This window comes from Micromesistius poutassou, assembly GCF_964030765.1.
Source record: "Micromesistius poutassou genome assembly, chromosome: 16".
NCBI classification, from domain to species: Eukaryota; Metazoa; Chordata; class Actinopteri; order Gadiformes; family Gadidae; genus Micromesistius; species Micromesistius poutassou.
This window is the reverse complement of record NC_140286.1, coordinates 14,347,901-14,460,400: the sequence shown is the minus strand read 5'-3', so window position 1 is coordinate 14,460,400 and position 112,500 is coordinate 14,347,901. Positions and strand designations below refer to the sequence as shown.

Here is a 112,500-nt window from a genome sequence, read left to right as displayed (position 1 = left end):
CACACGCCCCCCCGGGATCTGCCTAATCACACAGAGCTCCAGAAGCTGTCACTAGTGCTAAGACCTTCTGAGAGCAGCCTGGACCGCCAGACAAGAAACAGCCTCCCTGAGACAGGAAACAGCCTCATGAGACAGGAAACAGCCTCATGAGACAGGAAACAGCCTCATGAGACAGGCCACAGCCACAAGACAGGAAACAGCCTCATGAGACAGGAAACAGCCTCATGAGACAGGAAACAGCCACAAGACAGGAAACTGCCTCATGAGACAGGAAACAGCCACAAGACAGGAAACAGCCTCATGAGACAGGAAACAGCCTCATGAGACAGGAAACAGCCTCATGAGACAGGCCACAGCCACAAGACAGGAAACAGCCTCATGAGACAGGAAACAGCCTCATGAGACAGGAAACAGCCACAAGACAGGAAACTGCCTCATGAGACAGGAAACAGCCACAAGACAGGAAACAGCCTCATGAGACAGGAAACAGCCTCATGAGACAGGCCACAGTCTCATGAGACAGGAAACAGCCTCATGAGACAGGAAACAGCCTCATGAGACAGGAAACAGCCTCATGAGACAGGAAACAGCCTCATGAGACAGGAAACAGCCACAAGACAGGAAACAGCCTCATGAGACAGGAAACAGCCTCATGGGACAGGAAACAGCCTCATGAGACAGGAAACAGCCTCATGAGACAGGAAACAGCCACAAGACAGGAAACAGCCTCATGAGACAGGAAACAGCCTCATGAGACAGGAAACAGCCTCATGAGACAGGAAACAGCCTCATGAGACAGGAAACAGCCTCATGAGGCAGGAAACAGCCTCATGAGACAGGAAACAGCCTCATGAGACAGGAAACAGCCTCATGAGACAGGAAACAGCCTCATGAGACAGGAAACAGCCACAAGACAGGAAACAGCCTCATGAGACAGGAAACAGCCTCATGAGACAGGAAACAGCCTCATGAGACAGGAAACAGCCTCATGAGACAGGAAACAGCCTCATGAGACAGGAAACAGCCTCATGAGACAGGAAACAGCCACAAGACAGGAAACAGCCTCATGAGACAGGAAACAGCTTCATGAGACAGGAAACAGCCTCATGAGACAGGAAACAGCCTCATGAGACAGGAAACAGCCACAAGACAGGAAACAGCCTCATGAGACAGGAAACAGCCTCATGAGACAGGAAACAGCCTCATGAGGCAGGAAACAGCCTCATGAGACAGGAAACAGCCTCATGAGACAGGAAACAGCCTCATGAGACAGGAAACAGCCTCATGAGACAGGAAACAGCCTCATGAGACAGGAAACAGCCTCATGAGACAGGAAACAGCCACAAGACAGGAAACAGCCTCATGAGACAGGAAACAGCTTCATGAGACAGGAAACAGCCTCATGAGACAGGAAACAGCCACAAGACAGGAAACAGCCTCATGAGACAGGAAACAGCCTCATGAGGCAGGAAACAGCCTCATGAGACAGGAAACAGCCTCATGAGACAGGAAACAGCCTCATGAGACAGGAAACAGCCTCATGAGACAGGAAACAGCCACAAGACAGGAAACAGCCTCATGAGACAGGAAACAGCCTCATGAGACAGGAAACAGCCTCATGAGACAGGAAACAGCCTCATGAGACAGGAAACAGCCTCATGAGACAGGAAACAGCCTCATGAGGCAGGAAACAGCCTCATGAGACAGGAAACAGCCTCATGAGACAGGAAACAGCCTCATGAGACAGGAAACAGCCACAAGACAGGAAACAGCCTCATGAGACAGGAAACAGCCTCATGAGACAGGAAACAGCCTCATGAGACAGGAAACAGCCTCATGAGACAGGAAACAGCCTCATGAGACAGGAAACAGCCACAAGACAGGAAACAGCCTCATGAGACAGGAAACAGCCTCATGAGACAGGAAACAGCCTCATGAGACAGGAAACAGCCACAAGACAGGAAACAGCCTCATGAGACAGGAAACAGCTTCATGAGACAGGAAACAGCCTCATGAGACAGGAAACAGCCTCATGAGACAGGAAACAGCCACAAGACAGGAAACAGCCTCATGAGACAGGAAACAGCCTCATGAGGCAGGAAACAGCCTCATGAGACAGGAAACAGCCTCATGAGACAGGAAACAGCCTCATGAGACAGGAAACAGCCACAAGACAGGAAACAGCCTCATGAGACAGGAAACAGCCTCATGAGACAGGAAACAGCCTCATGAGACAGGAAACAGCCTCATGAGACAGGAAACAGCCACAAGACAGGAAACAGCCTCATGAGACAGGAAACAGCCTCATGAGACAGGAAACAGCCTCATGAGACAGGAAACAGCCTCATGAGACAGGAAACAGCCTCATGAGACAGGAAACAGCCACAAGACAGGAAACAGCCTCATGAGACAGGAAACAGCCTCATGAGACAGGAAACAGCCTCATGAGACAGGAAACAGCCTCATGAGACAGGAAACAGCCACAAGACAGGAAACAGCCTCATGAGACAGGAAACAGCCTCATGAGGCAGGAAACAGCCTCATGAGACAGGAAACAGCCTCATGAGACAGGTAACAGCCTCATGAGACAGGTAACTGCCTGGACCACGAGATAGAAAAAAGACTAATCTATGAGACAGGAAACAGCCTTGTCCATGAGACAGGAAACAGCCTCCAAAAGAAACAGCCTTGTCCATCATGGCGCGTCTCCACCGGCGGGGGCGGTTCGGTTCGGTATGAATAGGTGGCGGCGCGGTTCGCGTTTCCACCGCCAAAAGTGGGCGGGGTCCGGACTTAGCCGCGCTGAGCCGTACCTATCTCTCAGCGCTCCTCCGTTGGGGTACCGAGACGTCTGAAAGGGCGCCAACAAGTTCCAGCTACACACGCCGTTACTCGCGAGGTATTTATGGACAACGGCGAAAGCTTTGTTTATTGAACAAAATGTCGCACAAAAGTGTGCCGTCCTTCTCGGGACGTCCTACATTGTTGCTCTTTGTTTATTGTGTCGCGTAATAATTATAATAATAACAATAAATGTTACTTATAACGCACTTTACATCAAATTAATGATCCAAAGTGCTACATTGCACAAGAACAAAGGGCAGAAACAACATGAAAACAACTCAAACTAAGGCAGAGAGAGGCTGCATCTATATAAAAACTAAGACTTAGGCACAAAGGCGCTACTGTCGGGCTGCTATGAGGTCACCATGCTTACGTAGCGGCTGCGGCTATCGCCGTCCGGCTAAAACCCCGCCCTACCATAAGGGTACTGACGGCTTAAACCCTGCCCTACCATAAGGGTACTGACGGCGGTGGAAACACGAACCGTAACGGAGCTGGGCCAAAGCACACCTTCACTACTGGGCCAAAGCACACCTTCACTACTGGGCCAAAGCACACCTTCACTACTGGGCCGAGGCACACCTTCACTACTGGGCCAAAGCACACCTTCACTACTGGGCCAAAGCACACCTTCACTACTGGGCCAAAGCACACCTTCACTACTGGGCCAAAGCACACCTTCACTACTGGGCCGAGGCACACCTTCACTACTGGGCCAAAGCACACCTTCACTACTGGGCCAAAGCACACCTTCACTACTGGGCCAAAGCACACCTTCACTACTGGGCCAAAGCACACCTTCACTACTGGGCCAAAGCACACCTTCACTACTGGGCCGAGGCACACCTTCACTACTGGGCCGAGGCGTGCTGGGCTTAAGCGCAGCCGCCGGTGGAAACCTGCCATGAGACAGGAAGCAGCCTCAACCATGAGGCAGGAAACAGACGCATGAGACAGGAAACAGACGCATGAGACAGGAAACAGCCTCATCCATGAGACAGGAAACAGACGCATGAGACAGGAAACAGCCTCTACCATGAGACAGGAAACAGACGCATGAGACAGGAAACAGACGCATGAGACAGGAAACAGCCTCATCCACGAGACAGGAAACAGACGCATGAGACAGGAAACAGACGCATGAGACAGGAAACAGCCTCTACCATGAGACAGGAAACAGACGCATGAGACAGGAAACAGCCTCATCCACGAGACAGGAAACAGACGCATGAGACAGGAAACAGACGCATGAGACAGGAAACAGACGCATGAGACAGGAAACAGCCTCTACCATGAGACAGGAAACAGACGCATGAGACAGGAAACAGACGCATGAGACAGGAAACAGCCTCTACCATGAGACAGGAAACAGACGCATGAGACAGGAAACAGACGCATGAGACAGGAAACAGCCTCTACCATGAGACAGGAAACAGCCTCTACCATGAGACAGGAAACAGACGCATGAGACAGGAAACAGACACATGAGACAGGAAACAGCCTCTACCATGAGACAGGAAACAGCCTCTACCATGAGACAGGAAACAGACGCATGAGACAGGAAACAGACGCATGAGACAGGAAACAGCCTCTACCATGAGACAGGAAACAGCCTCTACCATGAGACAGGAAACAGCCTCTACCATGAGACAGGAAACAGCCTCTACCATGAGACAGGAAACAGCCTCGGCCAACAGCCTAAGCCTCAGGAACAGAATGACAAAGATTGGAGAAGGACGTAAAAGAGACAAAAACAAAACAACATTAGTATTTTGTATGAGCAGAGGCTTTCACGGACACCATCACAAATGTCTGGCTTTGATTTATTGTTTGCACATATCAGCTCCTGGTGGTGGTCTAGTGGTGAGCGTGTTTCACTCCCCGCTGAAAAGAACAGGGGTTGATTCCCAAAGTATTGTGGTGTTTTTTTTATGACATTGATTTGATGGTTGGAGTGGTGAACATGGGGATCCTGGTGGTTTGTGAAATGCCATGCACTTGTGTTAACCCAATACACATTTGTGCGCGCGCACACACACACACACACACACACACACACACACACACACACACACACACACACACACACACACACACACACACGCACACGACACATTTTCGCATTTGCACTTTTGCAGTGGAGAACAATAACCCTCAGAGCTATTTCATTTACATGCAAATTGACACCCACCCGTACACCACTATCGGTTGCCTGTGTGTGGGCTTAGAACATGTAAATGCACGCGTTTACGTATACCTAAAGTTGCACATTTATATGAATGTCCCTGTTGATAAGTGCTAAAGAAGCACCAGTGACACGTTAATGTGCTATTTTAGCAAGCATATAGTAATGTACTGGTTTAGGTTAGGTTAGTTTGTGTTTCAGTGGACGAAAGAACCTTGAAAATTATTCTGTGGTGACGGCGCAGGTCGTCACAGGTCGGACACGTGAATCTGTGAGTTGGGGATCATCATAGGATCTCAGAATCGAGCATCACTAATAGGAGACGTTGCAGCGGTAGTTAAACATCTGTCTCCCTCTGTTGGTCAATATGTGGCACTGCGGCTTCCCGACCACACCATCACTGTCCTATATTGGCGGTTAGTGCATTGCTTCTGCGGTATATCGATAATTATTGATAAACAGCACATGTATACAAATGAATTCATTACTCGGCACGATTATATATATACATATATAAATAAATAATAATAAAAAATAATAATTATATATATATATATATATATATATATATATATATATAGGTATTCCTGTCTTGTATTTATATATGAGAACCTTTGTAGAAAAATATACTTATTATTAGGGTTCACATGAATTCAAATCATTATATGATGATTATCAGTTAAGCTAACCTAATTGGGCCCACTAATCCCATAGCCATAATGACGTGGGAAACAAAATTCATCTTCAAAGAACATTGTCTAAATACAGATTTTTTTAAATGTGTGCTGTGACAGCCAGCCCCATTGTGTGCTTAAGCCCAAACCATCGCTCCCAAACTAAAAACCAATTAACGAATCAATTATCTTGGGCTGATCCCATAGACTATGAGACTCATTTAACACAGGCTGCAGTACAGAGTAGGGGATCATCGCAACCATAATTGACTTTCCATCTAGAACATTATGAACTCCCTCCAATGAAAAGAAGTGGATGGGTTACTGTGATTATTTCTGTCATTATAGGGTTGAATGGCCCTGGATTGGCCTCAATCCGATTTAGCGCTATCACGCCAAGTGGCTCTGTACTGGACACAATTAATTATTCAATTCTCGCCTTTGCTCTCTCTCATTCTCTCTCTCTCTCTCTCTCTCTCTCACTCTCTCTCTCTCTTGCTCTCTCTCTCTCTCTCTCTCTCTCTCTCTCTCTCTCTCTCTCTCTCTCTCTCTCTCTCTCTCTCTCTCACTCTCTCTCTTGCTCTCTCTCTCTCTCTCTCTCTCTCTCTCTCTCTCTCTTCCTTTCCCTCTGTCTTTCACTTACACATTCTCGCTCACTCTCGCTTGCAACTGTGTGTGTGTGTGTGTATGTGTGTGTGTGTGTGTGCGTGCATATGCGTGTGTAATGTTTAATAATGTTCCAAAAAGGTATACCAAGAATCAATATATAAAGTACATCTACGGAAATTGATTCATAATAAACAAAGCATAATTGTGAATCACATTGTTTTACTTAAAATGGTTACCTATGCATATGCCATTTACAAGAAGGTAGGACTGTTGGATCCAGCTTATAAAAAAACATCCACAAAAATTCCATCGATGATGATGAATTTTATTAAGGCGTAGCAAGAGAAAGCAAAGCCAATGCCGCACTCCACCCTAGGTGCCTTTTGATTGGGCTTGTCCAGACAAGGACACAGATTGCTGATAATGACACATGGCCTGGTGCTCCATGTTGCCCTGCAGGAGATCTCTCCCTGTGTGTGTGGTGACGGCTGGTTGAACCTGTGCACAACCTGCACACTGATGACTCAATGTTCAACACTCCCACACATGGTGACTCTCATGATCAATTAAGACTCGGTAAATAAATAACATTTTCACTTTAATCAAGGATATAGATATAGATACAGATATAGACTCTTAGTCTAACATTCCTTACTTTGGCACAAAGCGGAAAGACGAATTTAACTTCTCAGGCAACATTCCAAAAGCTCTCTAAACAAAACACAGGGCTGCCGCAGAGACAGGCGGACAAGGCCCTCAGCAGAACTGAATGAGCTCCCTCATGCTGCAGCCTTTCTCACAGCACACATCAGAGATCCTCGCCGCAGAACGGCGCACTCGAAGCGGCACAGTGTACCAGCCAGGTACCATGGAGAGCTCCGCGTGGCCGTCCTGGTCCCGGTTTGGGTCCTGGTTTGGGTCCTGGTTTTGGTCCTGGTTCAGGTCCTGCTTGTGGTGCTGGGTCTGGGGGTTCTGGTGCAGCTGTAAGGGGGTGCCGGTAGACCAAGAGGGTCCCTGGTGGTCCTGGATGGGGAGGACATGGTCTCCTTGGGGGGTCAGAGAGAGGAGAGGAGGAAAAAAACATTTGAAAGCCAAGTAGAGAGAAATGCATTTCAATAGTAACCATAATTGCAGAAAGCAGAAGATATTTTGATAATCTCCTGAACAGAAGACTTGTAACGGCCTCTAATGAAAAACGGCTCTATTTTCATCCTCTAATGACCAATAAAAATGTTCTCCTCCTCCAATCAGTGTCCCTACAGTTCTTCTCCATAGCCTAATAGTATTATTGTTCTTTATGCTTCCAGTCCTTGTAGTGGTTCATGGTGGAGAAAGTGCCAATGCCAAGTCCCTTGCCAATAACAGTCTCAGTGCGCAAACATATGACAAACATGCAATCAGTAACAGTTGCATGATAAGCAGAAAGACATCCACAGGGGTGAAATAACAGAGACCAGAGCTTTGATTCAACCTGAACACAAACAGCATCTACCCACCGGCCAGCCGGTGCTGCTGGGATTCTGGGGTGCTCCTCCGCAGCCGGGCGCTCCCACAGGACGTGACGGCCAAGCGGATCAGGTCTCGACCACACATCTTAATCCTCTCCTGGCCATGGGTCACCCAGGCCCCGGCCGCCAGCACCACCAGCAGAAGCAGCACACACTTGTTGATCACAGACATGACTCAAGCTCTCGGCCCTGGACTCACAGGGACAAACAGTGTAGAGGAGAGGGAACGGCTAGAGGGAAGAGTCTAGGGGCTGGTTTTATAGCTGGACCTGCCTACCTATTGTTGGGTTGGATTTTGCTGACTTTTTGAAGAAGTTTGGCCTTGTGGACTGAAAAGCATGTCCCGATCTCGAGCTGAGGGGCCGCGGGCTCAAGGATGGAGCGTCGTTAAGATAAAGGCCGTTATCTACTGACGCCTCTCTGCAGTCACACACAAGGCCTGGGCGCCACACTCTTATTTTCTGCTCTGATCATGGATCGTTTTGTAATCAAAAGAAGCTTTATTTATTTTAAACACGTTTTACAAAGAGATGTTGACAGGGTGAGAAAAAGCTGATTAACTTGCAATAAAACACAAGATATAAATAGAGATAGATTTAATTAGACAATTTCTAGAAGTGTCTAACCCAAAAAACAGAAGGGATTATTTCTATATCGTGTCTAAGCGTACATTTTTGTTTTTTAAAGATTCTTTGAATGACCCAATAGTCAGCATGAAGTGAGTGTTTGTGGATTGTTTGGTAAAAGTTGAAATATAAATATACTCTGACATCAAGAGGAAAGCATTAGCTCACTGTGAAAGCATCCTCAAAAAAATAAATGCTTAATTCAAACGTCATCACAATATCACAACATCTTCATTCTCAGGGTTTGTGCCACTAACATTTCCCCTGGATATTCCTTATCTTGTCACATCAAGATGGATGGGAGGACTTGGAACTCATGGATTTCAAGGATTTTCAACGCAACCTCAACAAACCAAATGCAAAAACATTACGCAGATGAAGAAAGCTATGATGTAGTCATTTTTAACTTTTTACATTCTTTCATTTCATTTGTTGAACTACATACATTTATTTCTCGACATTTCTCTTTACATTGCTTTTAGAAAATGTTATTTTGGTTACATACAGGATCTGTTGTGAGATTAGAACTTATTTGATGTTGGAAGTAGTTGTTTTGGTTGTGGTGTCATTATAAAACATGGATCAACAATTTAAACTGACAGTTCGTTTTCATATTAAATCATAATTAATTGATAAGAAAAGGTCGCATCAGGAAAAGGTTTGAAATATCAACCAAATAGCAAATGAATACATTTGAATTAATTTTATGTGTCACATATTAATCATTTGAAGTATCTATTATTTTTTTAATCACAATTTAAATCACACTCAAAAGAGGTAAAAAAATAAATAAATGAAAGCGGATAATAAAAACTTTGCTAAATTTGATTAAACAAATATATAAGGCTGATTAAATAATATTCAGCCTCGGGCATGCCGTTATGAATTCCGACCAGAAGATGTCACTGTACACGGAACTATCCGCATAACAACCTCGATGCAAAAGGGACAACGTCACAACTGGCTATCCAGAGAAACGTGAACCGTGAGGACCCTGAAATCCCCATGACCCTGGATCAGTAAATATTTGAAGACAATCGTAATGAAAATGTTTTTTTTATGCCCTCTGTGCTGAATTTATTATTCAGCCTTTAATGCAGTTAAAAAAGATTTTCAGAGTGACATGCTTTTTCCACTGGCAGGTCTTAGTGTGGGGTTTTAGGACTTTGCTGGAGGTATTTTCGATGATGGGTTAGAATTAGTGAAGTGGAGGTATTAGCTTAAGGGTTTAAATTTGAATTGGGTCTGAAACTGTTACGTTTTTGGTATTAGGTCAGAAACGATGGGTGTCTGGAGATGTTGAGGTTTGGCAACTTGGTAAGTATCTTGGTGAAAGCAATGCATCATGGGAAAATATCCTAAGAAGTTAAGGTAGTTAAATCATAGACTGTATGAAACGGTTCCATGATTGCTAAACAAATTAAATAAAATGTATTGTCATTAGACTTCATGGACTTCAAACAAATCTCAGTGGTATATATGATTTAAAAACATGTATCATATGTTTATATATCACATATATATGTGATTTTATATTTCTTAGATCAACAATAAGGAGCCCCTGATACCAAGAGAACACCATCGTAAGGTAGACGTGGTTCTGTCTAAATCAATCACACCAAATCCACAATGACGCCATTGTTCAGAGAAAAGGACATAGAGGCCAGTGACAGTCTGTCTGACGGAGGTCTCATCACGGGGTGGCGTGCGGCGGCGCTAAATCGGAGGCTTACGGCTTATCGTCATTTGCCTCGGCCTCTCTTTCTCTCATTTGATTGTTTACCCTCTGCTCCTCCGCTCCATAGGCTCATGTCATCACAAGCAGATGGAGCCTAGACCTTCTCACCCCCTCTGCACCAACCTCCCGTCCTCCCCGGGGGTGATGAGGCCATTTAGGGTCAGCGTGGCGGTGGACCGCCGGGCCTGTCCCGCCGGGCCTGTCCCGTCCCGCCGGGGCCTCAGTCCCCGGCCAGCAGAGGGTCCCGCGTGCCCACGGGCCGGTAGTGGACCTCGTCGTCCGAGTCCTCGGGCCGCGGCTCGAAGCAGCCGTCAAACTTCCTGCGCAGGCGCTGGCGCAGCTTGAAGGTGCGCTCCACGTTGGCCTGCGTGTACTCCTGCTCCTTCAGCTTGGCGTAGTAGTCGGAGAACTTGTTGAAGAGGATGGAGATGGGCATGCCGTTGAGGATGATGCCGAAGGAGATGCAGCTGAAGGCCACGCAGCGGCCCATGTAGGAGATGGGCACCACGTCGCCGTAGCCCACCGTGGAGATGCTCACCTGGGAGGGGGGGGGGGGGCGAGTGGGTGGAGTTAATGATAGGCCAGCGACGAGACACGCCTCGTCCGTCAGGCGGACCCATCGACACGTACGGGGATTTCCGTTAGTTAGTAAATAGGAGCAGGTAGGGGTGAGGCATCGTGCTCAGGGAGGCCTATAGAGGTTCGACGTTGTGGAGTAGGACACCCTCTCAGGAGGCTATCCGTATGGTGGCTCTTGCTAACATTTCCATTTCCAAAATGAAAAAAAATGCTACATTGTATATTTTAGCTTCCTAGATCTCATCTCATCAAATTGAAAACAATCAACCTTGCACCATTTATCCTGGCAGAAGGAGACGCTTTGTAAAAACGCGTTGGGCCAGATAATCAGTTTCGGCCCCTGACACATCATCCAGATGCATTGTGACTTGACTGATCTGGTTGCATCAGGGGAAGTATGAGTAGACCTGTAGCAGCGTTGTAAACCTAAACAATGTATAAACACTGTTGAGAAGCAGCTGGACCAACTGGAGATCCGGAACAATACCGATGCCCTGCTCCGTCCATCCCCTGAATGAAATCAGTGTGTCTGGTCAGAAACGCCACGCATTACAGCGTATTAGTTGGGATTAGACCAAGTTAACCCAACAGCTGCTACCCCTAGGCGAGAGGCAGCCCTAATGTCACTGAATCAGAGGGGAAGAAACACGGAGGGATACATGAACGATGCAACACACGGCACTGTATGGAATCTTAAGTCTCAAACTAGCAAGATTGAAGGATTATCTTCGTTTTAGAATACTGTTGACCAACAGATATGTTTTCCCAATGGGATTTGAGACGTCTTCCTAATCTTTGTTGCGTCCGCCATGGGAACATAAACAAATCGTTTCAGTTGCACGGCTGAGGATTGTCTTCTCACACAACAAAAGGTCAAATACCTAATTTTTTTCATCCACCCATTAATGGTGTGTTATGTAACAGCATTGTAAATCCTACCCCTTGATGTAAGCGCCATATCATGTAAGCCGTATAGCTAGTGTGTAACTTAAATACATATGGATTATATTGATGCACAAAACAATCACCCACGCTTATGACTGGCGTGCTTCTGAATGAAAATGTGTGGAAAGAAAAAGAGTTGCTCATGCTTCCGAATGAAACAGGATAACCCAAACTCTCTTTAACCAGCAGGATGTCCAGCATCCTCATCATCTGGTTACCCAATAGCTTATGGACAGGATAGGTGTGTGTGTGTGTGTGTGTGTGTGTGTGTGTGTGTCTGTGTGTAGGTGTTGAAGGTCCCGGGCCCCCCCCCCCCCCAGCTCCCTAGAGGCACCCAGACCCTGGGGGCCGGTGTTGGGTGTGTGAGGGGCTCACCGCGGCCCACCACCAGGCGTCGGGGATGCTGCTGAAGGGCGTGCCCGGCTGGTCCACCTCCACAGAGTGCATGAGGGCAGAGAAGGTGAAGATGCCCATGGCGATGAACAGGAACAGACAGCACACCTGAGGCCCAACACACGAGGGGAGGAGAAGAACTGATATAGAAAGACCAACTGCGCCTTTTTAGGACAGTTGAACGAAGGCATCATTAGTTGGAACAGAATACACAAATATTATGAAATGTTGTGCTGCAGTTTGTGTGCGTGTTTGTGTGGGTGGGTGTGTTTTAACACGTCGTATTTTTCTAAATGGTAGTTTGTGTAATTATATTATACATTTATCAAATAAATCGGTCCAGACGTATTTTGGATATGGACAGCTGTAGTTCCTGACTTGTCCATATCCAAAATGCTCCATCAAAGCAAGAACCTCAATAATCCTGATGTTAAACACAGTCTCCCCGTCCTGGTGTCAGACCCACCTGCTCGGAGCACTGGCGGATGGTGAATCCGAACGCCCTCATCCCCGTCGAGTGTCTGGCCAGCTTCAGGATGCGAAAGATCCGCATCAGCTTCACCACCTTCAGCACCTTGCTGACCTTACTGACCCGGGCCATGGTCTTCAGGTCCTCCTGGGCTCCTATGCTCTCCGAATCGATGAAGAAAAGCTCGAAAACTATCTGCAAAAAGTAGGGCAGCACCGCCGCCAGGTCCACAAAGTTGAGGGTGCTCCTCACAAAGTGCTTGATGTCAGCGGTGGTCAACAGGCGCAGGAAGTACTCCAGGGTGAAGAAGAGGATGGAGAAGATCTCCACCAGTTCCATGTAGGTCTTGCCGTAGACTTTGTACACCCTGAGCTCCTTCACCGTGTTCAAGGTCATGGCCACGATAGAGATGAGCACCAGGAGGCTGGAGAAGACGGCGAAGGTCTTGGCCGCTAGTGAGGAGTAGGGGTTCTCCATCAGGTCCCAGAGCACCTTGCGGATGCCCCCCAGGAACATCTTCTTGTAGCCCTCGTCGTCCTGGTGCGGCTTAATCTCATTGATAAGCTCCTGGTTCACCTTCAGCTGATCCCTGATGTCGTCCACCTTCTCCTCGAAAAGAATGCGGCAACACCTGCGACAATACACACGTCAGTGGTCTCTTTTTCATAGATGTCAATAACATAGATCAGTCATTGAGATGGCCAACCAGACAGCCGTACAACACAACTGAATTACCTCAAGTCAAAGGTGTGTGTGTGCAGCTAAACACGTGAGGCATCGGAGCTATACGTACCTCGGGCTGTCTCTCATCCTCAAGCCCCAGAACTTGACCTCCTCCTCAAAGTTGATGGGGCAGAGGCTCTCCATCACCCAGAGGACGTTGCTGCAGTAGAAGTGGAAAATGTAGTGGAAGAACATGGGGTCCCTGTCGAAGAAGAACTCGTTCTTCTGGAAGTTGAAGTCGTCGCAGAGGGTCAGCCGCTTCACCGGGTCCTTGCAGAGGGCGAGGATCCCGATCCGGGTTTTGGGGTAGCGCAGGACCAAGTGCTTGGGGATGTGGAAGACCTTGCCCCCCACGTTGACGTTGACGATGTTCGGCTGCCGCAGGGCGGACTTCAGCTCCTTCTTGTCGCTGCCCTTGGCCCCCTCCCCGCTCGGTTGGTTCTCAGTGAAAGAGACGTCCAGATCGTCCATGGAGGTCCAGGCTTTCACCGAGCTGTCCTGGGAGAAGGGGAAGTCGTCCACCTCGATGCTCTGGGAGAAGCTGACCTCTCGCTTGATACTGGTGAAGAGACTGGAGCGCCGCTTCTTCAGGGATTTCTTTACGGGCTTTGGAGGTTCCATTTTGCCAATTACTTGCAGTGCCAAATGTCCTCTAATCCAGAAATCCTTACGTAGTGGAGTTAAGGTCCTGTCAATCCATTCAGTTTTTCACCTAAATTATCCCAAGAGAATCCCATTCTAACAGGACAAGGTCCTCTCCTCCGCTGGGGCCATCAAGCAGTCAGAAAGTGGGAAGAGATGGAGAGGAAAAGCGCCGTGTTTGTCTGTCGTGCCCTTCAGAGGATCAACAGTGTGAGTTGAGGATTCATCCTCACTGTGCTCTAATCCTATTGCTGTTCTTTCTGTCCAAACGCAAGTTAAAAATACTGTCCATGAGGATTAGCGTGGAATTTAGAGAGCTTTGAGTTCTGGGAGAAGAGGCCAGGCACAGAGTGCAGGGGTGGCCCGGTGCTCCGTGGCTGACAAGGCTATTAAAAGCTTACTGTCCAGTCAGAAACGGCAGGTACTTATTCTAGGGTAAAGCTCAGATACAATGGACTGAAACAAAGCAGAGTGAAGTTATTATTAACAATCAAATACATCAATGAATTAATAAACAAATGAATGAAATTAATATACGTAATAAATAAAGGCAAGAATTAAATAAGAAATATTAATATATTCATGAAAGTTTGATCCATGAAAGGTATCAGTGCTAAATGTAATTGTCTAAAGAAAATAAATGTTATAAATGGACTGGAAGTATGTTTGAAAATGTCATTAAATAATGGAAACAATTGTGTTCACTCCAGAGTGGTGCATGACTTTTATTCCACACTACAAATGCAATATTCCAAATGGAAACACATCATCAGGCACACACATGTTAGTTTTTTCACATCTACAACTTAATGTTACCACAGAATTATGCCTTTAATGAGAAATGAATTGTCTTAATTACTCTGATTAGTTGAGGAAATATTTACTAGTCTTTTTCGCTTCTTAGGTTTTTTTATTTTTTTTATTTCAAGAATACAAATATATAATATAGTAGAAATACCAGGATATTAGAGCTTTGAATATCTCATTTAAGGAACATAACATGCGTTCATTGCACTGTTTTCCACAAAATAATGATTTATTTCGAAGTCGAATTGTAAAATGGTACAGCCCTTCAGTTTTCGTGAATGGTATAGTCTGAATTCACTAACGGAACAAGTATTATTCACTTTACAATATTTTAATGTTCTGCAATATAATTCGGTTTATAATTTTAAATAAGATCACATAAAAGTTGGATGTGTTATTTTTATATTGTGAGTGTTTTTTAGTAAAACGTTAATTTAGGAAAGAGTTACAATATAAACCGTCCGCACCCCACGTGACTTCCTTTCCGGTCTAACCTGACAACATGGATGCCAGCCGCGTGCAGCCGATCAAGCTTGCCAGAGTAAGAAAATGCATATTTTGGCGATATTATTGCAATAAGAAGTGCGATTATTTACCATGAACAATTAATCTTCCAATTGAGCCGACGTGAGTTGAACTTGGATAGCTTTATCGGTGATTAAATTGTAGTGGTTGCTGCCCGGACGGCACTACATCATGGAGGCCCCTCCATGCCCCTCTCGTAGCTCCGTGCTATCTGCTAGCGTGTCGAGGCTCTGCTGTGGAGACACTCCGCATCGGTTCTGTTACCTTCAAAAACATCTTTTGACGTGGTTGTACTAATCTAATGCTTCGTGTTCCAGGTCACCAAGGTGCTCGGAAGAACGGGTTCCCAGGGCCAGTGTACACAGGTATGCTACTGAAGCTGCTATACGTTTTACAAAGGTTGCCCTAATGAGTGCTAAAATAATACAACTCTGTTCTTGAATAATCAAACTGCATCATAAGACGGTGATAAACGAGTTAACCTAATCGATTCCAAGCGTTTTTCTACATCTTATCGTAAAATTCCGTTGTGCTAACTAGAAAAAAAGATTCAAACCATGTTAATGCAATACAGTCTTTACCTGCTATATCAAACCCAACCAACATACACATGTGTTTTGATATGAATATATATGGTCAATGGATATTAAACCACACAACAATCGTAACTTGGACCTTGTATTGAAAATTGCATGCCCAATCACAAGGATGATAAATCTACAGTACACAATACTATATTCTGCCACAACTCTCGTATTTAGATACGAGAGTATTTAGATCAAATGATGATTAATTTAACCCTGTGTATAGTTGGACTTTACATTGGTATACCGATCAAACACCGAACCAGGCAGAATATTGTATGATTGGGTTCAATTTAGTCCACTGATGGTATTCAAACACTGAGTATTAATTAATATAACTAATGGTTAAGTATTAATACAGTGTAATGCATTAATGATATCAAACATGATATTCAATGTGGTGTGGCTAGAATCTCCCCCTCTTTATTTGACATCTTGTAATGATGATTGTTCTACCCTTGCAGGTCCGTGTAGAGTTCATGGATGACAGCAACCGCTCCATCATCAGGAACGTGAAGGGTCCAGTGAGGGAGGGCGATGTGCTGACACTTCTGGAGTCTGAAAGAGAGGCTAGGAGGCTGCGATAGGTGAGACGCCAAGTCCAATAACCCACACATTCAGTTTAGGGTTTAGTGTTCAGAGTAGTGCATTTGGTTCTCCAAGTAAACCAGTGGGTCACATTTCCGTGGTTTGTTTAAAATGTCATAAGTGTTCACCCTCAATGGTGACCCATAACAATGAAATATCTAATTCTAGGTTTAGGTTATTGTATCATGGTAGATAGAAACTGCTCTAGTCATCTGTTCTCTGCCATTCCTGTACAACATTTGATTTAAAAGTGACTTCATTGTGACTACTACCGCACATCATTTAAAGGTGCAGTGTGTAGATTTCAGAGTAATAATAACTATGATTTGAGTAGTGTATAATCCCATTCAAATGTGAATCGGCTTTCGGTTACCTTAGAATGAACCCTTAAGCTGCATATGGAGCAGGTCCTCTTAACAGAGCCTGCCATGTTGCACATGTTTTTAATCATAATTATCTTGTGTAGGCTTTGACCTATAGCTTAACAGACTAAATAACAATACAAATTATTATTATTGTATCAAACATCACTTGACACTTTGACCCCTCTTTTGGACAGGGTAAAAGGGATATTCAGTTGGATGCGTTCTGCAAGATCTCTGCGCTACTAAATCCCACACACTGCATGCTTAAATATGACTTTTAATTGAGCTTCAGCCTTTCCTAAATGTGTTTTTGAAGAGCAACTTTTGCGCATGGCTCACTGAAGGCTGTCCTGTCCCCAGGTCTCTGGAGAGGTGAGGTGCCCGGCCACTGCGGAGGAGCCGACGGTCCCTGCAGTGATCTACACCTCATGTGTTCAGATGTTTTGAAATAAATGGTCATTCAGATAACAGTCAGTCTTGTGGTTTTCTGGTGTCGTGTCAACATGAGATGTGGTGGCTGAACTCGGTGTGCTATGGTTTATTGGATGCAGGTATGATTTGATTTTTGAAGACTATGCATTAGTATTTGCAAACATTGCACTCTGATGACCGTTACACTTAGCCTGGCTCCGCCCGCCTCCTTACTTCTGCTCAATTTTAATTTCCCTTCAGTACAAAGTCTGGGTTTGCTGTATATTCGCAGGTTTTCTGCAGCCAATTTTTTTTTGTGTCCCTCCAATCAGCAAACAGGGAGTAGCTGAGAACATTGATGTTGAGGTTGTGCGCTAGTTTGTTGTAGTCAAACGTCAGTGATTGGTTATGGCAGATCCAGAGCGGCACTGGGCAGATCTAATAGTTTCAAACTCCAACACACCCGCCTTCAAGTGAGTTAACGTTTGTCAATGGAGAAAGGCCAGACTCTGCAAATGAAATGAAGTATGAGATTCTGGTAGGACTAGGCTACGTTGCACTCATTGTATCACGTACATTCTGGCATTTAAATTATCGGGGTAGTGGCATGACAGTATTGGTATTCTATTGGGTCTACTTCACCTTGTGTAGTGTGAAGTTGGATACACAAAACGCATCTTAACAAATAAACCATCATTCCGGTCAATAACGATACTGACCTCATTAGTAAAAGGATACACAAGACGCAAAATTGTATTGACACCATAGTTTGTTCTATGTAGTTCCTCTTTAAACCATTTATGTATTTGAAATCAGTATAAATTATCATCCGCAGAATGTACTCTATTCTGCCTTTTATTTAGCTGGACATGGCAGGCTCAACATTGTAGAAAAGAATCCACCATATATAGCTTAATATGCACAAATCATGAAGATGGTGACCACTAAGACGGGCGTGCGACTCAAGTGTGTGGTCCCATGTTGCCCAGTAGAGGGCATCCTCACGCTACAAATGTTCAGTTAACTTAAGCAACAGCTTTTCCCTTTCGGTTGCCAAACACCTGTCATAAGCTAGACGGAACTAAACAAGTGGAAATGCAATGCGCATCTAATAAAGGAGAACCCATTGGGAATGTATTTTCTTACAGTGGAGTCACAGTACAAGCCGTCAAAATCCCATCCCATTCAATGGTATAAAGCCTGTTTTCTATTATAACGATCAAAATAGACATATCACGACTGATTGGGCCAGTGTTGATGGACTGCATTATCTGGGTCATTTGGTTCAGATTCTTATGCTCATTCCGATTGATATATTTGATGCACTTTTCTTATAGCCTTGCTTATCGAAGGCTTTGTGCCTTTTGTCTTTTAGGCAGTGCACAATTATTTATCCATATGCTATAATTAGTCTTTAATTGCCAGCTGAGAGTTGGGGAAGCAGGGCAAGATTGATGGTTTATGTGGGTCTATTGCGGTGGGTGCTATGCAAACACTGTCGGAATGGCATTTCTGTTTGACCTACTTTCTGTCACAACTTGAATGGACTTGCTTCCTCTGAAAGATGTACACCTAGTTGTGTCACTTCAAACCACAAATGAAATGATGCAACACAAATTATAGATATGTTCTTTGGGCCAATTATGTAGCTGATGTTTTCATAAGAAACATGTCTAGAGTATATTTCAATTCTATATCACAGAATTTTACACATTTGCTTGGAAGGATGTAGGCTATTTCTACAACAAAAACAAAACAAAAAGTTATTCAACTACATAAAACGTATAAGATAATCTAAATGTAGTATTATATCGGTACTAACATTGTTCCAACAGGTGTTCCAAACATTTACTTCCAAGCCGATATTACATGTTTTTAAATAGGCTACATTAATGGTCATTCAAACTGAGAAGTTAAAATAAATGCGGCAATCGTCAGACTTTAGGCAAATAAGAGCTGCATCCTTTCCCCTTGTTTAAAATTAGTTTCAATATTTGGAAATCTGTAGACAGTTCCAACATGGTTGGAACAGTATGTGGGATTTTTTTTGGCCTTTTGGTTTGTGAATGTCTTACTGCGTTGTTGACCAACAGTCCTCCATGTGCCCACATGGCCTTAACTTTGGAGGAATCCCGGGGGGGCAGGGGGGCGAACTCAGCTGCACATCAACAAGACATCTAAAACTAGACTTGTAAAATGAAACCTCGCTTCAAGCGAGTCTTGACAGCCAAGAAAGAAATATAAACATCTCCAACCAAACGGTAAATATCCGTTATACCACGGGCAAAGTCAACAACAGTTAGTAAAATGCTTGAAAATAACTTGTGTTTACCCTCCGGTCTCTCGCTCTCTCACATGCTCCATTCTCTATCTTCCTATAATATGTTTCTCTGTTGCTATTTCTGGGTTTCTTCAAAACATGCGATATGGAGGATGGTGTTCGTCCAGCCTTTCCGTCTAACACTTGCACTCAAGGTCTCACACACACGCCTGTCTATTTTAGAGCGGTTTTTAGGTCAGTGTTCCTGTTCCGAAAGAATGAGGTTAGGGTATCCCTCTAGTGCAGGGGTCTCAAACTCAAATTACCTGGGGGCCACTGGAGGGGGAGCCTGGCTGAGGTTGGGCCACAAGTACTCAAGTATTTCTTAAAAAGGGTGTTTAGTATTAAAAAAAAAAAAAAAACGGTTCCAATCTTCTCAATATTTATTAACAGTTCATCAACAGTTCAACAACATTCTCAAAGTGCATAAACAGAACATAAATAAATTCCTCTGAAAAAAAAAATATATATTTTTTTTTTCATCATCTACACCACGGACGTATATGGCCAGTTGGGCAGTGTCAGTGGTGTCTGTGCTCTCATCCAGGGCCACTGAGTAAGCACGGAAGTCTTTGACTTTGTCACGTAGCTGGCCATAAATGTTACCTGACAGCTCGGTAACACGCTCTGCCACTGTGTTAGGTGACAGGCTGATGCTGGCAAACTGAGCCAAAAAAAAAAATATATATCTTTTCGGGGCAGACAATAGTCGCAGCCTGCAACATACACTCCTTAATAAACTCGCCTTCTGTAAAAGGCTTTCCTGCCCTAGCGATCATCTCGCTCAGTGTGTAGCTGGCCTTTACTGCTTTATCAGCCTCGTCGGTTGGTTTCCTAAAGAGAGTTTGTTGCCAGGTGAAACATTTCTTTAGGTCTGTGACTCGCTTCTCCCTCTCATCTCCCCGGTATTTCGCATACTCCTCGGCATGCCTCGTTAAGTAGTGGCGTCTGATGTTGTATTCTTTGACAACGGCAACTTTTTCAGCACATACAAGGCAGGTAGGGGTTCCCCTGTGCTCAACAAAAAAATATTCTAACTCCCACCTTTCATGAAATTGTCTGTGGTCATCGTCAACCTTTCTTTTCCCAGTGGGTTTTGAGAGGGACATGATGTGATGAATGAGGACCGCTACGCTTCCACTTGGTGTCACTCCGTTGCTTGCTGCGTTTCCTAGCAACCCGGCTGGCTGCCTGCTATGGTAGCCCATGCGGGCCAAAGCGCGTTTGGTAAAGACACGCGGGCCACATTAACATTACATACTGATGTCCACTCGGGGGCCACAAAATGTCGGCCGGCGGGCCACAAGTGGCCCGCGGGCCTTGACTTTGAGACCTCTGCTCTAGTGTCACAAATACACTTCTGGGGCCCGTTTCAGAAAGCAGGTTAAACAAACTCTGAGTTAAAACCTTAACTCTAGGTTGACCAACTCTGAGCTGTCAAACTCTGACAGCAACTTTGACAACTTTGACAGAGTTTTCGGTTTCAGAACAGGAGACAACACTTAGTTCAATCAACTCTGAGTCAAGGTAACCCTGAGTGAAGCCCGTGCATGAGGATATAAAAAGCCCTCATCAATGGAACACAGATAACATGATTAACCATGGAAACAAGTGATAGAAAGCCTCGATCCTCCTACTTCTCCCCAGTGGAGTTGGAAATATTAATGACCGCATATGCAGAAAGTGAGCATATATATATATATATATATATATATATACAGAAAAAAAAAGCGGGAGCTCGCGTGGCAGAAAATTGCTGACCGAGTCAATGCGTGAGTATTAATTGGAGAAACAAAATAAATGTTTTGTTTTGAATGTTCCACTTATTCAACAATTATATTCCATGTGTGTTTGTGCCCACAAGTGGATGTTTTTTAATTGTTTCAACAAAGGATTAACAACTGTACAACATTTGTCCTTCTAGGAAATAAAGAAGACCTCATAAAATGAGAGCCATATTGTCGTTCTTTGACACTGGGGAGGTGATGGGTCAGTTAGAAATGATTGAAGCATATCATGTCTCTAACAGCTCTTCCATCTCGTGCATCAGCAGGGGGGTCAGGATTATTATCTGGATCATTGGGGAGAAGAGTAGGACATTGGTCTCCTCTAATAGTGGCAATGTTGTGGAGAACCACACATGCCACTATAATGGCACAAGCCCTTTCTGGGGTGACCCTGAGCCTACGAAGGCACTGGAACCGGGCCTTGAGTATCCCAATGGTCATCTCCACTCTGGCTCGTGTCCTGCAGTGAGCCAAGTTGTAGTGTTGCTGTGGGCCAGGGTCAAGGTCAGGGTAAGGGGTCAGCAGATAGCGCTGGCAGGGGTACCCTCTGTCTCTGAGTAGGTAACCATCAAACTCTCTTTCAAACTCACCACGGGCAAATCTGGCACTCAGTGTAGACTCACGAAACATTCGTGAGTCATGCACAGACCCAGGCCACTTCGCTTCCACATTGTTGATCATGTGAGCTGCATCACATATGATCTTCACAGTGGGGAGCAGTAATTAGCTGTATAGTGAAGTATATTTCATTGGAATGTTAAAGGCTACTATTTAGGCCTACCTGTACATTAATGCTGTGGACAGATTTCCTATTCACATAATCTCCTTCATTTATTGAAGGAGCTATGATAGGAATGTGAGTGCCATCTATGCAGCCAATCACACCTGGAAACCCTAAAATATATCAAATTGACTGATTAGTGCTTCAAGTCTCAAAGCTTTATGACATAAATGAATTATTGCTTAGACTGATACCTTCAATTCTGTGGAACTCTTCTTTGAGAAGTCTGGTGGGTCTGTGACTTGGGAACACTACAAACGTGTATAGTAGCCGTTTCAGAGCAAGTGTCACATTTCGGACAGCCCAACAGACAGTTGCCTTGGACACATGCTCTGCATCACCGACGTTATACAAAAAACTGCCTTTGGCAAAAAAACAAAGTGCAATACAAAGAATTTGCTCGGAACTGAGAGCGTGTCCACGATGTGTCATGTGAACGATGTGAGGGCTGAGAATATTGTTTATATAAATTATTGATGGTGCAGGGAAACGGAAACGCTCAAACAGGTACTCATCAGGGAATGATAAAACATCCAATCAGGGTCTAATAATCCTCTCCCGACGGAGATTTCTGCGGAGTATCTGCGTGCCTCGACATCAACTGTCTCTTCAATAAAAGGACACGCCATGTCTGCCACTGCCTTCAGTCTGCAGGCTTCAACTTAAGAGCAGGAGAAACTCAGGGTTAGTTGAAGAAAACCTGCCAGCGAGCAGGTTAGGTTGACAGAGTATGTTGCCAGGGTAACTGACTCAGAGTTAAGCTGAACTGGCTTTGTGAAACCGAAAAACCAGAGTTTCCCTCATCTCGGGGTTAACTAACTCAGAGTTTTCACTAAACGTGCTTTCTGAAACGGGCCCCTGGAGCGTCCCCAATGTAGTGCTTGTTTTTGTTGTTGTTGTTGTTGTTGTTGACTCAGACAAACGTTTAAACAGAGGACTGTTTGGTGGGTCGAATAGGCTTTAGATTAGTCAAAGGGTATTATTAAGGTATTATTAAGGGTATGAATCTTGCCCTTATTTATACTAATAGGCGTATTGATCACATAAATGAGACTCATGACTGGAGATTTGTTTTTACTGTGTAACATCTCACGGTAAAACTCATAAAGACAAACTGTTTGACATCAAAGGGTATCACTGATGGTGCTGCTAGAGAGTGGTGTTTGAGTGTGTGTGTGTGTGTGTGTGTGTGTGTGTGTGTGTGTGTGTGTGTGTGTGTGTGGGGGGGGGGGGGGGGGGGGGTGTGTGGGTGTGTTTGAGCTTCTGCTAGAGCTTGGTGTTGGAGTGTTTGTGTGCGTGCTTGCATGGATGTGTGTGTCTGTCTGTCTGTGTGCAAATGAATCCCTGTGTGTGTGTATATCAAGTTCAAGTTCAATACTTTATTGCCAAGTCAACACAGTTGATTGGACTTTGTCTTGGTGCAGGTTAAAAAAAGGCAATACACACACAGGAACATACACTAAAGACAATCACACAGACATTCATTCAAACCAGTAAAAAGCTGTCTATTTGTCTGTGCACATATATCTGTGTGTGTGTGTGTGTGTGTGTGTGTGTGTGTGTGTGTGTGTGTGTGTGTGTGTGTGTGTGTGTGTGTGTGTGTGCGTGTGTGTATCTCTAGGTGTGTGTGCATGTGTGTATCTCTAGGTGTGTGTGCATGTGTGTATCTCTAGGTGTGTGTGTGTGTGTGTGTGTGTGTATATCTCTAGGTGTGTGTGTGTGTGTGTGTGTGTGTGTGTGTGTGTGTATCTCTAGGTGTGTGTGCGTGTGAACTTTGGTGGTGAGAGACTTTGGCCAAGGTTCTGTCTCCTCCATGCTGGGCAAACAGGATGTGCTGTGGAGAGGTCAGGTGGCCCCAGGGGCCTGTGATTTACAGTATTGACCTTGGCTTTGGCCCCGCTTGACACACACCAGGGTTTAATGGGGCCCGATGGAGGCTCTGAGAGAGGCCACGCCCACAATCATCCCTGAGGTCACTAGCGGACACTCCACTGTCCCTCTCCCTCCCTCTTTATTCTCTCTTTCTCCCTCTCTCATCAGCTCTCCACGCCCCCCATCCGGCTCTCTCTCTCTGTCTCTTTCTTTATCCCTGTTTTCGGTTCTCTCCAGAACCACTGCAGTCTGAAGAAGAAATACGCTCTAATGAGCCTCCGAAAGGCTCCCAAAGGTTTAAGAGCCGAGGATCTCCTCTGGGTTCCCTGGGCTCTTTGTAAGGAATGCCAGCACACACGGGGCAGGAGGGGGCACGAGAGGACATAATCTGATTTTAACAAGCTGGCATTCGCGGCGTGGGTGCCATGCCACTGCCAGGCCAACCTCCCAGAAACAGGCCAACCTCCCTGGCAGGCTCCTGTTAACTATTCAGTGGGTAAAACCCTCCTGGAGTTTCATGACCTCAGCTCAACACTCAACTGTTCTTGCCAGTTTCTCTTTTTCCTTTTTTATCAACCTGGCCTCAACTGCCTCATCGATGGGGGGCGGGTTCAGGTACAGGTCAGAAAAACAATCAGTCCCCCCAGCAGCGTCTCATGGTTGTTATGAAATATCAACAGTACACAAACCCCTGCAATGAGGAACAAACAGTGTAACAGGTGTGTGTGTGTGTATGTGCAAGGGGGTGAGAGAGAGAGAGAGAGAGAGAGAGAGAGAGAGAGAGAGAGAGAGAGAGAGAGAGAGAGAGAGAGAATAATGTAGGACATGTACTACTTCTTGGATGATTGGCTGTTGTTATCTTATTAATGTCTTTATTAATTAATGCCTTGCCACAGAGTCAGTACAGAGTAATGTGGGTAATGTTCAGTGCAAGGAGTGGTTGGCTGTAGTTTTGGGTTTGGTCACGTTTTAGTTGTGACCATAAAGGAGGGTAGATGGTTTAAAAGTTTGTAGGGTTACTATAGTTATCATATTTTTAGTTCTGAGCTGAAATTTGAATGCTTTCACTTCATAGTCCATCTATATCAGGGCTGGGCAACTGGCATAACATGCGGCCCGCATCCTCACTCTGTGAGGCCTGCAGATATTTTAAGATTTAAAAAAATATATATATATACATATATTATTTTTTTTTTATATATATATATATATATATATATAAAAAATATATATATATATATTATTATTTTTTTTTTACAGAAAACTCAATCAACAAAAACCGTACCTTTCAGTCAAGGTGAGAAGCAGAGTATCTTCAAGGCAAACCCATGTGTCTAGTTTGCTTAGAAAAAATATCATTCATACAACTGCACTGAATATAATGCTAGTTGTTGCTAAATGTTGGGCTACTGTTTTTCAGTTTTGTGCCATCATTGAATGATGATGTATGTGAGCCCTTTGCACTGAAAAAAATAAGAATCACTCATGTGGCTTTTAAAACAAACATGTTGTGTTTGTCGTTTAACAAGAGTATAGACATGTTAAAAATGGCATTTGAGCATGGAAAATATGAAATGAATGTATGTTGGTTCAATTAACATACATAGGCTATGAATCTGAATGATTTTTTAGCTAGTGGCCATCCTCAAAATGCACCAGAATACAGGAAATCACATCTACCGAATTAAAAATCTTCTGTGGGAGGACCCCCAGTCCATGACTACCCCACACCAACAACTTTCATCACCAGCCACCACTGATACACATATCTCCACATCATTTGTTCTTATTTTGAATTATTTTGTAGCTTCTCTCATATCTGATTAGGTGAAGAGCGCGGTCATGTGGCCCTCTGATGGTGATGATGAAAAATTGTGGCCCTTTTAATCATGAAAGTTGCCCATCCCTGATCTATATGTCACTGCATCGGAATAGAATGAGGGGATATCTGTAGTTTTTCCGATGATAGTTTAATAAATGTTGCTTTGTACAGCGTAATTGCTACTTATGTTGAATTTGCAGGTTTCAACATTTGCATTTGCGGTTGAAATGATTCATTTTGACCTTTTAAAACCCATTTACTGTTATTTCACCACCCAATCTGAATGCGTTGTTAAAGTACAAGCTGTGGACATAACTGTTCAGGACAAACACAGCTGGACCAATATGTAGCCAGGGCCAACTTCAAGTGAACCTGTCAGGGTACTTGATACATTGTGGTTCACTTGAGGAGGGAGGGATGTTCTGTGTGTTAGATCATCACACTGACCTTTTCACTATTACCTCATTCTCTGGTCTCAGATCCATGCAAATTCTGAAGTCAAAACAAGAGATCAACAGTCGTGTAATCCCCTCACTGCCTACCCACGTTATACACCTTCATTATGGTCTAACATACTCTGGTGATAGTTGGCTTTTACATACATTACATGTTAAACCCTTAATCCAAAAAAGGGCTGGCAAATTGGACTGGATTAACAGGCGGAGGTTAAATCATGGAGTTCCAAAGTCATGGAAGATTATAAATGGATTGAAGACAATAGTTTCACTGTAACTGAGAAATAGTTTCAAGGAGTGAAAATCTTGGTTGTAAATCACAGCACTTAATTTATACAAACCAGCAAGCTACATGCAAGATATGCAAATATATATGGGAAATGATTAACCACTAACATCTCTAACATGACATGACAAAGGTTGCTCTAAGATATGGCTTGGCCTTCTCCCTCACTGACTCATGCAAAGCCTCTTAAAAAGAACCGCTCAGGGAACAAGTGAAAACTAAACAGTAAGGTTTCACCAGCGGGACCTCCGAGAATAACTAAGAATACGTTTACTGGGCTCTTTAGGGTCAGGATAGGAGCAGATTGACGGCCTCTTGAGAGAAGAGGACAGCTGTGAAGCAGTGACAGGTCAGACCCCCAGAGGAAGTCAGCGTCTGCAAAGTGTTTTCCCAAACATTCAACCACTCATCTGCTGGCAAACGAGAGGCTGCGGCTAACTATAGCACTCCACATTCTTTCCCAGAACGGCTGGAGTGTGTTTAGTGCAAATCCCTGTGCAGTTGAAGAGGCTCTTTAAGTCGGACCTGCTCTCCCAGCACAACTGCTGCTTAGGAAACTGTATGGGAGAGGAGTGGAGAGCAGTGGAAAGGAGTTAGGGGAGCGTGTGATTGGTGAATCATGGTAATTGAGAACAGCTTGCATTCGCAAGTGCATCCACATTGAAGAGATCTTCTAGGTCTTTATATGAAGGCATCAATAGTCATTCAGAGCAATTGATTCACCCACAATATGAGATAGCCTTGACAACAGCACAGCAACAGCCAAGACTGAAAGGACCAAAGAAATGTACTGGAGTGTTGAGGCTTGGGGAGACTAAACAATAATATATGTACATGTCCTTCATATGAAAAAGGTTACTGCATACAAAGATGGTCAATGTAAGGGCATCATTCGCCAGGTGGCTAATCACTGACAGTCATCTATTAAACATTGTGTGCTTAATATGTTGTTTTTCTTGTGTTTGAACGATTTGATTAGACATAACATTACATTGCATAAGATTAGAGTGCAGAGGGTGTAATAGCAAACACAATGCAGGAAAACGCAATACAACTAAGAATATAAGGGATAAGGATAATATAAATTAGATACGATTAAATTACACCGTCTACGTACACACCCAATCCAATCACATACATACATCCGCAAACCCACACACAAACACACAAAATGATGTACTTTGTTCAGCCTTCCTCAGTCTGACTGGGGGCTATTTTTCTTTTTTATTTAGCAGGGGCTTTCATCCAAAGTGACTTGCTGATAAAGTGTAGATATTGGAGATGGAACACCCAAGCCACCTTACTATCTAGCAGCTATGGCTATTGGCTATGTTGATTAAGTCCTGGTCCTAGCCCAACACTGAGAGTAGCCCTACAGTAAAAGTAGGCCACTTCTAAAAGTAGCCCCATGCTGAAAGTAGCACAATGCCAAGAGTAGTGCAATGCTAACTATAGCCGCAAACTAAGAGTAGCCCAGAGATGAGAGTCAATATGTGTCAGAAGCCTAACATTTTACATGATGTTGTGTTCCCTAGCCACTACACTATCTAGCAGACATTTATATTTACAACCCGGTATCGGTCGATTTCGAGCTCATGCTCAACGAAAATCTATCTATTGAATCGTGTCCCAGCATCTTAATCGACTATGTTGACCTGGTCCTAGCCCAACACTGAGAGTAGCCCTATGGTTAAAGAGGCACAATGCTAATGCTAATAGCCGCCAACTGACAGTAGCCCGAGATAAGAGTCAATATGTGTCCGAAGACTAAAATGTCCCTGAACATGATGCTGTGGTCAACTTCTCAGTTATACACGATCACTTCCTGTTCCTCTGACCCTCCTAAGGGTCGGCAGGCTCACCCACGACGTGACAACCGCTTGTCCAGACCCTCATCGCCAGACGTCCGACCCCCCCCACCGCCCCCCCACTTGTGTGCCCGTGTTCTCAGGCCTCTCGCACCACAACCAGCACTGACATGGAACGCGAGGTTAAAGACATACCATTAAACATTTACATCTCCCGAAATGTTTCCCCTTCTTCTCTTTTTCTTTTTTTCTCTCTGTACATTCTGTACTTTTTCCATCCAGATGTGATGTCCATCTCGCGGGCGGGGGGGGGGGGGGGCTGGGGGGGGGGAGGTTATGAGAAGTGGAGCACCTCGGGAGGGGAAGCAACCAGCAGCATCTGTGAGACAGGAGGTAAGATCAAGTCCCTGAGGCAGCCGCAACTTGGCTCCATGCATTGGGACACGAGTGTCGTGTGTGCAGTGTGTGTGTGTGTGTGTGTGTGTGTGTGTGTGTGTGTGTGTGTGTGTGTGTGTGTGTGTGTGTGTGTGTGTGTGCATCCTGCACGTAAACAGGGTCACAGCCATGCCATGTGAAGAATGCAATGCGATGTGTGTTTGGTGTGTGAGTGACAGCAAGAGAGAGAGGTAAGAGATAGGAAAGGCGTGAGGGGGAAGACAGAGCTAGATCATTTGCGTTAATAGAATGAATCTAGTTACAAACAAAGCAAGGGCAAGAACATGTTTGTGGGTCATTTGATACAAGGTGTGTGTGTGTGCATGCGTGCGTGCTGGCGCTCATGCATATATGTATGTGTGTATCTGTATCTGTGTGTGAGTGTGTGTGCATGGGACTCTCCCCATGTAAGAAGCTCCTCTAGTCTGCTGTTACAGCTGCACAGAGCATGGAGGCCTAACTGCTTACCTACCAATCATTTCTTGATTTAAGTCCACAAACGGTTGGCAACAAGGAGCCAGCAAACAGCCATTTCTAGATTTAAGTCCACAAAAGGTTGGCAACAAGGACCCAACAAACAGCCAGGTGTAAATATATGCACTCACAAAAAGTGACTGTCAAATTTAACTCAAAAGTTACCTCGCTTGTTTCAAAACATACATGTGAGGAAGAGGATTAGGGCCACATGTGATTTTTTCGAGTTCTGAGTTTAAAATCAGAATTCTGAGATTAAAGTTAATATTCTGAGAATAAAGTCAGAATTCAGACTTTAATCTCACAGGCTAAATCTCAGGCTAAAGAAGGGAAGTTTCTTTCAGGCTACCTGTAAGGAACCAAATTCAGTGAGAATCCCTTTGCGACATACAGGCTGGGAACCATACGCTGACCAAAGAAGTCAAACGTAAAGTAGTTGTAAATTGTAAGTGTTTCTTTTTTTTAATCTTTTTTTTTAATCTGACTTTAAAGTCAGATTTCTGACTTTAATCTCAGAATTGTAACTTTAAACTCAAAAAATAAAATCACATATGGCCCTAATGCTCTTCTGTAGGCCTATATATAACCCTGCAGGAACGAAAGAAATAAAAATGGAAGCAAAGAAACACAGAAGTTCCCGTTCATACCGCTAGGGGGCAGTAGAATCACTGCAACTTCTATGCTTTCTCACTGGACCAGGGGGGAGGCCCGCAGATGCTGAGGCCGGCTTTTCACGTTTTCGTCAGCACGTAGCCTAACCCTAGCCCTAACCCTAACCCTGCACCGCATCCTTCATACACGTTTGAACATGAGCTTCCTCAACGTCTTTCATAATGACTGCAAAACATATCATATCTATACATAATAGCCCTACCTGCCAGTTAAATATTTGTTCCTGTACATGTTTTTTATTTACAAAACCTACACAGGCTACCCATTCACCCCAATTAGTACATTATGGACGAACCCGGCCCACCGCGCCCCCACCAGTGACTGGGCCCCCCTGGGAGAACCTGTTTAATGCAAATCAAGATCCCATCACGCGACCAGTAGGCTACTACTCAAACACCCGGGAGTGTCACGCTGCCAGTGGCCCTGTTCACACCTGGCCATGTGATTAAAACCACCGGTGGCCTCTCCGTCTCCATCACCGGCACGCCATCTCCTCTCCCTGACTTCCTCACATGTGACAAGTTCAAACCACCGCAAACCTCCATACAGTATCACCCTCATACAGATGTTCAGTGGGGAATCTAGGTAAAAGGTCACTGTGCCGGCTCCGACGGGCGCCATTTTGGGGGAGTTGAATAAGCAGCTGTGGGGGGGGGGGGGGGGGGGTGGTCTGGTCCTCCTCCTCCTCCATGCCTGGAGCTGCAGAGGGGCTTGGCACGACTTCAAGGCCGAGACATGAACTGTAACCTCCATTCTTCATCCTGTTCTTCTCAAAAAACAAGCCCAGTCGTTTGTTCTGTACCGTCTCAATGCAGACGATTGTGTTCATTTCCTGGCTTAGGTTCTAATGAACTTATTTGATATGGGCCCCGCCTGCTGTAGCCCACATTACAATGTAAGCAATAGTAAACCTATGTATATGCAGCCCGCACAATCTTCAATTGTCAATTGTGCCACATTATAGGATAGGCTTGCTCAGTAATAAAACAATTAAGAAATGTAGTCAATTCAAAAAAGTGTAATAAAATAAGTTTGGATTCATTTTCTTTAACAAAAGCATAATAATAATAATAATAATAATAATAATATACTAATTAGTGTAGGCCTATATCTTCTCCTTGAAAACGTGACCACTAATGTGTAACAAGAAGACCTAGGCCTAACTCAAACCATGTACAGAAACACTCACAGCCCAGCACAATCCCACATGGATGTGGATGTGGGATTGGAATGGAGTGAAACAAAAGCAGTTCGGTTTGCATTACCTAATTAGGGTCTAGGTGTAGGCTACTATTTAAATAATTAATGACATTTCTCCATCTCCATCATCTCATGGGATTTTCTTTCAATGATGGAGCCTATTTTTAGCTCAACCAGTTTGTTCGTAAGCGCCTTAATAAGAAGTACATCCACGCCTTCCTCCTCTCAAGGTATGTGAGGAACGACTATAGCCTCACACTGCCCCGCCGGTAGTGTTGCCAGATTGGGACAGATTGGGCGGAAAATCTGGCTCAATATGGCAACACTGCCCATAGGCATTGTGTGCGATCTCGTTACCTTTCACCTAATAAGCCTCCTCCTCCTCCTCCTCCTCCTCCTCCTCCTCCTCCGCAGACCCGGGTCAACCCGGCCCATGCCTCCTTCTTTTGTAGCTCGTCAGTGGATCGCGTATCGCTTAGGGTGTTCTGGGGCCTTGGGAATTGCCGCATAACGTGAGCATTCTGCGCGCCGTGAACTTTCCCCTAATTCTCACAGTCCTTCTCAACGCCAGCGTAGCCTACTACTAGACCTGCAGCCTGGTATCATGTGGCCGCTTCCCTCCTGGCGTGTGTCTATTGTGCCTCTGACTTCATTCAGCCACGGTGTTTCTCAACATCCCGAGGGGATAGGGCAGGAACGATACTAATCACTTGTTTGATTGCCTTTTTATAGAGAGATCAATGACTAATGTGTTCATCTGTGAAATGGCCCTGCGTGATAGGCCTAATGAATAGAATACATACTTACGGTCTTAACAGAAAGTGTCAGATGTATTTTTGTTTTAATGTAAGCATATTTAATAAACCAATAATGAATGAATAATTTAAAATTATTTAAATTAAAGGCCTAACGTATAATCCATACATTAGGCCTTTCATTTAAATAAATAATTTAAATTATTCATTCACTTACCAACATTAATGTTAGACAAATCGATGCAAATCATCCACTCATATTTGTTTCTAATATGGAACTTTTTTATCGCAACCTCCCTCAATCAATAAACACATGAATATCTTCAATATGCCACTGCCGGTATAGAGAAGTAAAGGTTTAATGCACTCTGAAATCAAAGGTGTTCTAGAATTTAGGCTTGTAATTGTGTTTAGGACCTGTTTTGGACCTGTCTAGCATCAGCAACCCTTCATTTAGTAAAATATGAGTATGACTATGTCATATGTCATATGTCATGGTCTTCAAGATTACAGTATCTGCATACAAATGATCAGCTGTCAGGGTAAGTCCCTGTCAGCCTGTCCCCATGACCACATGACAACCATTACCATGGTTACATCCTCTGTGGAGGTCTGCTTACGTATCTAAGTACATAAATGAACTGCAAAAGGGCATCATGCTGTTGGTTTTATTGTGCTCCAGTCTGGTTACAGTTGGAACATATCTCTTGTTCCAAATGTCCATCTTTTGAGATGTACCTCGAGATAAAGTGAAGAGATAAGTAAGAGCAAACAGCTCGAGATGACTGCAGTGTCTGGGCTCGTAACAGCAGTTGTGCAAGCCAATAGTCGTGATCACTCTTCCTCTTCTTTCTCTCTGCTCCGAAAGAGTTAATCAGTGAGGGGAGGGGGGGGGGGGGGGGGTAGAGGAGAGGGGGTGGGTGAGGAGGCGGGAAGGGGGAGAGAAACCTGAGAGGAACTCCACTCCCCCTCCTCCCGGGGCCCAGCCAATAGCAGCAGCCGCCGGGCGGCATGCAAGGGAGGTGAAACTATAAAGCAGTTGCAGCACGCCTGCAGAGGCAGAGACCAGAGCTCTGATAACCAAAAGAGAGAGAGACAGTCCCCCAGCGCAGGACTGTTCAATCCAGACACCGGGGGTCATCCACTGCTGCACTACACCACCTTTTCATCACTACTCGTCCACTCTACAAGCGCAGCACAATGAGGAGTTCTCTGTCCGCCGTGACCCTGTGCCTGGTGGCCCTGACGGCCGCCGGCTTCCCCTTCGAGAGGAAGGCCAGCTCCAAGGAGAAGCGCGTGCAGTACGCGGCGTGGGACGACGTGAACGTCATCGCCCACGGCCTGCTGCAGCTGGGCCAGGGGCTGAAGGAGCACGTGGACAAGACCAAGGTCCAGATGAGGGACGTCTCCGCCAAGCTGAAGGCCTCCAACGGCACGGTGGGCGAGCTGGGCCGGGAGAGCCAGAGGCTGCGGGCCGAGGGGGAGGCGCTGCGGGCCCGCGCCCACGGCCTGGAGGACCGGGAGGCGCGGCTGCTCAACGCCACGGCCCAGCTCCGGAGGCGAGCGGAGGAGGCGCAGCAGGAGCGCCGGGCGGCTGGCGAGCGGATGAGCCGCCTGGAGGAGAAGGTGGACAGCATGCTGCAGGGAGACGCCAATGCCAAGGGGAACGCCAGCGAGGGCCGCGCCATCCAGGTGAGCAGAGACCAGAGGGTCCCGGGCGGGGATTCTGTGGAAGATGGGGGGGGCTGTTGAGTTGATTAGAGAAGACAATGAGGCTGTGAGGGGATTATCTCCCCCCCCCCTTTGTCTCTGCGTTACCCTCGTACACAGCATGCAGCAACAGGCATGCCACCTACTGCTGCTGGAAGCAATGATGCATGCTTGAATGAAACCAGACCCTCAACATTTGCTTTCAAAGAGTCAGAAATGAAGGAACATCATGATTAACATAATAACGATTGCAGTCACTATTTGAACTGCTCTACCAAAGATTTTTGATTGACAAGAACGGTTGGCTTTAACGGGGATGATTTCTCGATGGGTTGAAAGGGGATCTGAATAGAGTTCCACTCAGGTGCACAGGACGTGCTTGGAAGATTCTGAAAAAACAATGTGGCGCATGTGTACAATTAATGTGCTATTCTTTAGAAAGTTCCTGTCGTTTAGAGTGCAAAATAGCCAAACGTTACACATGGCTTACAGCTCTGCGGTTCGCCATCTGCAGACCAGCATGGGCTTGACATACTCTGCAGAGATTGAGTGGAAAAATGTACCCGTACTGAATGAGTTATGTAAGCTGAACACGCTCGGGTGCAAAATACAAAGTGTGCTGCAGTGTACTGAATGACTTTTCCAGACGGGTGGCTTGGAGGCATGCCCTATTCAGAATCAACAAAAGCCGACTTATTGAGCTCCGTTTCTGAGCAAGCAATTGCACATTTGTACTGTACTTATGTGACATAGCTAACATCACATAACACGTGTTCTTCGATACATATGGCGTATGTGGAGGTTTGAGCGTCATGCTGACTGTAGTGGGACCTTGCCTCTTCTTTTGTAGTCAATGGTGGAGACGCAGAACAAACGCATCGACGACCTGATGGACAGGATACAACTCCAACAGGAGAAGCTGGACAAGCAGAACACACGCATCAAATCCCTTCAAAGTCAGGTAAGGATACACCTGTGGACCTGATGATTCACGGGGAGAGACACGTCTAGACTGGGCCTCCTTGGGGGCGGTCTGCTTTGTCCTCAATGTTTGACCGTCGATTCTCAACCTTCACAGATCCAGCAGACAAAGGAAGCCACCAAGAGCGCCAAGGCCATGAGCCAAACGGCCAGCGCGGAGCAGCAGGACTCTCCAGTCGGTAAGCCAAAGAGCCGCTGACCATCCCCGCCCCCTGCCCCCCCATTACCCTGCGTCCATACGTCCATACACCCAGGGCCGCACGCCATCTCTAATCTGAGGACATAAAGAAGCTTTAATCAGATGCAATTAAAATCAAGGAAAGTGCATTCCTGAAATGTAAAACGGAGAAAGGTGTTTCTAAAACTGAGAAAGTCGACTTCGCCTTGGCTTTGTTCACAATTATCTGATGCTGGATATGGAAAAACTTAGTTTGGAATCGATTGATACTTGTTTGACCATTTTGGGAGAGGTTGTCTGGTTCCCCAGCCTTCTCTACGGCTGAGCTGGGTCTTGGATTTGAAATGAAGTAAAACGGTTCCTGCTTACATAAAGAGCTCTTTCTTCAGAGCTGAATTCAGTTGGAGGCTGTCCAGCTAGGCTAAAGGTTTCTGCCTCCGCACTACTGGCTGAAGGCACCCCATCTTCCTGTGTAGTTATCAGGGGATGTTGCAGCTGCAAAAGTCTGTTACCAAAGAATCATATGCACCTTTATGATCTTACTATCATTTAGTTTATAATGTAAAAGGGGCAAATATGACTTCATTTTCGTCATGATTAATGGAGATACAAATGCTACCAAATGCGACCATTTCATCCAAACTATTGCTAGGGACAATTCAGTCCTCCCTGCATTTTTGAAGAGTTATATCCGTACCCAAGTATACGTCAATAAAAATGTGTGTGAACAGGTCCTAGCATGTGGCCTGTAGCCTATGGCCATACAGAGAAGTAGGTGAGAGGTGAGCGGGAAATCCAATGGGTTCAGCCAGTGTGTGCAAATCACAATAAGTCCTGTGAATACTATGCTCTGACATCAGCTGGCTTTAAGGAATTCCGTCATAAGCAGCAAAATGTGCGCCTGGCAGAGCACCAACTAGGGGAAGGTTCGCTGGTCTGGGAGGGTGTGAAGTCAGGGTCAGTCAGAACCCAGAACAAAAGGATTACGCACTGTTTTCCCAGCAGGGGCTGGAAGGGGTTCTGGCCAAACCTAACAGGCAACGGTCTTATGATAACCAGACCTGGTCCCTCTGGGTAACAGTATAATCACAGACCAGTGGGGAAGTGGGGGAGAGACATGACGGCCTCATTTTACGAGTGAACTTTGTACAGACATCCCTTTTTTCTGTTTTCAGCAGACTGGGGCCTCCTTTCAGCCAGTTTCCCCAGAACACCCTCGTTTACATCCAGCATAGGACAGCCTTCAGGAATGCACAACCTTTCCCCTAGATCTGTCACAGAGTCAGACGTCCCTCCCCCAACCACCACCGCTACCACCACCTCTAGTCTTTATTCATACTCTCCTCCCATCCCCTTCATCTAGAACCTCCCCACCTCTCTTCTCCCGACCCTTGGATCACAATTAAACATTAGAAGAAGGAGAAGTGTGTCCGAGTTGAGGAAATCCCCAGAGCCCCAAGGCCTGGGCTCGGCCGCGAGCCATGAGCAATCAGTCGTCCGTCTAGAGGAAAGGTCAGAACAACCAGGCAGAGAACTGTCTGTTAAAATAACACAGCTATCAGATTAACCTCCTCAGCTAATCAGATAAAGGCCCTCTAAGTAGATTAAGAAAGGGGTTAACCGTCAATTATCACACTTCCTGAGATTGCTGTGTCCACTGACCTCTTCCAGTCCTAACAGCGCAATGCAGTAATCCAGATGTATAGTATGGTGCGAGTGGGGTGCAATCAATACCCTATACGTGTCCTTCTGCACGCCCTGGCCATGCATTCCTCCCTCACATACAGGCTGCTGTGCACGTGAAGGGGGGGAATGCGAGGGGGATTGGGGTTAGCTGCATGTAACAGGTAGTAGCCAGAGCCAGGGGGAGGACTGCTTGGGAACTGGGATAAAGGTCATGTTTATTTGTTTGACACTCACACCCTCCTCTCTCTCAATTCCTGGCCACAGACTCCTAGAGACATTGTTCATATCGGCTGTCCGGTGATAGACCTGCACTTTAGTGTGATCATGTATTTTATTTGAAAACACTCTTCTCCAATAAACCAGCGATATTAACAGAGGCGCAGCAAAGCCTGACGCCTGAGTGAAGTTTTTAAACCTGAAAGTACCTCCTTGCAAGAGGAGAAGGGGTAGAATCAACGTGTAAACAAGTGAGCCTAGCCTCAGTAGATAATGAAGGTGTACAGGGAATTCCACCCAGGTGACGCAACAACAAGCAGTTTCGTAACAACGTAATAAAGTCAAGCCTGGCAAACATCCTGGTCACAAAACAACACAAACAAAGCACATTTTACAATTGCAGTTACTTTTACCCATTGTCTACCATAGTTAAGATAAAAACAAACAACTTAAAAGTTGTCTGCAGTCTTGAGAGAAAAAGGAAGGTATCGTAATGCGTTTTGGTTCTGATGCCTTGGGAGTGTTTTCGGTACTCCAGTTAAAGACGAGGTGACTAACACTGTGTTTGCCTTCTCTTTTGCTCTTCTTCCAGGAATTGCCTCCAACTGCCATGAGCTGTTCCTGAGCGGAGTTACCTCCAGTGGGGTGTACACCATCCAGCCCCTGGACGGCCAGGCCTTCAATGTCTACTGTGAGATGACAGCTGAAGGTGGTTGGACGGTGATCCAGAAGCGCCACGATGGCTCCGTGGACTTTGACCAGCTATGGCAGGCCTACCAGAAAGGCTTTGGAAGCCTGAATGGTAAGAGATCTTTCTCTATTAAATGGACTGGGTCTGAGTGCTGGACTTGCTAGTGTGCAGGCTTGGCAGATCAGATGTGGGATGCAGTATGAGTAGGAAGGGTATAGGGAGATCTAAATTATAACCACACACTGTAAACTGAATCCCTGCCATACCTGTACGCATGTTTAAACATTTACTTATTTCCTATTCTAGGAGAATTCTGGCTGGGATTGGAAAATATCCACTTGATGACCAAAGACGGCGACCACCTCCTCAAGGTCCAGTTCTCGGACTGGAAGGACGAGTCTGAGTCCGTGGCCATGCCCTTCAGCGTGGGTGATGAGGACACCAAGTACGCCCTCCACATCCAGCCGGCAGACACCATGGGCAGCCTGGAGAGCAGCCTGGCCACCGACGCTACCTCTGGCCTGCCCTTCTCCACCCGCGACCAAGACCACGATCTCAAGAGTGACACCAACTGTGCCAAACACCTCTCTGGTGAGTGGTCGAACCTACCCGTCCATTGAAAGATAACTGTCACTGTATTGATCATCTATCCATAAAGCAGAACGGTAGATTAACTCAGATTTCTGCTTTTTGTTGTTCTTTTATAGGCGGCTGGTGGTTCAGTAACTGCGGCCACTCCAACCTGAACGGAAGGTACTTCCAGAGCCCTCCTCCCAAGCAGCGGCACCAGAGGAAGCAGGGGGTCTTCTGGAAGACCTGGAGGGGGCGTTACTACCCTCTGAAGACCACCACCATGATGGTGGCCCCCGCAGAGATCAAGAACAGGGCGTAGAAGATCAGAACTGTAAACAAAAAGAAAAAAACAATGTATGGGGATGGAGGAAGTGCAAGACTCTTTCTGTATTCCCGCTGGCTGCTTCCTGGGTTGGAGGTCCGCTTGAACCTGGTCTGGTTCTGACCGGTTTGAGAGAGACTTTTTACAACACAGCGACGCCAAACGAAATTGACCTATATCAGTGTATGGGTTCTGCGTTGTTTCCGCATCGCCATGTTTCCCTGAAAAGCAATGACATACCTTTCGAAGAAAGCGGCCGTTGAGCGACGGTGGAAACGTTCTAGAACATAGCGACACAAACGCTGAGAGCCCTGGGTGGTGTCAGGATGATTAGCCGCTTCACGCCACAGGGCATGACGCGTGAGCGTTCTGGGCCGCGAGGCAGAGGGTATGCCCCCCGCAACACTTAAAGAAGCTGCAGTTGTGTGCAAGGCATCTGGCAGCAGGCCCGGGCATGAGTGTGGTATGGTGGGCCTCATTTTCAGACGAGTGGAGACCCATTGACAACATATAAGTGTCTTAAGATGTCTTGTGTGGTTAATGTATTTCCAGCAAGTCAAGAGAGCACCTACTGTACAAACAAGCTGGGTGAACTGTTCGAAATTCACGTAAGAGTCAAAGAGACCAAATCAGGCCAGGTGAAAAGCCCTTTCACGTCCACTGGTATGGACCAAATGGCGGCCACCTACGATGACTGCTGACCATGCGACCATGATGGCATCGGTAATCCACCGTTTACCATGAATATATAAACCACTGTGATCTGGGAGCACAGTATTTCCATAGTGATTTCACACATCGGGCACTGCTGAAGAACATTCCAGTCTTTGTACACAATAACTTTTACTTGCCTGTTGAAACAATGTTGAAGCTTTTACTTTAGTAGAGTTTTTTACTTTCCATTGGAGAATTTAGAAATATTTTTAAGTCATATTGACTGTGTTTATAAGAGTGACTGCTTGTACATAATATATGAAAGAACGTCTTCTCTCCTCTAGGAACTTCTATTACAAGTGTTTCTGTGACTTGTGAGAATGTGTTATAGTTGTGTTAATGTTCTCTATTTATATACCTTTAAAAATCATGATGTATTTTTTCTGGTGCTGCCTCTTTGTAATTTATTTTGTCTTTCATTTCCTAATGTAAAGGTTTTTTTTAACAGATATCAGATTTATGGCCAAAAAAAAAGCCAATAAAATTGATTTAAAAAAAATACTGCTGCTGGTGGATTATTGAATGAACGTTATTGAGCTGCATTGAGATCTCTGTGGGAAGTCTGTACCAGCTTGGTAAAGACAGTACATTATTATACAGGGCTTCATTTTACAGTATAACAATACATAGTTCATAATAAGCCATTAATTGCCATTCCGTAACACTACACAGTCCTACATTGACGTCAATCACAACCTACTCAAAACCCACACATTTAAATGTACTTCAGTCCTCCCCTGACAGGCCTGACAGGTTGAGTGAGACGGATGGATCCGGACCTCCACGCCTCCAGCCACTCATGGATCATGTTGGGGGCCTGTTGGGGGCCTGTTGGGGGCCTGTTGGGAGCGGTCTGAGCCCCTGGCTGCCTGCTGCATCCCAGCAGGGACAGGAGGAGAGGAGCTGGTGCTGCTTCAAGCCGGATCATGCAGTCGAAGGGACGCGCAGAGCACACGGATTAGAAGACGTTTGGGAACATCACACCCAGCGCACTACAGATTTATCACCAAGGTGACGCTTAGTGTTAGACTTAGCACGTTGGAGAGCATGTTAACCAAGTAGTACGATACAGTCTCATGATTTGATCATTTGAGGCCATTGCCTCTGATTCTGACCATACAAACAAACATAATAATAGAAAAAGAGGAGCTTGTTTCTGATGTGTGATTGGCTCATACCCCACGCCCTGTTTCTGACCATACACATACACATGAGGTCATCATGACGACTTGACTTGATCAGCTGACAATAGAAAAAGAGGATCTTGATTCTGATGAAGTGATGTGTCATTGGCTCGTCCTCAGTAAACATGTGACTCCCGCCGGGTGTGGTCACTTGAGCTTCATTGCGTCAGCTTCGATTCCTCACTTCTCCGTCACCCGACTCATCTGCTAAGCGCTGCTAAGATGCTTCCCTCCATCACGTGGGAACGGCATTATAAAGTCCCAGGTGATCCTCCAGCACGCATGAGGGGGGGGGGGGTGAGGACAAATCACCGGGCCACACCTCTGGTGGGGTGTTTGGTTAGCTCTATCTAGCCATCTCTTTGTCACCCTCCACCACCCTCCCCACTCTCTCTCTCTCTGCAGTGTTTCAATAGCAAATGTGATTCTCGTATCTATTTCATTATGGTCATCACACAATCACACAGGTCCAAATTCAAATTTAAGTGGAATATGAGATCAACTATTTCCATAAAAACACTACACCGTTTGCTTCACAAACACATGTCACACCCGTGTAAAATGTATGGTTTATAGCAATCCTCAAGCTCAAGCACTGAAACATTTGACACCTATTTCCTCGTCTTAAGCGCCCAACTGTCGTCTTCCGGCGTTTCTGTGTCGTAGCTTTCTACTAAGGCCTCACTGGGTTAGGAGGAGCATCAAACCAGCAGCACAATCAGGCCGAGCCGCCGATCCCCTTCCCGGCGGCGGCCCTATAGAGACGTTACGAGGTAGGAAGCGCAGAGGGCGGGAGGCGGGGTTCATCAATTATGGCACAGTTACTATGGCAACCGTAGGGCTGGTGGTCTGTGAAGCCCTTGGCCTCGTGTGAAGCTTGAATAGGAGCGGCAGAGAGGGGCGTCGGTGGGCGGGGAACGTGGACCTAGCTTTGATGTGAAGGAGCAGAGAATCCATTAGTGTGCTCCATGGGTGGCTGCTGCGGTGATACACAGCCACCGCGGGCCAGAGTACACCACCATGAATATTAATGAGAGCAACATTCACATAAAGTGTATTCTGTGGAGAGGACGGGTCCTCAGCCGCTGGAAAAAGACAAGGCGCACTCTACCCTATAGAGTTCCAGTAGCACATAAGCAGAGATGGATACGGTAGACACTAGGGTGGGAATCACAGGGTACCTCACTCGATACATGGGCCGCAATACCGATAATATCAAGGTACAGCGATTCTGCAATAATCAATATATTGTTAGACAATCCTTTAACGATACATCACGATATACACCTAACGATGAATACAAAATGACTGTGAAAAGGGGAAAAGTGCTTTATTTTATTAATTAAAATATCGATATATTGGGCGATATTTCCTGTCTAACTCTGAAGACAGGAAATTAAAAAAAAAGTCCAACTTTTTTAAATTGAAAAATATATCGGTATTTGGCGCCAGTGTGTCGATTGTCGTATCACATGATATATCGATATTTTGTCCCACCCCTAGCAGATACTGACGTTACACACGCTAACCTCTACTCTACGTTAATACTGAACAGAATGTACGACAGGACATCGAGGGAAACGTGGATCCATCATACATTTCTTTATTATCATGTACAAATTGTCTTCGGGTGTACAAAGCTGTTTATAAGACTCCAGTGCTCACCCCTGTTGTCTTTATTGCAGTAAAAAAAAAAAAAAAGAGGAAATACCAGCATGAGCAAGTCAGGAGGTACTTTGGCAAACATCGTAACGTATGTGTTTTATAAGAAGGCAGGCAGAGACACGCGCGCACACACACACACACACACACACACATTTTGAGCAATGTGACATGACACAGACAACAGAGTGAGTGGAAATGTGCACCGCGTTATAAACAGAATAAAAGTTAATAAAATATTCATTTATTTTTTTAAACCATAGACACTTAAAATTAGTTTGACAAGAGGAAGAGGCAGCAGCAGCAGCCTCCTCTTCCCTACTTCATTAGACACAGTCACGCCGGCTCCTGTCCCCACACGGTCGCATCCTGTGTGTGTGTGTGTGTGCGCGTGTGTGTGTGGTGTGTTGACAGAATACGTGTACTGTGGGAATCGATGTCTGAGTGTATGAACTGTATGTAGGTTTGTGTGTCTGTAAGTACTTTTAATACAACTCTTTATATCCTTAAGTAACGCGATCTTTGTCTGACACAAATGGATGAAATGGGTTGAAGTCGAGTTTGCACCGAGAAAATCAAACGCGCACACACACACGCACGCGTGCACATAAACGTACACACACACACACACACACACACACACACACACACAAACAAACACACACACGCCATCGCAGACACGGATACACAAATGGTTTTGGCAAAGGAAAAGAAACAATGCGTGTGGGTGACTAGCTGTGGGTGAGCAGTGGGCCAGCGTGAGGCAGCCTGTATATTTCTCAACATATATCCCATCCTTTGTTCAGTTTCTGCAGGCGAAACGCAAAACCAAAAAACTGACGGACAACACCAACAGAACCACTCCTGTCCTCAAAAAACAGCCACGGGCCCCAGACTACACACAGAAGAGAGGGGGGGCGCGAGAACAGACCAAAGCAAGCAGACCAGTGACAACAGCCCAGGCCAGAGTGGGCGAGGGAGAGTGAGAGAGAGACAGTGGGTGAGAGTAGAGAGAGCGAGGAGGAAGAGGGAGAAGTGTATTTTGCGTAGTGAGCGTTCCAGTTCATCGTTAAGAGTGTCCTTAAAGTGGAAGTCTCTAGTGAGGGGGGTGAGGGAGGGAGGGAGGTGGGGTGATGTTGGCTGACGGTCACCCCCCTCTCGTTCGTCTCTTTAGAGGTATTGTTGTAAAAAGTACAGCAGCATGATCTCGTAGTGCTCCCCCGACTCTGGACAGCGAATACTGTGGCGCTCGTTGGGGTACACCTGCAAGGAAACGAGGACACACACACACACACACACAGTTGAGTACTCTCTCTGCGAGATTGTCTACAGTATACTCGTTGTGTCATTAGTATCGCTTGGAAATGGTTGATTGTCGTTCATTTGAAAAGGGCCACTAACACACCCCAGGTGTGAGAGCGATTAGCCATTACGAGCCATTTCAAAATCTAGGTGGACATTCCCACTTGTGATGTCACCAGGTCACAGGGGAGGGCAGATTCTGAAAAGGCTTGTAATGACTCTCCCTCTCACACCCGGTGGTCCAATAGAGGCCCTTTAAGCTCCTTTCACACACAGAGTTCTGCTTGCCCATGTGTTCTTTGAACTGATCAACAGCTGTATGTCATATGAATGTGCCAGCTAAGTACTTTGCTTGTGGTAGCATTGAACCGTTCTGTATATCACGGACCGTTGACATAAAAGACTTTTAAATGAAAGATATGCATTTGCTCTTCCCAATGTTGGGACCCACAGTGTTGCAGTGACTGGAGGCCGTCAGCCAGAGGTCTAGAGGAGTGTGATGTAGTGTGTAGTCTGCACGCTGGTCCTAATCACCTGCAGCTGGTAGGGCTTCCCAGCGCGGATGATCTGCGACACGAGGAAATTGGTGTGGAAAAAGTGCACGTTCTCATCCAGGAATCCGTGGAGAATCAGCAACCGGTTGGGCCTGAAGTGACCGGAAAGGAACCACCATGTTAGATTAGCAGCAGCAGATATAGAGAGAAATCCCTCCTCTATGAGACCAGACGAGAAGACACAGATTGTTATCCTAGTTCCATTTTTTTGATATATATATATATATATATATATATATATATATATATATATATATATATATATATATATATATCAAAAAAATGGAACTAGGATTTTTTTGATATCCTAGTTCCATTTTTTTGATATATATATATATCAAAAAAATGGAACTAGGATTTTTTTGATATCCTAGTTCCATTTTTTTGATATATATATATATCAAAAAAATGGAACTAGGATAACAATCTGTAACAATCTCTATGGGCAACGATTTAAAGTTTTAATCACAGTATAGTATTGGTGAGTTAACTCGCGATTAATCACTCTCTCAATCTATCTATCTATCTATCTCTATCTATATCTATATCTATATACACACAAAATAATAATTAATTGTCAGTATTGTATTTTGGATCTGATATTTTGTGCTTTGATATTTTCTCATGCAAATAAAGTAATTTGAGTGGAAATATAAATGTCGCACTAGAGACAAAACAGAGTGCTAGAGAGGCAGAACTGGGGAGACCTAGAGAGACACTGCATGAATGAGACTCAAAGTCAGACAGTGATAGAGAGTGCTAGAGAGAGACAAAGACAGTGATAGAGAGCGTGAGAGACACAGACCGCGATAGAGTGCTAGGGAGTGCTAGAGAGACACAGACCGCGATAGAGAGCGTGAGAGTGAGACACAGACAGTGATACAGAGCGATAGAGAGCTTGAGAGAGACACAGTGATAGAGAGTGCTAGAGTAGTGTATATGTCTGTGTGCATATATGTATGTGTATATGTATAAATATATATACACACACACTTGATCACTGGGCAACGTTTTTACATCGCATTTACTGCAATTTGAAAAGGCGTTGACTTTATAGAAGAGCAATGCGCATTATACTGTAACTTGGCCACGGTTTGTCCTTACTGTAGCATTTACTTCAGAATTTATTTTAGTTTTCCTTAGCATTACTTTAGCACTACTTTAGTTCTTGAACTCTTCCTTCACTGCTGCTTAATAATAAAGTGTTATCTACCCATCTAGATCATGAGAGACACACAGACTGGGATAGAGAGCTAGAGAGAGACACACAGACTGGGATAGAGAGGTAGAGAGAGACACACAGACTGGGATAGAGAGGTAGAGAGAGACACACAGACTGGGATAGAGAGCTAGAGAGACAGACAGACTGGGATAGAGAGCTAGAGAGACACACAGACTGGGATAGAGAGCTAGAGAGACAGACAGACTGGGATAGAGAGCTAGAGAGACACACAGACAGGGATAGAGAGCTTGAGAGAGACAGATAGAGAGATGGAAGGAGAACGCTGCCGGGAGGTATTATCAGCCCTGTGAGGACTGACGGGAGGCTCAGAGAGCAGGGCGGTGGCCAGAGCCAGCTGGCCCGCCGCACACTCGCTAGTCATCTCTGGCTTTGTCCTCCGCTAGGCCTGCTTGTGTGTGTGTGTGTGTGTGTGTGTGTGTGTGTGTGTGTGTGTGTGTGTGTGTGTGTGTGTGTGTGTGTGTGTGTGTGTGTGTGTGTGTGTGTGTGTGTGTGTGTGTGTGTGTGTGTGTGCGTGTGTGTGTGTGCGTGCGTCACGTACATGAAATGCGCTAGGGCACAGGGCTGAGTGGAAGCAGGGATTCAGTTCAGTATTCAGAAACAGATGTTTGGAGGAGAAGTTAGAGACGATAGTCGCCTTACAGTTCATGACTCAGATATTCCTTCTGAGTCCTACATATTTCGTTAGAGTCGTTGCTATTGTTTAGTAAACACTGAAGTGAAACATGGGAAAACTAAACAACACACTACAACCAGACTATAATAATGTCAACAAAAAGCATACTAGGTTACATATTGTAAAAGCACTTTTGTTTCACAATTTGGTAACGGCCTTCAGTCGATCACAGGAGAAGCCAGTTGTTTACCCAAGCTGCCCGCTCATATTTGTATATGAATGCATGAACCCTCACCCCTAGTGGTGTGTAGAGGCCAAAGCTCGGAAGGGGGTGTGTGCACGTGTGTGCTAGCATGCGTGCATGAGCGAGTGAGTGAGTGAGCGAGTGAGTGACCGAGCGAGCGAGCGAGTGTATGTATGTATGCCGGCGGCCGTGTGCGTGTTTGCTAGCATGCGTGTGTGTGTGTGTGTGTGTGCACTGACTCGCTGGGCAGCTTGTCCACGTGCAGGGCCACAGAGCCCTCCTCGTAGCCCTGCTGGTTGTTCTCGGGGATGTCCATGTAGCGCTCCGTGTAGCCCGTGTCGTACGCCATCCACACCGTCACGGGGGCGCCCGCGATGGCCACCTGCCAGACACGCCACACACACACACACCGTCACACACCGGGGCCTCCGGACCGCCCCGGGTACCCCCAGGGCACAGGCCCGATCAAGAGGCTTTTCCCGTGGGTTGGTTTGAGCTGGGGCTCATGACCGCGTAGCAGTGGTGATGCACACATTGAGAGGACTCTATAACACTATCTTCATATCATTGGCGGCGTGTCAAAGCAGGCCAGCATGGCAAATGGAAAATGTGGTACTGAATATAAGCTTGGTTTCTGCAACAAAGTGGGCCAAAATGCCAACAGCGCCACCGTGTGGTCCTAACTGCAACTACACTAGGAGCATATTAATTGATGCATTTTTATTTTTTTTTAATCACGTTGCATTCAAAAAGGGCCCCTCTTAACTTGGTAAAATGTGAGCGTGATTATTCATTTGAGCCATTTCAAAATCTGCCCCGCCCTGTGACATAGCGACATCACAAGTGGGAGTGTCCACCCAGAAGTGATGACGGACCGATCCGTCTGCCAGCCTTCTCAGTGGACGACACCGACTGGGTAAAGTGTATCTACCCATAAAACATCTGGTTGGACGCGCCCAGATGTCACAATGTCACATGGCTAACCGCTCTCACCCCGTGTGATGAAACAGAGCCCCTTTAAAGTAAACGTTACGAAACGTCAGGCGTTGGAGCTGGAGAACTGAAACATTGTCACTGTTACAAACAACGACGACATGGGAGACGAGCGGATGGGACCGGCCGACCTTGAAGACGTTGGGTCTCTGGATGAGGCCCATGAGGGACAGGAAGCCCCCGTAGGACCAGCCGTGGATCGCCACGCGGCTCAGGTCCACGAAGTTGAACCTCTCCGCCACGTACTGGAGCCCCTCCACCTGGTCCTCGATCTCCACCTGGCCCTGCACGCACACGCACGCACACACACACACACACCAGGGGTTTGAACGATTGGAGAAGGGCCCAGAACGGCACCGGGGGAATGCGTGGCAGCCAACCAAGCACCGCTAATTCAGCTCACTTAGATAATTACTTCACTTTAACTGCTGCGTTGGGTAATTGACATGAAACCGATCCGACGTGGTTCACCGTTTGCTGAAGAGCAAAGTCATATTCCAAGGATCCCATTGCTTTGCCTCTGCATATTTGGTAGGGCACTGATTGTGGAGGTTCAGTATTGGATCGATTGTCAGATACTTCTCCCCCACCGTGTACAGCATGTCTTATCTGACCTGCTGCTCAGAACCAGGACTGCTTCATGTGCTGTCTGATCTGCTGCTCAGAACCAGGACTGCTTCATGTGCTGTCTGATCTGCTGAACACATGAACCAGGACTGCTTCATGTGCTGTCTGATCTGCTGCTCAGAACCAGGACTGGTTCATGTGCTGCCAGATCTGCTATTTAAAACCAGGACTGCTTCATGTGGTGTCTGACCTGCTATTTAAAAACAGGACTGCTTCATGTATCCTTGCTCAGTGCCCGACTCGACACTGAATCATGATGCTAGGAAACCACCCCCCTTACTACTAGTTTTGTTTGTTAGTAAAGCCAAGGCAGTGTAACTAACAGACGGGCCTTCTTCAGGCGCGTATTGGCTCACCAGTTTGTTCTTCAGCGCCCCTTCGAACTCCAGGCCGCGCTGGCAGGACCCCCTGCCGTCGATGACCACCACAGCATAGCCCAGCGAGGCCAGTGTGTTCAGACGCAGGTACTTCATCCCCTTGAAGGAGTTGTTCACCAGCTGGACCTGGGCCACACACAGAGAACACACCGAGACACACAGAACGTTAATGGAATGCGTTGGTGTCTGTCATTGAGCAGATGCTTTTATCCAAACACCAAAGAACAATCGAACCATACAAGAAAGAATTACTGAAAAAAATTCTAATTGCTGCACGACTTTAGCCTGGGTAGCCCCGCCCATTCTGCCTGCGATTTGAGTTTGCCCTGCAGAAGGGTCTGGAGAAGAGCAATACATTTCTTTCTAGTTTCGATACGTTTTTGCGGGAGCCAATCGCCAAGCTGGCTTTTTCCCCCTGGCGCGCTATTGGCTGGTTTAACACAATGACGACAGGGAAGCGACGGCAAGAAGCAAATTGCGTACAGAGGCAATTTAACCCCGCCCGTTGATCACGCCTCTTGTGCTGAAGAAAATGACAGCAGCTTCCCCAGACCAACGTGCAATCTACGATGGAGCTTGGTCTGGCAATAGCCAGGCTAGCATGACTTGGTACAGGTTGGACAATTTATCCAGGACATGTGGGACCAGGTCTAACATGTGACCCAGGACATGTGGACCTGGTCTCATATGTGACCAAGGACATGTGGACCAGGTCTAACATGTGACCCAGGACATATGGACCTGGTCTCATGTATCATCCAGGACATGTGGACCAGGTCTAATATGTCATCCAGGACATGTAGACCTGGTCTCACATGTCATCCAGGACATGTGAGACCAGGTCTACATGTCACCCAGGAGGACATGTGGACCTGGTCTCACATGTCACCCAGGACATGTGGACCAGGTCTGACATCCTGTGACAGCGGTGTGGGTGAGCAGGCTGACCTGGGGGCCACCGTAGACAAAGAGCACGGTGGGGTGCTTCCTGCCGGGCTGCAGGTTGTGGGGCTTGTACACCATGCCGTACAGCTGGAAGCCAGACTTCCCCGGGAAGTCAAAGATCTCTGGCGGGTTGTAGTCGCCTGGGCAACCTGCACGACCAGAGCACAAACAAAAACAGACGTTATGAAATAATCTTGTCCAGAAGGAACAACAGAGGATCGATTATTACACTTTGGCGGGTATGAAGACAATATTCTGAAGGTTGTTCTCCAACTCAAATAGCAATTGTGAATTGAAGTGCATCTTGACAAGGCCAGAGCCTATTGGATAAACAGGCGTAAGAGAAGGATCAACATTACTTTAGAATAGTTGCAGCGGATGGTTATGACAACGTTCATAAGAAAGTGACATAACAGAAAAATAACAATACTTCATCTCTATAGTATTTAGACAGTTTCCACATATCCAACCACGACTAGATGGAAAGCCTTCCCCTCTGGTCTCAAGGGCGGGGCGGTCATGTTTGTGCTGACCGATAATGCATGCTATTTATGGATGGGATGAAACAATTGGATTAAGAAAAAATGGATGATGAAAAAATGGATTAAGCCAGACGTCAATGTAATCTAACTGTGCGTTCACACCAAAAGACACATTTGTCGCCGGGTCGCCCAAGTTTTGCAGCGCGACAAATCATAATCCGTTGCTGTGCAAGGTTTATCAGGTGAACTTTGTCGCGCCACATCTTTTGTCTGCCAACGGTGCTTCATGCCAATCCATTCTCAACCATGGCCGAGATAACCACATTGCATTGCATACAGTCTTTACCTGTTGTGGAAGAGGGAGAGACGTCGGAATGCCCATCGTTTATGTTAATAATATTAACATAATATTATCCGGAGGCGCACACAGCTTTTGGCCGTGATATTTTATATTATATCGATATTTATATATTATATTATACCGGTTGATATTATTACCGGTTGAATGCTGATTGGCTGTTACGTTGCGTCACCCAGGGAGTGAACGCTGATTGGCTGTCATCACACGAATGTCGCGGCAAAGTTCAAATATTTCAACTCGAGCGAAAGTGTCACGCTGCAAATCCTCGTGAGCGCGTTATGGGGGTGATGGGTGATGGTGAATGCTGTGGGGGGAATGAGTGGTGATGCTTTTGGGTTCCCCTACCTGGTGACTCCATCATGCTGGCCCAGAACTCGGGCACCATGTGCAGGGGGTTGCCCTCCGAGCCGGTCAGCTTGTAGACGTGCACACAGGGGGGCGTGCTCACGTTACTGTAGTGGCTGACGAACATGTCAAAGTTCTGCACACAGACACACAGAGAACGGGGGGGGAAGACCAACCAAACAAAAATACACACAAAAACAGGTTTAGTTCAAATAAATCCACTGCAGTAAGGATACACCATGGGGTGGCTGCATTTATCCAAAGAGACCGTCATTTACATTTAGGGGATTCTGCTGACGCTTTTATCCAAAGCGACTTACAACCATTCCTTCACACATTCACACACACGGCGACGTCAACCACGCAGGGCGACCGCCGGCTCGTCAGGAGCAGTCAGGGTGAGGCGTCTCGCTCAGGGACACTCTGGCTGGCTTTACACGACAACGTTCTGAACACAAACCGCAAAAGTGGCGTTGCGTTCCCACTTTTCATTCCGAGTTTAGACGAGCGTCTTTGGGTGGAAATCTGCGTGCATATGGTGATGCAAAAGTGTGTGAAATCCGACATGATTGTTGTGGTTTGCCTGTACTGCACATGGATGTGACGTAAACGCATACGGGACGAGAGCCAGCGTGAGCAGCTCAGAGCACACTTTTGCGTTGTTAATCCTTTAGACGGAAACGCAATGGTGGAGCGTTTTTAAGATTTCCACTCTGGAGGGTGGGTTAATTTTTTTGTGTGTTTTTAAGCCCTGAAAACGCTGTCTGCGTCTAAACGAAAGGCACATCTGATCAAATATTTAGTCGGTTTCACCCGGGAGCGTTGTCGTGTAAAGCCAGCCTCAGACACAGGGAGGAGCCGGGGATTGAACTGGCAACCTTCCGGTTACCAGCCAACCCGCTCTACCTCCTGAGCGACTGCCACCCAGCAGTGGCACTCATGTCTCAGCATGGGGGGGGGGGGGGACCTTAACTGGGCTGAGCAGCAGAGGGGGGGGGGGGAGCAGCGGGGAGGTGGTGGCTTCAGTACCTGGCTGACGGAGCAGCTGTGTGAGAAGCCGGGCTTGGTGAGTCGCACCACGTCGCTGGGCGCGTCGTAGCTCACCACGTACAGGTGGTGCTCCAGGGGCGTGTCCCTGGTGCCCTGGAAGTACACCAGCTTGGTGGCCTCGTTCACCCAGATCTACGGCAGCACGGCGGGGGACACACAGAGCCACGCGGGCATCAGCCACCATTTCATCAGGGATTTACTCTTATTTATATTACAATTTATTAGGGGAGAATATATATATACATATACACTGTACATATGCTTCTATACTTGATTTGAATGAATGAGACAAACAACACACTGAGACAAACAACACACTACAATACTGGCTGTTCAAAACATCCAGGAATCTTCTGCTAGGCTCAGGTGAAGGGAATATGGGTGGACATATGCCAGGCAGAATAGACGACTTTAAAACTAGACTAAACGAGTTGCGTCTTGTCTGAAGACTAATTCATTTGAATTCATTGTAACCTTGGAGCCGTGCCGGGCCAGAACCTCCCACTCTCCACTGGTCAGTGTCACTTCCTCCTTGATTGCACATTTGAAATCCCCTAGAGAGAGAGAGAGAGAGAGAGAGAGAGAGAGAGAGAGAGAGAGAGAGAGAGAGAGAGAGAGAGAGAGAGAGAGAGAGAGAGAGAGAGAGAGAGAGAGAGAGAGAGAGAGAGAGAGAGAGAGAGAGAGAGAGAGAGAGAGAGAGAGAGAGAGAGAGAGAGAGAGAGAGAGAGAGAGAGAGAGAGAGAGAGAGAGAGAGAGAGAGAGAGAGAGAGAAGGAAAGCATTACTAAATTTCCTGAACTACAAGTCGGCTTTGAGAGTGCAAAAGTACATTATTAATCAAATGAAAAGGGTAACAAGGTCCTAGAACCGTCAATAAAAACACACTGGCAGTATAGCAAAATAGGAAATATAAATATTTGTAAAAGTATAAAACCAGCCACGACACTGACATCCATATGTACAGATGTAAACAGAAAGGAAACAGTGAGACAGGTGGAGGGCCGGCGGTCCTACCCTCGATGTACTGGTAGTCGGCGGCCCAGTGGTAGGAGCGCGGCTGGAGCAGAGAGGTGGTTTTGTACAGGTGGCTGAAGCCCGTCTTGGACTCGTTGACCCAAATGAAAGTGAACTCGTCGTCTGTGGTCTGAACGAAGGGGTAGAAGATATCGTGAACCTGTTGGGACGAGAGACAAAAGGGTACCGGAGAAGTTAAAGCAATTGATTACACGGCCCCAGTCCGCTGATTAAAGCCAAAGTATTCAGATAAACAAATGTACTACGTGAACAAATACACATTTTATTAATTAAAAGTAAACAGTCAAGTGATTTCTCTACATGGTCGACTCATCTGATTAAAACCAAATAAAGAAAATCCTAAAACTATCCGGATATAATTGTATAATAATTGTATGAAAACAATCAACCACGTGTTTATCCAATCAGCTGATCTACAGGGTTGTGTGGAGGCCCGCAGGACCCAATAAGCACAGGGCAGCTCACGAGCGGATCATTTAATTAATGCACGCGGCGTTGTTCATCTGTTCTGGCCCCGGTTCGTTCCGCCGCCCCCCCCCTCCCCGGCGGACTCACGTTTATCCACACGTCCGTGGTCTCCTCATACACGATGTAGGGCTGCGTGTTGCCGGGCAGACTCTGCAGGCTGTCCAGCCTCTGTGCGGGGTCGTCGGTGACGGGGATGAAGAGGGCCGGGGGCAGCAGCACCAGCTGGAGCCTCCTCTGACAGCGGTCCAGCAGCACCGCCCAGCCGCTGGGGGGGAGAGAGTGGGGCGGTGATCAGGGGTGGGAATCACAGGGTACCTCACGACACGATTAAGCAATAGATCACGACAGGCTGTTCTCATTATACCACAGTGGTATAATGTGTGGTTAACTGTGGTATAATGAGAACATTTCACTGACTGAAGTGATTTATTGCTTTTATAAAAGTACAGCGGTTGCTATGCAACACACAGTAGCGTGACGTGTCCTTCAGAGAGAAGGCTATGCAATTTAGCCTACTGTCGAGTTCACTCACCGTGTGCCTATTGCTTTACAACATTTCCACCCTCTCCAGCAATCAACATATTTTTAGGCTTCAGTGAACTATGCTATTGCTTTTATATATAAATAAACAACAGTTCAAGTTAGGCGCGGAGTGATACTGTGAACTCTGTAAACTGGACGGGCGTCATAGCTGATAACAGTTGGGAACCAATCAGATCGCTTGATTTAAGCCACCCGTTTTATAATATGCCATACATGTCGTGATACAGCGATTCTGAAAAGAAGTGTATTCTTAAAAAAAAAAAAGAGTGTCGATTCTCGTAACGCGGGAAGAACTGCAACGATATATCGCCGTCTCTATATTTTGTCCCTGCCCTAGCGGTGATGAGCATCGTCGTCGATTGATCCTTTTCACAGAGGTGCCGTGTCTTCGTAGGATAAACACGGGGGTCGCTCACGCACCACGGCGCGGGCGTATCCTCACCAGGGGTCTACCACCTGCACCCTGGTGCATTAACGTAGCTGACCCATAGCTAGTGTTATGACCAACACACGCGTTTGTCCTATGCCTTAGCCTGTGTGAAGGGTCTGAAACTATCAATTAACGATTGAGCATTCAGTCATTTAGCAGACGATTTAATCCAAAGCAATTTACAATCAATTCAGGTACATGTCCTTAACGAGCAGGTTCAGCTTCTTGCTCAAGTATTGCTACAGGTTAGGACGCAGACATTAGGGATGCTTATTGTGAAAACACTCAGCAAATAATAACATGTCAAAATTTGTTTTACTATTTATGCTTATTTTCCTCTTAGCAGGACACGGAAAGTAGACTTATCTGCGCTAGTTACGAGTGTAGATAAGTCCTAGGAAGAAGTTTCTGTGAATATGCTGTACACATCAAGAGGGTTGTTGCTTTAAAACACACAAACAACACAATGCACAAAAATAACTTTGCACTTCTTTAGTATTTATTTATTTTAACTTATTAAGTATGGAAGCTATCTGAGGAAATGTGTGGTGTAATGTCTGTCTTGAAGCTGCTGTGGCACTGTCATTTCCTGTAAAGGATTATTAATGGATCTATCTATTTATTTATTAGGCCTGCACGATTCGGGGAAAAATATGAATCCCGATGTTTTAGTTTAGAATTGATATTGCGATTCTCTGCCACGATTTTTTTTCTCACGTAATGTAATGTTTATTCATGGAGAAATCAGTCGCAATGAAGTGGACAGTTAGGCTCATGTACGGTTCCATGCTTCGGCTGGACCATAAATCAGTCGTTGCTGCAAAATAATCCGCTTCCTGCACTTCTGCCTCGACTACAGCCCGCACTTTCTTATAGGAGCTGGCAATGCAACGGATGAAAAATTGTTGCGGGAGGGTATTAAGTAGCGTTTGTCCAATGTATGGATCATCTTTCGAAATCCGTCAGGTTCTACGGTGTTTATTGGAACCATATCTTTTCCTTACTCCTACTGGAGTTATGTGGGTATGGGGTCGCATTGTGCAAGCTGTCAGTAATAGATGTCTGTGTTGTGCTGACATCTGCGTTGCATTTTATTTATTTCACAATTCAAAAAGGAACAAAACTGTCTACTAAATTAAGGAAATGATACTGAGGAAACGAATAAACCACTATAAGCAAGGAGTGAACTTAATAAGCGATCAAAATACTTTTTGCAACCACCGCCTCTTTCCCTTGACATTTAGTTTTCACCTTAAATATGCGACAGATGTAATTAAGGCAACCTGGTCTTACAGGAATCCGTGAAATGAGTCGGTCTACGTCCCGTTTACAAAAAATAATGCCCATAAAAGGTTTGAATATTAAGTCCTGCCTAATATTCGTTTGAATATTATATATTTTTTTAATATTCGAATAACGAAGTTCGGAGGCAAAGCCCTAGTCCATACACTGGTAAACAGTGACGGCGTTTGTTATCTTGTTACACCGCTAGCTTTTTTTGTCGTAAGCTTTGGAAAATGCCTGCGGAAGCGATGTCTGAGCTGCAGAGACAGCTTCACGCTACCAGCGTCTGTCTCGTACCACGGTGTGGAATGAGAGCTTGTGGGGGTGAGTGCTTGCGCAATAGCATACTGCATGAGAATGCAGTATCGCCGTCAAAGCTGTCCCTGGTAAAAGTAATGTTGCGTGGAATTGAAAAAGGAACTATGTTTCCTTAGTATTTTCCATATATAGGCCTACCATATTTTCAGTAGTTACGTGTAACTTGACTTTGAACAAGTACATGAACAAGTAGTTACCTAACGCGTTACACACAACACTGTCTACCGTGTGTCAGTCGGCTCATACAAAAAAATGAGAATCAAAGTAATTTAAAACTTAAATTGTGCACAGGGTGAATCAAGATCGCGATTTTATAACTATTTATCGTGCAGGCCTACTATCTATCTATCTATCTATACTTGCAAATATATAACAACGCCTTCATTTTTCCATTAAACAGAACCTAACTTTGAGCCGGCCTGATATCCATCACAGTCACTCACTATTTGCCGTCAGTCGTCCAGCCGGCTCTGGCGATGTACTCTGTGCCGGGAAAGAGCGTGGTGAAGGGGAGGACCAGCTCTTTGTCTTGCGTGCTGACGATCTGTAGGACGGACACACACACACACACAGTCTGTTAGCACCAGCCGATGGGCACTGTGGAGGGGGGAGATGGGGCAGAGGGGCTTGTCAGTGGTCACTCACCCTGCCTTGATGATCCGTCTTGATCTCAGCCAGTTTGAGGGTGGCCTGGGGATTTTTACTGCCTGTCAAAATAAAGAGAAAAATATGAAGAAATGATTCATAATAATCAAATTATTCTCAAATGTTTTGGTTTGTGGTTTTGGATGTGACCATGTGTCCATTTGCCTGATGGAAACCTGCTGTTGCATAAACAGAGGAAGAGTGTATCTGTGTGCGTGTGCGTGTAGCTGTGTGTTTGTGTGTGAGTGAGGGGACCTGTGCGGGGGTATCTGTACGCGTCGGCCTTCCTCTCCTCCAGCGCGGGGGAGGGCACATGGATGATCTCCACCTCGCTCTCGTCCACCTCCTCATACAGCAGGTACATGGTCTTCCCTCCGTCGGGCTCTGACAGACACAGGGCACCCCCACAGTTACCCCGAGCACAGAGAGCGATTATAGGCACACCCTTTAAGATTATTTTTAAATACATGAGATAAATGATATGGCATATCTACACACACACACACACACACACACACACCCACCCCACCCCACCACATATATAAATTAATAAAAGTGATTGCACTACAATATTAGTGATCCAGTACAAGAAACCGCATCCACAGCACTACTTAAGGGAGTCTTATGCCGCTTTTCCACCGACAGTATCAGCTCGACTCGACTCAACTCGCCTCGACTCGGTTCCAGGCGCGTTTCCATCTAAAAAAGTACCTCTTCAATGTGGGCGGGTCGTAGAAAAGAACCTCTCCACCATGGGCGGGTCGTCATTAGGTTTTAATCACGGGAGACGCGATTCCCGAGAAATCTGAATCTGATCAAGACTATTTCCTGATTCCCGGGAAAGGTTATGATGGGAAATAAAATGAAATAAAAAGCGCAATGACTGCGCGTCTATTGTTGTCATACGGTAACGTTGATGGAGGTGAAACTCGAGCCCTGGGAAAGGAACGACACTAAAACGAAACAGTGAAACGCTGATCCTTCGGAGCCGGTCCGTGGACTCCAGCCACGCCGGACACACACAACCACGCCCGACACACGCAGCCACGCGCAGCCTAACTCTAGCCCCGGCAAAGGAGCGACACACACGGCGAAACGCTGATCAGTGTCCCCCTCGGGACACTGATTATTCCCATTTACAGCCGCTGGCCAATCAGTTACAAGCAGCCTGTTTACGTCACACAAAAGTACCTACTCCGCTCGCTTGGAACCTCAACGGAGGTAGTACTAAAAAAAAAGTACCCGGTACTAGGTACCAGGTAGTTTTTTTGCCAATGGAAACGCAAAAAAGGCGTGGCGAGTGGAGTCAAGCTGGTACTGGCGGTGGAAAAGCGGCTTTACTTAAGAAGATCTAGTCTCTAGTCTCTATGAATCAGTCAGACACACACCTTCTGTGGCTGAGGGACTCCACCAGTAGCCGGTGAAACGGTCAAACTCCTCCTGGATGACAAACGTGGCCACGCCCGCCGACTTGGGGTCCTCTTTGACGTTGTCGAGACCTGGAAGATTGACAGAAAGAAAGAAAGATAGGAAGAAGGAAATAGAGATGTGATATACACTTGGTGGCCATAGCACTTGGAAACATTTGATTACATACTATTTAAACATTATGCACACTTTGCGTGATGTTTAAATAGTGACCGAAATGACTGGGCTGAATGTCATGTGTGAAAATTAAGAAAATCCTTCATTAATCACGATGAGAAATGATTAAAGGGGTAATTCAGAATTTTGGAAAGCGGTGTATCCAAGTGAGCCAGTGTGTGAGCCAGTGTGTTATTTATCATCGGAGACCGTTTTCAACACGTTTCATTCAGTCCTTCTAGTTGCAGAAATCGATGGTGCTAGGCTAGCGCTAAGTTGAGGGGAACTGCTAGCCTGCCAATAAAAACAGTTTTACCCACTCCACAGTACACCCGAGGCAAACCAAATATAACGCCAGACTATCTATGGAAATGTCTGTGTTGATAGAATAGTGTTAGAAATAAAACTACCCTTGCATCGCATTGCATTGCATTTAGTTTATAATCCCTATAGTTGGAAGCAGGCTACAGCAGCGGCGGACTGAGATTATCTGGAGTGCTCTTCTGTTTACGTTCTGCTGTAGTGAATTGGTTGCTACACCGGAGCAAAGTGAAATTCCGCCGCTGCTGAGAAAGTAGTCCCCCAAAATGTAATGTGATCATTGCAATACAAGGATAGTTTTATTTCTAACATTATTCTATCAACACATTTACGACTATACGATAGTCTGGCGTTATATTTGGTTTGCCTCGGGTGTACTGTGGAGTGGGTAAAACTGTTTTTATTGGGAGGCTAGCAGTTCCCCTCGACTTAGCGCTAGCCTAGCACCAACGATTTCTGCAACTAGAAGGACTGAATGGAACGTGTTGAAAACGGTCTCCGATGATAAATAACACACTGGCTCACTTGGAAATGAGGTCCGATGTCCAAAATTCTGAACCACCCCCTTTAAGTAACCAACTATTTTCCCATTTCCTCCCCGCCTCCCCCAGCCTGCTGCAGGACCCCGGGCCACACGGCGGCGCTGTGCTACCTTTGTGGCAGAAGGTGAGCCGGCGCTCCTCTCCGCTCTTGATGTTGGCCGTCCACAGGTCGTTGCTGTTGACGAAGGCGATGAAGTCGGGGTGCCCCGGGCAGATCTTGGGGTCCATCCGGGTCCCTGAGCAGTGGGTCTTCACCTCCACAGGCTTGATAGGAGAGGACTGCTGGAACCGATGCAGCACACACACACACATTCAGTCCGAGAGAACTGCATGGATCCACCTACAGGTTGTGAGTAATCCCCTTTGTTTCTGCTACGTTAAAGAGATTGGTTGAAATACAGTAAGAACACATGGCCACATTACGCACAAATCCTATATCATTTACTTAAGAGCCGGACACTTTTTTCTATTTTGAACCCTGAGATTCTTTTTTTAACTTTTGGGTCGAGATTATCTAGGAAAGAGGGGGGCGTGTTATCCCCATGGTTACAACTCAACCCAACTTTTTAATCCTTTTTTTTTAGTACCGTCGTTGTGTATGAGGGTTATAATGAGCGATGTTGTATATCAAATGTGCCACACACCGTATGTATTAGTTAAAGATGATGATTGTGATTTTTTTTCAACTTCATTAATTGAGTTTAATTCAGCTTTTATCCAAAGTAAATTTCAGTGCATTCAGATCATTAATGACCGGAAGATGTTAAGACATATTGCCTGATGATCTCATCGCATCTCATCTTCAACCGCTTATCTGGGGTGGGGTCGCGTGGGCAGCAGCTCTAGCAGCCCGATGATGCAGGAGTGTATATATTGGGGTTCAACCCCAGTGCCCTTTCGCCTGGGAGTCCCAACACCCTAGCCACTGAACTATCCTCATCTAAAAGGCTTGATGTCGGTTTGGTCTCTTCAGCAGAAAGGTCGTACTCACAATGAAGCCGTTGTGGCCTCCGTCCTGACAGTAGAAGAGGCTGTTGCTGGCCTGGAAGAGAAACAGGCCCGTCTTGGCGTGGTAGTCGTAGGACGTGATGCCAAATGCGCCCAGCCGCTTCCTCTCCCTTAGTAGCTCCTCCTCACGGGAGTACGCCCCCTGGTGGGGGGTGGCCTTAAGGGAATAACAACAACCTCATCCGTTAGCAACACTACACGGCAAGCCTTTAGGTCAGTGATCATATAAACAGTGGCCCGTATAAACAGTCGAGGACAAACTAAGGAGTGGCAACGGTTTATTTCTCACATTGTGTTTTAACAGCCCACTGGTGTACTACTACATTTGTATTTGTTTTCTTTAGCTTGTCATCATCTTTTCTAGCACATAATAAAGTAAGTGTACAGCCCCCCCCGGTCAATTTCAAAATGCGGGTATTAGATTACTCTTATCGCCACATGGATTGTCAGTTCATTACTGACATGTTATTATTTGCTTATTGTTTTCTCAAACGGAAATTGCTTCTGGTTTGGTCTTTGCCCTAAACTTTAACCGGTTTTAACCATTGCTGTGTTGTAGTTATTGTCACTAATGACAGATTAAAACAGATGAATACAGACAGATGAATCTGTCTTTGTAACTTTGTGTTATTTGGTTTTCGCCATTATTCCATGGATTGAAATCACAGCCCTCCCTGGCAGGAGGGAGCTCCAGTGTTCTTTATGCGTTTTATTTACTTGCCATTTGGAGGGCTTAGGGCTAGTGGGAGAACCGTAAAGCCCCTATAATACTGTTCACATAATAAAGGGCTATATAAATAAACTTGAGCTATCAGATACAAGGTCAAGAATAAACAGTAAACCGATTGAACGCCTCCTCTTATCTTCCATATCGTAGAGCACAATAAAAGAGGTAATCTGCCCCCCGAGCAGGTCTAAGGAGAGGGTCATTGTGAGACTGTACTGTTGAGACATTCCAGCCACAGCAGCTGTGGGGAAACACTCAGGTTCGCTCACCATGGTTACGGTATTGACGAGGAGGACAAGCGCAAAAAGGAAGAATTTTCCTTTACCTGAAAGTGATCCAGCATCTGCTTCCATGACAACACGAGGAGAGCCTCCTTGCGGATCTTCTTGGGGATCTCTGAGTAGAGCAACGAGTTCTCTCTGCTTCCATAAGGCATTCCTGAGGGGGCGGGCAGATGGGGAAACAGTAGGCAGTGTAAGACGGAGGGCATCGCACTGGAATGTTGCCCCCTCCATCATGTATTTGTTGACCCCTCATGGAGGGCTCTATGGTATCAGAGAAAGGGGCGATTCAATGTGCTCACAGTTTCCTTGTCATGCTGCAGTCGTGGTAAATTATCCTCAGAAAAGACACGTGATTGAGATTATGTACGCGTGTGTTGTTGAGTTTGTGAAGTGTCAGGGGGGCCCGGTGTTTGTGTGGGTATGTTAAACTGACAAGTAGCTCTCATGTGACATCATTAGCACGGTCGTGACAAATTAAAACTAACCGAGGTAGTACAGGCGGTGGGAGTGGGGGCCGTTCTCGTCCTTCTTCTGCACAAACTGAAAGTCGTGTGGCGCCTTGTTGGCGATCATGCCCGAGTACTTCCTGCTGCAGTGGATAATGTCCCGCAAGCCGTCCCAGGTGTGCTTCTCCACGTAGAACTGAGACGGGACGTCCTCCATCTCCACCACCTCCGTGCTGTCTGAAAGCCCGTCCACTGCCGCCATACTCACGCTGACACAGCTGCTGGAGGGCAGTATGGAAGGTGTTCAATGCTTAAAATGAGGGCTATCTCAGCAATGACATGTGTGCATTGTACACTCGCTGAGGCTTTCTGTTTACACGATGCCGTGTAGTAGCTTCAAATTCTGGCAGACTGCTAAAAGCCAGTTTCACAACAAATGAGATTTTCAAAAATTTTCAACAATGAGACAATAATTTGGTAATTATACTATACCTTTTCCAGAAACCTTCTGTATTGTCACAAAGCTTGACCTTCTTGACTCTATGCATTCACTGGTCAGCCCACCTCACAAAAGACTCAACCTACAGACAACAAATGTATGTAAGGGGAAGCAAAACGAGTGATGTGATACAATGGGAGTAGAAATGCTTTTCGTTCTCCCGGCAAAATAGTTTAAGTGTATATACCCATTAGAGTATGATAACTATTCACAAATGGGATTTTTCAGTTCGTCTGAGAAATAAGTCGATGTCACCATCAACAGAAACAATCGAAACAGAAGACTTCTTAGGCTAAACTAAATGACCAGAGAGAGAAAGGTAGCAACCAGTCCAACCATTCACTAAGGCCATGAAAGGTTTTGACAACACCACCCTGGATAGAGATCTGAGGTAGACTGGATGACGTTCACAGCAATAAGGATAGAAATCCCGAGGTTAACTAAGGGCCATAAATAATAAGGCCAACACGGTCGAGATGCAGATTCTGACAGCTCGTTATCCACGTCATTCCCAGTGTCCACAAACAAATTCAAATCACCATATGATACATAGCCTCGAGTTAATCAACGAAATCATCAATTATTTCAATAAAGCTGACCATTCTCGTTCCAGGAAAATATGACAAAAAAAAAAGTGATATAAATATCATCTCTATACGTGTACAGCTATATATATCCTCATTAGAGTCAGCCATGAGTGTTACGTGTGTGTCGGAGAACAGAATGAACGATAATCACAGTCACCGTTAACAGTTAGCTACGGTAGCTTACAACCAATCTTTGTTCTCCAATTTCAGCTAGTCATTCACACTGGTTAAAACGCCGGCATAAACAGCGATCTGCGATGTTATCACTCTAGATGGCCTCAATAGAACCGTAAACATGTTTCATTTTGATTGAAAGCTACTGTGTCCAGTGATATCCATAAAATACACATCCCTCGCATGATCCATGACAGCTCTAGCCTGTCATTTCGGACTTTCCTCTCGGCTAGCCTAGCTATCGTTAGCCTGGCTAAACACAGCTAGCCTGTCAGCTAACGCTTACTGGGTTCTTAAATCAACCAAATATGGGGGATCCTTCAGCAATCTGAAAAAGGGGAAGCACTTACCAATCAGGCCAGTGTTTTCCCCCCCTAAACAACCCTATGCCTTCCTAGCTTGGTATCAATAAACAAATGATGCAAGTGCTAAAGGTTGTATCCATGGCCCAATACTGGGCAGACGCTGACTGTAGCTGGCTCTCGGATCGGGGCGGAACCTAAAGCTAAGCAGCTGACGCATTCGGTACACTTTCAGGGCCGCACTCACTGACGTGCGGGCAGAGCCATTGCGCCGTCATTGCTGCGCTACGTTTTGGCAAGCCCTGGTGCATCAATGGCGGTGCTTTTGATCAATGTAGGAAACCCGTGGGCGGGTATGGTTTCATCCGTTTATAAACCACATTCAAATACTTAACGTTCAACTTGTGGCGAATCTCCTTTCGCTTCGTATGAGAGTCAAACATGCCCTTAAAGCAAATTACATTTTCTTAACACTCAAAACTACCGCAGTCACCTAGCTTGTGACTCAAACCGGACCAATGTAATGAATAGATAACACTGTTAATGAATCGCAATCTGCGGTCATTCAAAATGGTGAATACATTCGTTTGTACTCGCATCAGCAAATTATAGCATTACATTGAGGCATCATCAAGTAATTCATTTTTATTCCCTAGTTTCCAATTTCAAACCAAAAGAAGCAATTGAGTCAAGAGTGTGGCGAGCCCATTTTTTATTTATATAACGAAAACAGCCAGTCTACTTCAGAGGGATGAAACGAGAAGAGTGTGTAGCTCCAATACCAGGGCGACCATGCTTGACTGGCTTGTAGGTGATGGAGAACTCTCCCAGGTAGTGGCCACACATCTCAGGCTGGAGGAGGAAGAGGTGACAGATTACAATTGAGAAGATGGATGTTGATTTGTGTAGTAACAGTGTAGATGCCAGTCAAAATATCATTATCTACAACCAATACATTCATATTTAATTTTAGCTTTATAGACACACATAATCAACCTTTATTCATTTATATCAAAGCACAATTTCCAAATGTCAAGTGACACTAATTATAGCAATATTTTTAAAATATTCTATCCATTGTGTTCATATTGTTAGGGCTTGGATAGACCTCGACTTTGAGTCACACCAGCATAAATGTATCCCAATTCCACACTGTGTACTTCTCTTTTTTTGTAACGCATGATTGTCATAACATGTATAGATACTTAGCAGTTAAAATCTGGACCTTTGTCCCTGATAAAAGCTTCTTAGATAGACCTATAATTAATGCAGAGTCTGCGATGCTGGCGTCATCCCAGCCCTCCATAAACATTCACCCCTCAAACTACAGATGAGCAAGAGCAACAAATACTGCGTCCCATTACAGGCTGAATTTTCATTGGACAAAAGCAGGCATGAAAACAAAAACAGAATGCATCTTCTGAAGTCTCACCTTGATTTCCACCTGGTTGAAGGTCTTGCCGTTGTACACGCCAACCATTGAGCCAACCATCTCGGGCAGGATGACCATGTCTCTCAAGTGAGTCTTGACCACCTCCGGCTTCTCCATGGGGGGAGCCTCCTTCTTGGCCTTGCGCAGGCGCTTCAGGAGGGACTGCTGCTTGCGGCGAAGGCCACGGTTAAGCCTTCTCCTCTGGCGGGCGCAGTACAGCTGCATGAGCTGCTCACTGGGGAGGAGAGTGTAGAGTTGGGCACTAGAATCATACACTGATGGAAGTGGCATCAGGTCACCATGGCTGTTTTGGCATCAGTGATTTTACTGCATCGGTCATTCACTTTGTTTCTCATTGTAAGAAAGTTGTAGGACAATTATAGAACTTGATTGAAGGTATAGGACGTTTCTATTGTACCAGTGTTTATTTACTAGGCATCTATTGTGGTGTATACCTTTAATAATTGTTCACAAAACAAATGTCTTTACTTATGCTTTATTCTCGACAAGTTCAGTCCCCGTATTATAAGAATTTCACTACAGAATGACTGTCAACTTCTGGTTTGATTGGTCTTGTTGCCAACCACTGCACCATAGCTGGTCCACTTCGTTTTACAAGGATGACAGATGACCCGTTGCATTAATGAGACAAATGGGATACTTACTAGGACATGTCCAGGAGCTGGTCCAGGTCCACACCTCTGTAGGTGAACTTCCTGAAGGTACGCTTCTTCTTGATCTCAACGTCCGCCTATGGAGAACCCATTCAACGTTAGCATTGAAACTTCGCATAAGACACAGGGGAAAGACACACATATTTGACCAGTCCGTCAACACTACACGTAAATTAATGGGCATTAAACCCGGAATGAGCACCGAGCCATCGTGGAAGTTTAAGCGTATATCATAAGATCGGTGTTTGGGCATGACCAGTTAGCTTAGCCGTCCACGGCTATAAACCGGGACGATGCACAAGTGGTTAAAAGGGATTTAGATGGAGCTATTTGTCCCAATTTAGTACTCGTTTGATTGCAAGTATGTGCGCAAAACCAATGGGTTATTTCGTGAACCATGGAACTATTATGGGGTTTAGATGAATATAGATTTATTATGCTCAGAAAGGCTTTACACCTACCATCTTGCCTGGTCTTCCGGGGAAAAGAACGACCAAATTCTCGTTTGGCCTAATATCGCGGGAGTGGAGCTGGGCATCCGGTCTACGGTTAACGTTTCCTGTCTAAACATGTGTTTACATTTTTTGCCCAGCAGATGGTGTCATCTCATATGATAAGCGAGTTGGTTAGCAGTAAAAAAGTAAATTGGGCTCAGTCAAGTCAACTCTTAACGCGCCTGTAACTCACCAAATAAAAATGATAAAGATATGTAGGAAAGGAAACCTGATCATCTCCCGAATTAGGCCTACATTTTTAATTCCCTTTTGTTCATCCCTCCATTTTTGAAAATCAATACCAGTAACTACCAAAGGCTACCAAATTACCCAAAGATAAAAATCCTTCAATCGTTTATCAAAATTTCTATTCGCTGTATCCTCATTGACATGCAATCATGTGATATACATATATATGTACATAAAGAAAAAACTGAAGAAAGTCAATGCATAACCAACAGAACCTTCAGAATCACATAGTTCGTTTTTTAGAACACTTTATTGTCAAAAGCATATACTGTATCTCAAAAAAGGCATCATGTATCATAAAAAAACAGATCTTGAGCACATTTATACTATTTGTAGTATCAAATTATGTTTACAGTCCAGGTAAGAAATAGGTATAAATTATTACATATGCTCATAGTAACATAATGATATGCTTGGTCCTTATACCACTAATGCATAGTTCACAAAGAATCCAGTATTCTTGTTTGGAATGTTAAAAACCCTCATTGAGTACTTTAAGGCCTGCCCTTCCACCCCACAAAATGTCTTTTTATTCCAAAGAAAACACGCTGGGCTCCAGTTGTACTGGTTATACAAACAGGGAAAATATTTCCTTAATAAAAAACAAACACAAATCACACAAACTAAACTGAGAGTGAAGACAGAATGTCACAGTCCAGGGTTTTGTTCCCACAAAACCTTTTTTATGTTTTCTCATTGGATTTAACCTGTAGAAAAGAGTCATGGGTTATCTCAACTGACAAATACTGAACAAATGGAACTTGTTGTAAAATATTCACATTATTATGTTTTTGCTGTCACAAATAGTACAACAGTAGGCCAGTTTTGATCTTTGGTTTAAAAAAGTTCATGATTTGACTACTCCTGACCCCATAATGTCAGGTCTCTGGAATGTAAAGTCTTTTGATTAAAATATAGGATCTGCGTCTTTAGCACATTATACAATCCTTAGTATAAAAATAAAATAAAACAAAGAACATTGGCAGTGAGTGGAGTGAAGACAATGGCCGTAAAAAAAACTATAAATTAAAACAAGTCTACATTGCAGCTCATTGTGATGATTGTAACATTGGGAGGCAGTTTTTATGCTAACATAATAAATGACCACAGAGTTTAAAAAATAACCTATGAGGACTCGAATGCATTGAGCTTCTATATTTGGAATGTTTCAAGCAACCCCTCCTTCCCTTTCACGTCGTTCCCCTCTCCCTCCCTAATAGTCGGTCCCATCGTCGGGGTACACCCGCGGCTCCTCCTCCTGGTAACCCTGGTAGCCTTCGTCCTGGTAATCAGGGATGTACTCGCCGGCGCCGCCGGCTCCCTCCTCGCCCTCCGCCGCCTCGGCGCTTGCCGGGCAGTACTTGGCGTCATAGATCTGCCGCCCCAGGCCGAAGTTCTGGCCCTTCTGACTGGCGCCCTGGTTGGAGCCCATCTGCAGGGAGGTGGTGGTGTTATCGCACTTGTCCGTTCCCAGCTTCTGGTCGTAGATAGCACGCCTCGTACCCGGGGCGGTCATGCCGGCCTGGAAGACAACAGGGGGAGGGAAGCAGAAGAAAAGTTTGTTTAGGGGTTTCTAGGTAGACTAGAAAAGCGACCTTCAAAAAGACAAGAACCTGGATGTTTTGAGGAGAAGAGCCAAATGCTTGTTGGTAGCATTGCTGCCGCATTATGAAGGCTGTACCCAAGGTTTGGCACCATGTCACTTTTCCCCCTTATTGTGAACAAACCTACTGGTAGTTACCAGTCTAACCAGGATTATCCCCATCCCAGACAGAACCTAAACATGCATTTACCACGTAGGGCTGCAGAGGACACTTGGTTGACCCTAGAAATATGTCTTTCAACGTGGCATGGGCATGACTGACTTGTCTGCACTTGTTTTGTCAAGTAGTGACAGACTATAGTATAACCCCATAGTGTGTGTGGATGGTGAAGCTCCGTCAGAGCAGTGGGCGTCAGTGTCCGAGAGAGAGAGGGTTTGGCTCCTGGAATATTCATATACAACATCACTCATTATAGCGCTTGTAACGACTACTAAAAAAGTATCACACCGTTGGCGTGGGTCGTAAGTTACCATGGAGATAACACGCCTAAAACTCAAAACGCAACTTAACTACCCTACTTACAATTTTTCAATTCAGATATTAAAAAGACCACTGCTCGGACGGAGCTTCACCATCCACACACACCCCGTAGTGTTTGTGTCCTGGGAGCCTTACACTCGCTCGGACACCAACACCAAAATCAACAGCCGTCAATACACTGTGGTGTTGTACTGTAAGTGTCAATACACCGTGGTGTTGTACTGTAAGTGTCACTACACCGTGGTGTTGTACTATAAGTGTCACTACACCGTGGTGTTGTACTATAAGTGTCAATACACCGTGGTGTTGTACTATAAGTGTCACTACACCGTGGTGTTGTACTATAAGTGTCAATACACCGTGGTGTTGTACTATAAGTGTCAGTACACCGTGGTGTTGTACTATAAGTGTCACTACACCGTGGTGTTGTACTATAAGTGTCACTACACCGTGGTGTTGTACTATAAGTGTCACTACACCGTGGTGTTGTACTATAAGTGTCAATACACCGTGGTGTTGTACTATAAGTGTCACTACACCGTGGTGTTGTACTATAAGTGTCACTACACCGTGGTGTTGTACTATAAGTGTCACTACACCGTGGTGTTGTACTATAAGTGTCACTACACCGTGGTGTTGTACTGTAAGTGTCAGTACACCGCGGTGTTGTACTATAAGTGTCAATACACCGTGGTGTTGTACTATAAGTGTCAATACACCGTGGTGTTGTACTATAAGTGTCAATACACCGTGGTGTTGTACTATAAGTGTCAATACACCATGGTGTTGTACTACAAGTGTCTGAGAAGCTAAACATTATCTTGGACGCGGCTCCAACCGACCAGACAGAGCTCTACGCGTCTAAACCCAACGCCGTCGGTCGGGATGTCCAAGGGCCTCAGAAAAGGCCCTTGGACATCACAAAAAGAAAACCACCTGTGTTCAGAGCAAAGTGGAACGTTTTGTGGGAGATTGGAGAAAACATAGGATTGTAACTATAATAGAATAGCAAAATGATAAAATGGTATAGATCTATGTTGACGTTCATATAAAGACACATTACCACGATTAAAATATATATATTTTTTAAATAAAAAAAATGTTCTGGGTTCACTTGCCCTTTAAGCCTCGCCCGCAAGTCACTTTCAATAAAAGCAACTGCTGAAATTGTAAATGAAGGTAGTGCTAGGTAAGAGGCTTTTGAGGGCGGGGTCCGACAGTTAGCTTCAGGGCTGAACAACAAAATGTTGGCGAATGCTGCGTCATGGGAACAAAATGCATGAAAGGCATACTTAAAACTACCACACTGTACAAGAGACTTGGCGATGAATACAGCTTTGTCTCAACATGCCTTCCAGAGGCTCATGTAATACACGTAGCTATGGCATTTAGTCTTAGGTTGACAATATTATATGTGGCCTACACACTGTATTCTTCTCATCTCAAGTACAGGAACATTGATCACAGACAAGGCCTACATAATAAGCCAGGTTAACCATTCCCGCTGTTGTTTAATTATGTTTTACAGACTTATTATTCTTATTTAACTTTCATCCAAAGCAACTTGCAGTGAATTTCGACAAATGTCATTAAGTAGCAGGTGGAGGTCAGGGATGCCAAAAGGTAGACTGCAGCCATTGGGGTTCGAACCCACAACCTTTAGACTGGGCGTCAAACACCATGCTTAGGTACATTGTTGCCCCTAAAAACCATCATGGATAAGGTCACTGCACCTGGCTGGCTCCCTTGTTGGTGCCCATCTGCAGGCTGATGGTAGAGCTGTCCATGGGGGCCAGGGTCTGGGACTTGTGGTCGTACAGGTGTCTCCTGGTGCCGTATGCGTTCATGCCCGCCTGGCTGGCTAACTTGTTGGTTCCCATCTAAAATGAAAGAAAGGAGGCGGATACATGAGGGAGGATGGCCATAGCATGACGTACTGTATTAAAATCAGGGTGAAGTATGAAACATTAAATTAGAGAAGTTATAAATTTTCATTTCATTTTCATCTATTTATTTAAAGGACAGTGCACATTAATCTATATCCTTTGGCAAGATGTTAAGCTAGGCACAGGATGGCTAAAATGTAAAAACAAACATTTTGCCAGAGTGAACACCGAGCCAAATGTAGTCATAATGCAGTCACATCTGTGACCTGTTATATAAACATCAGCATAACAGAGACTTAGAGAGACTCTACGAACAATAGAGCGCCTTCTTCTAGGGAACATGACGAGCATGACATATTGTTAGGCAACAGTTTCACTGCAAACGGCACATAACTTTGCAGGCACGTGTCAAATTGCACATGCACACATTTCGAATCACATACCCTTGTTGTGTACGCAAAGTACAGGTACACGAAAGGGGTTTGTTAGTAAACCTGTGATTAGCAGTCTCAATGGTGATGCGTGAATACAATTGTAGTGAACCATCTGGACAAGTTAAGGAAAGTGTAGGATTCCTCGCATCAGGCGAAAGAAACCGCCACTGGCTCCATTCACAGAGTAGTAATCTGAGAGCAGAGCCTCCAGTGTATACCTGCAGGCCGATGACACACTGGCCCGCCTTCATCTTCTCCTCGTCGAAGGCCCGCTCCTGTTTGTCAGCGTACTTGATGCCGATGTCCACCCGGGGCTGGCAGCCCTTGGTCTTGGCCTGAGGAAGCAGACCGCAGAGTGGATATGTGATCTGGTACTAAACTACTAAACTAGACTTCATTGACTTCATCAAGATGGACCCATGTCCTAAGCTAGGACAACAGCCAGACCAGTGAACTCCTTTTCTACTGGCAGATTGTAATTAGGCCATAAACACGCAATATTGAAAACAATGTAGCGATATGGCTCTAACATTACAATAATGTATGAACCTTTCACCCTAGTGTGTGTTCACCCCAGGATCGTTTATCTGGCAATATACAGCGCAACACTTCCTTCATTAAGTTAAGCAACCACATCAACCTGTTGATGTTGAATGACTTCTCTTCTTGTAGACAGAGGAAAAGTAGTGGGAGGGGTTTTGGGATTATTATTAGGTCATTATGAAGATACTTGGCCAGCATCTTTTTATTTCTATAATATTTCAGTTGTATGATGTGATTTTATTGATAACATTATTGATCAATTTTGATCAGCAAAGACTCCAGATGTGAGCAGGTTGAAATGTTATAAGACTTGTTATGAGAATTATGTCATTATTTGTTATGTCATTATTTGTTATTGTTGATATTTGTTGTTTTTATATTTATTCTCTATTTTGTTTTAATATTTTTGTCTGTTCTGTTTGAATCTCACTCTGTAAAGAACTTTAGGCTGCATAGTTGTGTGAAAGGTTCTTTATAAATTAAGTTGGTTGAGTCGTGTTGAGGCCCTTACAGTGAGAATAACTCACCATATATATTGCCATAGACAATAATAATAATAATCATAATGTTATTCCAGATGTGAAACCATCAGGAAAACATAGCGGTTCTCACCATGCTAGCAAGCGCCAACAGTGTCGTCTGGACCTGCGTCATGTTGCCGCTCTCAAACAGATCGTTGGCCTCAAATATATCATGAGGCCTCAGGCCGTACATGGTGATGGCTTTGGTGAAGGTAGTCAGGTTCTCCAGCTGAAAACACACACACACCCGAGGAAAACCTATCGTTACTCAAATGAACACAGAAGTCAGGAAGGACTCTGGAAGATTAAGACTTGGCTTGGAACTTTAAGACTGGTTTTACATGGATAGGTTTGGATAGGTTTTACAAGTGGCAAAATGGGGGTTTAGCTCTAATCCATTATATGCAGAGCAGGATCATCAGGATGCAACAGTTTTCATATACTTTTTTTTTAAAGAGTAATCTTAGTTTTTAAAAGAGTAACTCACTTGATGCCAGTTCATGGAAGACTGGTTGATCTTTTTCACAGAGCCTGGCTGAAGTTTGTTGATCAGCCTGTTACAATGTAGGAGAGGAAAGGGAGGGAGAGCAGGAGAAGGGCGGTATTCTACCGTGAGTCCAGGATATATTAAAAAGATCAAAGCACTTCCACTTTCTTAATAAGATGAGGAAACACTCCACACGCAGTGAAGATGATCCAAGATACATGGGAGAGCCATCCGTGACAAACTATGATGAACACTTACTGACAGAGTGTGACGCCATTCTTCAGACCCTTCTGGAAGTCTGGACCGATAGAGCAGCCAGTCACGTCCTCGATCCACACCCTGAGCTCGTCCTCCTTCTGATGGTCATACTTCTGTGCAATCTGAAGGACCAAAAAGATTATAAACGTACGTTTAGTTGGGCGCAGGAAAGCTCTGCTTATAATATTACTAGGAATTTAGCAATAATAATAAAAAAAATGTATTGTTGACATCAGAAAGAGAAATAATATGCATACATCGCTGGATGCTTAAGATGTCGAGATCAGTAGTTCTCAAAAAAAATCGTATGTTATCGTGTTGTGCAGTTTTCCAGAATAAGCCCTTTAATGCTTAGGATAATAACTGCTTCATAAAAAGAAAAACGTTTTATTGTGCCTTGAGCCTATAATCTTCTTTTATGCTGAACTCTAAATTCCACAGTTTCTCCAGCAGTGATGTTGTGTCTGAGAAGGAGGTTGTTGTGCATGTTGTGAAGGTCTTAAGTGTGACGACGACATGACCCAACTGAGTCCCACAAAAAGGACATCCTGTTGGCCTGAGTCCTCCATTATATCCAGAGGCTTAAAGTAACTGGTACCAAATAAAAAGGTTTGCAGGATACATTTTATGAGCCCTAAGTTAACACAACACACAAGGTCCCGACTTCCTTGTGAGGGCTTTATTGTTCAATCCCATTTATTGACTTTCTCTACGAAGAAAGAAGCTGGCTGTGTGTGTGGCTGTGTGGCTGTGTGTGTGTGTGTGTGTGTGTGTGTGTGTGGCTGTGTGGCTGTGTGTGTGTGTGTGTGTGTGTGTCCTTGGGCTAGACCAGTTCATTCAGGAAGTGCATTTCGCCTGTGCGTATACAACTAGAACATTCTACTCTACTGATGAGTCAAAGGGCATCACACTTTCCAAAAACATTGTAGAAAGAAAAAACACAATACAAAGAGGTAAATAAAACAAAAAATCTTTACAAACAAGGATGGGGTGGGTCCTGTTGACAAATACCCATGTCCAAGCAAGAGACTGAACTATACACACAAGTATTAGAGGATTTTTTGTAGGCCTACAATATTTAAACCCTAGTTGTTCAAGGCGCTTGGCTTTTGTATAATTGCACAAACAATGGGAGAATTCTCTTCCTATTATATTTGCCTTATTTAATTATCTCATTATTAAAAACTACATTTACCAGTTCAATTGACCACAAAAAGCCAAAAGATGTCTTTAAGAACGGCAGGCTGCAGTTGAGGAATTTCAACCCACCCCATATTACAATAGAGTTTGAATGCCGCTGCTAGAATGTAGACAAAACCACAGACTGTGTTAATAGGCACAATGTGTTCCAAATAGACTTTCTAACTTTCAAGAAAAAATGTATTTCTAAAGTGTGTGTACTAGTTCTGCATCCGCCCACAGTTGAGCTTCCTAGTTCAGAGGAAGGAAAAGTGTTAAATCCTCAAATGCTTCACAGGCCAACCGAAGTCACGGAGCACAGGAAATGCCACTTGGCTCAAAATGTCTCAGGCTAGCCCTTGATGGAATACACTTATACAAAGGAAGGAAATACAACATATTTGCTTTACGCAAAGCCCATCGAGTTATATAGAACCTGTGGAAACATCTGGGGAGGGGTTGGACAGACCTTCTTTCACCATACAAGGGCACGGCCATGGAATGTAAGAGAAAGGTATAAATCAGTTGGGTGGCCAATGGCACAGTGGTATGTGACGAGAAAAAATACACTCCCTTCACACAGATCCCTTGTGTATTTGGACTAATTAGGCAGAACGTTTGGAGTAGCACATTTAGGTACAGGATCACTATCAAAATAAATAAAAAAATAAACTACAGCTACAATTTACCACAAACGCCAGTGGTTCCTACATGAAATGACCGATGCATACTTTGACCATACATTACTTTATTGATTATGTACCAATCCAGCCTTACCAGATCAAGTGAGTGGCAGTGGCCAACCGGTAACCCTATCTACTGGGTCACAGAGGTATTTTAAGTGGATCCGGATGTGCACTGATGCTTGTTGGCAGATCCAAACAAACAAGATGAACTTAACGGTTAACCTCTCAAAGGTTTGCATTCCAAGACGTTGTCGGGAATAAGGGAAACAGACGTTAATGATCAACGCATGGGTTTAGTCTAGACTTTAGGATAATTCTAGACCCTAGCGGTTATATAGGAAGCCGATGGAGCGATGTCCATAGTTTGAGGAGGCTTTGAGCAAGATACTCACTCCATTTTGCATGACGAAGTAAGATGCGTCTGGATAAAGTTTTTTTAGTGGAGGCAGGAACTCCCACAGTCCCACAGTGCATGAGCACAGAACAATGTGTGAAGGGCAATGACAAGGATGCAGGACATACCAGGGCCCTAATATGACAATCACATCATACTAATACGGATCACAAAGCCGGACAAACAAGTTGGACTCACATTGGACACATTGTGGAAAAAATAAATAACAATTTTGCCACAACGACACACTTCTCGGGCCAAAAAGACACCGCCCATATGCTTCTTTTCAAGTGCCTCCCACTCCCACCACACTCAAAGTCAAGTTTTAGGCTCAAGTCAAAAACTTTACATCCCATAAGCCATGGATAAAGCGTGTGCCTAGGCGATTTACATGATTGCCGATTCAGGTTACGGTTAAGTTTCGCGAAAAAATCCCAAAGGCTAACATAAGGTCGCAAAGCAACGTAACATCTTAACCGGTGCTGTTCCGGGAAAGACGTTGCAGAGGTAGGGTGAGCTGAAGTTTCACAGAAATATTAAATAGGCCTATATATAATAAATAATGTTAAATTACACTTTACTGTACCTCTAGGCTAACTGTCATACATACCTTATTTTTTACTTCCGCTGAAAACCCATATGAAGGTCCCCTGTTAAAGGCCGACATTATCAACTGCTAGATTCGCGAGAAGTCAAAAACTTCGTGCGTTGTAGTGAAACGACGGCGCTGAACGTATTTAGTTTACCTTCCAATGAGATGTCGAGCGGACTAGAACGTGCAGACTTTCTCTTTGACTTGTGCTCCAATCACAACGCTCCCTCGGAGCGTGACGCGTCCCTAATCGATTATAGGCTCCGCCCCTTCTCTTGCTTACGTCGTGATTGATATCAAAAAGTCCTTATATGGAATGAAACTCCCCGAATTCCTGAATGTGGGAGTGAACGGGCCGTCCCACCCAAGCATGCCAGACGTACTGCGGCCGCTACCGTCTATGCGGGCTGTTCTTGAGTCACCGTTGGGATGGGAAGTAGGGTTCAGTGTTGCCAGATTGGGCGGGAATTCTGGCCCAATCTGGCAACACTGGTAGGGTTTGAGGAACTACCAGACTACTGAGCTACTGGAGAAATTGAATGACGTAATAGTTTTGCATTAAAGCCATATGTGGCTACCGGAAGGCACAAATTACCCTCGATTTTTTATTCCAAAGGCAATCTAATGGAAGAATGCTAACTATGAATTGGAAAAAAACATTGCAGTTTGAGTTTATCTGCAGGTTTTCTTTCTATAGGCCTAGTAGACTAAACGTGAGAAGAAAGGAAATGATGGATTGTTTTGAATATAAAACTTATTATATTGCAGCAGGGCCTATCACAACTGTTAAAGCTGAGGAACAGAACAAACATTCGAGGATCAGAGGCAGCCCACACCTACTGCTGGTATATTTACATAACAGGTTAAACCTGGTCCGGACAAGTTGTCAGAGGCTTAACAAACCAACAACTACACAGGGACAATTGTATCTTAGCAAGGGACACGGGAGTAAAATGAACCAAAAACAAAACAAAACTGCCCTAATCTCATTTACATTTAGGGCATTTAGCAGATGCTTTTATCCTAAGTGACTTACAATAAGTACATTTGTTAATTATGGAGGCACAAAAGCCACACTTTAAAAAACTCACAAACGTAGGACCTCTATTGGTGTGATCTATTAGTTGTGAAACTACTAACTGAACTAGAACTTATTTCATACATAGTTAGACTCAAGATTTCATCAGTGTGATTCAGGTCTAGAAAGAGAAATTACAGTGACTCAAAGATACTAAGACACAGGGTTGTTAAATGATGCAGTTCATGGCTTCAGGTGACATAAGGGCCTGCAAGTAGGGAACTGGATATATGCAAAATCATGTCGGTTTATGCATAGGGTAGGCATTACTTTGACTTAAAACAAGCACATACTAGAAACAAACCAATTAAAAACGGTCAGTCAGTCACATACCATAGACAAGACCATATAAATACCTCAAGCCAACACAACATATTACACCACCTTGTGGAAGGATCGCGGTACTGACAGTCCCATTCTACAGGTGTATCACTGAGAATCCTCGACAAAGGGTACAGAAAGCTATGTTAGTTAAACAGTGGATTTAGATCTTTTATTTTTCAAACAATTGAGTTGTTAGACACTGGATAGCGATGCCCCCCATGAGTCTATTTTCAGTCATACCACAGTCAAACCGATTCTTAAACACCCTTTTCTTTAGCACTTTTCTTTATTGCAAGCTTTGTTGTGTGGCACCTCATTGTCTTAATTTTAACTTTTACCCATACTGCATCTGTATTTTTAACAACAAACAAATGGTGCATATACCAGTGTTTTATTGACCATGGAATTTGGAATTGTCACACAAACCCAGCTCCACGGACAGGCGTGTTTTATGCAGAAGCAAATCCAAGTTTACCATTTTACCAAGGCACATTGGTTGGGTGAACAACAGAGCATACACGATAAATACTACACTGCACAGAGCCTGACCAAACGTCTTGAAAGTCATACCAGTTCAGCGAAGAAAAACAAAAAACAGTGGCATGATACAGGAGTGTCAACCCAGCTCAATGGACTGATTAGTCATTCACATCAAACCAAGAGTGACAGATTCACACTTCTCTGAGCACACCCTTCCTTCCCACTTGTATCATTGTTGTTGTAAAGCACAGAAGCAAAACCAAATGAATGGGGTGGGAGGGGGAAATAGGGATGCTGCAACAATCATATGTACACAACATTTTCCATGGCCGTCTACTGTCGTTGATTCTAAGCAATTGTTGAGTTATTAATAAAACTGCCTGAGTGACTAACCATTGTACACATTCATACAGGGCGTTACAAATCTGTATGTTTACCAAAATGTGTTCAACTTGACTGTCTGCTGAAGGGAAGGAAGTCTGTTTCTGCTGTTCAAAGCAGTTATGGACCTGCACCCATTTCGTAATACTTCATTCATGATGTAAGACCTATACGGAGATGTAAAACACCTGGACCGGAACAACAACATGTGGCCCGAAGAAAAAGCCAGGTCATTAAGGACAGGTGGAAGTTTTGTTCTGGAGGAAAAGAGTGGGATGACAAGGGTTTTTCATAGGCAATGGATATGAGGAATAGGCTAGCAGGATAAATCAAGCATGACGTAGGGAATGTTTGGGAACCAAAGGGACTGGGTCACCAGGTCTATGGGGGAAGCTTGTTTAGGATTTTTGTATTCCAGATCAGGCAGATAACAGTGTGATGCAAACAGCAAAACAAACCTATTTTTTTTTATCAACATGTTTGATAAACCCATTTAAACAAAGAACTGGTCAAAATAAATAGACGTAGAACATAACAAATGTATAATTTAAATGTTTTTTATATATCTCAAATAAAGCTTCTTGTAACTGTCAAATATGCCAGAGCGACCATTGTACAGGGCTGGCCAAGCTACCCTGTACTAGATTAATTCCTCAAACCTTTAGTTAGGCACCATACAAACCAAACCACAGCCTTCCCATGTAGAGAGAACACACACACACACACACACACGCACGCACGCACGCACACACACACACACACACACACACACACACACACACACACACACACACACACACACACACACACACACACACACACACACACACACACACACACACACACACACACACACACACACACACACACACACACACACACACACACACACCATTGTGCCTTCTAGGTTAGCAGGACCCTGCACCTCTGTTGCTTCACCTTTGAAAAATGTATAACATAAATAGCCCTTAGTTTTAAAGAACTCAACCGTTTGCATTTAGCTTTTCCAAATCTTTTATACCTAAATAACTGATCAAAAGTGAAACAAAAAGGGGATAGGCTTAAATATGCTTAAGCAGGTCTGGCTTTCCTGGAGCTCACAGTGGATATACAGAACCATGAAGTACTCTCGTTCGCAGTGGGATGCAAGAGGGGGGGTGGAAAAAAAAGTGACATTTTCAAACTCCTCAGTCTAGGCAAACATATGGCAAGATGTTCAGTCTGCTTTCGCCCCCGTGAGGGTCCAACGATATGCACTCTGTCCAGTCAAACCAGGCACCCTTTGTGTCATAGCAACCGTTGACCCCTGGCCAGTGTTGCGTGTGTATTCTGTCCAGCTCCACGTCTGTCACGTCGCCACTCACGCCGGGCCGATGCGCCACCGAGCTGTCCTTCTGCAGAACATGCATCTCCCTGACCTCCTTGACACCGGGCTCCTCCCGTTTCAGATACTCTGACATAAAAAAGTGCGCGCTGGGGGCCTGCACCCCCGAGGATGTGAGCATGTTACTTTGGAGGTTCAAGTAAGACTGGATGATTTCATTCCGCGACAGCTCCTTCCAGTTTGTCTGTTGGAAAGGGTTAGGGGCAGGGGTGGGGGCGGGGTTAAGGGGCGGGGCAGAGACAAAGGGTGGTGCGGGGGCCGGGCCAAAGGTAGGGGCTGAGGGAGGCACGGGGGTCTGGGGCACAATGTTCTCAGTCCTCTTTGTACACTCGGCAGAGTCTGGCGCGACGGCCTCCTCTGTCTGAAAAGGTTCCTTGTGTACCATGGACTTGATCTGGCCCGTCACAGGATCAAATGTTATCCTGCGTTCTTTTAAGCGCACAGGCTTAACAGTGTCCTCCGTTTTCTGACCATCAAGGTTAACAGCATAGTCCCTTGATCGATACTTTTTCCTCCTCTTTCTCTCCGAGGGGGTGAGAGGTGGTCCGTCCGTCTCCTCGGTGACCACGATGCTGGCAGCGGCCTCGGCGGATGGTCTGAGTTCGTTGGGGCTGTGATGGGAGGGACGAGGGGAGATCGACGGTGATTCCAGTGTTATAAACGAGTCATGCGGGGGACATTGAGACGAAGACGAAGAAGAGCTTTGTGAAGTACTGGCCCACTGCGCAGAAGACCTATAGGAAGGGTGTGGCAGCCTGTTGCCAAGAGACGATTGGGCTGGGGACGCTACGGGCTGGGACGAAGGCAGAGGGGAGCCGCGCGTCGTGGGGCTGGGGACGCCTTTCGGTGCATATGCTGAAGAGCGCTTGGTCATTGTTTCTTTCACACCTCGGGGACTAGTGGTGACGCCACGGGGGCTTTTGGCTTGATAATACCCTCCTCCTCCTACCCCACATCCCCCATCCTCCATTCTGACCTGCTGCTGCATCACTGCAACTTTGATCAATGAAGAAGTGCTAGGTAGTTTGGCCACTCCGGGGGAGCTGGGGCGAGGCTTTACCGCATTGACAGGGATCTTGTTGTGTTTGTCATTGTCGAGATGATCCGTCCGCGGCGGTCTGTCCGGAGACGGTACAACTTCCTGCTCAAGCACCGCCTCGGGACTGCTCGCAGTGCCATTGGTGAGTGGAGGCGATAGAGAGTGTTCATAAGCCATCCTTGATATCTTTTCTGGCAAGTGCACGCTGCCATCCCTCTGCTCAGCCCGCCGCTTGCGGTTGCTCGATTTCGCCGCTTTGGGCGAGTAAGTGTTATGAACGTCGTTTCTGACTTTGACATCCGGGACGCCCTTGCCTTCAACCAAGATGTCAGGGGGGGCAGGAGCTGACGGGGCATCTGTTCGGCACGGATGCGAGCCTCCGTTTGTAGAGGCAGGAGGGGCCACGGGTCCACGTGTCGGAGTCTCAGCAGGCCCTGGATCAATCAGCTTCTGCCAGTTCCTCAAGAGCTTCTTAGCACGCTTTGCAAGGTCTTCATTGTTGGTTTTCTTCCGCACATCATTGATTAACTTTCCTAGGCGAGTTTCCTGTATGTGAAACATACAGGAGAAACCTTTGATTATGATATGGTTCCATACAAAGAAAATAAAAATAAAATCACAAAGTCTGCGATGGATCATACCTCAAGTGCTTCTTTGGTGATGGGATACTTTTCCAAATAGGTAATTACTTCCAAGACTGCCACCATATTGCAAATCTGCAGGAAAATGATGAAAAACACCAGATATTGCAAGAGTCAATGTATGTTTTATGCCACCATTAGGATTAAGGTGTGAACAACCAAACAGGACTATATAGCCAGCTAGCGTTAACGTGTGTGTTTCATAATCAAATTAGAAAAGTCTACTTGAAGGACGGACAACAAATTGGGTGTTCTCTTGCCCAATAGCCTCTGGTTCTTAAAATGAAGAAAATAGTTTACCATTGTATAACAACAAGAGGGCAAAGCACATCAAAACCACTGGTTGCTTGACCATCTGTAGCAGGAAATTGCATTTGCAATTTCCAGTTATGTTTGGAACACCTTTCTCCTTCTTTAAATTATAGCTATCTGGAAAAGAAGTTCAAGTAAATGTTGTAAATGTATATTAATACGGAGACCAAGACCGAAGCTAAACGTCCGAGTATCAGCAGCTAATAGTGAGCTAGCAGAAGTTAGCTTGAAGTCTTCAGACTGTCGTTTGAAGCTGGTGAACTATGTGTCAACGCAGAAAAGCCCAATATATGTTGTAGCTTAGAATCGTTTAAGGCTGCCTTGTTGAAAGGTTTACATTTAGTCAAAGGTGAAGTGATCTGGAACATTCACATTTACACATTTAACTGTTAGCTAGCATTAGCCGTTAGCAAATACGTTGACGCTGATGTTTGACTTGGATATCAAGCTCGCGACTATTTCCTGAAACTCGGCTAAAGTAACCCGCCGCGCGCTCCCACAGCCGTTACCGCCGGTAACATCTACCGCCAACAAGGGACACGACCTCAGCTTAACAGGTGAGTTTATGAGCACATCAACAATCATCACCAAACTTTGAATGTATTGAAACAAATATCACTACTACGAAACCGCTCTCTTCCATGATATAGGCCTATCCCATTTACTGAGGCTAACTAATAGCATGCTAGACGCAAATGCGGCTAAAGTGCCCAGACGCTAACCATGGTAACGCTGTTGCTAGCGTACGAGCTGTCATCTCAAATAGCCCAACGTTATGCCTTCGCGGATAACCTCAACGTCGAACAACTCGTCTGTACTGTAGTGTCGTGTACAAGGCAGGACGTGTTTACTTCAATCATAGCTGATTTGCAGCTGGCTTGCTAACATGCATGAGTTTAGAGGGGCAGTAGGCAAGCTAACGTTAGCTCGCTAGCCTACTCACATTGCTGTGACTGTCGACGGCCTTCAGCAGCCGGTCCCTCATCTGCTGCGGAGTTGCCGAGACCGTTGTCATTGCCTGTTCGGTACGACCCGGAGGATGGGGAGGAATCCTCCAAAATGAAAAATTGTGAGACTTTAGAGACTCAAAAGCCCGTTATGAAAGTGTGCCGAGCAGCATATTTCTTGCCGATTCGCGTTAAGGATCGGTAATGTGTCACATGGAGTGTGAGATGTGCCCCGTATTTACCGTCGACGTCCGCCTGCTCGGCGCTCTAGTAAACCACTACGAGCTGCTGGATTTTGACGGCCTCGAGTTGCATTCTGGGATGTGGTGAGTGTCTCTGACGTGGGTACGTAGGCAAGTAAATATCACCGCTGCTGCTGTTCTTGCCAGCCAGATCGCCCCCAGAGTTCACCCACACTCTTTCTCTCGGGGGATGCCAGTTACAGAAGACTGCTCTAAAATGAGTGGTTTCTAGGCCTATTTTGTCGTAGTGGCATGTGCATCATCGGCCATATGTTGGCCACAATGATCATGGGATTGTTTACAGAAAAATAACATTCACTGTCACTGTTAGTAGGCCTACATGACAAAAACATGATTAGTTGAAAGTCAGGACAAAACTTAACAGCCAACCTAGCAAAATAAATAGATTTGCACTGAATTTGGCTTCATGGTGGTAATAATAATACATACATTTATTATTATTTTTCTTTCATCCAGCAGATGGAGATGTTGCCCATATTTATTCCCAAAAGTGACTGGAAAGTGATAGGGATATACTACTGTATATATTCCCACATTCATTATAATTTACTAAAATACATCTATATAGCTATAGGGTTTATTTCCAATCTCTCAATTAGAAAATTGAATACAGCCATTGCAAGATACAGATTTCAGGAAAAGTCTGCTCATCATGTCAGCTTTATTTAATCTCATTTCATTTACAAATAGTAATGCAAAGGTACAAAGACGGAAGCCTTGACACAACGAAAACGGATACAACGGAAGGTTGTTTCACCTTATTTGAGCACACATATACGGCCAACTTCATCAGCACACATATATACGGCCAAGATTTTGAATAGTCTGATTTGACATTTTACAAATATAAAAAGCACATTTGAAGAACGCATTTAATCCATTTATTTTTAAAGGGTTGGTTAAAAAAAGTACAGATTTGCCAAGCTGTGCTGCAGAACACTACATTTTGCATATTCGAGGAACATATCAGTGTGTCCTTGCTTATACACTACAGGTGTAGTACACTACAAGTGTAGTACACTACTACAGGTAAAGTACACACTTGTCACCACGGTAAGTAAAGAGCATTGTGCTTAGAAAAGCAGCACTACTCAAAATGAAAACACATTGTATAACAATTTAGCTGCCATCATATGAGGCTTAAATCAGCGTCCTGCTGTCCTCAGAATGTAAATATTTCATAGTCGTTTCTTGTGTCTAGTGTCCCTTGTTAACGTTGAGCTCCTCAGACAAACTGTACAAGTGGACCTTTATATTGATTCTAGATACAAGCATATTTTGTCTTCCACGTGACCTGTGTACATTGGCTTGGAGTTATTTTCTTACTGTTGAACAGCAAGAAAATAATCAAATAATTCAAAGTATTAGTGAAATACTAATTCACGTATAAATTATATTTGCTGTGTAGTGGGTAGGATATAAGTAGGCTAGATGTGTGTTAAGAAAACATTATTCTAGTAATAGGGGATATCTCAGTAAGTTACTTAAACATAGGAAACATTTAAAGGGATAATTAACTTTGGCTTTTTTCTTCTTTTACTAGTTATTAGTAGAATATGCTCATATCAGAATCTGTTTTATAGCTTCTCAATGAATTTCACTATTGGACAATTTGAAATGGTTGCAAAAATGTGTGGAAAAAGTACAGAAGAAGTCTGAAATAAAGTAAAATAGGATTTTGGCCTTCCCTCATACATAGATAAGGTCAAATTCATACCAGCAATGACCATAAACATATAACAGTGTCTTGTAAACCTGACCAGCCTCTTGGAGATTTAGAGTTTATTAGAAGATTGTTCCTGTACCAAAATACAGTTAGTCTTTACAACAAATAACGGCCAAGCAATTTTAGCATTAGAGGGTCTGAACGTGACATTTGAACTGTTCCACCAAATATATATCTATACCTCTATAATTTGTAAACCGTTGTACCGTCTGTAAACGTTGGCATAATACCAAGAGACACCTGAACACTAATGCATATTAAAGTGGCAGTAACAGGCAAAAGATAAGCAATAATATTTGACTACATAATCACAAAAATCTCAAGTATAACAGAAAAAAGGGGTAAACAGGCCGATAAGACACATCCTACAATAACTCTTCAAAATGTTTAGTTCACCAGAAAGTCTTACAGACAAAAAAAAAAATTGAATACAAACTGCAACAATAACATATTGCTGCACAAACAGTAAGGTATCAGTGCATTTTCTTCACTTTGACATCATTGCACAAAGAAGCACAAATAACATTGTTATTACTCAAAAGAAAATTAAAAAAATAAAAAAATTATATATATATATATGTATATATATATATATAGCTTTTTCCATTACATAAGCACATACATTGTAGTGTGAAAAGGAATATGTACCAAATCATATAATTTACATCTGCATGGAAAGCCTGAATGGCATATTTCTGATGCCTTTAGATTTGACTAAACATTGCCAATACATGATGCTGTGCCAAGATTTGACCAATCATAACAAAGTCTGAATATTTAAGACACATACTGTTCAGTCCACCACTTACTCCTTAAGTTTAAAAGACAGTCAAATAAAGTAAAGGATAACATAGCCAGAAAAGGGAAATATTGGCTTATGTGTTCAATTTCATGCAGATACAAAATCAGAATTACATTTTTTTTGTTGAGGGAAAACATGTATGCACTCATTCTAAAGAGGAAAAAAGGTTACACAATTTAAATTACAATTAAAACAAAAAAAAAAGAATGAAGAAAAGGTAAAAAAAAAAAAAAAAAGTATTTGCATGCCTAACCACTTCACTTTCATTTATATATATATATATATATATATATATCATTTGAAAATTTTCTCTTTTTCTTTGTCGAAGGGTCTGACTGTTTGGCAGACTGTTGTAAAAACTGTAGTAGAATGATTTTTTAACAGGGTAAAATATTGTTTTAGATTACACAGTGCTCTGCAACAGCAACTTAAAATCAGTCATATTTTTTTATTATTTTGGGAAAGGGTTCTTTTGTTGATTGTACATTTTTTGTTAAGACTTCTCTCAATAACATTTTGAGTTATTGAGAGATGTTGTATGATATGGTATAACAAATACCATACACTCTGGATATTATTAAGAGTACAGGAAGGTATTTAAGTTTTGATTAATTCCTACATTTTATATAATATAATATATCATATAATTATGTTCAGTTTATATTGAAGGCCGGTCATGTTGCAACACAGGAATATGACCAATGTTATTTTCTACAATAAAAATAGATTCTTGCTAACTTCTATCCAAACAGATTTAAGGGGATTTCCCAAAATGTTCTTATATTAACTCATCTTAACCAAATAACAAAAAATACTTGCTGATTATGTACAAATGTACCTATTTTTTTATATATATATTTGCCTTTTTTATAAAATAATTTTTTGTTTCCTTGTTTTTTAACAAGGCAAGTGAGGTAAAATATAGGGAAACAGTTTGAGTACACCTAAAGTCATAGTGGAGGGAAAATTAACTTAACATCATAATGTTTCCAAGTTTAGAAAATAAAGTGCAATGCCAAATCCAGAAGAGATTATTGAGTGTAAACCAATGAAAAACCGTGACGTGGAAAAATTGATGAATTGGATGAAATCAAAGAGCCTAGAAATAAATCTGGATGAAACCAAAGCCTTACAAATCACAGAGTGGGGGAATATTTCATGCATGGGAAAGCATTGAAAGGATATGTTATTATAACAAAGACAATGATATGACATGTGTAGACGAGACATACCAACAAAGAACTGACTGAGAAGATGACTTCAAATATAATCAAACAAATGGGCATGTTGTGAATGTTTTTTGTACCAAGCAGGTTGACAATCAGAAGAAAAACAGAACTTGATTATACATTTGTTTTTACCAATGCTGCCCCACAAATGTAGGCAACCCAACTGTATTTGTAATGAAACATGGTATACCATTAAAGTAAAGCAAAACTTTTTCAAAGTTACATTGGAAATGTTGTTTTATCTCCTATGTTTCATATATTCCATATATAATTCCAAGGCATTTTAAGTCTACAATTGGCCTGCCCCATAGTCCCAAATAATTAAATTATTTTGCATATGCTTGATTATGCAGGATCAAATTACCTTCTGTCCTTTGGAAATACATGATAAAAACATTTCATAAAAAGACCAAATGACAATGACTTCCGACCGCTGAAAAAAAGGTTAACTTAACAGTGAATGATGCATGACTTAAAAATTGTACAATTGCTGAAATGAATACATGAAGATTGTCATCTCTGGTCTTGTGAGGTTGTGCGGACCTATTCATACACGGTGTTTGAAAGGGAAATCTCAGTCATCTAATAAGGCAAAGACAGGCAAGCACAGTGATCTCATGCATAACTGAAGAAACCAGATCTGAAGTCTCTTTCCATTAAAACACACAGAGGAACTCCTTTGAGAGTCAAGATTTTCTTTTCAGGAAATTGTGAAAACAAAACCAATTCAACCTGACAGGACACACCACAGACACACGTAATGGATGATAATAACGTAAACAAACTTTAACAGGGAACACACACTAGGACGGACAAACACACAGACGGAAAAATAGACTTGGCACGGCACGAGATGCAGTGGGTAATGAAAGAGACGAGAAGACCACAACAATAGCAGGTGTTCCAATGCTATTTAAAAAGGGGAGGTGAGAGGTACTCTAAAGTATTGGCAGCTCGCTCTGGGCATGCCAGCGAGGGAAACACCAAGCTGCCTTATTAAATATGTTTTTTTTTTTAAAGCAAACTCCCTTAAAATCAACGTGCACGGAAAGGTCTACATTAAAATCTCCAAAAATAAACACGTGGGCGTGTTTTTTTCTTTTTTTAAACACATACTAACATACATATCTATATATTCCATAATTGCTATAATCTATAATTGCGACATCTGCTATACCCGATATCTTTCCCCCCCCCCCATTCTGAAGGGACCACACACTGGGTCAACATGTCCAAGAAAAGAAAAAGACAATCTGTGTTGTTCCCTTGTGTCACCCCCCCCCCCCCCCCCCGAGCCTGCTCACCTTCTGGGTAAGACTGAGAGGGACTTAACGTGGTGTGGATACCCTCTCCTCCTCCTCCTCTTCCTCCTCCATCTCCATCTCCATCTCCATCTCCATCTCTCCCCAGAGGTCCCCAGCAGTCCCCTGTCCCACTTGCTTCCCTCTGGGACAAGCGCGGGTGCAGGCTCCTCTTCAAGCCAAAACAGTCGGGGGTCCCGTATGGGCGCGAAGAAGGAACAGAAAAATAAAAAGAGCCATGCTCGGGGGGTTAGAGGCGGTCGAGGCGAAAGGCGTCCTCGGTGGCGGAGTCGGTCAGGATCATGTCCGGGTCATTGAGCATGTGCAGTCCGTCCAGTGTCAGCGGGTCAATCTTCAACTCGTCAAGGGGGAAGGGGGAGTCCATGTCGAAGCTGATGTCCGTGGACAGCGAGGAGACCAGGTCCTTGGGCAGGCCGGGGGGGGACTCGCCACTCACTGCAGGGCCATCAGAAACAACCTTAGTCACACACCTGTGAACAATATGCTCTCCACATAGACATACTGTATATACATAGATGCCACATTGACTGCTTCAAGCCATTGGAGAAATATGTCAAGGTCGCCGCCATGTATGTGGGGCCAAGACTGGCTTTTAAATTAATACAAGTAAAAAGAGGAGCTATGGTTCTTCAGGATAAAAAGCACTATTACCTTTGCATTTCTCAAGCAAGTTCTACATTCATTTTTAAATCATATTATATATATATATATATACAAGTAATAATTGTTATCTTTACTAAACTTAGATCATTAACCCTTGAATAAAAACAACTTATTGAAATCGATTGACAATGTTAGATGTTATGTTATAGTGCTTTTTAGCCAGAAAAAACACAATCCCCTGTTTGTTTAAAGGCCAGTCTTTGCCTCTCCAATAGAATGGTCTCCTCTTTCAGGGCACGAATAGAAGACTCAAATCAGTGAAGATATCACATGTTGAGCATGGACCATGTGCCCTGGTACATAAAGCTAGCAGCCCCATAAGTGGTGTGATCATTGTCTCCTGCCTAAAGATATATTAAGGAGCAGGTTAGGGGTGAGGCATCTTGTTCAAGGATGCCTGTAGGAGGTAGGCTGTGTATGTAAACACCATTAACCACTTCACTACCCTATACGCACACTATTACTTCAGCATATGGCCTTCATAGAATGTAAACAACAGTGATGATTATTCTTTATACTATATTATGAAGAAAGAAGGAAACAAAGGCATTTCTAAAAGATTGCTATTATTTTCATGATCACCATGCATTGCAGCACAACAAACAGCTGGGCATATCACATTATTATGGGATGACCTAAAATAGGTTTTGTGGGAAATAACAGGCCAGATTGATTTTTTTATCTTTTATTTGGATTAATAAAATGCCTGGGCTCACTTTAAAACCTTGATGTAAATGAAAAAATGAATTTGATAAAACTAGTCTGTTGGCCTAGGGATGCTCCAGATTGTTTGGGTATTGATCGTGGTGGGGGCCATGGCTTCATAACACTAGGCCTCTGTGCTTCCCCCGTCTCCCTCGCTGCTTTTCATGTGCAGTCCTGAATGAACCAAGCTGATTGGGCGGAACATCACCTGTGAGGATGATGTTGGGGATGTTGCCATGGCTACTGTAGCCCAGCTGCTGCAGGTCCTGCTGGTTGCAGTGTCCGGCGGTCAGACCCATCATGGCTGCCTGCGTGTAGTTCAGGGTGGAGGCCTGACTGTACAGGCTGTTGGAGCCGATGGGGCTCTCCATCATGTTGAACTGCTCAAGCTGACCAGGTCACACACACACACACACACACACACACACACACACACACACACACACACACACACACACACACACACACACACAGCCACACAGCCACACAGCCTTACGAGTTGAACTACAACCAGCACTTTACTTATGGCGAGGAGGCCTGGTCCTGCGGTCTGGTTCTGCATTGGGTTAGGGTCATACCAGCATTGCTAATGGTATGCTTAAAGCAGTCTAATACAGCATATTGGTTAACTTTTGTTTGTATTAATGCAATGCACAACACACATCATGTCAAAACTAGACTAATGGTAGATATGGACATGGATTTATTGAGTATTAGTAAACTAATATTGACCTCATAGTAGAGAACTAGTTGACTAATAGCCACTGTAAACCAACTAAAGAGGCCGTTAAGGGGTTACCTGTTGTGAGAGAGCACTGGTCTGCCTGGATGTGAGCTGCTGTTCGTAGAGGTCAGCGAAAACACTGCCCAGTATGGAGTTATGCTGTAAACAACAACAACGGGACCACCACACAAAACAGATCAAACCAGACGATTTGGATTCTATACTGAGGCTTTATGAGAATGTACATGGAAGAAAGAAAATTCTCTTTAAAAATTATCCATTATTAAAATATCATAGTTAATCATTATTTAAATATCAATATTAAATTACTTGAACAGAGAACAATGTGTAAAGATAATTTTAAAAAGCTGTGAAGTACAGCTGAAGCAACATTACAAAGTCCTTTTCTGAATTGAAGAAGGAAATCAAATATTAACATAATGTGCTGTAACAAGCATGTCTTCACAGATGGAATATTCACAGACCGATATGGTGGTAAACAGAACTTGCTGTTTGTGCATACAATAACATACATGTAACAGTACATGTCTAATTTTGCATCACAGAGCAAACAGAGAAGACAACAAAAATACATTAATATATCAATTTAGATATATTAACAGATAGATAAATGGCTAAAAAATTCAATTAGCTAATTTGTCTCAAAAAGTCTGACCTGCTGTGAATGCAATCCATGTCTCCTTTCCCCCTGATATTCATAACACATGTCCGTACACTAGCTGAAATCAGCACACAACAACACCACCATTCAAATATACATAAACAAATATTTATCTTAAAAAAGAATGAAGCCAAAATGAACACCAGCTAGTTCTCCAAACCGCTGATCTGTTGGGTTGAAAAGGCAAACATTTCTACAGACGTTTTCCATTCAAGGAAGAATCTGCATAGATCCGCATGCGAACAAATTCCCTATTTTCATTTTGGCCTTCTTAATGTAGAAGCAATTTGATTACATTGTTCGCCTCCGCTCCTCCTACTTCAAAACCAAATTATCTGCTCATTCCACGTCCCCACAGGGGAAGGGTGAACTAATAAAGCAGTTCTAGGCTTGCCCTGTGTAAAACTATCAAACCTGGGCTAGCTTCACTTTCACATGGGTATGGGATGATAAAAATATACACAAAACAATGGGCAATGTTTCCAATCACACAAAACATGCTCCACATTCTTGTTTACTGTACTGCACTATTGAGATCCACACTGACCAATCACAGAAGTTCAGACACCGATAACAGGTGCCACTTGATTGAACCTGTCACAGTAAAACTCTATTTACATTTTACATACAGTACGTAGTTTTAAAAACATGCACTTTGTTACCACCATTACCGCATTCATCATTCACATCATATTTAGTGAAGTGATGGCTGCACTCGTCAAACAGTAGTAAAGTATGGTGTTCTCCTGGGAGGCAGTAATGGACCTGATTGTTAAAGTAAAACTAATTCTAAATATCTTCCATAAATATATGCCATTTGTAAGAGGCTTTTATGTACATGGTCTTGGCATACAAACTTCAGAATACCGTAGTCTACAGCCACAAGTGTGTGCCGCTGAGTCTCGGGATCTCGAACACAAACCAGGTCAGACAACGGATCATGAGTTTATCTGTCTACCCAAGGTGTCAGATAGCCCCTACAGCAGCCCTGGGTCTGACCAGAGCCCTGGGTTAGCCTTCCCATGTTACAACAAGATAACAACAAGGATTTTGTGAAAAGCTGTAGCATCTGCTATAGATTCAACATAACAAACCATCTCGACAACAGGAGAGAAAGTCACCAGGACGTACTAAAAGCAAAAGCAGAGATACACACACAGACACACACACAGCGTCTAACATAGAGACTGGGAGCTTAGGGAGGCTGACGGGGGCAAGGGGGGGTTGTATAGTGGATACAGTGCGGACACCACAGAAGCAGTGACACAGGCACACACCCACTGCAGCTTCAATTGGAGAGACTGGGTTGGCCAGACCTGGGCAAAATTACGGTACAAATCAAACCAAGAGGCTGTAAAGTCCCCATGATGAATAAGGGATAGTGATTTATATGACCAGTATCTTTTTGTTTTGCCCAGATCTGCTGGTGTAGAGCGCACATAAGAGCAGCAACAACAGCAGCTTAGATGGAGAGCCAGAATAAGCAGGGAGGGGAGGGGCCCTCTTAACTGCAGTGACGGATGAGAAGGGGCTTGTAGTACATACTAGAGGTGGTGGTGGTGGTGGTGGGGGGTGGGGGGTGGGGGTTAGGGGTCATCGCTTAACACTCCCTTACTTGAGGCGACCCAATGGGCGAGAAGCCTTGGTTGGAGATGGGGGAGGTAGGAGACTGATTGGCAGAGGAGCCCAGCCTGCTGCGGTATTGGTGGAGAGAAGAGGCCTGGGACAAGGATGGGGACAGGGTGTTGTTCTCCACTATGTTCAATACTTCGCATCTGCCCGCCAATCTGATCACGCTGTCATGGTTTAAGGAAATGAGTTTACAGTGTTGATCTAAAAAGTGGCACTCACATTGTAATCCTCCTCCCAGTTTTGCATGAACTGCTTTAAAAACAAAAACAACAAAAAGGTATTATCTATGAATGTAGAATCTATGATGATTCCATGGTTATGTACATTGTCATGATCAACTAAAATTAAAAAATCAATGAGGAACAGGTAACTACTGCCAGGAAAAGTCACCTTTTAGCTATCAAGTAGACGGAAATGATGAGGCAAATGACTCAACAAAATGTTTCTACTGACTTAGAAGATTTTTTACAAACGCGGCCTGGAAGGTTTATCAAACATGACTGATTATCTATCTCCACTTCAAGGTCAACCAGACCACAACCTGGAACATTCCTATCTATGGATAGATTAGGTACCAGCATACCTGTGTAGGGATTGTACTATGCGTAAAACGTCTGTGTGAACATACATACTGGAGGCCTACGTTGTCATGGCTACCTTTTTTCTTCTGATGAGGAATCTGAAGATTGTGTTGAGATTGTCAAATCCCTTAAAATGTCTATATCAACACAACATCACAAGAGATACATTTAAATGTCTAAATGTAAATCCTTAAATAGTTGGCTGGTATATATTTATGTACTTTGTGTGGTCTGCACTCAGGGGCGGAGTGGGGCACTAAAAGCCACCGGGAGAATTCTGACCGGCCCAGCCCACCACCGGCCCACCACCAGCCCAGTGGCGTAGCGATCGCGATTGTTGACGGGGCGGGGGGGGGGTCGCGGACGAGCGCTGTTACGGTCGCGATTGTTGACGGGGGGGGTCGCGGACGAGCACTGAAGTAGAATAATGATGTATAACGCAGAGGCCCGGCTTACACACATCTCGCGGCAGCTCACATTAAATGTGGGCTGGTCCACCTGACCTCGGTGGCCGACCGGCCGACCGGGAAAACTCCTGATCGTCCCGACGGCCACTCCGCCCCTGTCTGCACTCACTGTGTTGATGTCCATTGTCATGCTGCTCTGCGTCGACGTCTGACTTCCTGTCGTGGAGGCGGAGCTCTGGTTCTGGACCAATGAGGAGGGGAGCTGAATCAGGCCTGTCTGCTGGAGATGACAACACAGCTCTAATACAGAAACAGACTCTACATGTGACGGAAGACATTCAACTGTACACAATAAGTTGTAAAGCTTATTTCTTTTCAAATGAATACGCCGCTATATTCAAATCCATAATTTGATTATGGTAGGAAGCACCAATGTTTGATGGCCCATTATGATTTTCTTTGGTACATCAACAGAATGAGTCAGACCATTTATTAGCGTTGAAGTAATAGTACGGATAAAACGCCAATTCATGGACGATTATAATCCAACAACTGTTTCCCCTCTGTTTTCGTGTGCCATTACCCAGCAGTGTGTGCTTACTGGTGGGCTCTGGTTGGACTGGGGTGAGGTCTGCTGGCTGAAGAAGGCGTATTCAGAGAGCTGTTGCTCCAAAGTCATAGCGTTGATGGCGGCCTGGAGGGAGCAAAGGGATTGGGTTTATCGATGGCCCCTGATGGTGGAGTCGTTTCCCACATTGAGACTGTGTATCGTGAAGATAGTTGCAGGAGTGGAGGAGTCTGAAGTTGGCCGTCTTGTCGGGATGGGCAGAATGGATGGCAGATGGACAGTGTTTTAAATATGCTGATGAAATATGGACAGAAAGTTGTCGACATGAAAAGAGCGTTCAGATTTCTCAAGCGGAGTGTGGACATGGCCTTAAATACTAAATTCAAAAGTGCATTTTTTTATTATTTGGTTAATTTTATTATTTTTGGATTTTAAATTTAAATCAATTGTAACGTATTATTTATACAAAAGTACAAAAGTACTCTCAGTGTCTCTGACCTGAGAGAGTGATAGTGGAGGGGAGAGGTTGGGGGACAGCTGGAGGCTGGTGGGGTCTATCGTGTTGAGGATGAGGGGAACCATGTTGTCCTGGCCAGACTGCGTCACCATGGAAACCACCGGCTGCGAGTTCAGTCCCGCTGGAGACATAGGGAGGGGGAGACACAATGAAGTGTCAAAATAAATACAATAAATAATAATAATATTAATAATAAATAAAAGATAATATACAACAAATAATTACACATAAGATAAAGAATATTGCAACCGTTGACAAGAACATTTTATATTGTGTTTTATACTTTTTGAATATTGTGTTTAATATCTCAAAATCTTTTTTTTTTTATATTTCGACATTGGCTGCGGGTGCTTCTCAGCCGTTGGTTCCTGAGTCAGGATGACTGCGCCTGACGCTGCTATACTGAGTCTGATGTACAAAGGCCCGCCGTGGCGCGAGGGGCGGGTGAACGAGTGCGGCGTGTTACTCTGCGAGGCGGCAGCCAGGTTCCCCATGCTGTTTGAGGTGGCGAGCGGGCTGGCGCCGCCGTCGTCCCCGTCCAGCGGCGTGGGCAGCGGCGGGAGGAACTGGATGTTGCTGAGGTCGGGCAGCGAGCCGCCCGTGTTGTGGGCTGCTGGGATCAGGGAGTTGGACCGCTCCTGGTCCGGAGACGGGAATATACTGGAACAATGGAGGAGGCGGTCACCATACCGACAGACAACATCAGCATATACTCCGCTTATACTGGCGTTTGATAGTGAAATAAGTCATAAACGAAGAGGTCCCCATCATTTTGTTCCCCTTAGATATGCTAACTTCAAGGACAAAAAGACTATCTAAAAATGTCTTCCTTTAAACTACAAAGTGTGCCCTTCTTCCTATTTAAAAAAAGGTGTGCACCTGAAATAACCCAAAGGAGAAAAAAACATCTGCTGCTCCCATTGAGTGAAAGTGAATCTGATGCAACCCAACTTTGACAGGAATATCTCTCAACGGATTTACCAACGAGAAAAGGGACAACGGATGAGTCTGGACATGTCCAACCATTGTGATCACATGCAAAAACAGAAAAGACACTGCAGCATTTCCAAAATCAGTTGTTGTTAACCATGGGCAATATATTTGGCTCATTAGGTAAAACTGATGTTTTGTCTTATCCTACTACCTCAGAAGAGAGAGGCAAAGCCATACTCACTTGATCGCTGGCATCTTGCAATGCTTGGATCTTGAGATGGAGTTCTGAAAGCAAATCCAAGTCAGTTTGAATACGAGTCCACCGCATGTTATGTAACTTTTTTTATGGCGGCGTTATTAGACGTTAACTTGCCTTCTTGCAGTCCCAGCTCTCTTCCCCTTCTTCATCAGCCTCTTGTTTAATATCTTCCGACCCGGGCACGGTGAGCAGGAGCACTGCAGAGAGGAGACATGGCTTTGATTGATTAACACGGATATTATTGATGTTTTCCCCCATTGGACGACACTGACTCATCTTCTATGACTCATAGTCTCTGGAAGAATAAATAACAGTCAAGTCATGTGAATAAAAGTACTAGGATTAAAGTAAAACCAAACACCCTGTACACCCAAACACTCCCCGCCCACAGCATTCTGAACAGCTTCTAGCGGCTTCTGCTAAACACTTTTTTATATTTAGAGGCAGGGCTTTATCGCTGTTCCTTTGCTCTCCAAAAGCCCTCCCACGCACTACAATTAGATGGTTTGATTGACGTTACCGGTGGACCTCAAACAGCCGGTATAGAGGGCAATTTGAGCCCATGTTTACATCTTATCCTACGTTTTCTTTTAAACCTTTCTCATTTAGGCTGAGATTTGGACCAGTATGTCCCTCACTGCCTCAGTTTTCCTCTATAATAAGTTGTTTTATTTTTTTGTTTTCATACAAAAGTAATCATTACATATATTTTAATGACACAAAAGGCACAGTGCAAAGAGAAACTAAATATATATGTATGATAATACCATATCAAATTCATCAGAGAGGTGGTGCATCAACACCACCCCAAAAAAACGGAATAATAATCCACTTCCTGCTGCCATTAGTGCTGACATTCACGGGACTGACAGAGGGCTCTGGGAGGATCCTGCTACTGTCTTCCCACAAGTCATTGGGCTGCCATCTTCAAAGCCCCGCTCTAACCCCCTTTCATCCCACACTGCAGAGCACTCTGTACACTGAGCACTAAGAGCAGATCATAAGGAAACACACCAGAAAACACAGACACTAACACATCCCCCTCTGACAGCCCAACACCACCAAACACAAGATCTCTGTATAATCCAGCGGGAAAGAAGAACCATGATACACATGTAACAAGCAACGGTGGTGGATCAGAGGGCGGCCCCCAAAGCGTGCCAAATCACGCTTACATAATTTGAACGCAATCTCTTAAGGCTCCCTAAGACCGCACCTCGTTTGGGCTGCAGCTCCTGGGACCCCCCCGCGAACACGGCCTGCTGCCCCGCCGGCGCCAGCGTGCTCTGATGCAGCGCCGAGTCGGAGTTGGTCCTGCGGCGCAAGGCATTAAACCAATGAAATAAATACCCAAAGAGAAGTGACCTAGATTACACCACAGCAGTCAATGGGCGATCAGGGAAAAAGGCTATGCATGCAAACAGCGTGCACTTGGGTTCCTTACATTTAGCAGACTACATTGAATGGACTGTGTTTGCATGAGCCAGCCTTTTTAATTGAGGCCCTGTGCAGATTTAAGACCAAACAGGGCAAGTACAGTCATGTGCTGGAGAAGTTATACGCTGAAATAAGAAGTTCTTTATTAATCCCAGATGGGGAATGAGGATGTCATAGCGGACAGAGAGAATAGACGCAAGCAATGACATAAAAGTGTCCTCTCCTTACCTCCTCCAGCTGGTGTCAGGTGGAGGGGACAGATACACGGCGCCGTATGGACAACTGTCGATGTGCGCACACCAGTTAAGAAAGCACAGCTGCACATTCAACATCAATGCATTTCATTTGTAGCATGCATACATGAGTGCACACATACGTGCTTGCAAATGTGTGAGGATACATTAAGAATTGAACTAACCACTCAGGGGCCTTTTGAGGACGGTAGCTTTGTGAATGCCATTAGAAGACAATAAAAAAAGAGTCCAGAGTAAGATAAGGAGCTGATTAGCTCCAGCGTTGACGTATCGTGATCCATGACAATACGTCTTTAAAGGATATTTGGCGTCCGTGTTTATCGACGGGCAGGGGTTTCCCGTGCGGCGAGGTGTTGCGGTTTCGGTCCCGGTACACGCGGTCCACCAGTCCGTGGTGTCGCGTGGTTCGGCTTGTGTCTAGATCGGAATTCTGGAATGGCATCTGACAGAAGAGGAGGCGAGTCAATACCACAGTTATGACTCATTATGTTTTAAGTCTTGACTTATTTAGCAGGTGCTTTTATCTGAAGCTGCTTAATGAATTCAGAAACATGTTATGAGCAGTTGAGTGTCTTTAAGGTCTACGGGATAGACTGCAGTCATTGGGAAATGAACACAGTACCTTTCACTATCCTGCTCCCTTTATCTCTAGCCACTATAAACCCATTATCACTAGTAAAGAGGACATTCATGTCATGGTTGTTCTGGTGTTTATTGTCTCCAAGGGGTATAGGCAGGGCAGCAGACCATGCAGGGCGCCTCACCTGGAACCCCACGTCCACAGCGCCGTTTCCAATCTGGTTGACGTTTGGTAAAGAGCCTCCATAGTACTGCCCGCGGTTCTGGCCCAACTGCAAGTACTGGCTCTTCTGCAGCTGCAGCTAGAGGAGAGCGAGACACAGAAACAGGATCAGGGGGGGAACATCAATGTGATGCCGTTTTTGCATTGCATGCAAAGAATGTCAGAGGAAAGTTCAGATATTTAAAGCTGTGTTTTCTCGTGCACATAAAAACAACAACATCAGAATCCACCTTATTACATACACTCTGACTTAACAATTGAATTCAATGTATGAATTGAAGCATGGGCACTTCATATACAGTCGACAGTTTTAAACAATGGCAATGCTAGAATATCCAAAATATCCCATAAACATATACATTTATTTATTCACACAATTTAAGCAGAATCACTTTCAGTTATTTCATTGGGTTAGTATATCACCCTTAATATAATCCTTTAATAACCCTTTCTTTAGTTATTAACATAAAACCGACTACAATACATATTGCCACCAAAAGTTGACAAAATAGACATTCACTATGCATTGAAAGTCGTCAAAGTATTCGGCTCTGTAGCCCTGTAGCCCTCAGGATACAATTAAAATGGTTAAAAGCAAAAAGACAAAGCACCAGAACGCTGCCTTTGATCTCCCAGTCAAGCACCTCTTTCTGATAAGAGCGCACTCTTCCCATGCACGGCGTGATGCATCCCATATCTCCTTTGTCTTCACCCGCCTCTCCCCTCAATAGGTCTCCTCCCCTGATCTCCCACCGCGAGGCCATCCTCCAGGACCACTCCAGCCGGGACCAGCTGTCGTTGAGCCAGTGAAATGGAAGACGTCTGTTGACCTTAACGTAACAATCATTGGGAAGCCCACACACACGTTGCCTCCATAGAGCTGGATCCGCTACCAGAGGGGCCGTACATACACACCCTGATATGCTGATGCCTATCTGGATGGATCCGACAGGGATTTGATTATTGTGTTAAACATAAGGGCTGTAGGGAGGGAGAGGTCGGCATGAGGCAGAACAGAGGAACGATAACAGCTATAGCGTTAAACTCGCACATTAGACCCTCGACCCAGACTCTTATTTCCCCAATGCCTTGAGCTACTGGCCATGGCTGCTGAAATTGAATCTTGTCATTTGAACTGCACATTGAATGTTGGGCAATGGCATAAAAAATAATCTAATAATAACAGCAGTAAGTCGGCATGGCTTGTGTATTCTGACAAGCCCCTAATCCCATAGAGGCAGGCGCTTTAGAGTTTTAAACAGGGGTTCATATGTTTTGGTGTTGCCACAGGATTAAATATGGAGACATTTACAGATCAGGACCAGGGCAAACAAACTAGCCAACTGCATTGGCTTTAGGTACATTAACACAGAGGGATAGGTTAGGGACCAGCAGAGAGAGAGAGGGAGAGAGGGAGAGAGGGAGAGGGAGAGAGAGGGAGAGAGAGGGAGATGGAGAGTGAGTGAGTGAGTGAGTGAGTGAGTGAGTGAGTGAGTGAGTGAGCAAGCGAGCAAGCGAGAGAGAGAGAGAGACGCATGAATCACACTTGAACGCCTTTCACACACTTCCACCTGAGTTTCATCACCTGACTTAGTCACACTCAACATTGAACACACTTGACTTAGAAGGGGAGGGTACGTAGCTTCCTCCTTTGGTCCTGTATAGGGCAACGTATCAATAACCACCCACATGCAGCCTTGTACCCCAACCACCACAGAAACAACAACAACAAAAACAACAAAAACAGCGATGCAAATGCAGTGCCTTGTAGACGGCACCCTAGAGAGACAGACAGACAGACAGACAGACAGACAGACAGACAGACAGACAGAGAAAGAAGAGAGGGGATGAAACAGACTATACAAAGCAAACAACAACCAGAAAGACCAGGAAAAGTGACAGAAACAGGTTTTAGAGACTACTTTAGAATTGAGAAGCGTTTGGAAAAGCTACACTTAAACAGTATTTTAAATGTACCAACATTTACTGCTGCACACTTTTCTGGATACGTCTTTCTTTTAATATGTATGATCAGATCTATATGGGCTAGTTCAGACATGTATTTCTAAATCTACTTAAAAATATGTGTTAATTGTTGTTTCTGTTTGTTTCTGTTATGTTATAATGCATTGGCAAATAGCCATGTCTCTGTGAATATAACCACCATTCATATGTTAAATTGCAATCACAAAACACACACACACACACACACACACACACACACACAGGATTCTACATTTGTGTATATTTAGCAGTAATCTCTGACTTGTGGTTTATTGACACATGGAGGAGGTCCTCCTAGAGTTTCAGCCTATACTGCAATACATCTCTACCTCCATAAATGGCAGACAAAATGTGTGCTGCTTTGAGAAAAAAATATTAATAAATAGAGAAGAAGCCAGAAGCTGGCCTGCTTTGCAGTCGCATGTGGATATAGTTATTATTGTTGAATGAATTGGACACAAATCGGTCACAAATTACTATTTTGATCCAAAGCGATTGAGACGGAGGTGTTAGTCATCCAACGTTAGAATGCCTCCAGGTAAACGCTAGCAGGACATCGGGGGAATCGAACCCAGGACCATGAGACCGGGACACCTTCACCACTACACTACCCTCAGTTAACACCTCACTGTTGGCCTACTCGCTCCATTGCTTTGGGGGGGGGGGTGGGAAACCATCGCTGCATTTTGACGTGCGCTCTCTGATTCGCATGCACGCCCCTTTGCTATCCACTTGTCTGGGACAAAATGTGTGCAACTTTTAGAACCAGAGCCCCTATCACCGATGTGTACATGACGTGATCAACATATCTGCGGTATGTCGTGTTTGACATCCGTGGGAAAAGGGGATAATAGCCACAGCGAAGCGTCGTTTGTTATTGTTTACCAAGCTGCGTGCGGCGGCGCGCTGCAGATCTGACAGCATAAACAGGAACAGGAAAGAGGGAAAAGCTCACGTCTTACCCTGGCTGCTCGAGTGATGCTTAATTCTTTCATCACTTCTTCGAACGCAGCCGTCTCCTCCGCCTGCTTCTGGTTGTGTAAAGCGATCTTCTCGCTGAATTTCCGCGGATTGTTGGTAGTCGCCATGTTTCGCTGCTCCGCTCTCCTCTCAGTGAGCCTCTGCGCGCTCACGCTCCTGCGCGGGGGCGGAACCCGACGCGCGCCGCACATCTGGATGGCGGAGCAGCAGCGTTGGTGTGCGTGACACTTTAGGATCAGATGGCAGCAGGTGTGGTTTAGTGAGACGTTTTACCTTGTTGTTGTTTTTTAATTTAAAACAGTGTTATATTAATCGATCTTTCAATTCATGTTCATTTGATTGTGTCATTGAGACAACAGCCCCGATTAATTTGAGTGTAGGGCCTCACGTTGACACTAAATATTGACCACGTTAATTCTAGTTTATAATTTATGTTTACTGAATGGATGGCGTTATTATTAGAGTTGAGAAAATAGTAATTGTTATGGTTTTAGGATTTAATTAGATAGTTCCTCTGATCTGTCTTTGACCTTTATTTATTTATGTACATTTCCAAACAAATTGACTACCTAGTAACTAAATGATCAACATCTACTATTATTATTATTATTACTATCTAACTAACTAGCTCACTAACCTATTACACCCCCCCCCCCACACACACACACACACACACACACACACACACACACACACACACACACACACACACACACACACACACACACGCTCGCACACACACACACACACACACACACACACACACACACACACACACACACACACACACACACACACACACACACACACACACACACACACACACACGCTCTGTGCAGTTTGTGCTTAGGGGGGGAAATTTACAGCAGGGGGAGGTGTAGGTCCTTTCTATGTCCGTCTGTGTATGCTTCAGGGTGGGTGGGTGTGTGCGTGCGTGCGTACGTGCGTGCGTGCGAGCGAGCGAGCGAGTGAGTATTTCTGCAGTTGCGCCAACATTGATTGCATTGTTTTCAGCCTCACCTGAAATAGCCTATCGACCAAATTGCTAAATTTATGATTTGTTATGTTAGTATTTTTATATTCATGTTAGTTATGTTTTGTATTCAGACACACACACACACACACACACACACACACACACACACACACACACACACACACACACACACACACACACACACACACACACATACACACATACACGACTGTATATATATTTCTATTTATACATTTTTAGCAAGAGTATCAGCTTTTATTGTGCTTATCTCAGCTGAAAAGACCCCGCATGATGAATAGATCATGCACTTCCCGGATGTGTGTGATTCAAATGATTAGTTAATACAGAACCGTGCTAGATAAATAAGTTAATGTGTTTAATTTCCTGAATACTAATGCATAAAAGGTCCCTCAAAAGTGATGACAAATGTAAATAATATTCCTTTAGTATTAAATAATGTTATGGAAAGCATTCAAATTAATTAAGTTACAATTGTGCATTAAGAATCACCCCTCAAACCATTTTGCAGCTGATTCTATTAATGAAGAAGTTACCAGGAAACCTGCAGTTCCACTATTTGAAATAGAAAGAGGAAGCTGAGGAGTTTCTGAGCATTGAAAAGAAGATAAGTGACTTTCGACCCAATGCATAACATGGAGGACATTCGCCTGGTAAGACGCATCTCTGCTCTCTGTGATTGACGCCCATATCTGGACTCATGTCTCATGCCCATGTCTGTTACCTGTATTCTGTGGAGTTGTTCGGCTGTTGTTTTTGTGAAATGTAGTTACATTTCTATTAGTAAGTAGAACATCTTCCTTTTTCTGTTAAATTAACTTGTCTACCAGTGCTGATAATATATATATAATTCTTTATTTCAGACCCAGGCGATCCAATAATAATATTTCCCTTTTTCTTAATCAAAGCTCCTTTGTCTTAATCAAAGTTAAAGTGAAGTACGGACAGTGAAGGTGCAATCGGCCCAAACGATGCTATGGATGTCTGGATGTTTTCTGTGTGTATTTTTTGGGGTAATACAAAAACCAAACCTGTGTCAAAAAAATAATTAACTTTCACCCATTCTTGGCTCTGATGTGATCCACTTTGCAGACCACCATGTCCGTCACCACAGCCTGTCCCAGTAACGGCTCATCGGAATGCCGCCAGGAGGCCTTGCCCGGTCATCAGATAGGTCTGGCCGTGGGCCTCAGTGTTTTCTTCCTGGTCGTCCTCCTCATGGTGGCCATCGTCTTCTACGTGAAGCGTTACCACAGGGACGTGTGGCGGCTGGACCGGAGAGGGCCCGGGAAGAGGGAGGACCAGGCGCAGCCCGAGCAGCACCGGTACAGCACCATGGGCCGGGCGGCGCCGGGCGGGGCCGTGCCGCACCCCGTCTATGAAAACTACGGCGGCCAGCCTGCCCAGAGCACAGCCTCCAGCGGGGAAGCACACGTGTAAGGAGCACTATTAAGACCGTCTTCTATGCAGTGAAGCAAATGTTGGACAAAACAACATTCTCGTGACATCGAAGCTAACTATTACAAAAAATGTCCATTCCATAGATGGACATTTAGATATTTCTAAATTGAGAAAAGCAAGTTTCAAAATAAGTCAATGTTTGAAGAGAGGGCTAACCGGAAAGAGGTGAGGAAACTCTTCTGTGTTGGATGTTCCTTTTTTACACAACATTGCAGTCAGAGCATAAACTTCCCCTTCATAATGGAAATGCATTCTAGCTGTTCTTGTTCAGTTTCTCTCTCTATCGATCAAACGCTGCAAGTGATGACTCAGAACTGGACTTTTTGTGGGCGGGCCCAAACTGTTTGCTGTTTGGCACAATAATTGTCTTGTGGCGTAATATCACCAAAGCGGGGGTTCCGATTTTTTTCAGTGAAGGACCTCTTTGGCTCCTGAACCAAGCAAACGTATGTGAAGTGTGATTTATATCGTTCATCAATACAGTATTTCTCTTTCCGTTTTTTGGACATACAGAAGACTTCTGTGTGGGACGTCTCACATTGTGCGACTGACTCCACCCACTGGCCCGTGGGCCTTATTCACTGGGCAGCCATCCTGGTTCTTAGCAGGGGGATGCATTCAGCTCCATCCGCCTGCAAGAACCCAGATGGAACTAAGACGGCCGCAAGATGGCTTCTAGGTGAATAAGGCCCATCTCCTGTGTCTCTCTCTTCCCAGGTCTCCCGGGGGACTCGAGGAAGACTTCTACTATCAGTGTGATACGGCCGATGATGCAATATACAACAACGACCCTAACTGCAGCCTGGCCATGCTACCAGAGGATGGGGAGGATCCGTATATTATACCAGACTCTCTATGAGCCGCACGCAAACCACACAATCACTCACATGCACACACACTCGTACACATACACTGCATGCATACACATACACTGCATGCATGCATACACAAACACACACACACACACACGCACACACACACACACATGCAACACACATAAAGACATAGACATTCACACAAAGCATGAATAAATACAGACATACACACACACACACACACACACACACACAGAAAATATTGTATTGTTGTTTAATGAATTACATCACAAATGTAAAATGTAAATATTCTAAATTAAAGAGCAACAAAATGTATTTTGTGTTATAAGAAAATATTATGGAATTGGAAATATGATGGTGTTTCTATGAATAAATGGTGCTGAGTTTCCTTCTCACTTCTGCTTTTTGGAGAAACGGGGGACTTTCAGCAATGTCATAGACTATCTTGATAAATCACACTAACTTATTGTTAGTTTTGATCTATATAATATAAATATTTCTCTTAAGCGTTAACCTTTGAATTGCACGTTTCTGTATACAACAAGAGCCGTTCAGTAGGACCCTACTACTGCAGAGTTACAGTTATATATTACATATTACTTTTAATTACATTACCTGACCGGTAAAGATAAAGTTGGAAGTTAACCTGAAATTGCTTTGATTATTATATATTAATTAGAATAAATAATTATATATAACAATAGTTTGCATACCTGTTCATTTATTAATATTGATTAAATACTAATACATGACAATAGAGCAAGGGAGAGAGAGCGAAAGAGATCGAGAGACAGAAAGAAAGCGGGTGAAAAAGGTTTGCTAATGTCAATGTCTGAGCATTACAGCATAGCTGATGAACTTTGACCTTTTGGCATTGAAAATACTGTTCTGGGTTAGTTTGGGAGCTGCTGGATGGGGTGGTGGGGGGGGGGGGGGTGCTGCGATTAGTCTTTGGGCGAGTTATGGTATTTTCTTGCTTCATCTAGTCAAGTTAACACTAACTGAAGGACTATTATCAAGAATAATAAGTGTATTCACCTGTTTTATTGATAGACCGTTACGGTCTATCATATAACTGAGAACTATGAGACGGTTACGGTCTGACCGTAACCGTCTCATAGTTCTCAGTTATAACGGCATCACACCTAAAGTAATTGTGCCCAGTCAAACTCTCACTAAAACTCTCACTAATCAAATTAATCTATCTAACTAAAAAAGGAAGTTTCTTTGCAATTGTTATCTTATTTATGTATAACACATCCATCACCATCCACCACAACGAAGACAGCAACGAACATGACCAAATATGGATTTTGGGACATGCATCATATTTAGCAAACACAAACTGCAAAGTACCAGGCATTGATAAGCCCTGAAATACCTTCAAACTGTGTTTTCGGTGAATAAGGCCACCCAATACAAATGTACTTAATATGGGCAACTATAGTTGGGTTAATAAAGCCCAGCTGCTTATTGTGCTGTTAAGTAAAATAAAAATATAGAATTTTACGGAAGTAAAAACAAGAAAATGTCTTCTTTTTTTGGCGGGTTCATTTCAAAATCTCTACGGCCCAGTGGCAAATGTTCCGGTACCGGTCCACGGCCCAGTGGTTGAGAACCGCTGATTAGAGGCTGGAAATGTTATCTAGCCCTAACCCTAATTATTTAATATGTGTATACTTTGGGTGGTACTGCAGCTCAGGAGCTTTCAAAGTGAAAGATTGAAGACGTTTACATCGGCCCTGCGTTGTTTAACCATGTCATCCCCCGAAACAAAGAAACACACAGGTGGTTGTTACGGGACAGACAGAAACAAAGAAAGCAGCGTGCTGGAAACAGGTGATCGTTTACCGTAAGAAAGTTGAATTACAGTAAACAACAGCGTCTCCTGCGTGAGAGTGATTGCCTGTTAATTGGCGGGGCTGTTTATTCAATCTCCCAGTCACTCAATATCCCACACCCTTTAATATGTCGTCTTTATAAATGGAGGATCAACATTCATGCTGAAACCTGACGGTGACCTTTACCCATACTTTGATAATGAAAAAAAAGGAAATGCTTATTTGGGAAGGGGGTGGTATGGCTAATAGGTTGCATCATTTCGGAATTTTTTAGAGACCTGCCACCCAATCAATCAATTGAATTAGAAAAAAAACACCATATATAACAAAAGTGTGCATACCTGTTCAATCATTAATATTGATTAAATACTAATATATTGCACGTACCAATGTAGGCTATAGGTAGGCCTAAGGGGTTGCAAGCTCTGGAATAGTCTCTAGTTTTTATGCCCTGAGATATATGTATTCTATTTTTGCATGTTGTTTCAAATAAATCGAGGATACAGCGACTGCATAGCTAATCTAAAGTAATTATCATAATTTATAATAACTTAACTTATCTATATATCATAATATCATAACTTATCTATATAACATTCTTAGGTTATCATTAAAAACACAGACTCTGATAATATGTAATGAAAGTGCTTTTGCTGTATCATTGAAGATATGCAATCTGAATAGTGGGAGAAAACAGTTTACACAGCAGCTTTCCTCGAAATCGACCTTGGTTCTTTCTCTTGGTCAATTAATAGTTATCTTCATTGGTTCATTAGGTCAGGGCCATTTAGAAAGTCTTAACCTGGAAAAACTAGGACATTTGTATGTAACACAGGATATGTAGTAGATCTATGTGTATATATATATATATATTTATATATATTTATATATATATAGATGTATAGTTGTTTAAATAATACCAAGTATATCTGTTTAATGTGTTATATTATAGTATAGTATAGTAGGAAAGCAAAATATTTATCTCTGAAGTTAAATTACACATAATTGCAGATTTAAGGTTAATGAAGAATTCAGTAACATGATATTTCTTTCACTTTTTTTATTGAAATGTATAACCAACAATACAAACTGTTTCACAAAATCTCTTAACAGTAAGCCTCAGTAAAGAGCACAGAAAAAAGGTAAGGCATTCTATCTTGTGCTGTAACACAAACAAAAACATAATAATACGACATAACATAAAAAAAATGTTAAATATAACTTACAATAAATAACAGTTATTTAAATTCAATGGTAGGACAACAGGTTTACTTACACTTTTGATACATTTTGGTACTACTTTCCAAAACAAGTACGAGCCAAAGTGAATTTATCTGTGTAAACCTTCTCTTCAGTTTTTGTGTATAGGCTGCAAGGATCAACATTGACCTGCTATTTTGGCTTTAAAGTATAACATTATTTCATCATCTGGTATTGTATATTTCAAAATGTACAAATCCTTTAATAAAAACAACCCAACATCATGCGGCCATCGAGGGCCTGTTGGTTCAAGGCCCCCCCCCCCCCCCCCCCCCACCACCACTGGAGAGAGGCGTCAGGCACAGTAACATCTGGTGACGATCAGGTCCGGGAAGGGGGTCAGCGTGAGCATGCCCCTGCTGTCGTAGTGCATGAGGACCAGGGGCTCGTAGGCGGCGGGCACGCAGCAGGGCCCGGGCGTGGCTCCTTTGGTCAGCTGGCTCAGCCGCGACTTGACCTGCGTGTGCATGCCGGCCGGCTTGTAGTTGTGGGGGCAGGAGCCGTCGCAGTAGTGCATGGTGTAGGACTCGGGCGCCACCACCCAGTCTGACCAGCCGATGTCCTTGAAGGACACGCTGAGGGACTTGCGGCAGCACCAGCCCTGCTCGCTGCAGACGTCCTCCTTGTTGGAGCGGGGCAGCCGCCTGGACCGCCGCCGTCTGCCTGCTCCCGCTCCGGGCTCCGCCAGGCCGATTTCCAAAGCGACCGACGGCGCCGTTTTCGGGTTCTCGCCGTCGCCCGCCTCCAACCCCACCTCTACCACCAACGGGCGGTGGTGTACCTCCTCGTCGTCCTTGTCGTTTCCCCCCCACCACTTCTCCGCTTCAGCTCGGAGGTCAAAGGTCAGGCTGTGGCGGTGCGCTGCGGTGGCGTCGGACGTGGTGCCGGTCATCTGGACCGTGGTGTTATGGAGCCCCGTTCTGTTCACCTTAACGCGGATCGCCTGTCTGCGCTTTGGCAGGCCGGCTTCCGAACGCCAACTTGAAATCTTCAGCTTGGCTCGTACCAGTGTCAGGTCAGTGTGGGTGTTGTGGTCTTTATTGAAAACGGCTCGGTACCACTGTATGCGTTGGCCTGACTCAGGCACCGGCCCCTCGCGTGGACCAACTCTTACTGGTTCTACTGCAAAAGAAGAAGACAAGAAGAAAAACGGTTTAATTATGCAATACACAGAGACACTGTAAATATAGAGAGAGATAGTTTACACACATTCATTCAAGGGCTTAGTCCTGTCAGGTAAATAGTAGGCCATTTGGATTGTTAATGTTTTGGATGAGGGCTAGATACGGGCCAATCTGATCAGAATCAGATAGTCATCTTAACTACTGATAACAACGCAAGCGCTGCGGTCTGTGGACGTTGTAAAGACATCGCTTGTCGCTTGGGAGCATGCAACCTTGCAACTACTCTTAGCTACTGCTAATGCTGAAGTGGGGCATCACAGACAGTGCCCAATGCGAGTGTGGAGACCCAATACAAACTGTGGAACACATCCTAACCAGCTGCCCCAAACACCGGCCCCCGAACGGCGAGCGTGGTCTAATTGACCTTGATTATAGGACGCTGGACTGGCTCGCCTCAACAGAATTGAAGGTCTAAGGACATACGACAGAAGCAGAAGAAGACTGATAACAACAACAAAAAAAACAGGTGCATCTCACCTGTTTCTGGGAACAGCACAGTCAACCGTCTCTTCGTAACACTTGGTAACACTTCCCTTATCGGCTCGCTCGTGTTCCCCCTGAGAAGCCTCAACCTTTCCCTGTAGAGCGCGTACATTCTCCTCAGCTCCTCGTCGGAGGCTCTCACCACCGGCCTGGGCTCCCTCTCCGTGCCCAGCGAGCTCAGGATCCCCGCCTTCACCGACTCCAGGAGGAGACGCCTGGCCGTGTCTTCGAGACCCTCCCCGCCCGCGTCGGGGGCCCCGTCCCGGGCCGGCAGAGGCCAAGCGTGGCCCGGGCGCGGCAGGCAGCAGGACAGCAGGGCGCAGACAGCGAGAGGCAGGCAGCGGGGCTGCAGTAGGCTCAGCATGGTGCCAGAGACCTGTCAGGTAGGTTGAGCTGGTGGAAGATCAGCCGGTGAGTGCTTTGTCAGTGGGATGAATGAAGTTCTTCACATGGTTTCATTTATAGGTCTTTTTGTGTTGCCACACCCCTAGCCGGTCAGGTGAGCATTAGCCCTCCTTTGTAGTGCTGAAGGTATGCCTGCATGTCATACATAAGTATGTTTCTGAGTTGGAGCAGCCATTGTCCTACAGGACCCAGAGACTTAAGAGAGAGACACGTCTGTGGTGGGAGAGTGATTTATTAAGTCATGATGACACATGTTGTTTTGGTGCCCTGACAAGAATGCTTTCAAATAATATTTTGTTTGAGAATTTTGCAAAGATTTTACCTTTATCGAAAGAAAATGTTTTAAGGTTTAAATTTAGCTAGAATATAGCCCATGATCTAGACCACATATAATATACACATGTTATTTTTTGCCCAGAACTATTGATTTCCGCCAAAGCCACCGGACGATTTTGATCAAGGAAGCTTTTGATCAAGGAAGCTTTTCTTACTGCTCACCAAATGATGAAACTGTGGATGAGATGAGAGCAGATGAGATGAGAGCAGATAGGCTGAGCGGCGAGCTGAGCCACCGGCCAGAACATCAACTCATGTTCAACAGTACTGAGAGTGGAATTGAAGACCAGAATTTCTCCAAATGACAGACTACTGTAATCTGATATATTAAAGGGGGGTGTGGGACTAATTAGAAATAAAATATTAAACGATTAAACAAGCATCACTATTGGCAAAGCTTCCAGAATGGTCCTGTTCCATTTTATTTACGACAAGGGAAACACCAACAGCACAATATCATCGGTTGCACTTTGCCGTCCATTCATCAACACATCCCCCCCCTCCCATGCTTATCAGTAACGCAGCTCATTACATGTTTATGGCATCTCTACGGCTCATGATGAATGAGAGGACTTTCCCATTCATGCCTGCCAAGGTCGTTCTGGGAAACACCAGACCATTGAATCCTGACCATGCATGTATGTTTCCGTTTTATTGATTATTATGTCAATTAATTAATTAATTAATTAATAAGTTAATAAGTGAAACTCGTATGCATTTATTGGCATCTTGAATGTGAACCTCATACATCTTGTGGAGGAGTCTCAGGATAGGGTGGCGTCTACAAGGCACTGCATTTGCATTGCTGTTGTTGTTGTTATTTCCATTGTGGTGTACAAGCCAGCATGGGCAACATTAAACTCCATGTGGGTGGTTATTGATGTCCGCTATGTTGCCCTATACAGGACCAAAGGAGGAAGCTACGTACCCTCCCCTTCTAAGTCGAGTGTGTTCAATGTTGAGTGTGGCTAAGCCAGGTGATGAAACTGTGTGAAAGGCGTTCAAGTGTGATTCATGCGTCGTGGTTCTGAACGTGTGTCGATATGTGCACTCTCTCTCACTCTCTCTCCCTCTTTTTCTCCTCTCTCTCTACTCTCGTCATTATCTCCCTATCTTTCTCTTCTTATTTTCCATTTGAACTGTGCCTTATTTCTTGGCCACTCTCTGTTTGTAGAAGACACAGAGTGGAACAGAGATGGGTATAATAATAGAAGGGGTTAAGATTTATTGTGTCACCCGAACAAGAAGTTGCTATTTTGAAAGGAAACAATGCGTTCATCTAATCCTCTGATGTGGTGATGGACAAATATGTCGGTTGGTAGGTAGCCTTTAGAGTTCTGAAAAGTATTAATAGACGTCTGATTACTGAGGCCCTTTTTGATATAAAGTTTTATTCCTTTATATTGTGTTTATGTGTGTGTGTGTGTGTGTGTGTGTGTGTGTGTGTGTGTGTGTGTGTGTGTGTGTGTGCACATAACAATGTGCTGATCTGTTTTAATCTGTTTGATCGTTAAAAAATTTGATTCCTAATGAAAATGTACTTGTAGTGTGGAATTGAATAAAGTATCTAAAATGTGTGTGTGTGTGTGTGTGTGTGTGTGTGTGTGTGTGTGTGTGTGTGCGTGTGTGCGTGTGTGCGTGTGTGCGTGTGTGTGTGTGTGTGTGTGTGTGTGTGTGTAACTGTGTAACTGTGTAACTGTGTATGTGTGTATGAGCGTGCGTGTGACACAAAACAATGGTACTGTGTACTGTCAACATGGCGGGGATTTAAATAAATCTATTGCTCCTCCTAGAGGCCATAAAGACACTGTGCACAAAATATCGGCCCAATATGTCTACATTAGAGCGGGGGAGGAGGAAATAAGAACCGCCCTCTAATTTTACAATGATTCACACATTTGCATAACTCTTCTAAGGCGTGCGTGTGCGTGTGCGTGTGCGTGTGTGTGTGTGTGTGTGTGTGTGTGTGTGTGTGTGTGTGTGCGTGCGTGCGTGTGTGTGTGTGTGTGTGTGTGTGTGTGTGTGTGTGTGTGTGCGTGTGTGTGTGTGTGTGTGTGTGTGTGTTTTATATGTACAGTATAAGTGCATTGGAGATTTTTTATACAATTGTTATATTGGACACAAAGTTGATCCGTTGATCATGTTAAAAAAAACTTGAGAATGTATTCAATAAAAGAATAAAATAACCTTCCAAAGATGTAATTTGCATTGTGTGACAAGATAGATAGAGACTGTATCGATCCCCAAGGGGGGAAAAAAAGAAGAAGCGTTTAGTGCCTTCTTCATTGCCTTTGCACCATCACTGCACTGAAAGTGATGGCAGAGAAAGCAATTAACCGCAATTCCAGTCAGACCGCTGGGAGATACTGAGGGAAGGCCGTTTCTGCGGGTGTGATTGCGGTCACTAATGAGCTTGCGTCACTCAGAGCTGTCCTGCTTCGTGCGGCCCCTGAGGCGTGCAGCGGGGGGACATGCACCGAGGCACCGCCCCGCGTGCCTTCCAGCGTTAATCCATCTCACGCTGCACAGTATCGCTAGAGTTTTCAACCAAATTTGCCAAATGCACGGGATCCAGTCGAGTGTGGCACGGCTACGACTAGGAAATAACAATCTCAATTTCTGAAGATGCCCCAGTAAAGAACAAAATAACAATCACGTATGACAAGTAGGTCATCCAACAGGCAGCACTATAAAACAAAGTCATGACGTGCATGCCTATACAGCCGCTCTGCACGGTGCACTATGTCCACTTGTTTTGGTTTGGATACGTTGTGTTTTCACTTGTTCTCAGTAGGCCTATCACCTATCCAGGACTGCTGAATGACTACAGTCAAATGGTCTGTCCTCATGGGAGATACTTCCTGGTATGTGACTCACTGAAGCATTTTCTTCTGGTTTCTTACTTCATTGGGATTTGAGAAAACATTAAGGTTTAGGTTAAGGTTTACACTATAGAGACACGACCATCCTCAACTAGACATGTATTTGATATGTTGCTGTTAGAATAACGTGCATGCGTTAATAAAAGTCAATATACTGTATGATAAGCTGTTTTTGTTATACTATTTATTTTACTGTACTCCTTACTGTACTCCTAATAAAATGCCCAACTGAAGAATGTGTCTTATCTACATTTTAGATATGGATAAACAAAATGTTGTGGCAATTTCCTATAGATATTGCGTCTAGGACAGATAAGATTTCTCAATGCAAAAAAGCACACAATACTTGGCAGACAATTATCCTCGGTTTAATGCATGCATACATTAGACTCCTCTCTAGCAGAGTGAGTCCAGAATACAGTTTGACAAAGTTATTTATACTGTTTCAGATCCTTCCCACATTGCAGATGTCAATAATCAAATCAAGGAGGATGTCTTCTCCTTTGTGACCGGTTTACCCAAGTACGAAAGGTTATATTATTGGTTGACTCTAAGGAAGGTGGGACAGCTGACCACAGCATAAGGGTTAACATTTTGATTGACTTGAGGTGGCTGAACCAAGCACAAAGGTCAATAAATAGTCGACTCTGGGGAAAGGCAGGATGGCAAGACAATACGCAAATATAGAAAACAAGGTTATAAAATTAACAACATGTAGATTTTTCCATCACAAAAACAAGGGAGAACGACAGGATCAATAAGCAAATAGGCAGTTAACAGTTAACATTTACATTTACTTCTATTTTAGGCTAGATTGTTGATTTGCTCAAATAAAAGAAAAAGTAAAATATGGTGTGATTCTAATTGTAGATGTAGGAGTAGGCCTGAAAGCCCAGTCTGAAATGAGAACAATGGCCAATTTGTTAGAGGACATGTGGTGACACAAAGCAAGACAGTAACCATTGTTAATAAGTACACAAAACACAGTGGGGTCAATTAGATAACTAGACCCGCATAAGTCTCCTTTCATTTGCTTCTACATGTTTTCTCTTGCCCCTCCTAAAAATGGTTGAAAGAATAATTTGTCATGCTTTGTACAGACGGTATTAAGTAGTATAGGGTTCTAGGTATATGCGGTATATGCAGGCATATGCAAAGAAGTGGAAACCGCATAATACACCCCCTTGGGCGTCTGAAACCAAAATCAGAAGTTACTCAAGAGGGCAATGTACATGCATTTCAAACACACAAAATATAGATTTTGCATGATGCAACACAATTATTAATATACAATGTACAAACCAAGAACAGGATCCCTAAGCTGCACAATGGGTTTCACAGAAACACTTGGGGGGTGTGCTGGTAGGGGGTGCTAATGTGTGACAAACTCTCAACCACCCGCACCCCACCACCCCAAACCCACCCTGCGATCAGGCGATGACAGACTCGGCCACAGTTTCGGGGACGATCTTCACAGCAGGGGAGGCGAAGCAGTCGGTAGTACGGCGACAGATGAGGACACGTCTGGAGATGACCTGGGCGCAGTAGGGCTGGAGTGGAGCTGAGCGACAGGACGGCGGTGCTTTTAGCGGAGCGATGGACGAGCCCAACATCCTGAGACGTCGCGGTCTGCAGGTAACCAAGCGGCCAGCAGTGCGCTTATTCTGCCTACATCA

At 44.5% G+C, this 112,500-nt stretch overlaps 11 protein-coding genes across 24 annotated transcripts in view; 4 read left to right on the top strand and 7 right to left on the bottom strand.

Moving 5' to 3' along the window:
* Positions 1 to 10,404: 10,404 nt before the first annotated feature.
* LOC311360677 (potassium voltage-gated channel subfamily V member 2) lies at positions 10,405 to 13,914 on the bottom strand (the record flags this gene model as incomplete). Its single annotated transcript, XM_084480791.1, has 4 exons — positions 10,405 to 10,722; positions 12,084 to 12,209; positions 12,568 to 13,201; positions 13,364 to 13,914. The coding sequence occupies 4 exons, from the start codon at positions 13,912 to 13,914 to the stop codon at positions 10,405 to 10,407; spliced, it is 1,629 nt and encodes a 542-aa protein (XP_084336917.1).
* Positions 13,915 to 15,193: 1,279 nt separating this feature from the next.
* Positions 15,194 to 17,274, top strand: rps28 (ribosomal protein S28). The gene is made up of 4 exons (XM_084481101.1): positions 15,194 to 15,283; positions 15,585 to 15,632; positions 16,316 to 16,438; positions 17,165 to 17,274. Exons 1-3 carry the CDS (start codon positions 15,245 to 15,247, stop codon positions 16,436 to 16,438), a joined length of 210 nt encoding a protein of 69 aa, XP_084337227.1. The 5' UTR covers positions 15,194 to 15,244; the 3' UTR covers positions 17,165 to 17,274.
* A 15,685-nt stretch (positions 17,275 to 32,959) lies between these two features.
* angptl4 (angiopoietin-like 4) lies at positions 32,960 to 39,427 on the top strand. The gene is made up of 6 exons (XM_084481096.1): positions 32,960 to 33,574; positions 34,443 to 34,553; positions 34,671 to 34,752; positions 37,246 to 37,455; positions 37,651 to 37,935; positions 38,052 to 39,427. Exons 1-6 carry the CDS (start codon positions 33,083 to 33,085, stop codon positions 38,234 to 38,236), a joined length of 1,365 nt encoding a protein of 454 aa, XP_084337222.1. The 5' UTR covers positions 32,960 to 33,082; the 3' UTR covers positions 38,237 to 39,427.
* Positions 39,428 to 41,724: 2,297 nt separating this feature from the next.
* dpp9 (dipeptidyl-peptidase 9) lies at positions 41,725 to 62,315 on the bottom strand. Of its 10 annotated transcripts, none has more exons than XM_084481080.1 (21): positions 62,180 to 62,315; positions 61,062 to 61,150; positions 60,609 to 60,850; positions 60,165 to 60,277; positions 59,096 to 59,269; positions 58,215 to 58,386; positions 57,046 to 57,156; positions 55,913 to 56,041; positions 55,658 to 55,719; positions 55,456 to 55,556; positions 52,525 to 52,702; positions 51,949 to 52,108; positions 51,410 to 51,489; positions 50,915 to 51,067; positions 49,887 to 50,021; positions 48,701 to 48,856; positions 47,732 to 47,878; positions 46,880 to 47,032; positions 45,995 to 46,137; positions 43,636 to 43,747; positions 41,725 to 43,062 (listed from the first exon to the last, which is right to left on the bottom strand). In XM_084481080.1, the coding sequence occupies exons 2-21, from the start codon at positions 61,115 to 61,117 to the stop codon at positions 42,970 to 42,972; spliced, it is 2,670 nt and encodes an 889-aa protein (XP_084337206.1). In that variant the 5' UTR covers positions 61,118 to 61,150; positions 62,180 to 62,315; the 3' UTR covers positions 41,725 to 42,969. The 10 variants fall into 10 exon arrangements, with proteins under 10 accessions (XP_084337206.1, XP_084337213.1, XP_084337208.1 ...); XM_084481087.1 differs by having other exon boundaries at positions 48,701 to 48,846; positions 49,886 to 50,021; positions 60,609 to 60,847; XM_084481082.1 differs by having other exon boundaries at positions 60,609 to 60,847.
* Positions 62,316 to 62,826: 511 nt separating this feature from the next.
* rps15 (ribosomal protein S15) lies at positions 62,827 to 64,752 on the bottom strand. The gene is made up of 4 exons (XM_084481100.1): positions 64,699 to 64,752; positions 64,229 to 64,314; positions 63,564 to 63,798; positions 62,827 to 62,983 (listed from the first exon to the last, which is right to left on the bottom strand). The coding sequence occupies exons 1-4, from the start codon at positions 64,699 to 64,701 to the stop codon at positions 62,870 to 62,872; spliced, it is 438 nt and encodes a 145-aa protein (XP_084337226.1). The 5' UTR covers positions 64,702 to 64,752; the 3' UTR covers positions 62,827 to 62,869.
* Positions 64,753 to 65,217: 465 nt separating this feature from the next.
* Positions 65,218 to 74,193, bottom strand: cnn2 (calponin 2). The gene is made up of 7 exons (XM_084481099.1): positions 74,063 to 74,193; positions 71,194 to 71,315; positions 70,936 to 71,002; positions 70,540 to 70,677; positions 69,603 to 69,719; positions 68,798 to 68,944; positions 65,218 to 66,502 (listed from the first exon to the last, which is right to left on the bottom strand). Exons 1-7 carry the CDS (start codon positions 74,117 to 74,119, stop codon positions 66,194 to 66,196), a joined length of 957 nt encoding a protein of 318 aa, XP_084337225.1. The 5' UTR covers positions 74,120 to 74,193; the 3' UTR covers positions 65,218 to 66,193.
* A 1,625-nt stretch (positions 74,194 to 75,818) lies between these two features.
* On the bottom strand, positions 75,819 to 80,880 carry crsp7 (cofactor required for Sp1 transcriptional activation, subunit 7). The gene is made up of 3 exons (XM_084481088.1): positions 80,627 to 80,880; positions 79,372 to 79,446; positions 75,819 to 79,276 (listed from the first exon to the last, which is right to left on the bottom strand). The coding sequence occupies exons 1-3, from the start codon at positions 80,696 to 80,698 to the stop codon at positions 77,495 to 77,497; spliced, it is 1,929 nt and encodes a 642-aa protein (XP_084337214.1). The 5' UTR covers positions 80,699 to 80,880; the 3' UTR covers positions 75,819 to 77,494.
* Positions 80,881 to 81,569: 689 nt separating this feature from the next.
* Positions 81,570 to 99,237, bottom strand: crtc1a (CREB regulated transcription coactivator 1a). 3 transcript variants are annotated; one of them, XM_084481089.1, is made up of 16 exons: positions 99,103 to 99,237; positions 96,099 to 96,215; positions 95,639 to 95,776; positions 95,309 to 95,370; positions 94,860 to 94,957; positions 93,758 to 93,840; positions 93,626 to 93,669; positions 92,918 to 93,111; positions 92,433 to 92,572; positions 91,968 to 92,060; positions 91,536 to 91,646; positions 90,598 to 90,630; positions 90,362 to 90,466; positions 88,140 to 88,223; positions 87,549 to 87,729; positions 81,570 to 86,407 (listed from the first exon to the last, which is right to left on the bottom strand). In XM_084481089.1, the coding sequence occupies exons 1-16, from the start codon at positions 99,226 to 99,228 to the stop codon at positions 86,202 to 86,204; spliced, it is 1,815 nt and encodes a 604-aa protein (XP_084337215.1). In that variant the 5' UTR covers positions 99,229 to 99,237; the 3' UTR covers positions 81,570 to 86,201. The 3 variants fall into 3 exon arrangements, with proteins under 3 accessions (XP_084337215.1, XP_084337216.1, XP_084337217.1); XM_084481090.1 differs by having other exon boundaries at positions 91,536 to 91,643; XM_084481091.1 differs by lacking the exons at positions 90,362 to 90,466; positions 90,598 to 90,630.
* Positions 99,238 to 101,233: 1,996 nt separating this feature from the next.
* Positions 101,234 to 102,815, top strand: LOC311360646 (uncharacterized protein). The gene is made up of 2 exons (XM_084480742.1): positions 101,234 to 101,572; positions 102,315 to 102,815. The coding sequence occupies exons 1-2, from the start codon at positions 101,235 to 101,237 to the stop codon at positions 102,454 to 102,456; spliced, it is 480 nt and encodes a 159-aa protein (XP_084336868.1). The 5' UTR covers position 101,234; the 3' UTR covers positions 102,457 to 102,815.
* Positions 102,816 to 105,829: 3,014 nt separating this feature from the next.
* On the bottom strand, positions 105,830 to 107,565 carry gdf15 (Growth differentiation factor-15; the record flags this gene model as incomplete). Its single annotated transcript, XM_084480745.1, has 2 exons — positions 105,830 to 106,656; positions 107,196 to 107,565. 2 exons carry the CDS (start codon positions 107,563 to 107,565, stop codon positions 105,830 to 105,832), a joined length of 1,197 nt encoding a protein of 398 aa, XP_084336871.1.
* Positions 107,566 to 112,320: 4,755 nt separating this feature from the next.
* Positions 112,321 to 112,500, top strand: part of mast3a (microtubule associated serine/threonine kinase 3a) — a 35,838-nt gene continuing 35,658 nt past the window's right edge. For 2 of the 3 annotated variants that reach the window (XM_084481077.1, XM_084481075.1), the window contains exon 1: positions 112,321 to 112,459. In XM_084481077.1, coding sequence (XP_084337203.1) covers positions 112,421 to 112,459 — 39 coding nt within the window. In that variant the 5' untranslated portion in view covers positions 112,321 to 112,420. The remainder of the gene's footprint in view (positions 112,460 to 112,500) is intronic. The other variant, XM_084481076.1, reaches the window with a different exon arrangement.

What these genes read in the sequence shown, in the direction of transcription:
- crsp7 (XM_084481088.1), bottom strand. Translation starts at nt 80,698, where the DNA reads ATGACAACGGTCTCGGCAACTCCGCAGCAGATGAGGGACCGGCTGCTG. An exon ending in CCGTCGACAGTCACAGCAAT is followed by an intron (nt 79,447 to 80,626) that starts GTGAGTAGGCTA and finishes ATTTTCCTGCAG; the next exon opens with ATTTGCAATATGGTGGCAGT. An exon ending in TCACCAAAGAAGCACTTGAG is followed by an intron (nt 79,277 to 79,371) that starts GTATGATCCATC and finishes TTTCACATACAG; the next exon opens with GAAACTCGCCTAGGAAAGTT.
- rps28 (XM_084481101.1), top strand. Translation starts at nt 15,245, where the DNA reads ATGGATGCCAGCCGCGTGCAGCCGATCAAGCTTGCCAGA. An exon ending in AGCCGATCAAGCTTGCCAGA is followed by an intron (nt 15,284 to 15,584) that starts GTAAGAAAATGC and finishes TTCGTGTTCCAG; the next exon opens with GTCACCAAGGTGCTCGGAAG. An exon ending in CCCAGGGCCAGTGTACACAG is followed by an intron (nt 15,633 to 16,315) that starts GTATGCTACTGA and finishes CTACCCTTGCAG; the next exon opens with GTCCGTGTAGAGTTCATGGA.
- LOC311360646 (XM_084480742.1), top strand. Translation starts at nt 101,235, where the DNA reads ATGTCCGTCACCACAGCCTGTCCCAGTAACGGCTCATCGGAATGCCGC. An exon ending in TCCAGCGGGGAAGCACACGT is followed by an intron (nt 101,573 to 102,314) that starts GTAAGGAGCACT and finishes CTCTCTTCCCAG; the next exon opens with GTCTCCCGGGGGACTCGAGG.
- cnn2 (XM_084481099.1), bottom strand. Translation starts at nt 74,119, where the DNA reads ATGTCGGCCTTTAACAGGGGACCTTCATATGGGTTTTCAGCGGAAGTA. An exon ending in CAGCGGAAGTAAAAAATAAG is followed by an intron (nt 71,316 to 74,062) that starts GTATGTATGACA and finishes TTGGTCCTTCAG; the next exon opens with ATTGCACAGAAGTATGACCA. An exon ending in TGTTGGCGCTTGCTAGCATG is followed by an intron (nt 69,720 to 70,539) that starts GTGAGAACCGCT and finishes CTGCTTCCTCAG; the next exon opens with GCCAAGACCAAGGGCTGCCA.
- angptl4 (XM_084481096.1), top strand. Translation starts at nt 33,083, where the DNA reads ATGAGGAGTTCTCTGTCCGCCGTGACCCTGTGCCTGGTGGCCCTGACG. An exon ending in TCAAATCCCTTCAAAGTCAG is followed by an intron (nt 34,554 to 34,670) that starts GTAAGGATACAC and finishes CAACCTTCACAG; the next exon opens with ATCCAGCAGACAAAGGAAGC. An exon ending in AGGCTTTGGAAGCCTGAATG is followed by an intron (nt 37,456 to 37,650) that starts GTAAGAGATCTT and finishes TTCCTATTCTAG; the next exon opens with GAGAATTCTGGCTGGGATTG.
- dpp9 (XM_084481080.1), bottom strand. Translation starts at nt 61,117, where the DNA reads ATGCATAGAGTCAAGAAGGTCAAGCTTTGTGACAATACAGAAGGTTTC. An exon ending in CCAGCATGATGGAGTCACCA is followed by an intron (nt 48,857 to 49,886) that starts GGTAGGGGAACC and finishes TGTTTGTGCTCT; the next exon opens with GGTCGTGCAGGTTGCCCAGG. An exon ending in GTGGACAAGCTGCCCAGCGA is followed by an intron (nt 43,748 to 45,994) that starts GTCAGTGCACAC and finishes CGGTCACTTCAG; the next exon opens with GCCCAACCGGTTGCTGATTC.
- crtc1a (XM_084481089.1), bottom strand. Translation starts at nt 99,228, where the DNA reads ATGGCGACTACCAACAATCCGCGGAAATTCAGCGAGAAGATCGCTTTA. An exon ending in CTGTGGACGTGGGGTTCCAG is followed by an intron (nt 95,777 to 96,098) that starts GTGAGGCGCCCT and finishes CTCTTCTGTCAG; the next exon opens with ATGCCATTCCAGAATTCCGA. An exon ending in CTCCACTATCACTCTCTCAG is followed by an intron (nt 92,061 to 92,432) that starts GTCAGAGACACT and finishes TGCTCCCTCCAG; the next exon opens with GCCGCCATCAACGCTATGAC.
- rps15 (XM_084481100.1), bottom strand. An exon ending in CAGCTCCTGGACATGTCCTA is followed by an intron (nt 63,799 to 64,228) that starts GTAAGTATCCCA and finishes TCTCCTCCCCAG; the next exon opens with TGAGCAGCTCATGCAGCTGT. An exon ending in TCAACCAGGTGGAAATCAAG is followed by an intron (nt 62,984 to 63,563) that starts GTGAGACTTCAG and finishes TTCCTCCTCCAG; the next exon opens with CCTGAGATGTGTGGCCACTA.